The sequence below is a fragment of the Dermochelys coriacea genome, chromosome 12 (genome assembly GCF_009764565.3).
Source record: "Dermochelys coriacea isolate rDerCor1 chromosome 12, rDerCor1.pri.v4, whole genome shotgun sequence".
Lineage (NCBI taxonomy): Eukaryota > Metazoa > Chordata > Testudines > Dermochelyidae > Dermochelys > Dermochelys coriacea.
In genome coordinates, this window is record NC_050079.1 from 20061588 (window position 1) to 20205766 (window position 144179).

At 40.2% G+C, this 144179-nt stretch overlaps 1 long non-coding RNA gene across 2 annotated transcripts; it reads left to right on the forward strand.

Moving 5' to 3' along the window:
- Nucleotides 1-4961: 4961 nt before the first annotated feature.
- LOC119841259 lies at nucleotides 4962-119334 on the forward strand. 2 transcript variants are annotated; one of them, XR_006275130.1, is made up of 4 exons: nucleotides 4962-5177; nucleotides 75495-75566; nucleotides 105406-105503; nucleotides 118325-119334. It is a non-coding gene; the product is annotated as an uncharacterized LOC119841259 (long non-coding RNA). The 2 variants fall into 2 exon arrangements; XR_006275131.1 differs by lacking the exons at nucleotides 75495-75566; nucleotides 105406-105503; nucleotides 118325-119334 and adding an exon at nucleotides 6624-6706.
- Nucleotides 119335-144179: the final 24845 nt, after the last annotated feature.

Sequence of the window (144179 nt, forward strand, 5' to 3'; positions counted from 1 at the left end):
TTAAATGACATGGAGAAGGGCCAAGGGGCCAAATCCGGAGAGGCGCAGTATGTACCCTGTTACACCCCCCTCCATTTATTAAACTTCTGAATACCTTATTTTAATTTTAAGGCTAACTGAAATATACTAACATCAAGAAATTGAACTGTGCACCACCCTTGGGCAGACCAGTATTAAACAGTGTTATAGTAGATGACAGCCTTAGAATGTTAACCCTAGTCATTTCATTTAAAAGCTTGCTTTTTTCACCTTTGCCTTTGCAAACTGAAGCACAGCATCAGAGAGATCCAAAGACTGGCCAATGCCATTTTTAAGTGATAAAATAGCAAGCGATGTCAGTCTCTCATTGGCAATCAAGTCTTAATACACAAGAGCACTTCCACAAGGTTCTAGGAGGTTCAAGGAAAATGTTGTTCTCAGGAAGTCTGGAAGGTTCCACAAAATTCTGCAAAGGTCCAGAACATTCTAGGAGGTTAGTGAAAAATGAATCCACATACGGAATACTTGAGACATTTTACTTTAATCATACAGCCTTTCACTTCTAGGTTGCAGATTCAAATCTATTCCATATGGGCAGTGACTGAAATAAATATGGAGGCCACACAATCTAGTTTCTAATGTCTACCTAGCACAGTGGAACCATCACGTCTGGCATCCCTTTTGACACCCCTATCAAAAGGAGAAGGGCAAATTGTTGAATGAACCTCGTAATTGAACCTCACAAAAATCTTTCTTCTAATTCAGAGTTGAGGAACATGGGTGGGATTTTTCTAGGGAAGCAGGTGTTACCACTGCTAGTGCTGCTTCTCTTGCATGAATAAACAAAACTGCATTCCCACTCAGCTCCTCTGGCCAATCTCTCCTCTGACTGGCAATGCAATGATGAGCCCCGCAAGCCCAAGTCAACTGGCACGGGCCAGCCATGGGTATCTTTGTGTAGACATACCCTTAGTCTGCCTCCAGTTTACCCTGTTCTCCTTGTCCTGTGGGCTGGAACCCTAACACTTACACTTGTTCAGATCTTTATACCAGCCCTGGGTTTATGGATAATAGTTTTTTGCCCTTGCCTATGTGTCTGGATGCTGTTCTGTGGCATCCTTCTAATTTAAACAGGATTAAACAGGCATCTGAGGCATGGAATACTATTGCTTTAGGAAAAAAATGTGAATTTGGGCTTAGCAGTCACTATTTGTGGTCATCCCACCCTTGTGGTGAAGCTCTGTGCATGTTTTTCCTGTTTTGGACTGTGGGAGAGGGATGATACCCGGCATGCAACTCTACTCACAGACATGTAAGATTACAAATGACGCTATGTAGCCAAAATTTTAGCAAAAGCTATTGACAATGTAAATGAAACACAAGAGTCTTTCAAAGATGAATGGAATGGTTGTTCAAAAAAACCCCAAAAAACAAAAAACCAACCACCTAGGGTACAACTGAGAAGATGTGGAATACCAAGCATATAAAATATGTTGTTTTAGCTGTGTTGGTCCCAGGATATTAGAGAGACAAGATGGGTGAGGTAATATCTTTTATTGGACCAACTTCTGTTTGTGAGCGACAAGCTTTCGAGCTACACCAGAGCTCTTCTTCAGGTCTGGGAAAGGTACTCAGTGTCACAGCTACGTACAGTTTAGCATAAGTAGCTAACACATATACTAAGGGACGACTCAAGGTGACCATTCACAGGGCTGTCCCTAGCTATTCCGGGGCCCTATGCAGCCTCCCCCCCCCCCGCAGGGGGAGTGGAGGGGAGCCCAAGCCTCCATGGGTGGGGCTGGCTTGGGGGGCAAAGGGGAACTGTCCCCCAGCACTCACCGGCAGCGTGGCTGGGGCTGGGTCACTGCACTTCCTGCTGCCGGTGAGTGCAGACCTTGCTGCAGTCCTCAGAGGAGTGGGGGTGAGGCAGAGCAGGGGCAGGAAGGGGTGGGGCTGGGGAGGAGCAGGGTGGGGGCTCTGGGGAAGGGGTGGAGTGGGGCGGGGCTAGGGTGAAGCAGGGGCAGGAAGAGGTGGGGCTGGGGCAGAGCAGGGTCGGGGGCCCGGGGAAGAGCCAGGGCAGGGTCTGGAGCAGCACATAGCTGCACAGGGTACCAGGAAATGTAGTGCCCCAAATTTTCTGGTGCTCTATGCAGCTGCATACTTTGCGTATGGATAGGGATGGCCCTGACCATTCAGGTCACCTATGCAACACTTCCAAAAGATGAGACTGGGAGCTTAAATTAGTAACTGCTAGACACTAAAATCATGGTCTTAATAAAGACATTGAATTTATGGCTTATTACAACTATCTGTAACCCACTAACCCCCTTTTTGTCCTATGACTAAAGGGGTGTAATGGGCCACTTCACCTTGAATTGGCCCTTAGAATATGTGCTAACTACTTATGATAAACTATCTGTCTGATCTCGTATGTATCTGTGACAGTGAGTACCTTTCCCAGACCTGAGGAAGTGCTCTGTGTATAGTAGATCCTCGCTATAAAGCCCTTTGCAATAGCGAACATTGGGCTATAGTGAACGTGGTCCGTAGGTTCCACCACAAGTCCTGCCCACCCTGGTGCGGGTCTGAGAGCTCCTCCAGCCCTGGGGCTGTGGCAGGGGGCTGACAGATTTTCTGACCCTGGGGCCGTGGCTAGGACAAAGTGCTCCTTCAGCCCCGGGGGGGGGGGGGGGTCAGAGAGCTTCTCCGGTCCTGGGGCAGAGTGTTCCTGGGGCCTTGGCTGGAGCCAGAGGAGCACTCTGCCTCCTACCCCCACCAAGGCCCCAGGGCTATCTCTTACTATAATGGACCCCTGGCTATAGCAAACAAATGGCTTGGATCCCAAGGATTTCATTATTGCAAGGGTGTACTGTATTTTCTTTCAATTCAGCCATTTGTTAAAGTTTTCAATATTTTTATTTGATCTTGTGCTGAAATTTTTTTTTTCTTATTTACACACACAGTTTGAAAATGATTTTGAGTTGTCCTGCTACTAGACTCACAATTGGGGTGGGTGGTTTTGGTATTCGCTGTGAGAAGCAACTGTTTTGAAATAGAGGCACTGTCATTTGAAAGAAAATGAGCCACATAATGTTTTCTGGCACTCACTGATTGAGGACTTTTTTCTTAAACACCATGCTAACTGCAGCAGGAGCCATGCATTCAGTAAATTTGTTGGCAGACAAGTCCGTCATGGAAAAGGAAATTCTGAAGCATGCTTTATGAGTAAGCAAATGAGATATTGAAAGTAATAGATTCTCTTTATAAGTTACCTCTGAGGCCTGCAAATACATACTCAGAGTCCTGTGTTGATTTCATGCGCACTGTCATTTGGACTATCCATCAGTTTCAGAGTTGTAAAATTATTTCCACCTACAGTACTTTAAATTCCAATAGTATTTTTGGGGCCACATGACAGGGCTTGGGAACAAACAGAAACCTTATTAAAAAGCTGTCTGTGACCAGGTGCCTGAATCAGTCTTCTGTAGTCTGTGCATTACAATATGGAGTCAAAAACTCACCTCCTTCCTGTAGTTTTCTTTTTTTAAATGGAACTGGTTGAAAATTTTAAATTAATTAAATTATTTTTCAGGAGCAGTGAACCGTGGCCACTGGGAGCCGCGATCGGCCGAACCTGCGGACGAGGCAGGTAAACAAACTGGCCCAGCCCGGCCCACCAGGCGCAAGCAGCTGAACAAGTTTGCTCTACAGACTTGGAAAGCATGCAAACCAAAACCAAAACCAATCTCTCTCTCTTGAATAAAGAAGAGATTTATACAGTTTCCAGAAAGGTTGAAATGGAATATATTATGGACTTTCATAAAGGACTCTACATAACACTAATGTTTATTAAAGTTTATGAAGGCTTTAGGAGGCAAATTACTACTATACTTATTTGATCAATGCAGTTATACCTGCTGACATGGGGGCTTTTTTTATTGCACATTTTTATTGCTTTTGATAGAAACAAAAGTTCTAATTACTGTCATAGCTTTCGGTTGGCACTTTTCAGTGTTGAGTGGAAATTTTCAAAAAAACTTCATATATTTTTGATTTTGTTGGAGAAAAACCCCACTTTCAGTCCCACTTTTATTCCACCCTCCCCGTATTTTTTGTATTTAAAAGATGAGTTTTTCTCCATCAAAAGAAAACATTTTTTAAATTAAAAAAGGTTCACTTCAACTTTTTTTTTGCAAAAAAACTAAAACAGAGAAAACAAACCAAATAAACAAAAAGAAATATAGTTATATATCTGATCAGCTCTATTAATCATATTTAGAAATCTTTGTACTTTTCAGGAGGATGGAGCTATTGCCTTCTTGAAAAGCAGTAAAAGCTAGATGCTAAACCCCAAACAGACACTTAATTTTGAGGGCAGCAGAGAAAATCACCACAGCAGAACATAAACATACTGCTTTTTCCTTTCAATAGGAGCCCGCAGTACTGCCCTTCTGCCACCATGAGTGCTGTGTAACATACAAGGAGTATTCTCAGGCCTACTCACATTCCAAAATAGCCTTTCCTAGTACAAAAGCAGGCATTTCTGGCTTCAGTTTCCAGACAAATAAATCATCCCTATTTCTAAGGGAATTAAGTAAAAGCGATAGTGTGGCAAGCAGGAAGCTAAAGTTGCAGTAGCCACACTGATGTATCTCTCATGAATCAACTAACTAGATTTTTGGGAAGGTCAGATTTCTGGGTTAATAGCCTCAGAATGTAATACAAATAGGATGTGAAAGGGGAGGTATCCGTTCTTCTTAAATTGCTGCAGCATGGCTTTCCGGAAAATTCCCCTTGCACAGGGGTAACTGCATATTTAATTGAATGATAGAATGTGGCTGCAGCCCATGTAAAAGGTTGATGTCACTTGTTGAAAAAGAAGCCTTTGAACATTTGTTTCCTTTTGTTCGCTCTACTCTTATCCAAAGTGGTGATTGTATAAATTGCCACTTATTTCCTGGCTACTAGTAGCCATTAAAACCTGGCTTGCCTAACTGAAACTCACAGGTGCAGCATTTAGCATTTCCAATTAGTGGAAATCTGAAGCAGCAGGTGCCTTCTGAGATATTAAAAACCCTTGCAGTAGCAACCTACTAGGGGAAAGTCAATGTAGGTAACTGCTTTACAGAGGGAGGATGCAGAACTTCAGAAAGGAAATCTCAACTGGTAACTTGCAATAAGCCTTGTACTACTCTTAGGTAATGGAAACTATGTTTCTCTGGTTTGGATTATGTCTGTGTTGCTGTTATTAAACCCAATATTAGTTAAATAATTGATTTCAGCTTTCTCTAAAGTACTTTTTCTTCTGGTTTTAACAAGCCAATCCATCTGCTTGGGCTCTCTGTGTCTGCCCATGTTAACTATAGAGCAAACACTATCCCATTCCGCCCTTTCCTGCTTTATAGCTTTCTACTGTTGATCATCTATGCTTGTTCCTCTGTCTCTATGCGTTTGAATTATTGTTGCATATCTTGTACTAAGCTATCTGTATTAAGCTCTGATTCTGCAAATTGCTTTGTACGGTGTGACCCCTGCACAGCTTTGTTAGCTTGAGTGTGATTCTGCATGCTCTCAGTGGTGTGACCACATATAGCTCTGTGGCCTTATTTTGTAAGTGCTTTCAGACAATGGCTATGTTATGTTTGTAAAGCACTATGTATGTGTTCAATGTACCATAGATAAATATTGCTCCTTTGCTGTGTGGTAGCAGATTTTCAGGACCTTGCAGATCAGTTCCTGTTTGGAACAGAAATCAGTGATGCAGAGTCAGGTATTTCTTTAGTGTAATTTGTTTATTTACCAAATGTGTACAACTCCTGTGTCCTTGACCAGAGATAGTAATAGACTGTACTCCAGCTATTCCCTACCCTAGAGATTTTGGTCCAGACATTTCTGCCCCACAGCTTTATTGTTTCTCTCTCTACAGATTATCTGACTTCACTGCTGATTAACACACAACAGCACTTGTTCAACCCCTGAATTGTTTACATAGGAACCCCCATTGTCCAGAACTTCTCATCTGGGGCCAAATGTAGCCCCTTTAACAGAATAGAGCTTTATATTTAAGTGCATGAGAGAGATGTGAAACCACTGAATCTACTTGCCAAGACTCTAGATGCAGTTACTGAATAGCATCTTAACTCTTTTTAAGGGGATTTCCACCCTAGGTGATTACATCAGTGACCCCTAATTGCAATCCATTCTAATATTAACAGTAGTAATGACTTTATCCCATTAGCAGTGATCATAGTGCAAAGATCTGTGTGGTCACTACTACTACAGTTTTTAGAAGATAATACCTCCACCCAAAAAAAAAAATGAAACTAGACAGAAATCAGTATAGTCCAAATACATTTAAAAAAACATTGAAAGTGCTGGTATATCTGGAAATCCCAGAGATTGGCAGAATTCTTGTATTATGTGATATCTGAGGGTGGAATGGTAAAACGGGAACAGTCAATTGACTGTAGGGTTCCCAAAGTGCTTCTGCAGGAGTGACAGTAACTATATGCTCTCTGTTATAGAGGCAACAGTGAAAATGCATTTATGACTTAAGCAGGCTATCTCTCGTTTTTCCCCTTCCCCCCCTTTCTCTGTTCCCTCTCGCCACCATGGATGTTAGCCTGGCTGTTTTTGATTTACAGGTCAAGCATTTACAGTACACGTAAGGCTTAGGCTCTGGAAGCTTATGTGAGCAAACCAAGTAACTCGTAAACCAACAAAATCTGAGTATTTAGAATACCTTTCTTTTGATCATATCTGCTTTAGGGCAGAATCTACAAACATCATCGATGTACTACACATAGAGAGGGCTTTTTAAAATAAGATACAAGTTATCTCTTAGTGGCCACCTCAGCAATTATATGTATCCATTGTCTCCACAATTGTCTGAGAACAATAAAATGGGAGCATAATTAGATGCTTTGTTTGAAAATACAGTCCAACTCTTGGTGCAGGGCCATGTTGCTTGTGGTTGTGAGGAATCTCCTTTTTAATGAGAAGAAATGCTAGAGAGCCAACTCAAGCTGTGTATGCTTCTGGGTCAGTACTGGCTCTGCTGCCATTTCTTTTTAGAGACACCTTTGGGATATTTCTTCCTCACCCCGAGATCAAGTTTGCCACTTTCTTGATGAGACATCAAAATTACGTGGCCTGAGGAGTGGGAAGACCTGCATAGCGCCATCCTCTGTGGCAGTATATTGTGCAGATAAGGTGCTACCAGCTTTCTTTTAACCCCCTGCAGTATTGCTCAGTGTCTCTACCAGGTGCTGGAACAATTTTTATAGTGGAGGTGCTGAGAGCCATTGAACCAAACTGTAAACCCTGTATATAATAGAAATCACTTCAAACCAGGGGGTGCGGTAGCACCCCTAGTCAGAGCTGTCCCTTGGGTAGGGTGAATCAGGGCAACCAACCTGGGCTTCATGCTTTGGGGGGCCCCGCACTTAGATAAAATTGGGACTGTCCTAATATTTAGACCTTTTGTCTAGCATCCTGACCAATGTACAATTGGGACGCCATTTGTCCCAATATTCAGGTGGGGAGGCGGGTGGGTGAGCGGGATGAGGAGGCGAGTGGCAGGCTGGAGGAAGGTGAGGAGGCGGGCAGACGGCAAGGAGGAGAGCAGCGGCCGGGGGGCATGCTGGATGGACAGCAAGGAGACTAACAGGGAGGCGAGCAGTGGGCAGGTGAGTGTTAGGCAGGAGGAGGTGAGGGGCAGAAGGATGGAGAGGAGGAGAGCAGAGGGCAGTGAAGTGTGAGGAAGTGAGTGGTGGGCAGGTACGCCAGGTGGATGGTGAGGAGACTAGGGGGGAGGTTGATTTTTTCCTGGGCCCTGCCCCCCTCTCCCCCCAGGGACAGCCCTGTCTCTAGTTCCAGCACCTATGGTATCTACTTCTTTGATCTCTTCAACATGCTACCTCTCCTCTGTCTGGAATCAGATGTGGTGGGTGGCAGAACTGCTCAGGAGTCAGTGGAGTGGCCGAGAGGAACAGCTCTTAAAACTGAAGCATGAAAATTGTATATCCCGCGGTGAATCTACGATACAGGTGAAGTTGTGTGTACAGAACAGGGCCTTGCAATACAATATTACATAGTGGGAATAACAATTTTTTTCTTTAACTGTCTACTAGGGTCTCATTTCTAGGGTCTTATCTTCTCTGCTTAAAATGGTGTGATTTTTTTTACCTACGGGTACCTAATGTGCATAAATGTGCATGAGTTATCCTGGGGTAAAAACACAGGGCACTTTAGATTTACCATGAGGTAAACAGCTCTATGCCCCCTCCAGGGATTGACCTCGGTCAATTTATCTCTTCATAAAACTGAAGTGTCTTGTCTTTGTCACAGTGAAGTGGGTAAGGTAATATCTTTTATTGGACCAGCTTCTGTTGGTGTGAAAGACAAGTGTGGGAGCTGCCACTGAGCTCTGTGTAAGCGGTAAACCTTGTGTCTCTCACCTGATTTGTTGATCCAGTCCTCAGAAGATGGTCCAATAAAACATATTCATTCACCATCCTCTCTCTAATATCCTGGGACCAACATAGTTACAACACCATTTGTTTTTATTGTGGTTTTTTTACCTCAGGATAGCTCATGAGCATTTATGCGCATTAGTTACCAAAGGGGAAAATATAACTTTTTAGCAGTGGAGACAAAGCCTGAGTAAAACTCTGAGGAGTTGGACATTATTGCTTCTTTCTGCCTCTGAGGTGGCTGCACTTCAGTAGTACCTGAAGGATTTCTTTCTGTACAAACACATGCTCTGATACAGCAGCTGTCTTTGTACAGGCTAACCCCTACACCTACACACAGCTCCAGAAAAATGCCTTCAGAGACTAGACTGACAGTTGCATAAATGAATGAAGTTTGTATTATGCATTTTTTTAATGCTAAAAACTATTCATCGTATGTTAAATGTCAAAAGAGGCAAAATCAGGGAATTTGTGGCTATTACTTTGACTCGTGGACAGATCCTTGTGTTTTGATTGAGTTCTAGACAAATGTAGGTGTCTGGAGTTAGTTGCAGGATTGGATTTGTGAAGTGTTTGAGATCCTTTAGGAAAAAAATTGTCTTTTATGTTTCCTTTCATTCTGGGGACTCCCAAAAAGCTTCCATGATCTCCATACAGAATTAAAATGCAATCACCTGCAGTATTGTCAACTCTTGTGATTTTTATCGTGTCTTGCAGAAGGTGTTTTTTCTTAGAGTGTCAGCTCCTTGAATCATGTGAATGTGAAAAATCTCAACTTTTTTTTTTTAAGTTTCTAGCCCTCATGGCTGTGGAGAAAAGCATAATTGTGAAGGTTCAAAACCGACAAAGTGAATAAAAAGAACCTGTGTGTGTGTGTGTGGTGTCTAAAAAAACCAAACAAAAAAAACCCCACACACTTTTCTTTAAGGCAGTGGTTCTCAACTCTGGCCCACCGCTTGCTCAGGGAAAGCCCCTGGTGCGCCTGGCTGGTTTGTTTACCTGCCGTGTCCGCAGGTTTGGCTGATCGTGGCTACCACTGGCTGCAGTTCACCACGCCAAGCCAATGGGGGCTGTGGGAAGGGTGGCCAGCACGTTCCTCGGCCCATGCCGCTTTCTGCACCCCCCCCCTTGGCGTGGAGCAGTGAACCGTGGCCAGTGGGAGCCGCGACCGGCCGAACCTGCGGATGTGGCAGGTAAACCAACTGACCTGGCGCGCCGGGGGCTTTCCCTGAACAAGCAGTGGACCAGAGTTGAGAACCATTGCTTTAAGGCAACCTCAGTATATTTTGGGGACTGGGCTCCTCATTTTGAAGGTTTAGGTTTGATGATGCAGCCTCTGATGGTAGAGGGTGGTACCCAAGTGGTGAATTGCAAAGCAAAACAGTGAGGTGCAGGAGTATTTTGGTCCAGGACAACAGTGTAAACCCTTCCTCCCCCCCCCCCGTTAAAGCAGGATGGAATCTTGAACAGACAGACCTAGCTTTTGAAGACCTCACTTGAAAGTTGCACATGTACAAAATGGGAAATGACTGCCTAGGAAGGAGTATGGTGGAAAGGGATCTGGGGGTTATAGTGGATCACAAACTAAATATGAGTCAACAGTGTAATGCTGGTGCAAACACCTGTCGGGGTGATCTACATAATACTTAGTCTTGCCTTGAGTGCAGGGGACTGGACTAGATGACCTCTTGAGGTCCCTTCCAGTTCTATGATTCTATGCACATATAATAAACTGTATGGTACTCATTTTAATTTCTCCTCAGAGAAATGCTGGGCTGGACTGAGCCTGCTGGGATTTGGTTATGTAAATTCCAGGAAGTCAGTGTATTGGCTATGGGCATGTCTACAGCAGCACTTACTGAGCAGTGGGCTGGGGTGTCAACCTATAGTGCTGCAGCATACGTGCACCAACTATCTGTGTGCACCCTGCTGATGCACACTGAAAGTTCTCTAGTGTGCATTGAGCAACTGCTGTTTCAAACCACAGTATGTCAGAATCCACAAGGAAATTTTTAATAAGCATCAGTAGGGTCCACACATGGACAGTTAGTGCAAGGTGCACTGGAACACTATAGATTGACACCCCAGCTTGCTGCACAGTAAATGCTTGTGTAGAAATGTCCTTAGATCATTAGAACTACTGCCTCTGGGTGAAAAAATCACTCTATTTTATTTTTAATCTAGGGGAAAGGTGACTATGAATGCTCTGACACAGCCCCTTAACCAAGGACCTGACCAGCTGCTGAGAAGCTAATCCTGGGAGGCTTTTCCAATGTGTCAGTCTGAAACCAGCCAGGGCATGCTCCTCATGTACTTGCTTGCATGGTGTTTTAAACTGAGTTATTTCTAGAACTTGATAATAAATGCACTTAAGAAAAGAGACAAGAAAACAAAGGAAGTTGAAAAGTAGCAATCTGTTCCCCATGCCAATGGGGGCAAGTGATGTGCTCCTTTGAAACCATAAGGAGATATTAATAAGCTGCTGAAAAATTCAGAATATGAATGCCACATGTCTAGCAGGGATGAGTTTCAGCAGCTTTAGATTCTTATGGCATACCGTGGCTTACTGGTTTCTCTCTAATGATAAAGCATGGCAACGCTGCACATCCCCTCTTGGACACACTAGCATTGGGTATACAGTTGTAGTTAAACAGTTTAATAATGAATGTATTCTATAATTTGGGATTACATTCACAGGGAAATATTGATGGCTTTTGCTGCAATCCTTGCTGGGCAAATTATGATTTCCATGAAGGGATCAAGGGGTGTAGCTTAGGAGGAACATATTATCTTCCACAGTCCGATGCCTTTATCTGAGCCAGCAGTTCGTGATGCAGTGAACTGCAGGATTCAAGTGACCTTTCTCAGTGCTATTCACAGCAAGTAGTACTAATAACAAGTGTGCCAATTCCAAAAACAACCAAACCCCAAAACAAAAACCTACAACTGAACACTTCCCTAAAACTTTTCCTGTTTATCTTATTACTTCATTATATTTAAAGACTTTTTGCAACAGTGGGTGCCGCCAATATTCATGCAGCAACCATCTGAGGTCTGGTGACTCACCAGTGGCTGTGATTTCATTGGGCTTAGAAACACAGAAAAATGGCTCTGTCTGCCCTATTATGGGGCGATGCAGTTTTTTATATTCCCTCGAGTTAAATTCTTTTCTGTACAGCCACAGTGGACCCACTTCATTTAATACTTTATAAAGTCATTCTCTGGGAGGCTGCTGTGTCAGTCACATTCTGTAGCTGCTGCTTCTACATCACGCTTGGCCTAATTCATTTAACTGAATTCTGATCCACATGGTTCTTGCTGGAACTGTAATAGCCAGAGATAATTCTGGAGACAATTGTCATTGAATCAGGTGGCTTAGTATTGCCCTGAATTAGCAAAAATGCGTTCTCAAACACCGATTTGGCCAAAATTGATTGGTATAAATTTACAGTATCTCTTGTGTACTACTAAGTTTTGTTTATATAATACTTCTGCTTATTTGGATATAGGGGCATACTTATCAGTGTGGTTTGTTTGTTTTTCAGGGGTTAGTAATGCCACTCCACTGAATGCTGATGTGTATACTTTGCACCTATGCTCTATGAAGAAAGAGGCAACTTAGAAATTTTCTCAGTGTATGAAGCTGTCTCTTTACTATTCCTGTATTTCTTCAGCGTCATTAATGGTTGCTAAGGCTGTGTGTTTGCATTTTGTGGGAACTCAAGTCAAGCCTAAGTTAAGACAAATAGCTTGGTGTTTGTAATCTTGGTTTTTTTCATAGGCTTTTTGAGGCCAAAATTCTGAGACCTGGTAGACTTCAGACTGGAGATATCTGGTGCAAATTATGGTTCCTTTAGAGTTCTGCAGAGTTCATAATGTTCTCCTTTGGAAGAGTAGAGATGTAAATGTAGTCCAGACAAATGGAACAAAATTAGCAAGGTCTCTAAGAGTTAGTCCTGTTACACACAATGCAGTAGCAGAAGAGTTTTTTTTTTTTGTTTTTGTTCTTTTTTTTTTAAATAAAAAAAACTCTAACACAATTTCTGGCAGGTTTAAAACATTATTGCTGAAAACTTGAAACAATTCAAGTTTCAATTCAAATTGCTGAAAACAATTCTTAAAATATAAGCTTATGAATAATGTTCTTCCTTCATAAACTGCTACTGCAAATACATCTACCATGGTGATGTGCAGCAACTTCTTAGCCTGTACAATTTAGCCCACTCTGTAGTTCATGCTCTTGATTACTGTATGTCCCTGTTTCCATAAGAAATAATGGTAATTGGAAATGGCAACACAGTTTATCTGTGGGGTCCTGGTGTGTGTGTTGTTTTCTGGTAATACAGCAAATGTGCAAAATTAAATTCTAATGGTTACATTTTCCTCCCTGCTGCCTCCCTTCCCCCCCTCCCAATCTGGTATGGCTCATGAAAGTAAAGGCAGGGTTTTGTTTAAAAAAGCAATGTCTGGCCTTGGTAAATGGCTCATTTTTAGCACATAATCTGAAATTATAGGGCTAAATCCTTCCCACTGGCATACAGACTGAGTAAAGGTGCTCACCAAGTAGATCCATTCAATAGCCACTTTGCATGAAGGAACTACTGTAACATTTTTCCTTAACATGGATCTAAGTAAATCGAAGTTGTCTTGTTCACATTCATTATAATTGAAGGGGGGGGCAGCACACCACCATGTTAACAAGTGGTGGGGATGGGCTCTCCACAGCTATAGTGTGGTAACACTGTGATCAGCACAACGTATAAACTACAGTGCAGAAATAGTCTCTATCCCTGTTGACTTTTTCAATGATTTCTTCAGGCAGCAGCCTTCCACAGCAAATCCTAGGTAACACACAAGTTGTTGCAGGATCTGGTCAACCGCTTGACAAACTGATACGCTTATCTATTTAATATTCTTTTAAAAGAAGCCCTCTGAGATCCTTTCAGGATTGAGTTTCCTGGCCCTCTGTGTTTGTACCTATAATCTGTAGCCTGGCTTTCCTTTATAATACATTTTGGCAAATTGAGACATAAAATGGTCAAGATCATTTTAAAGTATTTTTGATCATTTTATAGACTGATACTAAATCAATTTTGAAAGCTAAATATAAAATAAGTTTCAAATGTAGGGCTTGTTAATGGTGGTTGAGTGTGCTTTGCACCTCCAAAGGACTTCAAGAGGGAGTTCACAGGATCCAGACAAAGGACAAAGTGTGGAACATGCTTCCGTTATGCATCAGTACAGCAGGATGTGGTAAAAACAACCAATGGAAGTTGAAGCACAACTAAAAGGTGGGATTTGCTTCAGATCCACAACAATGAACACAGAATATTTGTATGAGAACCAAAAGAGGGAAAGAAATCCTGGATCTATGTGTATGGTTATCAAGAACTGTTTAAAATTGACTCCTCCTTAAGCGAATATTTCTCTTCAAATAATAAACATTAGTCACTTTGCTGACTAGGGATTAGGCCCAGATTAGGGCTGGGTGACCTGTTTCTGATTCTGAATTATCTTTCATTATATGGTAAAGACCGATCCCCTTTGTTCTAATTGCTTATGCCTGAAAAGACTTGGCCAGGCATCCAGCATGAAATAGAATCCTTTATGCTGATTTTGTGTAATTAATTCACAAGACATGTGGATAGTGTTTCACAGGGTTGGAGGAAAGTAAATCCTAAATTTCACCTAGCACCAACTGGAAAAAAATCAAATCAAATCTGGCATTTCTGTAATAAACTGTCCATTCACAGTGAATGGAACAGGACCTCTCCAGACACAAAATGTAACACCAAGCTAAATTTGAATCATTGCTCATCTTGCAGATTTTTAACAATAGTAAAATACCTAGGCAATGTAAGTAAACTGTAGTTCTGAAGACTCCTAAAACTATTTTGACTTCTCTCCTCGTATTAAAAATTTGGAAGATTTATACACCACATAAGTTGAATCTAGATTCATTAAATGGGTCATGAGATACTGCTAATATTGTTGCTGTAATACTCCATATTATGTAATAGTCCATATAAATAAAAAGTGCTGACAATAGATTGCATGTCAAGAAAGAGCAGTTTTAAAAGATGGAGTTGTTTTATTGTTCAGAGATAATCAGGGCTATTGATAGATGAGTATTTATCAAAGAAGGCTAGTCCAAAGCCCACTGAAGTCAATGGAAAGACTCCTGCTGGCTTCACTGTACTTTTGTTCATGTCCTGGAATGATAGATAAGCATTGATTTGTTGGAGTGGGTTCCCAGGAATCGTGCAATCTCTGTTAAAGTGCTAGAGGAAAAACTTGCAGTTAAATGACAGGGAAAAGTTTAACTTAGACAGCTTTAGAAACTTTATGAACCCCAGAAAGAATTACAAGACTTACAAAATATGATTCCCAGCAGTTTGTCCATACTAAGTAGCAATGTTTGCTTATCATTTTGAATCTGGTTATAAAGTGTTGCATGTTCTTTGTAAATAACTTGACCTTTTGATTTAAGAACGACTTCTGCCTTTTCTTGATCATATACTTCACAGGACAATCATTCAAGCATTGTCAATTAAAACCAAAAACATTCTAGAAAATTGCCCACCATCCATAGTATTGATGTCCACATGTTAAATAGCACTATGACATTAACAAACAATAATATAAATGATTTTTCCATTCTTTGCTGTTCATATTAAACATGATAGAGTGGGTAATTAACATGAGTGAAGAAGAGCTCTGTGAAGCTCGAAAACTTCTCTTCCACCAATAAAGGTGGTCCAATAAAAGATATTCCCTATCCCACCTTGTTTCTTTCTTATTCTGGGACCAACATAGCTACACCAACACTGCAAACTTCTGTTTGTTTAAATTTGTCCTAAAAGATTGTTCTGGGAATACTGTAGTCCATTTCTTTTATGGGGAAGAAGAAAGTAATTTAAAAAAAAAACCCTTAATGATGTTCTAATATGTTCCAAAATTTAAATGTAGCCAAGCAGATAATTTTTTTGTATCTCTGAAGACAGAACTTTTCTGTGTGGCTTAAATAGCATTTTGCCTCTTGCAAAGATCCCTGATCATATTGAATTCTGACCCTCTTTTGTTTCGCTTTTTTCCTGTGGGCTGTTAAATGGTGGTTTAGATTCAAAGTGAACTGAATTTAAACCCTATAAAAATTAGACTGAAATACCTTAATGTGAAGTGTAGTGTACTTCACAGGAATTTGTATAAACTATTGAGATTGTCTGAATTTTGAAATCTCATTTTAGCCAAAAGATTCAAAATAATGTATTTCAAATGAGAGGGTTTCTGTGCTTGAAACAAACAGGTGATCTCTAATTATTAAGAGAACTTGGTTGCTGAAGACTGCAATTTGGTGCCTGACAAAGGTGCTCTTGTGAAAATCCACAATGAATCATTAGTGCCTCTAATTGTCTTAACTGAGACCAAAATGACTTGGGCCCCAATTCAGGAAAGCATGTGATTAATTAATTTTTAAGTAATGCGGGTTAAGAATGTGCTTCAAATTGAAGCATGTGCCTCTCTTTCTGAATTGGGGCTTTAGTTTTTTGAGGTATGACTGTATTTGCTGGGGGGGTTTTATGAGGCTTCTGATCAACTTTGGATTACAGACCAATATTTCTTACTATATGATACTGGTTATTTGTACCACATAACAGCTGGAGGGATTGATAGGTTTTCATTTAAGCAGCTTTGGTGTTTAAGACTTTCTGTGCTTTATCAGCGTGTTCTTCTGTGCATCAGTAGCCATAAATATTGTCTTTTTATTGTACGTTATTCTAACTTCCTGTAAATTGCAGTACATAACTCTGATGGAGACTCACCTTGCCTGCCTGGGGTTAGGGTTTATTAACTGTGATCTGGCTAATGGATACATAAATATGTCTTGAACTTTATGCAGGCTATTGCTGCCTGTTGTGCTTAAATTCAGAGTTTGCTAATATTGAAACCAAAACAAGCCCAACATGTTTGCTTTTACTCCCATTCACTACATCGCTCTGAGTCTCATGTAGAATGTCAAATGCTTTAGTGGGATCATACTTGCAACCTATAAAGAGATTTTGCTGCAAATTGCTGTTGCACCAGCTGTTTTTGGTCTTTTTTTATATTTATATATAAATACAATATGCTGTGATTACTGTTGAGATACCTTCGTATAGTCTCGTACAATATGCCTGCCTGGATGTCTCCTCTATTCTCTCTGTGGAATACATGAGAATCTCTAATGCAGACAGATATATTCCTAATATTCTTCACGCTTCATTTGAATTTGTTCAGATATGTATAGGGGTGTGTGTGTATCCATCATCTGTGTATATATAAATAAAATCTGTCTTTTTCTTCCCCCCGCCCCAGTGGAATGTGCATCAGCATGTGTGATCATGTTGCCTTATTTCTTTTGTGGGCTTTCCAAAAGAAGACCTAATACTACTACAGAAAACAGATGATGCTTTAGCTCTAAGGGCCTATGTTTTGGGAGTCTGAGCTTCACGATTGGCCAAATTCATATAACTAATTCATGATGATGGGGTACATGCTGCTAATGAAACTGTTAGCATCTGAATATGCTGAATTATAGTAACTTCATTGTGATCTCTAGACTAATGCATTCAATCCACACACAGGAGTTTTAATATGAGAAAACTCATTGAAATTTTCTGGAACAGGAAATTAGACAATTTACAATATTACCTATCATGAACTACAAAATATTGCTGAAAGTCTATAACTGACCTTTATAGAAACTTTACTTGTGATCAGACAATTAGCTAAATGGTGGCTGGAACTGAAAGAGCAATTGACATACAGTAATATGATATGTAATTTATAATTCTGAGGCACATGCCATTTTAGAAACTGTATTAAATTTTAATGGTCTCAATTTTCTTTCCTACAACCTACAGTAAGTTCTTCAGTGATGGGAAAGATATGTTCTGCTGTAGTATCTCGAAGGCAGCAAGTATTCTCCAGGGTGTGGTTAATTTAGAGGAACTTTTCCCTGCTATATGTTGACAGGCATTTCAGTTACCAACACTATCTGTCAGGGTTGACTGTAAATACAGAAGCTTGGTGTTTCCCTACAGATGACATTTCAGTTAGGCTGGGTCAAATCCCTTAAGAAATCAGATGTCTATCTTGAATGTCTGAATGAAAATGTATTTTTTTTTCTCTATTGATAGATTCTAACTTTTCTTTTAGGGTCGCTCCTAAAGCAAGTGCAGTGTTAATATTGCATGCTCCGATGTGGTGGTAATCTTGGAAGTCCAAGATCTCCAGTAGACCTGCCTACTGAAGGCAACTGTTATGGTGGTGATTGGAGGCTGCTTTGAGGTCAATAAAGCCAATGTCTCAGCTCATTTTTAAAAAAAAAAAAAAAAGCTGTAAACATGCTATTTCAGAATTAAGTGTGGTGATGGGAGGAGAGAGCAGAGGAAAAATGTGATCTGAAGGAATACATTTTGCTACATGTTTTGAACCCAAAATATTGGCAGTCCAATGATCATGTCTACAATTTTCCTTCCTCTCTTCTCCCCCCCCCACTTTTTAAGTTTCTTTCCTACATGACTATATTAGATCTTTCTATCTTCTCCCCCCCAATACATTACTACGATTTTAAAAATGAAGCTTATCCAACTTACTAAGGGTTACTGAAAGGCAAAGAGCCTGAAAAGTTTTTTTTCTAAAAACAATGCTTCTGCTTTATTACTTCCTACCATTAATCTAGTAGGATGCCTATGAGGTTTCAAATATTCCTAATTTATGTCTCGTATATTAGAAATAAAAGCATTGTTGGCAAAGCCCTGTGAGACTCTATGTTGCTACTTATAAATTGGCTGACCTAAATTTGCGCCATATTTAAGGTAAAAGAGGAAATGAACCAGAGTGGGCCATATGAATTCATGGAAGTGCAATGTGCTACTGTCTGAGTGACTTTCCTCTGGAAGCATACTAAGGACGCTGGATGATCTTTTCAGCTGGTGTAAATCGGCAGAGCTCTATTAATTTTGGTGGAGTTCTGTTAAGTCATTCCAGCTGAAGATCTGGCAGTCTGTTTTCTGGCAAGGCCTTTTGGATCTAGAGCTGAGGGTGCATGCCTTAATCCAGGATTTCCATTGTCTCTCATTTTAGCTTTTGACCTCAGATGAAAATGCCATCTGGAGAATGTAAGTAGAGAATTAGATGATCACTTGAAAAATGAGCTAAGGTGTCTAAAAGGACGAAATTATGATCCAAGGAGGAAGGATAGAACAGCAGGGTGGAATCCAGGCCCCAGTAAAATCAGTGATTGTTTTACTATTGACTTCAGCAAGACCCTGACTTCATTCCAGGTCTCCTTGCTTGGGCTGTGGGAATTTAGCCAGATGTGTCAGGGAAAATGCCACTTGGATACCCAAGGTTGGCAGTGCATGTTCCTGGAGGTAAATAGAAATGGAAATAAAAAGCTGGGCATGTTCTCTTCATGGTGATCACAAGCTTTCTCCCATAAGTATATTTCTGAATTGAGAGAGTGCATAGTTTGCTGATTCACCTAAATAAATATTACTGCTATTTTGTATCCTGGTGGGGTGAATTAATTATCCATTTCTTATAATCTCTGCTGTATCATTCCTTAGGTCAAATGAAAGACTATAGATAAAGTAAAGCATACCCACCTGAAGTTACAATCTTTTAATAATGAGATCTTAAACTGCCCTCAGCAGCAGAAATGACGCTACTAAATTCCAGTGTTTTTTTTCTTTGACCCAGCAAGATGAACTTACTATTCCTCAATTGCTTATACGTTATTGACACTAGTGTGGCAACTGATAATAGGGAATAAACATACTTAGAATTACATGAACCATAGAAGTGATGCAGCTATTTCTGAATATTTGGATCATATTTAAAATTCTAGAACATAATTCCATATGGTAAATGCAACAGTTCCATCAAAACTATAATAAAGTAGCTTTATGCCTGAATTCAGCTGTCTCTCTAAAACACTGAGGTATATCAATATTTGATGATGGTGGTCATAGTAGATTTTACTAAACATATATCAATGCACAGGTTCCTGCATTATTTTAATTTGGGTTTTGATAAATTATGTAGCACATACTTAACTTTTGTTACTATCACACTGTACATCAGGGTTAGACAAAGTTGTTTTCTGTTGGGAAATGTTCCAGTTTCTAAGGCTAATAATACAATTCTAATATGTAGTTGTAAACAATTTGCATTCTACCAAAGAGAATATTGTTAAAAAGTAACATTTTACTGGGATACAAACTTCCTGATTATCAATATTTAAAACTGGTGGAGAGGACCCCTCCATCTAGAACAATTGTGAAGACAAATGGGTAGAGCATGACCACTATTGGAGAAACCATGCAGAAAGAGATGCTGTTACACCACCTGTCTGGTACTAGAGCTAGAGTTGTACAAAATGTAACAGTTTCCCTTTCTGAATTTTGGAGCACCAGCTATGAATTTCAAGAATCCAAAATATCTCAGGAAAAATTCATTGAAACTGTTTTCATGTTGAATTAATATGAAACTTCAAATTTTGCATGATTTTAGCATCAAGCCCTCAATCAGCCTAGATTCACTCCAATGGTTTGCAAACCTGGCGTGAGTTTCAAGTTAGTAACAAGTCTGTCCTCTTTACTAATAACTGAGGAATCAGGCTGATTAAAGGGAAGATGTAGTGCTTTTTATTAACTATATGAACACTAAGTACACTGCTTCCAGAAGTCTGAGCTTTGCACGGCATATTTAGAAGCTTAATGCAATTGTTAGCATAGCTATTCCCTTACTAGAAATATATTTTGGGGGCTGGGGGGGGAGCATTTGTTTATGTACCCAATGATAAGAACAGCCATACAGGGTCAGACCAAAGGTCAATTTATCCCAGTATCCTGTCTTCTGACAGTTGTCCATGCCAGGGACTTCAGAGGGAATGAACAGAACAGGTAATCAAGTGATCCATCACTTAGTTTCCTCCCCCACCCAGATACCTAAAGATACTTTTATTTATAAACTGCTTAAGTGTCGGTATTTACTAGCTGTCAGATTTTTGTAGATAATATGGAGTTATATCTGGTAAATTATGTTGGCACAGTTAGGTAGGTACTTCATTATTCCATAACTTCATTTCTTCCATGCCAAGTGTATATGTGTAAACACAAAATAAATACAAGTTCTAGACACAAGTCTGAGATGATGCAAAATTACTCAAGATAGTTAAATCCAAAGCTGACTACGAAGAGATCTCACTAAAGTGGGTGACAAAATGGCAGATTACATTTAATGTTGCTAAATGTGCATGTTGGAAAACATAACCCCAACTATGCATACAAAGGGAAGGGTTCTGTATTAGCTGTTACCACTCAAGAAAGAAATCTTGGGGTCTTAATGACTAGTTCTCTCCAAACATCTGCTCAATGTCCAGTAGCAGTCCCTTCACCTCCACCCCCCCCCACACCGAAAAAAGAAAACCTAATAGAATGTTATGAACCATTAGGAAAGGAATAGATAATAAAACAGAAAATATCCTAATGCTGCTATATAATTGCCTCATCTCAAAAAAAATTTTTTAGAATTGAAAAAGGTTCAGAGAAGGGCAACAAAAATTATTAGGGGTCTGCAACAGCTTCTAATGAGGAGAAATTAAAAAGACAGGACAAGTTGAATTTAGAAAAGAGATTACTAAGGGGGGATATGATGGAGGTCTATAAAATTATGAATGGTGTAGAGAAGGTGAATAGGGAAGTGTCACTTACCCCTTGAAATAAGAATTTGGGGGACACCTGATGGAAATTAATAGGCAGCAGGTTATAATTGGAGTCCAAAAAGAATTGTAAAAGTTCATGGAGGATAGTTCTTCTATGGTTTATTAACCAGGAGGGTCAGGGATGCATGCTCTGGGTATCCCTAAACTTCCAGCGGCCAGAAGCTGGGACTGGATGACAGGATGGATCACTTGAAATTGCCCTGGTCTGTTCATTGCTTCTGAAGCATCTGGCACTGGCCACTATTAGACAAGATAATGTGCTAGATGGGCCAACGGCCTGGCCTAGAATAGCCTTTCTTATGCTCTTAGTCTGTCATCATCAAATTGTCATGACAAGTGGTTAATTGCATGCCATTTCCCATTGCGTACCCTGGAGATTGATTAATTTTGTACCATTTTCTGTGCTTGCGACTATCTCTCTGCCACAGAATGAAGTATCAGAATGTTAATGATTTGTAATATTCAGTGGATTATGGAAGAATAGTTCCCAGCATATGGAACCATTTAAACATTATTTGATTGGTTATTTCCACCTATTCCACCCTTCATCTATAGGGGAATTATAACCTACTAACAAAGTACTGGATGGTGTGTTGCAAAGGCACACCATCCTATTTTACAGAATATATTTCATATTAAAATTCTAATAACTCATTACCTTGACAAACTGTAATGAGAACAGAATATGGCACAATGTATCCATTCATATCATAAATTATATTGAAAATGGGATATGATACATTAATAGTCTTTAATAGTTTCACAATTAAAATCTGTCTTCAATCAGTGATTTTTTTCCCCCTCCTTAGTTGTATCTAGCATCTCCTCCCTCTCACTCTAATTATTAGAATTAGGCAGGTGAAATAATGCATATGCCTGCACACTACTACAATTGTACTTAATACTGCAGTAACTACATGCACAAATATATAGACATGATTAGAGTAAACACAATGTGCATGCACTTCTTCCCCTTTGCCCCAGTTCTAAATCTGGGCCTCTGATTCTTCTGGTGAGTCTTAGGGCTTGTCTACATGAACAGTTTGCAAGAAGCTGCAATGTGAATCTATCCTGCACTAGCCTGCCACACATTAACTGTCTGTGTGAACCCTGCTGATATGCACTAACATTCCTTAGTGTGCTTTGGTCCAGTTCCATTTCAAAGCAGGCTAAACTAATGCACATTAGGGAAGTGTTCGTGCATGTCAGCATGATCCACATGGACAGTGGTGTGCAGCAAACAAGTACAGGGTAGACTTACACCCCAGCTTGCCATGAACTAAATGGTCATGTAGACACACCCTTAGAAACACTAGCTCTTTAATATGGTCAGTGTTAAGATTTGTCATCCTTCCTTGTCCATTAGGAGGCCCCATGATAGCACTTTAAATAATAAAGGAGGAAGACTAGGTCTTAGTTGAGCATATGATAAAGGCATTGTTTCTTGTTTATACTAGACCTTTTAAAAATATGTTTAGCATGTATTGCTAATACCACACCCTTAAATCCTAGCCTAGACAAGGCCTTAAACCAATCATGCTATAAAACTGGTGCAGTTGCAATGAGGGGACTGTACAGCAGGACAATCAGTGCTGTAACTAATCCATGCTCCCCAGTATACAGGGATTGTGGGGGAATGACACAGTGGTACAAATAAACATCTCTTATGAACAGTGCATGGTAGCCATGGTGAGTCTTCAATAATTACTCTTAGAATCACTTAATATATAGCCAAACAATAACTCTGCCTCAGATATTTCTCAATACCTCATGGGAAATGCCTGCTTTTTTGTGTAACAGCCAAATAACACTATAACATACTAATCTGCAATAAGATTGTGTGCTTTGTTTATGTGCAGTTAGCTTCATTTGTGGGGGTGGGAAAATGGACTAACTTTTGAGTAACTTTGCTTGTGCAAACAGGTAGGGGTTTTTGCTGAATGTGCTCTTGTGAATGGACCTCAATTTGAAGCATTACATGACGAAAGAATATTTTTTGTGATCTTTTTACGAAATAATATATACTTGCACAGGAACTTCTGATGCGGTAGATGGAAACTAGGGTCTAGACCAAAATACAGAACTTCATAAAACCAAACTTTACCTTTTTAGCTTCACCAAATGCAGCTATATTTTTTTTGTGCTATGAAAATTACTAAAAGGTTAATTGTGCAGAGTTTACTGTCTAGACTGACAAACAATAGAGTCTTGGGGGGATTCATATCACCAAGGAACTGAATGGCTTATCTCACTAAAAAGGTCTTCATTTGTAAAGGTCATATGGCAGTAGTGCTAACAATGAGGGTAGTCATGGTCTGAAGATCTTTCTTTGCTTTTTATTACTGAACAGGGGAATTGGATTGCTCCAGAAAAAGTAGAGGAAAAATGAGGTCAGAATATACTTTAAGCGTATCCTCTAATTTCTAATTAATTTCTTTAGTGTAAAGGGTCTTCTATAACTAAAGCTGAAATACAATAGCGCAACAGCGAACCCAATTTGTCCATTAATCTTAAAATCATTATTTCCAACATAAAAGCAGAAAGTGTGGGAATAAAGTAAGAAATAATGTGAAATCAGACTTTATGTTCAGACTTGTTGCTCAGCAAATGGTCTAATACATAATAATGGTCATTTCTGACATCATAGTTTAGAGAATAGTCTCTGTGGATTAAATGCTGTTTTCTAACCAGATATTAGGAACAACAAAAATGAAAAGGCCCTATGTATCTTGTATCGATTTTTTTTTTTAAATGCTGAGATTAGAGTTGGGCAAAACTTTCACAACAACCCAAACAAAGTGAAATGAGCTTGGCTTAGATTTTTTTTTTTTTTTAAACAATTAAAAACCCCAGACTTGGTCCAGATTTTAAAACCTTTATTTATTTTAGGTATTAAAATAAATAGGGGAAAAAGAATATCTGTGGTTACAGTAGCTGGGATAACTTTTCATGGCTACTACTCCTGGATCTTTAGGGTATTACCAATCACTAGCTGGGCTCAGGAAGCTATTGCCACCTATTCGCACAACTGAGTGAATTATAGGAATTTTTTTTATATTCCTCTGACACTGGCCACGGTCAGAGATGAGACATTGGATTAGACAAATAATCAGCCTGTTCCAATATGGCTCTTATGTGTTTCTTTAATACTTTGAACAAGCAACTGAGTCGCGTTGAGCTAGCACCAGAAAAAAATACATGCGTATTGTAGGCCTTTCTAGAGCCCCAGGCATGGCTAATACTATGAACCTGAGTAGGCCTTGGCAGAATAGTAACACGCTAGACGTAGCTAACCAAGTAAGCACATTCCTGACTGGAGAGGATGGTCCAAGAACACATCGACTCAGACTCTAGTAGCTATGTCAACAAATTCCTGTGAGATGGTAGACATACAGACCTCTTGTAAGATAAGGAAGGAATGGCAGGATAATGGATGAGGATGTTTTGTTTGAACTAGCAGGTCCAAGACGCAGGATAATAACGAAAAGCATACGAAATGTAATACATAACTTGTTTGCATTGATGTATAGAAGACGAATGGAAGAGGGGCAACTTTATACTGGTGTAGGGGACAGCATCATATTCTGTTGATTGTACCTTGTTGTGGGTACCTGTTAGTGTACCTGTAGCTCCTATGAAGCACTAGTACCATACTTTGTCAATAACAAAACTGGCCAGACGCCTTTGCCACAAAACCAAGCCTCTGGTCTTGCTTTATGAGTAACATCAAGGTCTGTTGAACATGCTGTAATCTCTGCTTGTGCAGCCAACGCTGGAACTTCATGCGGTTAGAGCTGCTGTCCTTGAACAACACTGCAGCAGCACGTTGGTCTCTAAGGTACCACAAGTAGTCCTTTTCTTTAAACTAACATGGCTGCTACTCTGAAACATGTAGTTTTGTGGTGTTATGTGGCCATCCTTATTTTTATAAAAGCTTTTATTTATTCTCAGTCCAGCCAAGAGTCTTTAGATATTTGTAATGATGATTGCTCTCCATATGGTTCGTTCTTCTATTAAGAGTGATAACAAGGTTATTTCTCTTCGTATCCAGTGTTTGTTTGTGCAAAGTGATGTAATTAGTGCTAAATTGCTAGGAGGCAGACTCAACTCTCGGGTAGAATAGTATCTTACTCCATGAACAGTCCCATTGACTTTAATGGATTTTATGCAGAGTAAGGCATTATTCAGTGTGGATCAGGGTATCGGAATGTGGACCTAAGGGAGGGAGAGAGCTGGTACTTGACGCTTGTATATCATGTAGATAAAATTCCTGCAAGCGCTGTCTGCAAAAGGGAGTTTTCCTGGGGTGAAAAGATCATAGCTCTTACCAGGTCAGTGTGGTTAATTTGCAAAGCGGGAATCGGGATGCTCAGCTGGATCAGTTGTGTGTCAGTCACCCATCTCTGCTTGTATTTGGGCTTGTGCATCTCTTTTTTGTTTGGTGAAAATACAGATTTGTGTCCATATTTTTCTGAATAGTGACATCTTCAATAAACACAACTGCTTTACTACCCTGGTTTCTCCAAAGTTCTCGGAGTGTGAGAGGAGGATTCCCCTTTACCTGGTGAGGCATTTAAATTTGTGGTGAGTGAGTGCGAAGTGGGTATCAAATACTATCAAAGATCCCAAAGCAGTTTTTATAAAGTTTGGTTCTGATCCTGTAGACACCATGGAGTATGAAATTTGCTGTCATCAATAGTCTGTTAATGTCAGTGGGATTTCTTGCTTACTCCTCAGCATGGTTCTTACCAGTGCATTTGCAGGATTTAAGCCCAAAGGCTAGGATGCACAAACGGAGAGTTAGAACACTCATCTGAGAGGTGGCAGATCCCTGTTCAAATCCCTACTTGCCCTCAGGTGGAGAGGGGATTTGTAGCAGGGATCTTCCACATCCCAGGTGAATACCCAAACCACGGGATAGAAGTTATGAGGGAAGTCATGGTCGTTGTCGTCGTCGTCCTCCTCTTCCCCCTCGCCCCCCACCTTGCAAAAACAACATAGGCACCTTACTCCAAAGCTGTGATTCACAAGCAGAGAGGCACCTTCCTCCTGCCTGGATTTAAGTATCTATCTTGGTGAGAGGGGTGGGGCTTAGCGCACACTCCTCTTGTCAGCGTCTCCCATTGGTTACTTAGGTGGCTCCCTACCCAATTTTCTGTTTTTGGTGAGTGCCATTCAGAGGCATGGTCTCTCCATTCATTATATAGGCACTTAGGTACCTAACTCAGACTTTGTGAATTGCACTGATTTTTTTTCTAGGTGCCTAAAAGTTAGGTGCTGTGATGTACCCAGAAGAAGAGTTCAGTTTGTGCTGATCGCTATAAATAGCTGGAAAAAGGCCTTACAAAACACAATAGCTATACCAAAATTAATGAATACAAACATTTTTAATGATACCCTTATGACAGAGTATCCCTGGGTCATTCTAATCAGAAATGTGTTAATTAATTCAGTCTTCGTATAGGCTTCCCGTAACCTTATGGTTTGGGAATATCCGACACTTATGATTCGGAGTTCATTACTGAGGGAGAGTTACTATGATACTTTAGATATACAGAATATTGGTCTGTTAAATGATTCGTGTTTATTTTTGTTCCGATATATGTATATAGCTACTTGAAATACTTTGGTTGTAACTCAAACATTTGGTATAGTGATAAGAAATATGAATACATGTACACTTTATGGAACATCTTGGACACTAACATAAGTATTGGTGAGCAGGTTTCTTCCCCCATCTCCCCCAGTGTCTGGGCGGGGCAGGGGGAATCGATGAGAAAACGCAGGTTGCTTTTTTTTTTAAAGAAAATTCTTTAAAAGTGGTTGTCCTCCTCAAGGTATTAATGTCTGTGTATTGAAGCAAGGATGAAGCCTTTTCCATATTAAATTCAATGAAAACACACTCATGGGTTTCTATAGGGCCAGGATTTCACCTTGAGAAATTATGTTGTGGTTTACCTATTAGGCTTTAAGTATTTTGGAGGCACCTGCAGATACTGTAGCAACTTGTTACAGGCATGTAAGCTTATGATGATGTATGCAAAAACTGAACCATTGTCAAATTCTCCAACATGTCTGTATTAAATAGCTTCCCAATAAGCTATTCAGAAGTATAGGTTTAAATTAACTGCTTCTTACATGGGCACCAAATCTGATGATCAACAGCAGAAATGCTAGCCATATACTGTATCTTATTTTAATTGGACAAGTCCTGGTCCGAAAGAGTGATTATTGCTAACACTTTAATTTGTATGTTCTGAGATATTGTATCAAAACATGTCATAGGGACTTAAAGTAGTATGAAATGCCTGGTGTATTTCCATCTAGTATGATGCATGAGAAAAAGACCTTGGATTAGAAAGCTGACTGGAGATTAATTTTTTTCATTGATTTTAATTATAATCTGTGCTTTGAGTTCTGTACCTTGTACCTAATCAATGTATTTTAATATTCAGAACAGTGAACTGGTGGTAACTTCTGGGAGGGAAGAGTAGGTCAGCTAGAAATTGGATCAACTCCGAATTATTAATACCCGGCAAAGGCTTCATTGTTAACTCCCTTGTTGTGGTTGGATAGGTTTGAACCTATCATCATTGGAGCGATTGCATTTTGTAAAGCAGTATTGTGAAGAATGTTTGACCTCTGGCATCCAAGTGCTGATAGGAATGCTGTATGTCTTTGATACTTTGCAGTGCATGAAGCACATGTAATGCACATTAATAAAGCAAGAACAAATTGATTTATGAACCTTTGTTTTCTGGAATTCCTTGTTACAAAGCTTATGTATATCTGTTGCCTTTTTTTTCAGAATAGGAAGCTTCAAATGACACTTTAAGCTAATATTCCATCTACCTGCTCCCAGAAGGAAGAAGATTGTCTTACACTTTGGCTGCTCAGGATAGTCAACATCCCATGAAACAAATGCCAGGGTGCGGATAATATGAAGCAAATAATCCTTTTTTGTTGTTGGCAGAACTGGACTTTTAATTCTTATGTACACCACCAGCAGCATTTTATAAATGCATAAGAACAAGTATCCTTCTGTGAGGGACATATAATCTATCATTCAGACATGAACAATACACCAAACAGTGCAGCCACAAGAACTGCAATTATGACTGATGAAGATTTCACTAATTGATGACCCAGTGAAATAAGTGTGTTAGGGAGTATTCGAAGGTGAAAAGACCATTTGAGGCACAAGATGTGAACAGTCTCTCCAGCCACAGGGGTGACATGAAAAAAGGCACAAAACTGAATGTTGTAGAAGTAGGCAGAGGGAGCTCTTAGGAAAGGGTTTGTCACTGCCTCCATAACACTTTGTAAAACAGAGCATTTTGTGTACGCTGTAATAATCCTATGTATTGTGTACATCTGACTTGGGACTCTATAGGTGGCATTGTGGAATTCCATGGTTATCTTACAATATTTTTCCTATCAAACTTTCTCCGTTTACTGGAGAATTAGTTTTTCTAAAATGATCCCTGCAAACTTGATTTGAGATCTGAAAGTCAAGCAGGTAAGATTCTGCCCTCAGTTATGCTAGTGCATCTCTGTTATCCAAGGGTGCTGGAACAATTTGTATAGTGGGGGTGCTGAGAGCCATTGAACTAAATTGTAAACCCTGTATATCTGGTAGTGAATAGGTGGACCACAGGCCAAATCTGGACTGTCAGACACTTTTTTGAATGGACGCCAAAATCTTTTTTTTTAAATTATTTTCTCTGGAGTTTGGACCTTGACTATACTTTGACCAAGAAATTTGGACCTTGACAAAAAAAATACACTATCCCTGCTGTAGATGATTGAAACCACTTCAAGTCAGGGTGTGTGACAACACCCCTAGTTTCAGCACCTATGCCATTATCTTCAAACTCTGCATGTGGTAGCATCTGTGGATGGATTTGTGCAGGTGTAACTGATTTGGCCTTTGTCATGTTATTTACTTGAACTGGGACCATATAGAACATAGTTGCAACCAAGGTCCTGTAATGGCACCAAATCTTGTGTAAAGGGCGTCAAATAAGGTATACAAGACAAGGTTATGGTTTGCTGGTTATGATTATGCTGTCTAGATGTGTATCATTTTTTGTAGTTATTAATGTTGGCTCTATACTGTCTGAATTTCAAACTTATGCTATGCTTCTGGATGACATCCCAGACAAGTTGGTGTCAGCTCCGCCTAGCCTGCTTGATGGCCCATTAAGAACCATCAGATATACAATTGACCCACTGAGAGAAGGCAGACGCACTTTGTGACTCTGCAAGGTATGCAGGGATATACCTATGGACAGAACTCTGAGGTTTTTCCTGCCATGTGATGGACAGTTTGTCTTTGGAATAAAGAAAGAAAGATCACATGCAAGAGAATATTAAAGAGCTGCTGCAGCTCTTCCATCTTGTCTTCAATCCTGCTTCATACCTCTGGCGTAACTTTGCTATGCTGAAGCTTTGAACCAAGGACTGAAGGACCCATCCCAGCTGTGGATGTACTCCAGAGACTTGATTTGAACCTGCAGTCTATTCCATCACTGCTACAAGCCTGAACCAAGAACTTTGCCACTACTGTATGTAATTGATTCCATTTACCAATTCTAGCTCTCATCTATATCTTTTTCCTTTTATGAATAAACCTTTAGATTCTAAAGGATTGGCAACAGCATGATTTGTGGGTAAGATCTGATTTGTATATTGACCTGGGTCTGGGGCTTGGCCCTTTGGGATCGAGAGAACCTTTTTTCTTTTACTGGGGTATTGATTTTCATACTCATTTGTCCCCATAATGAGTGGCACTGGTGGTGATACTGGGAAACTGGAGTCTCTAAGGGAATTGTGTGACTTACGGTTAGCCAGTGGGGCAAAACCAAAGTCTTCTCTGTTTGGCTGGTTTGGTTTGCCTTGGTGTGCATAGAAACCCCAGCCTTGGGCTTAACTGCTCTGCTTCAAGCAATTTGTCCTGAATCGTCACTCTGTTGGGTCCCACCAGAACCAGCATCATTACAGCCTTGTAATTAGAGGTTAGTAAACAAGTAGTAGTTAAGTGACCTGGATTCATTACTATGTTGGCTTTGGGAACAGGAAGACTTAATTTCTATTCTCTGCTTTGCCACAGACCTACTATGTCACCTTCGGTAAGTCACTTCACCTCTCGTTTCCTTCCATTTTTTGTGCCTGTCTTCTCTGTTTAGATTGTTGGCTCTTCTGGGTAGGGTCAGTCTCTTGCTATCTGTTTGTTCAGTGCCAGTGTCGCTCCAATCTCAGTTAGGGTCTCTAGACACTTCTATAATGCACACAATGAAAACTGAGTTAACCTAAAAAGTAAAACTAAATACTTTGCCTTTGGTGGCAAAGCCAGAAAGCTTCTTCTTTCAACCTTTTGTAATCATTGCAGTTGGAAGCTGAGATGTACAATAGCCTTACTCATTGCAGAGAATAGTCCAGGCTTGCTTTTCAAAAGAGCTCTTCATAAACTGATTAGCTCTATCAACCTTCCCTACTCCACCAATGATGGGCATCTGAACCCATGGGAAAAAGAGGAGGAAACATTATTTTCCTCACTCTAAACCTGGCTGATCCACTTGAAAGTTGTCAGCTCAGCTAATAAAGCAGTCAGAGTAGAAGTTATTCATCCTTCGGGGATGAAAGAATGGCCAAAATGAAACACAGTGAATTGCATTGTATCAGTGAGGCTAAAAACCAAAAGGAAGGGAGAGCAGAACAGACATTCCTCCTAATATTCAATAGAAAATATTGATCTGTTGGATACGAAGCTACCAATATGCTCTCTTCTTTACAGGGGAATCCTTTAAGTGAAGTCAAATAGCCTACAGCAAATGCCTCTGTAAGAACATAACAGCTGCCGTAGACCATGGTCTGTCTTCCAGTGGCCTGTATGAGAGTGCTGGGGCAGCATACAGAACAGCGCAATTATGGAGTTGTCCACCCTATCTTCCACTACTGGTTTCCAGTGGTCTGAGGTCAACCCAAGCATGGGGTTTCACTCCTGACCATCATTACTATAGCCATTGATGGATCTACGCTCCATGAACTTACCTAGTTCCTTTTTTGAAACCACATATACATTTGGCCATTACAGTATCCCATGGCAATCAGTTCCACAGGCTAGTTGTGCAGTGTGTGAAAATACAAAGAGAAGAGTACTTTAACCAGCTGCCCATTAATTTCATTAGGTGACCCATGGTTGGTTGTTTTTTTGAGTGGAAGGCTAAATAACATTTCTCTATTCACACTTTCCAACCATACTTGATTGTATAGACTTCTATCATATTCCCTCATAGTTGTCCCTCTTTTCTAAGATGAAAATCTTCATACTGAAGCTGTGCTATACCCTTGATCATCTTTGTCCTTCTCTAAACCTCTTCCAGTTCCATTATCTCCTTTTTTTTGAGATGGTGACCAGAACTGGACATCTTATTCAAGGTGTGTGTGCACCAGGGATTTATATAGTGGCATAGTGATATTTTTGTCGCCCCCCCTAACCCCCACCTTTCCAAATAATTCCTAACATTGTGAGACTTTTGACTGCTGCTGTGCATTGGGCCGGGGTTTTCAGAAAACTATCCATGGTAACTCAAAGATCTTTCATGGTGGTAACTAATTTTAGAGCCTATCATTGTATATTTATAATTGGGATTATTTTTTCCACTGCATCTGTTGATGTTGAATTTCATCTGACATTTTGTTGCCCAGTCACCCAGTTTTGTGAGATCCTAACCCTAAGCTCAGTCTGTTTGAATATTACTATCTTGATTCATTTTGTGTTGTCTGCAAACTTTGCCACTCGACTGATCAATCTCTTTTCAAGATTAATGAATATGTTGAATAGCTTAAATTCCAATATGATCCTTGGGTGACTCCATCATTTACCTCGCTCCATTGTGAAAACTGACCATTTAATCCTACACTTGGTTTCCTATCTTCAACCAGCTGCCGATCTGTGAGATGACCTACCCTCTGATCCTATGGCTACTTAGTTTCTTAAGAGCCTTTGGTGAGGGACCTTGGCAAAGGCTTTCTGAAAGTCTATATTGACTGGATCACCCTTATCCATATGTTTGACTCCCTCAAACATTCTTTAAAGATTAGTGCAGAAGGACTTCCATTTTCAAAAGTTGTGTTGCTATTCCCCAGCAAATAGCCATCTATGTGTCTGATTATTCTGTTCATTACTATAGTTTCTACCAGTTTGCCTTGTCTTGAAGTTAGGCTTCTCATCCTGTAACTACTAGCATAGTCTCTGGAGTCCTTTTTAAAAATTGCTGTTAAACTAGCTAACTTCCAGTCATCTACTGGTGAGTGAGTGTTACAAGTCCACCTTTGTACCTTCTCCACATATTAGTCTGTTGCAGCCCCAGCTGAGAAACTGGCTCTTTAGCTCAAGCTTATGCCTTTAGCTCTGGAGGGCCCTGGTTCAGGATGTAGTATTTTGGCCAGGATGACCACTATCAGATCTTAATTGTGTCCTAATTTGATCAATTAGGCCTGATCTTCCAAGCTGCTCCATTCAAGTGGACTCCTGCACCTGTGCAGTCATGTTGCAGACAAGGGGTAAAAGAGTCCACTTGCATGCAGATCCTTAAGGAATCTGGGGCCTTAAATATTTAGCCTTTTTCTACCCTTGTTAATCATTCTGCTATGGCACTGGTTTTTTACAAGAGCAAAATTGATCATTTTACGTCCTCTGTGCATAGATATGTAAAAACAGAAACAAAGGATTCTCAACTTGCTTGGGTTTCAGAGTAGCAGCCGTATTAGTCTGTATCTGCAAAAAGAAAAGGGGGACTTGTGGCACCTTAGAGACTAACAAATTTATTTGAGCAGAAGCTTTTGTGAGCTACAGCTCGCTTCATCGGATGCATTCAGTGGAAAATTCAGTGGGGAGATTTATATACACAGAGAACATGAAACAATGGGTGTTACCATACACACTGTAAAGAGAGTGATCACTTAAGGTGACTATTACCAGCAGGAGAGTGGCGGGGTGGGGGGGAGGGCAGAACCTAAATTAATTGTATCCAGTTGGCAAATTAATTCCAATTCAGCAGTCTCTCGTTGGAGTCTGTTTTTGAAGGGTTTTTTTGTTAAATTGCCACTTTTAGATCTGTAATCGAGTGACCAAAGAGACTGAAGTGTTCTCTGACTGGCTTTTGAATGTTACAGTTCTTGACGTCTGATTTGTGTCCATTTATTCTGGACATAGAGACTGTCCAGTTTGGCCAATGTACATGGCAGAGGGGCATTCCTTGTGGCTGGACTTTACAAAAACTAGACAAACCATTTACAACACACACTTTGCTTCTCTACAAAAGAAAAAGGACACTAAACTGTCTAAACTACTACATGCCACAAGGGGCCACAACAGTGGTTCCCTTAACCCACCCAGCAATATTGTTAATCTCTTCTGCTGGGCTAAGAGTATAGTTGGATAATCTGTCCTATCTCAGGGCCTCTCCTCCTGCCCCTCCACCCCCACAAACATGATACAGTTCTGTGGTGACCTAGAATCCTATTTTCAATGTCTCTGACTCAAGGACTATTTCCAACACACCTCTGAACAACATACTAACCCACAGAGACCTTCCTACCAAGACTACAAAAAGGATTCTGGGTGGACTCCTCCTGAAGGTTGAAACAACAGACAACTTCTACATAGAGTGCTTCCGCCAACGTGCACGGGCTGAAATTGTGGAAAAGCGGCATAACTTGCCCCATAACCTCAGTTGTGCAGAACACAATGCCATCCACAGTCTCTGATGACATAATCAAAAAGGCTGACAAAGGAGGTGCTGTCGTTGTCATGAATAGGTCAGAATATGAACAAGAGGCTGCTAGGCAACTCTCCAACACCACTTTCTACAAGCCATTTCTCTCTGATCCCACTGAGGGTTACCAAAAGAAACTACAGCATTTGCTCAAGAAACTCCCTGAAAAAGCACAAGAACAAATCCACACACACACACACACACACACACACACACACACACACACACACACCTGGAACCCCGACCAGGGGTATTCTATCTGCTACCCAAGATCCATGAACCTGGAAATCCTGGATGCCCCATCATCTCAGGCATTGGCACCCTGTCAGCAGGATTGTCTGGCTATGTAGATTCCCTCCTCAGGCCCTACGCTACCAGCACTCCTAGCTATCTTCAGACACACCACTGACTTCCTGAGGAAACTACAATCCATCAGTGATCTTCCTGAAAACACTATCCTGGCCACTATGGATGTAGAAGCCCTCTACACCAACATTCCACACAAAGATGGATTACAAGCTGTCGGGAACAGTATCCCCAGTAATGTCACAGCAAACCTGGTGGCTGAACTTTGACTTTGTCCTCACCCATAACTATTTGACATTTGGGGACAATGTATACCTTCAAATCAGTGGCACTGCCATGGGTACCCGCATGGACCCACAGTATGCCAACATTTTTATGGCTGACTTGATTTTTAAGGCTTCCTCAGCTCTCGTCCCCTAATGCCCTTGCTCTACTTGCACTACATTGATATCTTCATCATCTGGATCCATGGAAAACAAGCCCTTGAGGAATTCCACCATGATTTCAACAATTTCCATCCCACCATCAACCTCAGCCTGGACCAGTCCACACAAGAGATCCACTTCCTGGACACAACAGTGTTAATAAGCGATGGTCACATAAACACCACCCTATACCAGAAACCTACTGACCGCTATGCCTACCTACATGCCTCCAGCTTTTATCCAGACCATGCCATACGCTCCATTGTCTACAGCCAAGCTCTACGATACAACTGCATTTGCTCTAACCCCTCAGACAGAGACAAACACCTACACGATCTCTATCATGCATTCCTACAACTACAATACCCAACTGCTGAAGTGAAGAAACAGATTGACAGAGCCAGAAGAGTACCCAGAAGTCACCTACTACAGGACAGGCCCAACAAAGAAAATAACAGAATGCCACTAGCAGTCACCTTCAACCCCCAACTAAAACCTCTCCAACGCATCATTGAGGATCTACAACCTATTCTGAAGAATGACCCATCGCTCTCACAGATCTTGGGAGACAGGCCAGTCTTTGCTTACAGACAGCCCCCTAACCTGAAGAAAATACTCACCAGCAACCACATGCCACACAACAAAAACACTAACCCAGGAACCTATCCTTGCAACAAAGCCCCTTGCCAACTCTGTCCACATATCTATTCAGGGGACACCATCATAGGGCCTAATCACATCAGCCACACTAATCAGAGGCTCGTTCACCTGCACATCTACCAATGTGATATATGCCATCATGTGCCAGTAATGCCTCCCTGCCATGTTCATTGGCTAAACTGAACAGTCTCTACATAAAAGAATAAATGGACACATCGGACGTCAAGAATTATAACATTTCAATCTCTTTGGTCACTCGATTACAGATCTAAAAGTGGCAATTCTTCAACAAAAAAACTTCAAAAACAGACTCCAATGAGGGACTGCTGAATTGGAATTAATTTGCCAACTGGATACAATTAACTTAGGCTTGAATAAAGACTGGGAGTGGATGGGTCATTACACAAAGTAAAACTATTTCCCCATGTTTGTTCTCCTCCCTCCCCCGCCCCCCAGTTGTTCCTCACATGTTCTTGTCAACTGCTGGAAATGGCCCACCTTGATTGTCATTTACAAATGGTTCACTCCCCCCCCACACACACTCTCCTGCTGGTAATAGCTCACCTTACCTGATCACTCTTGTCACAGTGCGTATGGTAACACCCATTTTTTTTCATGTTCTCTATGTATATAAATCTTCCCATTGTGTTCTCCACTGAATGCATCCGATGAAGTGAGCTGTTGCTCACAAAAGCTTATGCTCAAATAAATGTTAGTCTCTAAGGTGCCGCAAGTCCTCCTTTTCTTTCAACTTTCTTAGGTGTGTTAAGTGTCCCAGATTTTCTTAGAAGCATGCGTGTATTTTTGTTTCCAAGCACACATTGCTTCCAAACACTTTCTGTTGATTACTTGATGCACTAGGTTTGATTTTTTGGGTGATCTTCTAGTATTTGATGTGAAAGTTTTAAAGCTGTGTCATAAACTAAGTGCCTGATTTTAACACGCATGTTGGGGGTGGGGGCTGGGGGGAGGGCAGAAACTAAAAGTCCAGTTTCAGAAGACCTGATGTAGCACAGGGCTCCAGAGAAAATACGAGCCTTGGATTGCTTTATTAATCTATTGTAACCTTAGTAATACATTGAATTTGCTTTGTGTAACTGCATTATGGGTGGCAAAAATATTTCATAAACTGGAGCCAATGTACAGACCCCTCCCCTACATCCATACCACAGAAATTCATAAATACAGCATTATAGTAATGGAAAATAGCTTTACTAAAACACTGAATTTGTTTTGCTAATGTCATCACAAACTAACTACATGATAAAAGGAAGTACAATATATGCACACACCTGAAATGATGCTCCAATGACAGAACAGAGTTGAACACAGACAAAAGGAAAAAATCACATAAAGATGAACATTTAATAGACACTCAGAAAATGGTAATAAGAATTCATCTTTGATCATATGGAGCTTTGAAACACAATCATACCAACCATGAATGACCTTCATTAAGGCTGAATGACAACACTACAAAATCATCATCAGGAAAAGAACAGACATGAAAATTGTAACTGATGCAACCAAATGTGACGCAGCGAAATTGGAAATGAAAATTACCTCTGGAAGAAAGGTTTTGTTGTTGTGGAGGGGGGAGCTAAAATACTGGAGGAGAGAGGCAATAATAGTTTTCAGCCTTGGCACATTACAAGAAGCAAGAAAATCAAAATAAGTTTTTATATCAGAAATGTAAACTGACTTTCAAACTGTTTCCACTACCAATTTAAATACTTAGAAAAAGAAATGAATCCTATTGAAATGGATACAGCCAGTCAATGTCTCCAATAGCAAAGAACAGTCCGTCCATAACAGAAAATAAATGACAAGATCCACATATCTTAGTACATTCAAATCCATAACTCAGAAAATGAACGGCCTTACGTTTTGACACTGGTTTAAAAGCATGGAAAAAGTCTAGGAAAGTCTTTCAACTTTAGGGGAAATGTTCTATTAAAATCCCAAGCAGATCTAGTACTGTAACAGAATGTAGGAATTTTATGTTGTCATAGCTAGCATCAGATTCTGGTTAATTAGGGAGACTGGCCAGGGATATATAAGCACCACAAGAGCAGCATTAATATGTACCCATATTCTGGTTCTGAGCAGTCTTACAAAAGTTCCTAATGCTTGTGCACTCTATCCTTTCTTGAAATAGGAGTCAATTGTAAAGGTGGCTGATTAGGCTTAAAGGCCATTACTACACTGAGTTATCTACTTGCATAAATATTGACCATGCTACATTTCCCTCCCATGACTTCTACTGGTCTCTTTATTTAAAAAAAAAAAGTGCTCTGGTATTTCAGGATCTAGGGATGGGCTGAATATCTTCTGTTGTGCACTGTAGCACATAGCAGGGTTTTTCTAGCACTTAGTCACTATGTGTAAAAGAATTTAAAGCCTAGAAATTAGGGGAGGTGGAACTCTTTGAAAATCTAGTCTATCCCCCTGACAATGAACAGATGTTCCCTATGTTCTCAAGTACCACAGTTTAAACAGGTTTTAAATAACTCAAATCATGGGGAAGTTGCTATGTTCCATGTGAGATCAAAGGAAAATCAAGAGCTCAGTTTGGTACATTTTCTGTGTGATGATTTCAATGGGAGTGCAATGCACAACATTTAAATTGGGTCCAGTACCCAGAGTGCTGATTGCGGTAACTTTCTTGTCTAAGCACACACAACAAAATGTTGTTGTTCCTGCATTCAAAAAAGACATTTATCTCTAAATGATGCTTTTATGACCCCCCCCACCACCAAAATATTCAGCTTCTTACTTGTGAAAATAAGATCAGTAAGAGTGTTTTTCATTTTAGCATAGAAATAGTGAAGCAATGAAATACAAATTTAGTTTATACAAGATCACTTTGCTATTTAAATGGGAGTTCTTGATGTCAAAGCATCTTCTGGCCTGGACTGTGCTTTTGAAACACATTTTAGCATCATTCATTTATTTTAAATTTAGGGTTGCCAGGTGTCCGGTTTTTGACCAGAATGCCTTTGTCGAAAAGGGACCCTGGAGGCTCCAGTCAGCCTCATTGACCGGGCCGTTAAACATCTGGCTGGCAGCGCAGCAGGGGCCTGGGGCTAAGGCAGGCTCCCTATCTGCCCTAGCTCTATGTAGCTCCCAGAAGTGGCTGCCAGATTCTTGTGCCCCCTAGGCGCATTGGCTGCCAGGGGGGCTCTGTGCGCTGCCCTTGCCCCTTCTGCTGGCTCTGCGCCTCCCATTGGCCAGGAACTGCAACAAAGGGAACTGGTGGGGGTGGTGCCTGCATGCACAAGGACAGTGCGCAGAGCCTCCCTGGCCACCCATGTGCCTAGAGGCTTCACTGCAGGGACCTGGTGGCTGCTTCCTGGGAGTAGAGGTAAATGCCGCTGGGACCCCATACCCTAAATCTCTTCCTGGTCCCCAACCCCTGCCCCAGCCTGGACCTCCCTCATGCACCCCAAACCTCTCATCCCCTGCCACACCCCAGAGCTCGCATCCCTAGCCAGAGCCTGCACCCCCTCTTGCACCCTGAACCCCTCTGTACCCAAACCCCTCATCCTTAGCCCCAGCACAGAACCTGCACCCCCAGCTGGAGCCCACACCCCCCTACCAATGCCTGCCCCAGCCCAGTGAAAGAGAGGGAGTGAGGGGGTGGAGCCTCGGGTGGGTGCAGAGTGTTCGGTTTTGTACAAGTGGAAAGTTGGCAACCCAATCTATTTGGAATCCCAAAGCATATTAAGCTCTTTACATATTTATTGCTAGACCTGGGAACTAATATTTTTTGATGAGAGAACCATTCATATTTGAAAACAATAGGACTGGGGACAAGGAACCATCTATGAATATACTTATAAAAATAGCTGTTGCAAACTCTCTCCATTTTGTTTGACCTTTTTTCGTGTTCTCCATCTTTGAGTAAGAGTGGGAGGGAAGCAGAGAGGTCAATACTGAGTGCTTTTTCAAAATCACACTCTGCATAGGTGTGTTAGCTGTGGGGAAGGAAGGGAAGTTCTTTTGTGAAATGCTAGTTTCCTGACTCTCTCTAAAGTATCTAGAGTCTCAAGATTTTACTGTGGCTGGTGGAGATGCAGATTATAGTAGATGGTTATTTTCTCCAGTGCTACAACCACACACTTGCCTAATTTCTAATTAATTTCCTGCTTCTATTTATAGCAGATCAGTTTTTCTTTAACCTTTTTCTGGGAGGAAGTTCAAAGTTGTTTGCAGTAGAGGCAGAGGTCATTCTGAGAGAGTATTTTTCACTTTGAAACAATAAGATGTCCCTTTGAGTTTCCTCATATTCTGTTCTTCTCCTCACTACCACTTCTTTAACCTTGAGTCCCCCTGGGTATCATCTCTGCTGAAGTCAGTGTTTGCAGAAAAGCAATGTATGACACATTTAAAAGTCAGAATGTAGAGACAAAAGGCACTCCATATCCTGACTCTCACAAGACAACAGCACACTACGTTAAGTGGAATGTTCCATAAGGCTAAATGATGATCTGTGTTCTGTTTCATACAGCGTATATCTTTAATATTAACAAAGCCCAGTATACAACTTTCATGCCACTTTTGAATTTCTATAGATGAGTATCCTAGATTTCAGCACAACAGAATCAGAGAACAAAGCTGATGTTAATAGCGAAGAAGAAATAGAATAACCAAAGACAATACTGTTTCTGACTTTTGTCATGTATGTTTTCAGTCTGCTGTGTGATGCTATAATTAAACGTGAAATGGCAATTGTTTATTTAGGAAGGGTTGGGATGAGAAATCCTTTAGGTGAAACATGCACAGCAAAAACTTTTTGCTTAACTATGCATTTTTCCCTCTGAACTCGTGCTTTTTTCCCCCCCGCTTCTTGCTCTAGCAGCTATACTGAGAAATTGGTTTTAAAATCATAAGTTTAAAAAAATTGGGAGGGGAAGAGGGTTTATTTGCCTTGTGATTTTTTCAAACCTTTTCGGGTTCTTGTTTTCAAGCTTCTTTTCTCCACCATCAGGGATAGAAAGCTGAGATTCTCGGGTAATGATCTGACTGCTGGAGGTTGTAAGAAAAATGACACATTTTGAAACTCCTGATAAAATCATGAGTCAGTGTGAGGACTTTGGAATAGGCAGTTTTTAGAAATAGGTTGGTATAATTTATATTTAGTAACTTAGAATGTTTGAATATTTATTGTGTTTATATTAATTTTAATATTTATTTGTTATGTAATGAGAGAATTTGGACATGCCACTTTAAGAACAGAGTAGGGACACTTGAAGGTAGACCACTTGTCTGGTTTTAAACTGAACAGCAGTGGTTTTAGCCATTGTCCCCTGTCCCGTACAGAGACAAAACCGGATGTGAATATTTTCTGGTATCAAACACGAAGGAAGCCATTTTGAAGAGTACGGGGCATGCAAGGTCACGCTGACAGGTGGGTGGTGCACTTGTCAATATGATCTCTTCCTTGCAGTATGACTTTGCATGCATTGGGTGTCTGAGGTGACAGGCTCACACTGTTTCCAGAAGTAGTGGAATGCAGGTATTGTGGGGATGTCAGTGGTAACCATAGGCACTTGGAGAGAGCTCCTGCATGGGCCTCTAAACTGTGCATATGTGTTGTCAGCAGGTAGCTGGGCACTGGGGAGGACTTGGCCTGAAAAATGCTGCCAAGGTTAGAATTCCAAGAATAAGTAAAGTTCTCCTTCATAAACTTGCGCCTTGCTGTTGAAGGTGCAACACTGGCAACATTGCAGGCACCAGCTGCCCCAGAAAAGGAAATGTAACATTTGTCCTGATACCCTGTGGATTTATTGACTTTGACTTTTTCACAGGTTTCAGAGTAGCAGCCATATTAGCCTGTATCTGCAAAAAGAAAAGGAGTACTTGTGGCACCTTAAAGACTAACAAATTTATTTGAGCATAAGCTTTTGTGAGCCTATGATGGTGTCCCCTGAATAGGTATGTGGACACAGTTGGCAACGGGCTTCATTGCAAGGATAACCTGGTGGCTGAACTCTGACTTTGTCCTCACCCATAACTATTTCACTTTTGAGGACAATGTATACCTTCAAATCAGCGGCACTGCTATGGGTATCTGCATGGCCTCATGGTATTCAGGGGACACCATCATAGGGCCTAATCACATCAGCCACACTATCGGAGGCTCGTTCACCCGCATATCTACCAATGTGATATATGCCAGCTTTGCCTTCTGCCATGTACATTGGCCAAACTGGACAGTCTCTACATAAAAGAATAAATGGACATAAATCGGATGTCAAGAATTATAACATTCAAAAACCAGTCGGAGAACACTTCAATCTCTTTGGTCACTCGATTACAGACCTGAGAGTGGCTATCCTTGAACAAAAAAAACTTCAAAAACAGACTCCAATGAGAGATTGCTGAATTGGAATGAATTTGCCAACTGGATACAATTAATTTTAGGCTTGAATAAAGACTGGGAGTGGATGTGTCATTACACAAAGTAAAACTATTTCCCTTTGTTTATTTCCCCCCCGCCCCCACTGTTCCTTACACGTTCTTGTCAACTGCTGGAAATGGACCACCTTGATTATCACTACAAAAGGGTTTCCTCCTCTTCCCCCCCGCCCCAGCCCTGCTCTTCTGCTGGTAATAGCTCACCTTAAGTGATCACTCTTGTTAGTGTGTAAGGTAACGCCCATTGTTTCATTTTCTCTGTGTATATAAAATCTCCACACTGTATTTTCCACTGCATGCATCTGATGAAGTGAGCTGTAGCTCACGAAAGCTTATGCTCATATAAATTTGTTTGTCTCTAAGGTGCCACAAGTACTCCTTTTCTTTCTTTCACCTAACACGAGCTCAGAAGGCTCATGGGGTGGAGGGAGAGGAGGGGAAGAACCAAACAAACCAGCCCACTTTTTTTTTTTGTATGAAATTTTACCTCTGTGTAGAAGGCCAAGATAAGGCCTATGTATTGCACTTAAATCCCACTTAAACCCTCAGAAATCACTTGGGACTTGAGTGGAGCAAGAGTCTGTAATGGTTAATTTAATCTACAGTGAATAAACTATAGATTAAGCCTCCTCTGTATCTTATTTTTTCTGACTGTGTCCTCCTGACCCTTTTTAAATTTGTTCTAACAAAATCAGTCATTTTGGGCCCAATTCTCCTGTTCATTACTATGCAAAGTTGATGGGTTAGTACCAGTGTAATGTGGGGCAGGATTTGACCTATTTGTTATAAAATACTCAAACATACTTTTGGGTATGTTTGGTAGCTGACTAGGGCTTTTTGTTAGTTTTTTAGGTACTTTCAGGATGTTTTCATTGTTCATCACCATTGCAAACCATGTCCCAATAGCAGTTTAAAAAGAAGAGTTAAAAATTATCCACAAGATCGTCACAAAAGTGGCTTTTCTTCCACATCTTATTTCATTTCTTCCTTGCAGATTAATATTTCTTGCTTTGGGGGATCATGTGGTATAGAGAATCATTCCAATTTATAATGGATCTTAATGTTTTCTTTTGTAAACAACGTTTTGCTTCATTGATTTGTGTTAATAAGAGTAAACCTATTTGTTTGATGATCTCATTTGAAAAAAATCAGGCTCTTGCTAATATAACCCGTACTTCTGTTGCTATTCCTTTTAAACAGTAGTAGTCTATTTTTAAAAAATGTTTTACTGCCAGAAGCGTGAAGCACCTACCCACTGACTCCAACTAGCATGAGGCTAGCAGGTGAGGAAAGGAAAAAGTTCATGAGCCTTTGGAGCATGCTCAATAGGGCATCTGAGGGTGGGGCCAATTCTACTCCCAAATATAAATTAAAAAGGCACCAAACTCCTCAGTTATTTCAGCCAGACCCAGCAGGAGGCAGCCGTACCAATGGGGAGGTAAAGAGCTCTGCCCGAACTCCATCCTTACAGATTTTTAAGACCTGGCTTGACAAAGTCTTGGCTGAGATGATTTAGTTCGTCTTGGCCCTGCTTTGAGCAGGGGATTGGACTAGATGACCTCCTGAGGTCTCTTCCAACCCTAATATTCTATGATTCTATGATGCAGATAGGCCTGCGTTTACTAATTGCAGCAAGATAGCCTTGTAACTGTCTCCTTGTGGTTATTTGAAGAACTGATGCTTACTGCTTGTTTAGGTCAGGGCAGCGTGGGAATATTAATGCCACAAATCCTGTGCATTTAAAACATACACTACTCATTTTGGCATGTGTACCATTTGGTACTGAAGAAATCAGTTTGGTTTTTTGGAATCATTATTGCTGTAATATGATAGTGTTTTAGATTTATGAGGAGTCTGCTGTTAGCCCTCAAATTGTCCTCTTAAAAACCTAAAGATGCTTTTCGTTAGTTTGAGCAACTTTACTACGTTGTGGAGACTTTCTTCCAAACTGGAACAACTCAGGGTATGGGCATCCAAGATTGTGTGCAAATTTGCATATTTATCTGTTATCCACAGGTGGGAGTTCCATTGTCAAAACAGACTGAACCCACTCGTTATTCCTGCAGTAAAATGGAATTGTAGTGGGTACTTGTGTAATCCAAGTTTAGTGGGTTATGCTAATATTTTCAGCAGGCTTGATTTCCACTATAATAGAGTTCCCTCTGTCTTCACAGAAATCTGTTAACTCTCTTCTTCAGAGTTGTGTTCATTTCCATGGTAGGGCAACTTGGTTGTGCTGATAGAGACCTCTGGGCAGGAGTTAAGATTCCTGTGTCTTGTTCAAAGGTCAGCTATGGACTCATTGGGTCACTAATGGACAAGTGCTACAGATCTTTTATTTCTCAGTGAAGTATCTAAGAAGGCAATCTGCATGTGTCTGACTCATAATTCGTTCCAGAACTAATATATTTTAATACCAATTCCCCAAACCGAATATTAGGATTCTCTGCATGGAATACAGCCAATGAAGATTTTTTTCAATAGCTTTCAGTATGCAACTCCTATCAAAATTCCAGTTTTCTCCAACTCATGGATGAAGCAGCCCTTTTTATTAAATAGTCATTATGAAAAACCTCTGTCAGTGACTAAAGATTTGGATGAGAGCAATTCAGCCAACATGGCAAATTCAAAGGAGACAACAAATTCTACTCATTTACTGGTGTTGAGAGACAGGGAGGAAATGAATCCAATTTACAGCTACTATGCCACCCAACAAGAATTTTCTATGGGAAAGGTGAGTCACAGAGCAGAAAGTAAATTATTTGTTCTTTGGCAAGAATAAATGAAAACTAACTAGAAAACTGCAAATACTAAAGCATTTGAAAGAGCTACTGCATATTTAAAACATGTTTCTTTCCTATATATTTTTCTGCATTCAACTGCCTGCAATGCAGTATTTTTTATTAAAGTGTAAGCACAAATTGTTGGAGGGATTATATCGTAATGATTCTGTAGCTTTTCAGGAGGTAGTATGTTCATTTGAGATAATAGTGGTCACATCTGACCATAGGTATCTATCGCCTCACCTTTTCATTTTTATTTTTATTTTATTTTTTTTTAAATGCTGCATTGATAGAGGAGCCTATATAAAAAGACATACAATCTACACCAATGGAGAGCAGTGATTTACAAGGTACATCAGCTATCAGTTGGTAATTTCAGTAATGTCAGTCAAAAGAAACTAGAAAGTTGGTGCACATATTTAAACATTAGCCTTATTGGTTCCCCTCCCTCCCCCCTCAGAATGACCCATCTTGTGTTTTGATTGCCAGTACAGAAAGGTATGACAGTAATACTGTTAATGTTCTGCTCATTTTAAAGTAATGTTTCCATAAGTATATATAATTCTGTAGATAAGAATACAGGAATATTAAAATTAACTGGATTCTAAAACAGAATGACATGGTAAATCATCATATTCCATGAGTACAGTACTTATAACACATGTTTTCTTCAATCAACTGGCTGGCAATACCTGGCAAAAAGCTCAGTCCTTATGAGTATTTATCTACTCCCATATGGATGGAATAGTAACCTGTTAAATGCAGATTAGATCAGTTGTATACATTTCATTTTGCTAAGGTGACTGGAAAGGGAAGCTGCTTCCATCTAAGGGTTTTTACTTTATGTGGTTTTAGACAGGTGTTATAGACACTGTTCCGCACACGCACAATATCAAAAACGCACTTACCTTTAAAACCAACCGCCCAGGAAGAGGGGTAACTTAAATAACAGAACATAAACATAAGGCCAAGCTTGCTATCTATTTTGGCTGTCCTAAAGTTTTCCCAGCAGTGATGCCTCCAGTTCGCTCGGCCTCTGAGAGTCACCCCTCATTCACTTAGATTGGAGTGAGCTAATTGGGCACACATGAATCCACTTCAGGAACTCGGGATTATAACACCTGAGTTTTAAGATGACTCAGTGGAGGAACTCTGCAGCCCTATGCAGGGTCCTGGAACCTGCCACCCTGATACCTTAGTGTATCCTGTACTGCTGACACATTAAGGAGTCTAGTTTCTCCACTGATTATGTTCAATCACTAGTTTAGTACTTCCCAGGTGATGCCAGTGCATTAATATCCTCTGTCACTCTCTTCTGCCCATTTTTGGCCTTTCTTGCTTTCTAAAGTACCCAATTCAATGTTTACTTAGCATGTGTCCCATCTGCCATATCCCAACCCAACTCAGCCTTCTTTCTTTGATATTTTATTACATGTCCTGGTCTGTCAGCTCCTTTACTCTTGAATTTGTTTTCGTTTTTCCATGAACAGTGTAATGTCTTCCTCCAGACATTTGTCATGGGCAGCCACCAAACTTTTGGTTAGCCACTGTCATTGCTCAAGTCTCTGCTCGATACAGTAGTGTGCTCAGTACAATTCCATGGTTTGTGAGTGTGGTATGGCGACCTCTGGTTGACAGGATGTTCATCCTACCACAAGTTGTATTTGATTTTCCTAATCTCATATGAATACCTTGATGGCAGCCACCTGCAAGGGTGATCACTACCCCAAAATAGCAGATCTCTTTGATCTGTTTGATATTTTTTTCCATCCAGGTAGTCCAGTTTCCTACCTTCATAATCTGGGTTTTCTCTGAGTTGACTTTCAATACAATTCTTGCTGTTTCTGTTTCTACCTTGTAAGGGCAATCATAAGAACATAACACAATCATTCTGTTTCACATCCTGCTTAGTAAAGCCAAGTCAAAGATCATGTCACTCATCTCCACTAATCCATTTTACCCATCCATGATATCTTTTTTGTTGTCTACTTCATCACCCAGTGTATATTGTTAATGCAAAGAGATTGGTGTTAAAAAAAAAAACAACCAAAACCAAAAAAACCCCCACTCTTGTCTAACTCCAGTCACGATATTGAACCATTCACACAGGCCTGTATCTGTTCTTGCTGTGCATCATATAACTCCTTATTATGATGCTTAGTTTGTTTAGTATCCCATCGCTTCTAGCAATATTACACAGGATGTCTTTGTGGTCATTACTGTCTACCCTGATACAGTTAAGATGGTTTAGCACTTAAATAGTCTTCATTTATTAACTCATTTAGTTTTTGTATTTTTAAGGCTTAGAGTGTGCGAGTGAACATGTATGTAAGTCAGGAGAGCTTTCTGAATGGTCGCATTTTATTAAGCAGCCAGAATATAGAGTTCCAATGGTCACTGCTAATAAATCTCAGGGTGTGGGGTTTTTTTAGTGCATTTGCTTTTTCCTGTGACCTCTCTCTCACAAGTTTCCTCATATAGGAAACTAGTGTCAGTGTAAACTTTGTTTACTACATTTGGGGCTAGACTTTCAAAGAGCTTTCAATCCAATCTCCACTTGCCATGTGCAGGCACCTTTTGCATGTAGAATTTTTACACATTATTTGTGGATATGAAAGATACTTGCATGTGTAAAATCCATTTGCAATCAGTTCATACTTGGAAATTGGGGAGAGGGAGGGTGTGAATTCTGACACTTGTGTATGTATGATAGTGTACAACAAGATTTTTGTGTGCCTCACTGGTACTTAAGTGCAATTTATTATTCATGCATAAATGAGGGGTGGGTTTCTTTAGATCTTTTCTGCGCCCCATTCCTCTGGTCTCAGGATATGTAGACGCTATGCAACATTTCATTTCTTACTGATGCAAATTCTTATTACTAGACTATTTTGCTTCTCTTCCTGTATCCTCAAAGTGTGCTGAAAATTGTCCCTGCCATCCTCATGTTCTCAAGTGTCCTGCCTAACAGTCTTCTGATTACAAACATGTTTTGCTGTGGAAGAATTAAAAATGAAATTTGAGCCATGTTGTTGTAACGGACTTGTCTAACAGGGTTTTCTAATATAACAGACAAGCTGCAAATATTGCTTTGCTGTCCTTTGTAAAGCTCGTATTCTAGTACTGACTTCTTGAATCTTGTGGGCTTTCCATCGTATTAGAGCCTTTGTCCTATCCCCTGTAAAATAAAGAAATGCAATTGTTTTCTTAACTTTAAAACAAAATTGCAGCAGTTCATTTTTTTTTTTTTAAAGTCACATGTTACAAAAGATTGACTACTTTTCTCTAACCAGAACTGTAGAGCTGGCCAGAATATACTAATTTTCATGATTTTTTTTTTGTTTGAAAATTAGGAGTTAAAAATAAACATGTTGGTTTTTCATTAAACTTTTATTGAAAATGTCTGGCTTTTTAAAATTTTAAATTCCTTCCCCATCTCCAAGTTTTCTTCTTTTGCCACCCCCTTTTTTCTCAACTATCCCCTAAAAAGGGGGGTTAAATGAAAGAAATGAAGGTTAGGAACACAGGAACTCTGAAACTGTCGGGTAGGGAGGATATTTAATTGAAAAACTGGAAAATTTTTGGAAATTCCAAAACACTTTTCACTTTTGAAACAAGCCATTTGTTGGGGGGGGACCAAACATTTTTACCAGTTCTATGTACCAGACAGAGTTCTGATGGAAATATGCCTGGCTTCCTGCCAGCTTGCCTGCTCAGATGTCATCAGCCTAGGTTTCCAGGTTTGCAGCTACTTGGCAGCCTGGGATCCCACCTCTGCAGCAGTCTGCCTGGCTTCTTCTCAGGCCTGGCCTACACTCGAGGGGGGAATTGATCTAAGTTACGCAACTTCAGCTACATTATTCATGTCGCTAAAGTGGACATACTTAGATCTATTTACAGTGGTGTCTTCACTGCAGTAAGTTGACAGCTGACGCTCTCCCGTCAACTCCGCCTGCATCTCTTGCCCTGGTGGAGTACCGGAGTCAATGGGAGAGTGCACGGCGGTCGATTTATCACCTATAGACTAGCCACAATAAATCGACCCCCACTGGATCAATCGCTGACCGTCAATCCAGTGGGTAATGTAGACAAGCCCTCAGGCTGCTGCGGCTCTGGGTAGTTTGAGAAGACTCTGTAACATTTCAGAAAGGTTAAAATGAATGACTGTTCCTCATTCTGACAGAAACTTTGAAATTTCATCTTCATCTATTGTTTAACTTTCTGTGGAATAGGAATTTCAGTTGCCGACCAGCTCTATTGTCAATAGAAAGTTTGCCCATGACTGGCACGCAAAAAGGTATGTGTTTTTGTTTGTTTTTTTGTTATATATAAGACTTCGTTTTAATAAAGTTTGTTTTTTAAAGTGCTGATGGTTGCCTGAGTCCAGCTCTTCACAGGGGAAATGTGGGTGCCCACCAGCCAGGTAACTTCAGTGCTTGTTTTTTAAATGTTTGGGAAACTGAAGGGAGTTTTCAGTACTACAGTTATGAAAATTGCATCCTTTCTCTAGGTCTGTAAACTGCTTGAGTTGAGTGCTCTGTCTAAAAAAGCTGCATGTTCAGCCACTATGGTTGGTTTTAACTTCCTGCAGTTTAAGGTTCTCTAGAGTGACAGGTGTCCGGATAAGGTAGAATTGCTATGCAGTTGGAGTGGTAACAAAATTGTAACTCTTTGCAATAAAGTAAAAATGTAAACACAAGCTCATCAGCCAATAATTGTTTTATTTCTACTACATAATGAGAGAGAGTGGTTGGAAATTAGAGATTGCACCACAGACATATTAGTGTAGAAAATCACAGATACAATTTGACTCCTTCTGCAGTGTGCTTCAGACTTGTCAAATTCCAACAGAAATCTTCTTCCTAAAGTCTTTCTATTAAACAGCTGAACCCAAGGAGTCTCTCTCAAGAATACTAAATGGAGTAAAGTTCCAATGTCTTATTTAATATGAAGTTTTATTTGATAAAGGAGACGTATACTTGAGAAGTAAGTGAATTATGCTTTTGCCTCAGCAAATATGGTCCCCTCAGGCTATGATGGTAAAGCAGCCTCCAAGTGCTTAGGAAGGCTTACTATAAGAATGCATTTTGAATATTCATGGTAAAAGGGAACAGTGCAAGCTGTACAGTCTGGCTTCAATATAGGGATTTTTGTGTGGTTATGCATATTTTAAATATTTATTATGCTTAGTCTGAAACTTAAGCCATCATACTATATTAGGTTATCTTAATCTTGTTCTTGCAATATATATTATATATCTGGTTTCAGAGTAGCAGCCATGTTAGTCTGTATTCGCAAAAAGAAAAGGAATACTTGTGGCACCTTAGAGACTAACAAATCTATTTGAGCATAAGCTTCTGTGAGCTACAGCTCACTTCATCGGATGCATTCCTATGCATTATATATCTATTTATCTTAGTGTTTTGTACTACCACTCCTCACCATAGTATCTGCCCACTTTCCATGTGAAATCAATCGTAATAGCCAAGTTGCTAGTGGAATTAATGGCTTCTCTGGCCCATCTCCCTTTTGGGGTAAAATTCTTGTTTGTGGTAGGCCATGGATTTTGTTTAATTTTCTTCCAAGAGATTGGGGGTGTCAGTATTGTACACGTCATGCTTTAACAGTGGAAAAACTGTCTAAGAGGGAGGCTTTGCAGTGTTTCTTAAATGTGGTCAAAGAATAAATAAAACGGAGTGACTGAAGTTGTTGCTTGATTATTTTGCTATTCACTCAGTCAGTCGCTCCTGATTGTCTGATGGTTCCACAATAGAAATAATTTTCTTAAAATATTAAGTGGCTCTCCTCCCTCCACCCCAGAAGAAAACTTTCTGTAGCAAATTATCTTCCAGAGCATGGGAAGAACTGTAGAAATAATGGAGAGTATTCCATTTCCAAATCATGGAGCAGGTCCTCAAAGAATCAATCCTGAAGCACTTAGAGGAGAGGAAAGTGATCAGGAACAGTCAGCATGGATTCACCAAGGGAAGGTCATGCCTGACTAATCTAATCGCCTTTTATGATGAGATTACTGGTTCTGTGGATGAAGGGAAAGCAGTGGATGTATTGTTTCTTGACTTTAGCAAAGCTTTTGACACGGTCTCCCACAGCATTCTTGTCAGCAAGTTAAGGAAGTATGGGCTGGATGAATGCACTATAAGGTGGGTAGAAAGCTGGCTAGATTGTCGGGCTCAACGGGTAGTGATCAATGGCTCCATGTCTAGTTGGCAGCCGGTGTCAAGTGGAGTGCCCCAGGGGTCGGTCCTGGGGCCCGTTTTGTTCAATATCTTCATAAATGATCTGGAGGATGGTGTGGATTGCACTCTCAGCAAATTTGCGGATGATACTAAACTGGGAGGAGTGGTAGATACGCTGGAGGGGAGGGATAGGATACAGAAGGACCTAGACAAATTGGAGGATTGGGCCAAAAGAAATCTAATGAGGTTCAATAAGGATAAGTGCAGGGTCCTGCACTTAGGATGGAAGAATCCAATGCACCGCTACAGACTAGGGACCGAATGGCTCGGCAGCAGTTCTGCGGAAAAGGACCTAGGGGTGACAGTGGACGAGAAGCTGGATATGAGTCAGCAGTGTGCCCTTGTTGCCAAGAAGGCCAATGGCATTTTGGGATGTATAAGTAGGGGCATAGCGAGCAGATCGAGGGACGTGATCGTTCCCCTCTATTCGACACTGGTGAGGCCTCATCTGGAGTACTGTGTCCAGTTTTGGGCCCCACACTACAAGAAGGATGTGGATAAATTGGAAAGGGCGAAGGGCAACAAAAATGATTAGGGGTCTAGAGCACACGACTTATGAGGAGAGGCTGAGGGAGCTGGGATTGTTTAGTCTGCAGAAGAGAAGAATGAGGGGGGATTTGATAGCTGCTTTCAACTACCTGAAAGGGGGTTTCAAAGAGGATGGCTCTAGACTGTTCTCAATGGTAGCAGATGACAGAACGAGGAGTAATGGTCTCAAGTTGCAATGGGGGAGGTTTAGATTGGATATTAGGAAAAACTTTTTCACTAAGAGGGTGGTGAAACACTGGAATGCATTACCTAGGGAGGTGGTAGAATCTCCTTCCTTAGAGGTTTTTAAGGTCAGGCTTGACAAAGCCCTGGCTAGGATGATTTAACTGGAACTTGGTCCTGCTTTGAGCAGGGGGTTTGGACTAGATGACCTTCTGGGGTCCCTTCCAACCCTGATATTCTATGATTCTATGATTCTATGATTTCTGAAATTAATAATTCTTTGTTGCTTATGATTAATGATAAAGAAAATGTGGTTTTTACCTTAGAATTAGTGATAGGAATAAATTTTCCATTCTTTAAAAGTTTGAATTAAAACCAGGGTTTCAGGAGTGGAAGCAGAAGAGCTAAACTTCGTTATGGAAGTGTTTTTGATCTCAAGGTCCTTCTCTGAAACTTGAGAGATCTGGTATAAATTATTGCTTTTCCCCACAAGCTTCCCATGTGACCTTGGGTAAGTCACTTAAGGAAGGAATTTTCAAAGATATTTATGTACCTAGAAGGATTTTTCAAAAGCTGCTATGCACCTAATTCACATTGAAACCAGTGTAGAGTTTGTTGAACTTGCAATTCCTATTCTCTGGGAAACAAAAATTTTAAAGTTCCAATTTAGAATGAAAAATCAGAAATTTTAACACATCCTGTGGAATGGGAATTCTGAAAGAAATCATTCTGAAAAACTGAAATATTTCATTTTGAAAATCTCAAAACTAAACATTTTCAGTTTTTTAAAATAAACTCAAAATAGTTCAACATTTCTAGTTTAAAGTATTTTTCTTTAAAATTTACTTTATAAAATAAAGTGTAAATTTTTTAATTTAAATTTCACTTTTAAAAAAAATTATGTAAAATGGCTGCTACTCTAATAAATGCTGAGTAAACCATCTTATTTCATTTTGTGCAAAGATTTTCCTGTTATGAAACTGACATTTTGAACAAAAAAAAGCACTATACTAATTAGAAGAGATGCTATTTTTAATAACCTGGAATAATTTATTTAGAAGAACACAAGGTTATTAAAAAAGCTACTATTCTAATTAGTACAGAGTAAAATGTGCTTGGGGTTTGACAGAATTTGGATAGAATTTCCCATGGACCATTTCAACTTTGAATCAGCATTTTCCAATGGAAAACTGTTTTTTGGAGAATGTCAAATTAGTTCTAACGTTACTAGAAAACCCCACTGGGTGCTTATCGGCATCTATAGGCTCCTAAATACATTTGAAAATCTGACCCTTAATTTCTGTGTCCCTCGCTATCCGTTAACCATCGTTCAAATGGGAATGACACTTCCTTTCTCCTACCATTGTCTGTTTGTCTTTTCTATTGAAGTTGTGTATAAGGCAGGAATGATTTCTGAGTGTGTATTTGTAAAAGTACAAGCAATATGCCCTGTGTTCTGCTGGTCATATGACATGAGCAATGCTTCAGAAATTTTCAACTTGTATAGATCCAACAATTTTGTGATAAAATTTTGATTTTAATACAACAATACCGAGATTTAAGATTTGTATATGAACAAAGGGCACTTTCAGTGTAAAAAGTATATCTTACACTGATTTTATTATCTGTTGCTTGATAATGGTAATACTGTGTCTCGAAATGCTAGGGTGTAGAGTAAAGTCTGCAGAATATTAACTGGATGATTTTTATCGTGGTCCATAACCTCTTCCTTATGCTTTCTTAGAGTGAATTAAATGAATTTAAACCTTAATGGATTTGGGATTAGTACAGTATGCCTTTTGGTGATACATTTGATCTTGGCACATTTAATTAACATTTCTATGGCAACCAATTAATATTTAGCATTGTATTGTTTACATTATAAAATGTACCTTGAAACTATTTAGCTTTCATAGATAAATTTTATAATATGGTTGGTGGGAGTGAGGATAATTTTACAATTTTTTTCTTTACAAGAATTAAGGCTGCTTTTAAGATAAATACTCCATAATGTAAGTAAAATAGCTTTGAAAAACAGCAAGCTGTTGAGCACATTCATAGAAATAGGCAGGTCTCATGGATTGACATCATTCTAGTTCAATGCATGCAAGAAAGGTTAGAAAAGTTTGATTTTTCTGCCAAGCTCTTTACCAATGACTACTATATTTCAGCTGCTTTCCAAACTTGATATTCACAAAAATACCATTTGAAATGAAGACCAGTAATAAATTATTTGATTTACAAAAGTAAAGCTCTTGGAAGTCAACTTATTGGGCAACTAGCTAATTTTTTAAAGGCCCAATGTAGTGTTTATAGCTCTTTCATATGCAGTCTTCATTACAATTACGAAGCCAACTACTTGCTAACTTTTTGCTTTTCCTGATCCAAGTGTATTTTAACACTAGAAACTCTCAATTTCTTAAAATACTTGTAAAATATACATGTATAGTATGTATATAGTACACACACGCGAGCGTGTATAATCTCACAAAACTAAGTTAAAAGGCCATTAAGCAAACTCAAGAACCCCAAAATTACAAAATGATAGAATTATGGTTGCCTATGCGAGTCTTTTATAGCACATCTTCATGTATCTATACAAAGTTTGGCTTCAAAAACAAATCCTAGGTCAGCCAAAGCTATGTTGCCAAATGTTTCATAATTGTGATACAGCTGGCAACTAATTGTTGGTTTGGCCTTCAAACTCTCGTTTCTTCCAGCCACTTTTGTAGGCTTGTTGTATGTATTCTATGCTATATTAAAATATGTAGCAGCAGAAGAGCTGCTAATAGTTTTATTTTCATAGTATGTGTTTCTATTAACCTTGTTGTTTTTATGCAATTATTTTTAGCACACAAGAATTACTGGTATGCTTTTAGCATGTAATGTATATAAACAATAGTTTACTAACGGGAATTTTGAAAGGGCTTATCTATTAAAGTCCATAAAATATCTTCCTGCTAAGGTGCATGCAGCTGTCTGTTATGTAGGAACTGTGTTATAAATTTAGGGGGTTAGATTGTGAATTCTTGGGGAAGGGACTGTAGTTTTTGGCTGGAGGGATGGGGGAGTACCTAATGCAATTGGTCTCCAATTCCCAATAATAATAATACAAATAGTGGACCACAATCTGATCTCAGTAAATGTAGAGTAACTCCAACAGAATAAAATTAACAAGGATACATACCAGTATTCAGCAGTCAGAATCAGTCCCAGGGCTTGCACAATAATATGAAGGTGTAGAAGGATTTTATTATAATAGATGTAAGTTTCTCTTTGGAGACCATGAAAAGCTAAACACTGAATTAGTCTAAGCTGTTGTCTTGATTTGGTGGTGGCTCAGTGAACCTGAGATGTTACAAGCATGTAGCTCTTTGCTGTCAATGGGAGAGAAATCCATGCACACAGCACTCACCTAAATATTTAGGCCATTTCTGTTAAAGCTGAGTGTGTGTATATATAATATGTGATTGAACTGACTGAACAAGATTTTGACGGAAGACTTTTAACTGGATGCAGTAGTAGTTTGAAATGGCAACCCACACTTTTAATACCAGCAAGGTTGACTTCATTATGCAGGCTTCAATTCGTTTTCTTATTATTACAATTGACTAGTCTCTTTTTTTCATTTGTTTGCCAGATGTCTCTCCCTTTTGTGTCTCCTTCTCCCATTCTATTTTTTCCTGTGAGATTAAAATTTCAAGAGAGATACAGATTACAAGTGTTTTCATTGCAAGAATCTTATTGTAGAATTAAGCAACTTTATCTAGGATGGTGGTGGTAGCTTCACACAGAAAATTCCATTAGTAGTGTATAAATATCAAATGATGATCAGGTACAAACTGTCAGGACTGTGGCTGTAATAAATGAAGAAGATCAGAAAATTACTTCATAAAATATATGGCCTTGTTCCAAAACCAAATGTGCACTACAGAAACATATTAGAAGTGGGAATTTCAAGAACACTTGAAATAGGTCAGTCATAGAACATAGTGACACATCTGAAATTTATCACATTAGCTGATTTCCTAGCAGTTTTTAATTTTAAAACTCTTCTCTTGTCAACAAAGCAACTGTAATATTTTTAGTTTTTTCTAACTTTAATATATTTTCTTAAATGTACACATTAGGGTTTGAATATTTCTCCCTGTTTGGGGCTCAATTTTTGATCCCAGCACATATCTTTGATGTCTATGTCTAACAGATGGGTAACTGCAATAGTAAAAGGCTATGCCACAGAATTCAGTAAAGCCGCTTGCAGTATTTTTTTTTTTTTTTTCCCTTCTCCATTCCTCAGTCCAACCTAACCCTCAGATGGTGGTAGCAACTTAACATCTTTTAACTACTGGAGGAATAGAATCATTCCTGAAGCAGGATTGAGGTCTGGAAACCTATTCAGTCATATTACTTCCCTTGAGATCTGTTTTGAATCTTGGATGACTTAGACTTAAAGTCAAAATTCAACATGGAAACCATGAAATCCATTCGTTGTGCTCTCACAAAGATACTTCCTGACTCTGCTCAACCTGAGTGGAAGGTCTTATACATCCTAATCCATCATGGATGCCTGGAATTTTCAGAAAATTCAAATCTGGCCCCTCATTCTGTTCAAGATCTGGCAGACTTTACGTGCATGTATTTCCCCTGAAGTCAATGAGAGATTTGGTTGCACAATTATGGGACTGGATCTTTAAATACAGTGTGTGAGAGAACATAATGAAAATGCGTTCATTAAACTTTATTCACTTAGTGGGGCTGTTCGTCTGCTTGAAGTTGGGCATGTACTCAAGTGCCTTTCTGATCAAGGCCCTAAAGCTGAAGATCTGCAGCAAAGGAGATGTGGGGAGGAATAAAGTATATTGTTCTCGTGTTGATTTGGGTATTCTTACAACACATATAAGACTAAGGGTTTGGGTTTTTTTTGTTTTTGTTTTTTTTCCCCATAATGTGTCCTGTAGACAGGAAGATTAAACATAATGAAATACCATGCAGTTAAAAACCTTTGCCACATTAAACCTTTTGTTTATGCCAAGTGAAATGACAATTATTACACTATGAATCAATTATCTTTTTGAGCCTCTGCTTAGACAATTGCAGACCATTTCTCGCTCTATTTTTTAGTATCTGTTAGTGGACTAGGTGTGTTAATTTGCATGTGTATGATGAGTGCAGTATCTATATTGTGCATATGCAGAATATAAGGAGAACACAGAAAAAAGGTAACATCTGTGAGCCAAAAACGTTGCTAAACAAAAATGCTTTTATCGTCCACCTAGGTTTAATTTATTACAGAACCCAAGTGATTGTAAATTTACCCAACTGACATTGCTGTATAAACTAAGTCTTTTGTCTGAGGAATCTTGAGCCAGCATTCAAGTCATGCCCAAGGTCAATTCATTTACATTCAGTAATTAAAAAAGGCATATTGAAATGCAGTGAATCCTGAGTAGTATGCATGAAAGCTCATTTATCAGCCTATTATGACAAACATTTTATGCTATTAATGACTTTCCTTCAGACATGCTTATGCATTTCAGATTGTAAAGTGACAGCTTTGTTGGCTTCTTGAAGAGCTTTATTGAACTGAATGAGCTAGTTGGAAATCTTCTACGTTTCCCAGTGAACTACAAGATTTGACATGAAGAGATTCTGTGACGTATGCCTGTAAGCTGGACATGCAAAAGAATTTTCATCTTTGTTCTGAATGTGCTGTGATGACATTCAGCTACGTACAAGTGGAGGATTTTTTTTTTTGGTCTGTAACAATGGCAGGGCTGGGAAGTGTTCTTTACATAATAGCTCTCTATTATGCTAACTTTCAGACTGTTTCTCTTCTTGCATAAAAACTGTATGTCACCCAAGTTTTTACAATGACTGTTTTGCACTTTCCTCTATCCTGAGATCTTGGTTTACATATTGAAAACCTGCTTTGTAACATACTGTACAGTCAAGACTCCATTGACAACCCAGCACGGGTTTTTCAAATACTCTGCCCATTCCCATAAAATCCCTATAGTTTTTTTTAAGAAATTGTAATAAGTCATTTAATCTCCTGCTCAAGCCTATAACAATCATTCCCATGCTGTTTGCCAGTATTTTTACAATCAAATTCATGATGTGCTTTCTGAAATTTTCTTGCAATAGTGAACTTAATTCCATAGAATGAGCTTTGTGCTGCTGGTGTATGTCTGTCTGGTTTAAGCCAGGAAATTTGACTTTGCACAAAATTCCTTTTTCTAAATAAATAAAAAGGACAAGGATTTCCATGGACCCAGTGCATAAAATGATTTTATTGTACCTGTAAGAACCAGAAATATAGTAGTCTCTGAAAAACAAATTTTGCATTCAATAGCACCTATTCTAGGATGCAAGATAGCCAGAAATTTTGAATTCGGGTTTTGGAGGGGATGGTATGAAGAGGCTGCCTACAATGCCATATGGTACATCCATGTCTACTATTAGCAAATATTTCCAACTGCTGGGAAAGGGGCATTAAATAGAGAGGGCTCTGAGTTACTACAGGGAATTGTCTGGCTACTGGATTCTGTTGACGTGCTTAGGTCTAACTAATTGTCATATTTGGGGCTGGGAAAGAATTTTCCCCCATGTTAGACTGGCAGAGACCCTGGAGATTTTTCACCTTCATCTGCAGTGGTACATCAGTCACTTGATGTTTTGAACTAGAATAAATATGTGGTGGATTCTCTGTAACTCAAAATCTTATAATTAAGATTTGAGGGCATCAGTAACTCAACCAGAGGTTTTGGGGCTATTCCAGGAGTGGGTGGGTGAGATTCTGTGGCCTGGAATATGCAGTTGGTCAGACTAGATGATCATGATAGTCCCTTCTGGCCTTAAATTCTGAGTCTATGTATTATGCAAATACACAATTTAAATTAACACTGTCTGCATCCAAGAGAATAATAAAAATGAAAAGCCCATTTCTGAAATATAATTCCTATTTACTGTAGTAGCAATGAACCATTTGACCTTCCATCTAGCACTTAGGATGGCAATGGGAGCTGGCTTGCCTTGAAAAGACAGAAGTGAAGTCTAATAGAACTGAGGCAGATTGGTACAAGGCCAATATAATGCTAATACACTTTCTACAGAAATGGCCTATCAATGTCTTAATAGCAGTAGTGGTGTGCTAGTGGCTTTTTAAATAAGTGATGTATCGGGGTTTATCTATATTACTGATCTGAAAATGGCCTGCCCTCAATGATTATGGCCAAGGCCCCTGGAATTCTGCTGCACTCAAGTGCCCATTTCTGCTGCAAGAACGAGGGTTTAACAAAGATTTTTATAGATTCTGTGCCATTGCTGCACAATAATATGCCTGAGTCTCTTATTAGCAGCATCATTCCAGAGAACCTACAGGAATGTTCTCCCCTAGACAAATACAAACAAATATAAAAAGCCAGAGTTTCTGAAGATTGCCATGTGAAAATGCCTACTTACGTTTACTTATGTTTTTTATGTATGCAAATATACAATGTGTTTACCCAATGCCACATCAGGAATTTGTGCATACATATTTGGTCAGTAAACCACTTCACTGTGCACATCCACTTTTTGTACATAAACTGTCAAATGGAAGTATGTAGCTGGAAATCCTATAGAGAGGCTTAGGTATTTTAAAAATAAACCTCAGAAGTACTTGGTTTTTATTTCAAGGGACATTTTTGCTTATTAAAAAATTCCTTCTTTACCCCATCTCTCATTGCTTTTCTTCTTTTTGTTCCCACTTTCTCCCACTCATGTTGCCCCTGCCAGTGTCTTCTCTTCACTTTCCTGCTCCCTCTGCTCTTCTTTATGTGCTTCTCCCTCTCCAGCTTATTTGACCCTTTGTGTTTTTTCAGAAATGCTCTGAGTTAAATGAGTGGAAAAGAGGAGAGTGAAAACGCATGAAGATTCCTGGGCAGCTTAAATTTCTTCAGTGGTTTGTCCTGAGCAATGCGCCATTTACCACAAGCATAAAATCACAGTAAACCAAAGTGAGCCAGACTAGCAATTTTCACCCCTCCTATATTTTTTTAGGATTTGATTATGGCCATAACTAATTTCCTATTCATGCTGCAGAATAGACCTGGACTAACCCCCTGGAAAGAAGATAATATTCAGTCATTGATGACAATGGTTTAATTATGCCTGATCACTGTTAGTGTCTAAAACATAGTGAGTGTAGCTGAGGCATTCTTGGAATAGTACACTCTCTCAGGACTTGCTGTAAATCTTTGGCAAGAGCTGAACTATACAAGAAATGTGTGCACAATATTGCATCTGCTATAAGCAAATAGTGAAATAAAGTATTTTAATTAACATGAATCCAACCTGTATGTTGAAGTGTGGATTAATAGCTCTGTGACTAGAGACTTGGATTTATATTTTTAAGACTTAATTGAAATACTGAGGATTGAAGAAGGAAGAGCAGCTGAGCTTGAAATAGTACCAATTTGAATCAGTTTGTGTTTTCTTGCAACATTACTGCTCTCTTATGGGGTTGGCTTCTGGTGGTCTGTTAACTGATATTCAAAGGCTTTTAGTAAATTTTTATTTATTGATGTAAGGAATGAAAATCTCCCTTCCTCCACCAACCATCTCAGTGTATGTTACTAATGCATTTTCAATATAGTTATACCCAATGGCTCAAATAAGTCACTTAATGGCCAGCATATTGGCATCTCTATTTACCTGTTTAGTGCTTAGATACTTTATAGTGCCTTTCACTGTAGTAAGACAGAAAAGCAACCTCTTATTGAAGGTTTGTTTATTTTGAGAGAAGACAATACTGGAATCACTTATCTGAACCCCTGAGCCTGGACCTGAACCACTCCTGGTTTTACCCCAAACCCACTCCTGATTTTGCTTACCTCTGTAGGTGAATTCACCATACAAATGCAGAGTATCCTATCAAGATGTGTTCTGAGAGAGAATGGTTTATCATCTTAGAGAGCAAATATATGAATTTCTAGATTCATTTCAATTTTAAAAAAAAAATTGAGGGCTCAAAGAATGGCAGAACCTCACTTCTTCCATTCCCCTCCTTCCTTCTCCTTGTATGTCTTCTCCTATCTTATTGTTACTCCCCCCCACCTCAAACATGTTATCTTTATATAGTGTTGTCTGGTTTTTATGGTTTGGTCTTGCAGCTTTGACTAGCTGTAAAATTGTACAACAGGATAATTCTATTTCTGATCCTGTGAGGCATGTGGAATTTGGAAAGAAATAAAAGCTGTAAGTAGTTTACATTTTTGTACTTTTCAATGCCTGTTTCTTTATGAAATCAATAAAAATAAATTAGTCATAAGTGTTCCAGCTGGTTATATATGTTGCTTCATGATGCTATTTGTTTTAATCTGGTCCCTGGGGTTTTTACTGAAGATGACAATGCACTTTGAACTTTTTATCCTGTGGAGTAGGATTGATGTCGTGTACTAGGCAAAGAGATGTATTAATGTTTTGCAAATAGTGACTGTAGACTGCATTTGGTTCATAGTTAAGTCATTGTCAAGTTCTGTCGTCTTTTAGCTATGGCAAGCATAATTCTTGTAATAAGGTAATCTATATTTGCTTTTTCCACCGCCCAATGTGCACAATCTCTAATCTTATACAATCAATGCATAGAAGTGAGAGATACCAGGTATCTCTGCTGTAACATTAACCATAGTGGAGCTACTCAATGAAAATACAATGCCTCACTTCTTCAGTTTTTTGGAAATTGGATATCTCTTGATCTTCCCAGAGGTACTTCAAGAAGATTGTACTTGTACAACTGTACAAACACTAGAATATCCAGTATGGTGTCTGGATATTGTTTGTTTTTAAGATATTACCTCTGAGAAATGAACTTCAAAGGAGGTTGAAAAAATAGTTTTGAGGGCTTCAGATCCCCAGTAACTCACAATTTTCAGAAGCATTATACAGTAGTTAGTCACTGGTGGCTGTAGGCCTGAACTACCTATGTGCCTAGAGCCTTCTATGCTGTCCCACATTGCATACACATGATCAGCCCACCAAACAGAAAACAAACCCTGATTCCCTGTCCACAGTCCTGTTTGGCTGGCACCAGTGGAGTGTAGCAGAAATTGAATTCCTTAACTACCTTGATCTACTTCTCGCCTAGAAAAATATCCTTTTGGTTGACACCTTGCTTCCTAGACTATGCTAATGGGTTGTCAGGCCTCACAAACAAGTGTGCACGGGGAAGGGTAATTCTAATCTCCGAGACATTTTGTAAGTAGGCATGGGGTGTTCAGTGGAGTGTCAAAGCATGGGCATATGGAGCTGGAGTCAGGCGTGAACGGAGCTACTTACTCTGCATAAGGCCACACAAATCCAAGGGCTGGCTGTTTACTCTGAATGGAGGCAATCCTGTCCAGTTCATCTGTAGTTACTGAATCTGCTTGTGGTACAGAATGACTTTGAATGACAGTCCAAAAGATATAACTATAAAATCAAGGAGAGTCCATTGTTCTACAGAGTTACTTCTACAAAGTTAATATATCCCTGAACTTTTGACTGCCATCATAATCTCCATTTGTCAGTTGTCACATTTCTTATCCTTTTTAGCAGAAGAATGAATTTCTGCAGTAGGTTCATTCAGGATCAATGGACTAATCACTAGCTGGTTCACCATTCACAGCCTCAAACATATAGGAAATCTTCAGACCTATTATTTCACTGGCTATATTTTGCTTCTACCTAAGAGCTTAGGTTTAATGTTTTACTAAGGGGAAATGAAAAATATAAAAATGCATCTTCTTTGAATGCTATTTGTGAGAACCATAGTTAAGCTAAGAGAGGGGGGGTTGGTATGGCAGCGTTTATGGGAGAGAACAAATATGACTCAATTGCAGTGATTACAAATGGGGATAGTTCATTTAAGTTGCTGGACACACGTACTGTGTAACTGTTCCAAGACCCCTAGCTTCCAGACTACCCAATCTGTGCTGCCTACTGTCATTACTGGGAGCTCCCTGAGTTCTAGCTTTGAGTAAGCAATCACTGAATGTTACACTAGGCAACTGACTCACTTAGAACTTTAGCTGAGTGAAATTCTACCCATTCTTCTTTGTATAGAGAAGAATAATTTTAAAGGGTCAGAAAACCGTAATTTGAAAATTATGCACAAATGATTTCCAAAGTAATCTGTAGGAAGCAAATTGCACACTGTAATGTCTTCAGCAATTTTGCTGTGCAAGATACAGTACATATTGATTTTTCATTTTACAGATTTGATAAGGCTTGTGAAATGTTTTAGTTCTTAATCCAGAATATTTATTCAAAAAGGTTGCAAGGTGCCACGTTTGAAGATAGATATCTCAGCATTTTTTTTTTCCTGAAGGGAGTTTTTTATTTTTCACACACTATACCATGGCCACTCATACCGGGCTACTTAACCCTTATAAAACTGGCAAAGCTTATCTGCTGCTTCAGGGCTAGATTTCTTTTTTTCTTTTTTTTTTTCCCCGAAAGTCAAGCATGATGGGTTGGCACCCAACTCACCTCACTGTCGGTGGGAATTGGGCACCTGTTTTTGCAAACCTCCCCCTTATTCTCACATTTATCTCCATATCACACAAACCTGATATCGAATTTGTAGTATTATAGATTATTGGGAGCTTTAAAATACTGCTGATACATGATGTTGCGAGTAGGGGAAGTATTATTTCTGACATTTAAAATGTGCAAGAAGTGCGTGGATAGTATGGTTTTTTGGTTTTTGTCATAGTGGCACTAATGAAAGACTAGATACTTTTTACACAGACTTATTTCAGTCTTTCAGCTGTTGCTAAACTATTGACTTTGCTATTCACTATTCATTATTTTATGATGTGTGATCATTCACCTGAGTCATATGACTCACATTTGTGCTCTTAGAATTTGCTACTGTAGCTTTTATAAATGAGGGAAATTAGAGATTTCCAGATGGCATGTGCACAAACACAATATGAGCCATATTTACCTGAGCATTCATGAGATTATTACTGTCATGAACATCCTCTCAAACAAATAAACAAAAATCACTCATGCAGATACTCACTGAAATCAAAAAGGGTCACAAATAACACAGCAGTGAATCTGAGATTTTTATTTGAATGTACACACTTTTTTGGCATATTTACTCAGCACTACATATTCCTCACAAAGCATAGTTACATGTTCATAACTTGTGACAGAATCTATCCTGGGGACCAGATTTACAAAGGTGTTTAGACTCCTAAAGGTGCAGATAGGTGCCAAGAAGGTTTTCAAAAGCACCTAAACTTCAGTGGGAATTAGTGCTATTTTCAAGAGCATCTAGGTGCTCATTTGTATCTTCAGGCATCTAAATAGTTTTGCAAATCTGACCCCAGATTTTTTTTTTCATGGAAGTAAAAATATAAAGAATATCACCAATATACCGTGTTTCAGGTACAGGTAAACTGGCATGATCACTTAAAATGCATGTCCTGTTCATTATGGAAAAATATGAAAAAAAATATGAAAAAAAAACCACATAGGATTCTTTGTTTGTTTCAACTACCTGTACCTGGACATAGGTTGCTGCAGTGAGGATACTGTAAAGCAGTTAAAAGAGGAAGCTTAAAAAGCAAGGAGTAAAATGTAGATGAATGTATTTGAAACTGGAATATTAACTGTTTTTTTGGGGGGGGTGGGAAAGACCACACGAATGATACAGTAAACAGAAAACATGAAATCTGATTGGTATCTTGGCTTGTTTTCAGTACACCAAACTTGGAGAGGTAAACTTGTCATGTCATTGCATTGTCAGACCACTGATTGTTCTTATACAAAGTTAGGAAAATGGATAATAAACGGCGGAAGGGAAAAAATGCTTGTAAGCTTGGCATTTAATTATAAACGCAACCCTATTACAAGGTTCTTGGTGTCTTGCCATGCATCCTTTACAATCTATTTCCCATGAACAATTAAGATTTGGACACAGTAGGAATAGTTTGTTGTTGTTACAGTATATAATGCAGTGTTAATGGGAACATTTTGTAAATCTTCACTTCTCAATAAACATATTGGTAATATATTCCCATTGTCTGTAGCCTTGAGGGGCTTTATCCCTCTCCTCTCCCCAATATACTATAGTTTTAGCCTTAAATAGAATGGAGCTTTTCCTTTATAATCTTTTTGACCAGCTTTGTTCCTTGACAGCTTTGATGAAGCTACTAACTAGTTTTGTGTTTCATCTGTGTTTAGGAAAGATTTATTATGATAGCACCCACTTGTGCCGCTGCTAATTATTCGGCCAGCATTTTTCATTAAACTTCTAGTTTTTCATGGGAGTAGAGTGCTCTCCACTTGACTCTTGAGAATGTTTGAGTGTGATTAGGGCACTCTGAGGGACTTGCAAGCCACCCACTAAAAATCTAAGGGAAACGGAGTTCCACAAACTACCTCATGAGCCTCCCTTATATCTGGGAGGAAAGCATGGTCCATCCTTTCTTTCTGTTAAGAAGGAATGCGGGGGGGGGGGGGAGGGTGGGACAAAGATGGGAGGTGTGAAAATGGGTTTTGTTAGCAGGCAAGCTACAGTGCAAATAAAACATTCTAACAAACTAGAATATAGAGTTGCTATTTTCAGATGTGTGCACAAATATCTACTTAATATCACTGCAATAGCTATATAATCTGGTATTGGTGATGCTTTTTCCTAGCTGGAAAACAGTTTTTATTCCTGGACAGTCTGTTTTATGGGTAGATCTTTACCTTGAAATGCCTAATATTTGTTAGTGTATGTGGCATATTATCTTTTAATGGGTAACAGGTCTGTTTTTTCAAGAACATGAGTTCACTAATATGTGCATGCACTTGCACATTCTAAAAAGTACAGTTGTGTGCTCAACTTGGGTATGTGGCTGGTTATTTGCATATGCATAATACTTGAATCATCACCACTGTGTAAATTTACACACACATCAGATCCCATATATCTGATATTGCAGTCTCAATCAAATTATTTGGATTCTGACCAAAACCTGCTTGCTGTCCTGATTTTGGAAGAATATATTGCTGCCTCGTATCAACTATGTTGAATGGTTTGTGGTGTACCAGAACTATCCCTGCAGCTTGAATTAGGCCCAATGGGATTTTTTATGTTAGGGTACAAAGAATACTAGGAGTGCTACTGTGCACTGTTAAACTACTGCCGTGATCCACCCCAGAGATGGTTGCTTACCATGACAGGTGAGGTGGTTATTATGTGTACAATTTAACATTTATAAAGTGCTTTGTGAAAGGGAATATAGCTTTCTGAATAGACGGTAGGTTTCTTGATTGTTGCATAGTAATAATTCAGACACTTTGAGAACCTTTCAAGTAAAAGTCTAGGTGAATATTTTTTGGTTGTTGGCATCTTTAACATTTTGTAAAAGAGAGAGGGTGGAGAAAGGTACAATATAGTTCCATTTCTTTCTTTGCATTGTATGCATGGAAAAACCCCATATACAGGGTGTATTAAAATCTGTTAAATCAAGTTTTTAGCTATTCTCACAACATACATTTAATTATTCCCCTTTCCTATCTAGTCTTTGACTTATTTCTTCTTCTTAATTTAATCATTCTATGTTGATAAAGCTGCTGTCAGAAATAGTAGCTCCTCAACTTCTTCCAGCCTGTACAGCTTTACACATAGCTTGTAACTGGTGTCTTTAAGGAAAACTAACTAGAAATGTATAGTAATTGGAGAGGGAAATGAAGCACTTTGTGTTCTGACATATTGCTACAGTTCCGTAGCTTTTGTCCTTTGGAGGGCAAAGACAGAGCTAATTGTCTGAGTTCCAGCAAAATCAAGCATAAAACACTTTCATGTCAGTGATGATCAAAAGGAGGAGAGGAGAGGTTCATGTCTTCTGCCAGGTAAACTGAAGTTGTGAATTCAAAAATTCGGTTACAGAATCTTCCACAGCCATCTCTGTCCTATCAGGAAGCTCAGTTACATTTTTCTGTTTTACCAACAATCTAAATTTGTTAAACTTTGGACTCCTAGCACAAGATGGAACCCTTCCCTTTAAAAGCCCCCCAGAATGTATGGGCTAATAATGGCGCTTTCAAACAAATCAAAGAATGAAATTATTAGTGTACTGAAAACTAGGAAATCAATCAGAATTCAGAAGTGCTTTTCCTAGTTTGTAAGATGATGTGCTAACAAAAATCAATTGGTGGTTTCATTAAAAAGATGTATGCACATCCAGAGATGAGCAGCACAGCCTCAGAAAAGGGAATACGCAAGTACCATAAACTCCAATCCTGATGATCAATGTATTCCTTACAATGCCACAATTAAATCTAGAAGACAGGGGAGCACACGTATGCACAAATTAGTTGAGATAAGTAATACATTACAGACTCTCTGAGAAGTTTAATTATCTTGTCAAAATCCCACATTACCAGTTGGTTTGGGCTTAATGACTGGGTTTGAATTTCACTGAACTTCAAAGACTGGGAGATGTTTTCAAATCTGATGGGTAAAAATGAGAAATGATGTTAGAAGTTATTCTCAGCGAGATAGAACACGGAGTTACTGTCTTATTATTGCAGTGTAATATATCACAGAGAGCAGATAAACAAACCTGCTTCTGATTAGTTTCCACCTCATTTATCTACTTTGCACAAATTAACTATTGTCCTTGACATCTAGAGGTGAAACACTCAAAATTCTCAGCACTTGCAGACTAGTAATATTTCCATGTGTATAGAGCCTTTCAGCATGCTGCACTCTACAGACTGCTGGCGCTAATCTTGGACTGTGTGTGTGCATGTACACACAGCCTGTTCTCTTCCCCCACAGAAACATTTCAATTGGACGGGAAATACACATTTGTGTCTAGGAGATAATCTTTTATACAGCAATCTATTTCCCACCATCTCTGTCCAGAATAAAGCAACGTTACACATTAGTTTAGGATGGAGTGAAGAGAATATCCTATCCAATTTAAACTGTAGTGGAAATTTTCAGTGGAAAGGATATAATTACCCAAATTGGTTCTGTATTTTGCTAAATACATATGGCTGATGACCAGATTTTAATAAAAGGTACAAAAGAATAGTATGCCAGCCATCAGAACCTGAAGTTTACATCTCCTCCCCCTGAAAAATCCTACTGGCACCATGTCAGAATCAATATTGACTCAAAGGATAGACTGCCAACAGTTTAATGCATTATATTGTTTGCCTCTCACCCAAAACCCCTCCTTTCTTGCTGGCCTTTCATACATGTCCTAATCTACTCCAGTCCTTGGTTGTGATAGCTTAGTGACATGGCATTAGAATAAATAATTTAGAAATCATGAAATAATATGGGCCAGGTATTTTGTCACTGGTATTCAGTACCAGCATCAAAAGACGGATAGGAAGAAAAGCATGAGGAGGAGCAAGAAGATCTCGCTTATGGAGACGAAAGGCATAGACTGTGGCCTACTATCTCACATGCGGAGGGAAGCATGTTGGTATGCCAATATGGGAGAAGCTTGCCCTACAGTTGCTATATTCCCAGGATTTGTACTTACTAAATAGAGGGTAAAGTTCTTTATCTAGCGCATTTTTAAGAGCACTAAAATTAACTGCAATTTATGGTGATACTTCTTTGATACTTATTTTGAGGTCACTGAAAGGTGAATTTTCAGCAGACCTCTAAAAATGTGATTGCATGCATTTGCATGTTTATGTGAAAATTAGGTACTATCATTAGCGCTCTGCCTAAAGAATTTGAATGCACATTTGCCTGTACTCATTTGCATGCTAAAACAGTTTTGCATGCACATATTTAGTCAAATTTTGGAAGTACATTGAGAATTTGGACCCAGATTTAAGTATAAAGAAAAGATTGTAAACAGAATAGTGTGATCACCACAAAGTGTAGATTACTTTGTATTGTATAGCGTTTCTAAGCAAAAATGCATGCCTGAGAATGCATCTGAATTCCATGTGAAAACCCGGTACAGAAGAATAGAGCTGTCACTTTTGCCCTAGAGGGTAAATGGCAAGTATGGTTTTCAATTAAATATTGCCAGCACTGATCCAAACAGTCAAAACTGATCCTTACAATGAGGTGGCCTGTAGTGTTTGTGCTACGTTTGGGAGAGTGGAGTTCAGTGTGATCAGATACCATACCTAGTACATGTCTAACAAAGACGGTCACTTTAACCAATATGTGAATCAGCAGACTTGGAAAACTTCTATTATCTATCCATTCTGTTAAAATGTCAAGGCTATTCATTAAGTTATATTACCTACATAATTATTTGAACAGCTTAATATAAAATGCATATTATGCATCTCCTGTGAAACTTTAGAAAGACTGGTTTAAGATTTTCATTTTAAACATGTCTACATGTTAGCATGTCTATGAATAGAAGTAATTGTACTAAAATTGTTTTAGCAGTATAGAATGAATAGATCTCTAAAATATAATCCTTTCCCCATACTGCTTTAAGCCTCATTGAAACAAATACTGGAAGATGGAAGAGATTATTTTATCATAACTGCATTGGCTGCACTTTGTAAAATAACATAAAAGGATGATTCATATCCCTTGTTATACAACTCCTATAAGATTTTTTTGAGGAGGAACACTCGAGATGCGAAGTGACAACATAGCTGTCTGTGCAAGAATACGTTCATATTGTCCTGAACATAACATACTCTCTGTACCCCCAAGGGTAGGAATAAGCAGATATTCACTTCTTTGGAGGTGAATATCCTCACATATTGACTGTGGTGAATCCAAGGTTAGCATTTTCCTCAAGTGACAACAAATTTTGATGTTCAATGAAATAGGAGCAATGGGTTTTGGTTTCTGTGACTCTGGTCCAATGTGACAATCACTTTCTCAGGAAAGTTCCAGGAATGGAAGGATGTTTTAGCAGTCAAGTTTACATTGCTCTCTTTCCAGCTCAAAGAAATTAATCATGCTTTCTATTTTCCTGTGTGCTGAGATTCCCCTCAGAGATGTAGGGTAGAAATTTTACTACACAAAACAAAAGTGGTGTCACAAGCTTCTCTTTCCCTTTGTGTGACTGGTGGATATGGGGAGAGACTTGGGGGAATGCAAATTGAAACAGTGTTCTTTCAGGGGATAGAGCCATGTGTCACCCATTTGAGGGAGGGCACGTGTTGCTGTATGTTGGCTCTGGCTGCATTAAATTTCTTAGAAAATCTGATTAAACCTTTATTCTTTTGGATACCCTTTTTGCCACAATACTGTAACAGAATAACACAGGATCCATCCATAGAACTATTTGAGAAGTGTATAGCTACTTTGCATTTATTTAAAAATGTGCTGTAGTTGGAGGATTTCTAACTTTTCTCAGTTTAAAAATCTCTTCCTCCTTTTGCTCTTGTTCTGCTAAAAGGTTCTCTTTATCCTCTTATCTTTTCAAAGTGTACAATGTTGCTAGGCCAACACTTAAACTAAATGCATCTACATAAGCAGCCTGATTTTTTTTTTTTTTTTTTTTTTTGGTGAGCTAGTGAGCACCTGTACCCCCTGCCAAAAAGTCACATTTGCATTTAGAGATGGGATTTTACAGGTGAAGAGTAGGTAATGTAGTTAGCTTTGAGTAAGAAATTATTTTATATGCGGTTTGTGGAAGGCACATCACTGATGCTGTTAACTGGTTTATTTTGTACTTGTCGGACACCAAGTGTTTCTACCACTCTCAACCTCCCCTTCCGCTATCCCATTTCCTCAACAACATGTTAAAACCTCTTGTTATGCACGGTCTTATAAGCTCTCAGTGGTAGGAGCTCTCTTCTAATGCAATGGGATCTTTGCTGGGATTTAAATGACTGTTAGGCATGCAACATTGAAAACTTGGGCCAGAGTGTTTTTTTGTTGAATTAAACTGTGCTGTGAAAGACCTTAAAATAAAAGTGTGTGTGTGTGCACGCACATGCGCATGTACATGAGAGAGAAGTAAGACTAAAGTCAGATCCTGACACATTTTGTACCTGGCTTATGTTTTATCTGAACCCCAAAGCTCCAGAGATTTGAATAAATGGCTCTCATTTGTGTCTGTATTTAATTTCTGGTACCACAGCCAGATTACAATTTTTTCTCTAATAAATCCATTAATGTAAATTGTTTGTGAAATTTTTAACGCTGTGAATGATCATAAACCGCTCTCTGTAAATGTTCAATATTTGATATTGAATCTACATTATGCCATGTGCTTTTTTGTCCAATGACAACTAGTTTGTTACAGTAGATGCACTAAAACTTTGTACAGCTTCATTTCACTGTTCAAGTATGTGTGTGAAAACTGATAATTCTGCACATGCACACTAACTTAATCTCTAGCCCAATTTTGCTATAACTTCCAGAAACAGAGCTATTTTAATAGTGAATATTTTTAACTTTCTCCTCGGAATAAAATCATGAATTTCCCTCCCAGATAGAAATTTACTATTTCTACAGAGAAAACAAATTTTTGTAATGAGAATTGCCACAAAATGATTTTATTTTCTGTAAACCTGATTTGGTATTGGAAAATTATCAGAATTGTTCATACTGCTCTAGCGTGATTAGAGAACCTAGGATCACACTACATCTAGGCTTAAGTAGCTTAAGTCTTGATCTAGCAATGAGTTGTATGTTGGCAGAGACCCAATAACTGTGGTCAGGCCCTGCATGGGTCTGCCTAGTCATTGTTCGTTGTGAGATCAGTACTATAGTGTGTAAGAAGTCAATTCAATGAGGTTTATGAGTGATAAAAATGCTTTTGTTCCTATTCCAAAGATAAAATTAATATTCTATAGCTGAAATTGAGGATATACAGTACATAATAAAATTCAAGAGGCTTTTGGTAATGATAAATTACTGAAAACGCATTCAAAGATACTTACTGAACTATTAAAATAGAAATAAATTGGATATCCAGTTATGAAAATCTTATCTGTTTCTTGGCTATACCAGGTTCCATGCTCTGACCTATCCAATTACTCTGTCTTTCTTTTTCTTGGCAATGAGATTAATCATAAATGCAGGCATGAATTTTTGTACACTCTTCTCATTTCAACTGTACAAGTGGCAGAGGAAAACAATGAGGCAGAATTTAAACCAGAGATTAACTCTTATCCAGAATAAATCTGCATTTTGGTTGTAATTCAAGAGGTGCATGGAAAAACTAATGGTCACTATAATGGAAGCTGAGCACAATTCCTGGGCGCTTTTTTTCTGATTCATTGCCACATGTGAAGTGAGTGGTAATTTTGCCATTACTTCAACAGAAGGATTGTGCCTTTGATGCAAAGAGGTGTGTGTGTGTGTGTGTGTGTGTATTGCACGTGATGCACCTGGATTTCCTTAAATTCCTAAGAAGTGGCAGTTAGCTAGTCCAGAAATTTTCTGATGAAAGAGAGTTTCCAATGGAATCTTGCCTGGCAAGCTGCTGTGGAAATTTCAGAAAGCCTGAGTTTTGGGCATGTCTTTCTGAGCCCCCTTCCCCCCATGCCATAAAATCTCCATGGCCCAGCTACCTGTGCTGCCACAACTTGTTCTGCATATCCAGTAGATTAAAAGCCAGGGCCTGCATTCCATACCACAGGGGGCCCTAGGAAGCTAAATTGCTCAGGTTTCGGCTTCAGCCCAGGACCCCAGTGAGTCTAATGCTGGCCCTGCTTTCTGGTTTATTTTGGTGGACCCCTGGAAACCACTGGTTTAGTACATTTAGTGGGATATCTATGTGGAAGCCAAATCAGCTTTTAAAGCCAGGCTCTTTTCCAGGCTTTCAGATAGCAGACCTTGTTCTAGTACTTATGGATCCAAAATGAAGAAGAGCCATTGCTTTCTTTAAAGATCCTGCACTTCTGCACTGCAGTTTCCCCCAACCCGTGGGAATACAAATATTCCTCACTGAATTCTCAAACAAAAATGAAATGTCTGTGAATGTTCTTCACATCCAAGTTTACGGGGCACCATGCTTGCCATAGTCAAAGCTGCAGTATTTAAAAAGAAGCTCAAAATGCAGATAGGTTTTTATCTTAAAAGATAGCCTTTAAGAGGGGTCTCAGCTTTCTTAATCTAAGTCTTGCTCTCAGAAAAACAAAGACAACCTTCAGGGCTCTGTTTCTGAAGACTTAAGACTTCTCTGGATAAATAAAATAACTTTGTCCTAAATTGACTTGTCTACTAGGAAAACTGCAGGTCTCAAAAATTGATGAAGGCACCAGAAACGCCTGCAAGTGACCTGTTAATTTCTTCATATTGTACAGTGATTGAAAGCATGTAACAGTTCATACTCTAAGAGAAGAAACGAAAAGCTCTAGAGCTGAAGATAGACCTGATTTCCCTCTGCATATAGACATTTCTGACAAACCCATACACTCTCTTGCAATAGTCATAAAAAAAATCAGATTTTCAGAAAAGCAGCATGTGCAAGGAAAACCATCATGATGGTGGGGTTGTTTTTGTTTTTTTCCAGATGAAGGTAATTAATGCTCTGTTTTGCAAAAAGAAAACAACCTGTCCATTTGAGAGAGGATTTCTTTCTTTTCTTTAATCCTTGAAAGTCAGAATCTCTGAAAGAAATTCTTAACATTCACGTGCGTGATGTGTATTAGAAATGAGGGTTTTTTAAATAGCAGGAATTTTATTGCATTTTAGTTACTACACTTTGTGTAAATCGATACAAGATTCAAAACAATATAGGAGTGAGAAGAGTCAGGTCTTTTAAGTACTTCAGTATGCTCACTTCTGTCTTCCCCCCCCCCCCATAACACGCCAACTCTTTTTCCAGTATAACTTCCTCAGAGAACACTGACTTGCAGCATTAATGCTGGTCTTCTAGTTAGGGCTAGCATTTTCATAGGAACTGTTCTCTTTAGTAGCTTCAAACAGTGGCTAAAGAGTGACTCCTCTCAGTGCACAGGCCAAAGAAAAAGGGGAATTGTAGATGAGTACCTAGGAGAGGAAGGGGAGCTCCCCTTCTGCTTTAAACAGAGGAGGGAGAGTTATGATATCTCCAGGATCTACTTTACTTGAACCCATGGATCCAAGAAGTGTCTTGAGAGGTGATGTATTCGTTTCTGCTCCACCATAAACTTGCTGTATGTCCTTTGCCAAGTTACTTAGTTTCTCTGTACAGATGAGGAACTGAGGCACCTCTCTATCATGTAAGGGTGTTGAGGATAAATACATTAAAGATGGCACTCAGTAGTTGGGGGACCATATAAATACCTGAGAGCGTTTGTCTTCTCCATCTTATCATTGTCATGGCTGTACCCTGTGTATGAAGGATGTCATATAAACTTACTTTGGCCCTCAAAGCTGTCCCTCATAGTGTATATAGCATAAGCTGATAGCATGGTAGATGATGGAACACATAAGAATGGCCATACTGGGTCAGACCAAAGGACCATCTAGCCCAGTATCCTGTCTTCAGACAGTGGCCAATGCCAGGTGCCCCAGAGGGAATGAACAAAACAGGTAATCAAGTGATCCATTCCCTGTCGCCCATTCACAGCTTCTGGCAAACTGAGGCTAGAAACACCACCTCTGCCCATCTTGGCTAATAGCCATTGATGGACCTGTCCTTCATGAATTTATCTAGTTCTTTTTTGAATCCTGTTAGCCTGGGCCTTCACAACGTCCTTTGGCAAAGAGTTCCACAGGTTGACTGTGCATTGTGTGAAGAAATACTTTTGTTTGTTTTTAAACCTGCTGCCAAGTCATTTAATTTGGTGACCTCTTGTTCTTGTGTTTATGAGAAGGAGTAAATGACACTTTCTCCACCCCAGTCATGATTTTATAGACCTCTATCATATTCCCCGTTAGTTGTCTCCTTTCCAAGCTGAAAAGTCCCCGTCTTATTAATCTCTCTTCATATGGAAGGCATTCCATACCCCTATATTTGTGTTGTCCTTTTCTGAACTTTTTCCAATTCCAATGTATCTCTTTTCAGATGTGGTGACCAAATCTGCATGCAGTATTCAAGATGTGGGAGTATCATGGATTTATATATAGGAAATATATTTTGTCTTCTTATCTACCCCTTTCTTAATGAGTCTCAACATTCTGTTCACTTTTTTTTTGACTGCTGCTGCACACTGAGTGGAAGTTTTCAGAGAACTAGCCACAATGAATCCAAGATCTCTCGAGTGGTAATAGCTAATTTAGACGCCATCATTTTATTTTTGACGTAAACAAGTAATTGATATTAAGTATAAATTGCTTTGTGGCTTGTTTACCCTTGCAGATTTCCTTCAGTAATTGAGAGCCCAGTTTTGCCTCACTCTCTTGTGTGAGGAGAATTACTTGCATGAGTAGTCCCACTGCAGTCAGACTATTCATGTACATACACACTATTTATGTGGCTGAGGCTTCCAAGAGTGGTCTTTAGTGGCCAATGGCTGTGTTTGGAGATGTTCAGCTGGGATGGAAAAGTGAGTCTTACAGTGAGCTCTTCCAATTTCATGACTGCCATTTTCTCAGTCTCAGAATTCTCTTCTTTGCTGTCACGTGGAAACCTTCCTCATTTGAGGCAAACTTTAGTGCTGACACACTAGCAGAACTCCAATACACTAAAAGACTGAAAAATCCTTTTCAAAGCACCAGGGCCACACAAGAAGGAAGTGCTACTGACCTTTCCCCTGACCATTCTCCTGTAGCTGAAATTAGGCTTCATTTTTCTTGATGTGAGGGAAAGTAACAATGTCCCTTCAACTGTCAGCTTGCTCTCAGACACAAAGAAAGGAACAGGGAAAGACTAGGTATTAGTTATTGTTAGAGAGCATCAGAAAGAACAGTAAATAAACGCAGAGCTGAAGATTACAGCAAGCTCTCTCTCAGCATCTCTTCCTAGGGTCCATTTGGGTTTGATCAATAGGAGATTCCTCAGAAATAAAAGCAATTGGTATGTTAATAAACATGTTTTGTTATAAGAGTGTTCTCAGGAAACTTAATTTCTACAGGAGCTGAAGGCACCCAGGAAAACTTCTAGAATTATGGGAATCACAGGAGAGACTTTCCATAAAGGAATTCCGGTGAGTAAAGTAAAACAGGTGCTGAGCTACCTGAGGCCACAGGCTGGCAAGTATCCCCTATGTATTCATTGTTAGATAAGTGAATGAGATTATTTGAATCCAGAACATTTACTACCTACGTATAGGGCAAACAAAAACCTGTCGGGCAGTCTCCTTTTACATCCAAACACTAAACATGACCTGTGGGACATTTGTACCTTACTGGTATCCCTATGAATGGCCAATTTGATTTCTAAGATCGGTGTCTGACTCCCAGTTGTGGTGAGAAATTTCCCTTAAGAGTTCCGCTCCCCAGCCCATCGTGGAGTACTAGAAGATAACATGATCTTCATTATCAACAATTCCATGATGGCAGGGGCATATGCAGATATGTGATGAATGCAGTTCTAATTCTGCACTTACAGTGTACCTAGAGTGGGGAGAGAGAGCGGGGGAAGGAAACTGAGAGGATTTAACTCCATCTGGAATCTGGTACAGAAAGCAGTGTGCCACTTACTAGGTGTTTCTGAGAACTTGCCATGCATGCCCAGGGCCTGCTGATTTCCAGGTTGAATTTAAAGTCTTGGTTGTGGTTTAAAGTCAAGGTCTTGGGCCCTATCTGAAAGACCATCTCCTCTCTCCCTGTTCCCTACTGCTGCAGCTGTGGTATGTAAATGGGCTTGAATTGGAACCTTCTCAAGAAAGTGGCAGTTGCCATTCGGATGTTCCTCCATGATAGACCTTTAGTCTGGAACTTGCTCCTGGATCTGTTGACATTTATAGCTAGGCCTAGGGAGAGGGCTGAAGCTATGGTATTGTGGGTGGGATGAGGGAGGTATTTTGCTGCATTACACTACCGGCTGGCTACATTAATTTGAAGGTCTGAATGCTATATGTGTTGGGATTCTAATTTATCGGGGCATGTGGAGTAGAATGGGCTGGCATCTAAACAAACTATATTAAAATAATACATGTGCACACGCACGACAGTGATTAAAACACAACCACTCTCTTCTCTATTGGGAGTTGGATGTGTGCTGGCATAATTGGGAACAGAATGGCACCACCTGCTGTATATGTATTAGTTCTTGTTAGCGTGAAACAGCTCATGCTTTGTTTTCTGATCCCTTTAGAAGAAATGGAGAAGTGCACAGATGAGCAAGTAGAGAATGGAAAAAAAGAGGTCTTTGATGCTCACTGTGACAGTTTCCCCTCAGAAAACCAGTAAAATAAATTGAGTCACAGATGGCAATGGCTCGGCTGTTGATGGCACTTGAGCAATAGGTGTAGCATCTAAAAACTGAACTAAATGTTCTAATTATAAGCCAATATACCTGAGCTGAAGTTGCATCGCGTGCGCGGTCTGCTCTCGCGCGTGCTCTCTCTCTCTCTCTCTCTCTCTCTGAATCTCCTTCCTTCCATTTGCTTGTATCCCAACTTCAACTTTTTGAATGTAGTTTGTGTTTAATATTTAATAATATGCAATGTTTGTAGCCTGACAAGTGCTTGAGCGTTGCATGTATTTATAGATAGTGAGCTGGGTCCCGTGGTGCAGTCGAACTCCACTCTGTACAGCATCAGAAGATGTTGTGCTCACGTGACTCTATTCCACCAATGTAGCTCTTTGAATCTGAGGCTGAATGGAGGCCATTTGGGAGATTTGGGGCACTCTGACTTCATCCTTCTTCCCCAGCAGCAACCAATGTCTGCCCTGGGATATATAAAGTGTCAGCCCTAGGACGCGTAGGGCTATATCTACATTGCACACTAAGCCCAGGCTCTGACTCAGGTTTGAGCCCAAGGCCCCCTTCCATCCACACATACATCAGCCTGACTTATGTCAGCAAGCACACAGGACCTAGGACCCTGCTGGAGGAGTGCATCAGAGTCCAGATCCTGCTACGACTCAGGTCCAAGTCTTATCATGTTGCAGTGTGGATGCAGGTCAAACAGCAGGCCTGAGTCAGAAGGTTTCTGTAGTGCAGTATGGACACTTTAGCATGGCTGTGAAACCAGGGTCTAGTAATAGTTACAATGTAGTGTGGATGCTCAAGCATGAACTTGGAAACTAAGCCCACAAGCATGGGACCCAGGTTTATAATGCAGTATAGACATACCCCATAGGATTTCCTCTAAACAGACTAAATCCTCAGGAAGCTGGTTAAGTTACCCTTTGCTCTGGTATTCTGGCTAAGTGGGCTATGTAAGAGTGAAGGATCTGGCCCAAAAAACTGTTTTATCTCTGTCTAGTCTATCTCCATTTAGTCTATTGCTATACATACTAATGCTGTATTTCTTGGTGCCTCGTGAAGAAGAGCTTTTGATGCTTATTATGCACACACATTTGAAATTGTGTAGATAAATAATGTACAGCTTCCACATACAAAGTACAAAATGTTGGTTTGGATAAGCATACAGAAGTTCAGAGGCATATTTGAATTTCTCTGATTATCTTTGGTCTGGAAGTTTAGCAAAATATTGTGTAAGAATAAACACTCTATTGTGATTTCTGGTACTTCAGGGTTCTACCCAGATGGGAAATGCCACAAGAACAGTTGAGTTCATGTTCTATCAGTACAGTTGTTCCACTTTCCAAAACCAGGAAATGTCTAGATACCTGAATATGTAAAATTAACAAAGTGCACATTTTCCAGCCTCACAAAAGGATTGATTTAGGAGCAGTCGTATCTTTTTAGGGGGAGATTGTTTTTAATTCAAATTGAGGGTTTGTTCTATTTTGTACCCCCCCTCCCAAAAAGTGGATGGGAGTTGTGGGAAAGAAGGCCGGGGAGGGAGAGGGGAAATCACTTCAAGAATGTTACCTGTAGACCTGTTGTTTTCTCTTGGTCTCTTTGGGGTAAAAAAAAGCAATTCCCTTTTAGAGTAATTCTGTATAATGCTGTTTAAAGGCTCTTGTCCAGCAAAACTCTTACGAATGTGTATAACTTTAAGCTTCCAAGTAGTCCCATTGACTTCAATGTAACTGGTCACATACTTTAAAGTGACACATTCACTTAAGTGCTTTGCTGGATTGGGGCCAAAGTGGGAAACTTTCTTTCCCTGACTTCACTAGCAGAAGTAGTGAACCCTGTAGAAAGATTTGAAACTCTCTTTGGAATTATCACAAAAATACTTAAGTAAACCTCTTCATATTTCTGATATAAAGGTCCCTTTTGTAGTTCAGGGGAATCGAACAAACTTTGAATTCAGTTAATGGGAGTGCTTGTGGCCAGAGTTATAAACTGCCCGCTGTAATCCAAAGTGAAGAGCCAGTAATATGGCATTAGACTAATTACTCATGACTGCAAAATAAAACTGACATGAACCGCCTGATGTGAAAGATAATGAGGAAGAGGGGGAACTCTGCTTCCCAGGAGCAATAGCCAGGGGATAAACAGCCTCTTCTCCTACACTAAACTTCTGGCATGCCTTCCAGGGTGCACGCGCGCGCGCGCTCTCTCTGAACCCCATTCAGGTGTCAGTCTTTTCTCAACCTCCAGTTAATAGGTGTCTGATAAATTTGAAGCCACTCCAGAAAAATCTGCTCTGGCTGCTAAGATGGCTATGTATGTGTACGGTCTCTGCTACTCTACCCTCTTGTCCCCTTTTAGGGGAAGGGGTGTCCTTCCCAGTAAATAGGTGCAGTCCTTTGCTCTGGTGTATTAAAGAACTTTCCTGAACAACAGTGGAGTAAAATTGACCCGCTAAAACTTGTCAGCTTCACAATTCCTTGTTTGGGTTCTCAGCAGCAGCATTAAAAACTATCAGGACTTGAAAGAGTTTTCAACTTGGCAAAGCTATGAGCAGCAGCAGAGGCACTGGTGTTGTCTAGCAAACTTAATAATTAAGCACAGTATTGATTGAGACTTGGTTCACATTTAGGCTGTCTTCATAACCAAAAGAGCTAGAAACCTTGTTAAATTTCAGATTCTGCAGAGATCGATGCCTCTCACTTGAGAGAGCTTCTAATTAGCCATGGGAAAGTGGATTATCAAGCCGCCTTGTACAGTTTTAGCTGCCATAAAAAATTAAATGGAAGCAATTAAGTTTTGTATTTTCCCCCACTTTTGTTGTTCGCAAGTGATCCCTGCTGATTTCTCTGTGTATTTGTATGGATGTGTTCTTACACACCCTGTAATGCTGGCAGGCTAGGTGCCAGTTCCTGCCAAGGTCCCTATGTGTTAACTGGCAACACTAACAGATACATAGCTGGTGTCTGTCTGGCTCACTTGTGGGTTAATATTGATGAAATAGGTATTAGAATTATAAGCCAGGGTTTAGATTCTATGGAATGCTTGACAGTTGCTACATGCATTAATCTTTCTTGTAATCTCTATTTTCCATATTGTAATGTTGTATTTGAAAGGTTCTGTTGTTAGCCTCTGTGACTGTAGGAATCGCCATACAGTAGAGGGACATTAATTAGTGTGAAGAACTGCTTTTCCACAAATTGTTACACCGCACCCAAAAGAGAAGACCCATTGATACCTGGTGGATTATGGTTGGATCTTACAACTGGAAACTCCCTACATCTGGATTGAGAAGCCATCAATTGAAGGACTAAAGACTCATTATTAAGGCCGTGAATCATTCACGGAGGTCACAGCAGTCATGGCTTCCGTGACTTTCCATGACCTCCACGAATGGTGCAGCTGACCCCAGGACCCCCCAGCAGCTGGGGAAGCCCTGGGACGAGCCGCACTGGTCACTGCTCTGGCAGCCGCAGGCAGCTGGTCCCCAGCACTGCCCTGGAGCAGCGGTTCGGGACCAGCGGCGGGATGGCCCCGGGCTGCCCCTTCCCTGGCGGCAGTCTTCATAAGCGCCCCCTCTCCCAGCAGGTGAGCTTTAGTCACAGGTATTTTTAGTAAAAGTCATGGGGAGGTCACAGGGCCGTGACTTTTTGTTTATTGCCCGTGACTTGTCCATGACTTCTACTAAAAATACCAGTGACTAAAATTGTCACTCATTATTTCACTTTCTTCCCTGTGAAGATGGGAGGAGTCCACTTGCATGACTCATCAGCTGAATTTGTAGCTCAGAGCATATGGTAAGACTGAAGAGAGAGTGGGGGAAACAAAATAACTGAGGATCTCTATGCTGCTTGGACTCTGGTTGGGTAAAGGCGTTTCTAAGCCAAAGCCACACATCTCCAGGTGCTTGCTTAGCCTAGGTTAGGGCTAAAGGACAAAGAGAGTTTGCAGATTATAGTTTGAAACTGAAGACTTGAACTCATTTGTGTCTCTACTTGCTTTAGCTTTGTAAATTATCTCTAATATCCTTTTCCTATGTATTAAATCTTCATATCATTTATTATAGAATTGGCTACAAGCATTGTCTTTGGTGTGAGACCTAAAGCACAGTTGACTTGGAGTAAGTGATTTGTCCTTTGGGATCAGGAGTAATTTGACTGTTGCTGTAATCCGTGGTGTAAGGGGCCATCTATCACATCTATGCTCATCTGTGTGGCAAGAACTCACAACCAATATCGGGTTTGTGCCCTGGTTTTTAACAGTCTGTCCTGAGGTTGGTATTCATGCTATTACATCACTGTTGGGAGCTTCACAACCCCATCCTAGAAATCTCCATTTCTAACAGAAATAGAATATCAATGCAGCATAAATTATAGCAAATAGACAGTTTTAACAACATAATTGCTGATTTATCTATTTTCAGACATTTCTGGCTTAGTACTTTATGAACACAAAGTGGCTTTTGTGTTTGAATATTATTTTTCTCTTTCTAAAACCGGTTCTTAATTCCATCAACAGAATTCTTTTGTTGTAGCCCTTTTTATTAGCATAAATTATGTGTAGGAGGGTCAAAACACATGCCTTTGTTTTTGTGGCAATGTTAAGAACAGCTACAAATGCCGTGAGGCAGACAGTTTTGAGTCTGTCCAATTGTTAAGTGGTTTCTCTCTGAAAAATTACTACTTGTTCTTTGGATCACAGAGATTGTATAATTACAATTTTAATCAATCCAACACAAAATTCATTGGGCCTTGCTGAGCAGAGCACATAGTCGCAGTCCAATAATTCTGTTTCTCATGTGCAGATCAAGACTATGGGAGCCTCTACGGTCTAGAGATTATAGACAAATGATAGCCATATCTGCATTGTCTGTATATTTGCATGGAATCAGACATAGAGTAGAGTGTTGATATTGTTCAGACTTCTAATGCAGCATTTTATAGCTTGCACTTGAACTAAAAGGAATAATGTACAGCTTAATATGATAGATGATTCCTAATCTTTTTTTCCCCTCAAACTAAACAAAGAAAAACTAAGCCTTATTTCTTTTATTGAAAAGTGTTAACAAGTCACTTGGTAACATGTGCCTTAAGCATTGATGCTAGAGAGATCTCAGTATAAGCTTGAAAGCTTCTCTCACCAATAGAAGTTGGCCCAATGCAAGGTGGGTGAGGCCGTATCTTTTATCTCTAATATCCTGGGACCGCCATGCATACAACACTGCATTCAGCAATGGAAGATATTGAATTTCATAGATAACTTGACAGTTGGGGCTGGCTGTAAACCAACAATTCCAGTTATGCATAACACTGAGGTTTCAGTTTGTTTTCATTCCAGTACAGGAAGAAAACAAGACTATACAGAAGTTTGTGTGAAATGGGGTGAGAAGGCAGGGTGAAGCAGGGAAGGGCAGGGCAGAGAGAGAGAGAGACTGGGACTATATAGTCTGATGGTTAAGGCACTGCTCTGACCTAGGTTCAAGTCCCTTTTCTAAATCCCCATGTCTTTCCTTACAATACGCTATGTAGCTGCTATGATTTTCATTTTATTTTTTCCCATTAGCACTTCACAGTTGATTAAAAGTAGCGTCTAACCTTTTTTAAACAAAACCTCACCCCTCTCTGGCTATTGGTGCTCCATGGACTTGACCTGTTTAATTTAAACAACCAACCGTTACAGGAGAGAGACGGGGATGGAAGTTTCTTCCATCAGTGTTTTTAATAGAGTGCCCATCACCATGGCATCCAGACTCCTAAAAGGAAGGGAAGCTCTGCAGGATACAGCATCTAGCAGAGGATAACTTTTGAGCCACTGACCCCTGTTCAGAGGCCTGACATGCTGTCACTCTGCAACTTCCCTGCCAGCAGCCCCTTGAGTGATGGTGTCCCTTTTCCTCCTGTTCAGGTACCCAATGATCACTGCTGTGTTGGTGGTTTTCACAATGAAATCCAAGACTAGAGACTCCCAGGTTTTCTGGGTGTGTGTGGTACATCAATTTAAGCTTTTTTTTCATACATTTAGCTTGTTATGATAAAATTTTCTTAATTTTGGACTGTTTTGTTAATGTCTGTCCTGATTTCAGTGGGTTTGTTTTTGCAAAGCCTTGTATGTCCATGGCATTCACAATATAAATAGATTTCCCTGCTTTCAAGAGTCTAAGGACTGATGATGCAATTAAATCCAGGTGGGTTAGATCCCTATGGCTGTATGGAGTCCCAAGTCAATAGGACACTATCTAGGTTTTAAGATTGTCTGATCAGATCCTTTGCAGGATCAGAATTAAGACAACAAGAAAACAGGCCCAGCTTCCTCTACTAAGGCAGGACCAAGTAAACCTAGACCATCCCTGACAGGTGTTTGTTCAACCTGTTCTTAACCCTCCAATAATGGGAATTCCACAACCTCCCTTGGAAGCCTATTCCAGAGCTTAACTTCCCTTACAGTGAGATGGTCTTTCCTAAAAGCTAACCTAAATGTCCCTGGCTGCAGATTAAACCCATTGCTACTTGTCCTACTTTCAGTGGACTTGGAGAACAATAGATCAAACTCCTCAAGATACCAGCCTTGCCATATTTAAAGGCTGTTATCAGGTCCCCCCTCAGTCGTCTTTTTTAACACTAAGCATGACCAATTTTTTAACCTTTCGTCAGGCAGGTTTTCTAAACTTTTTGTCATTTTTGTTCTTCTGTGAATGCTCTTCAGTTTGTTCACATCTTTCCTAAAGCGTGGTGCCCAGCATTGGACACAATACTCCAGCTTCAACTGAGGCCTCATCAATGTCAAGGAGAGTGGGACAACTACCTTCCATGTCTTAATACAATACTCCTGTTAATATACCTAGGAATGTTTAGTCTTTTTTTGCAATTGCATCACATTTTTGACACGCATTCAATTGGTGATCCATATCCAGTTATTACCCATATTGTAGTTTTGTTTGATTTTTCCTTCCTAATTGAAATATTTTGCACTTGTCTTCGTGAATTTCATCTTGTTGACTTCAGACCAATTCATCAAGGTTGTTTTGAATTCCAATCCTGTCCTCCAAAGTGCTGGCAACTCCTCCCAGCTTGGTGTCATCTGCACATTTTATAAGCATACGCTCTACTCTATTATCCAAGTCATTAATGAAAATATTGACTAATATTGAACCCAGGACTGATCCTTGCTGGACCCCACTAGATATGTCCTCACAGTTTGACAGAGAACCATTGATAACTACTGTTTGCATATGATCTTTCAGCCAGTTTTGAAGCTACCTTATAGTAATTACATTTAGGTCACAATTCCCTAGTTTTCTTATGAGAATGTAATGTGGGACTGTGTCAAAAGGTTACCAAAATCAAGATGCATCACATCTGCTGCTTACCCCTCCCTGCTAGGCCAGTAGCCCTGTCAAAGAAGGAAATTAGGTAGGTTTAGCATGACTTGTTTGTTGACAAATCCATGCTGGCTATTTCTTATTACCCTATAATCCTGTAGGTGCTTATAATTCCCCACTTTTTCACACCACTAACCTGTGGAACTCATTGCCATGGGATGTTGTGATGATCAAAAGTATAAGTGGGTTTACAATAAACTAGATAAGTTAATGGAGGATAGGTCCATCAATGGCTATTAGCCCATGTAGTCCAGGATGTAATCCCATGCTCAGAATGACCCTATATCTCTGACTGCCAGGAACTGGAAGGGGAAGATGGAGAGCTATCCCAAGTTCTTTTGTTCAGTTGCTCTGAATCTCTGGTAATGACCACTGTTGGAAGCAGGTTACTGAGTAGATGAACCATTGGTCCGCCCCGGTATGGCAGTTTCTGTGTTATAAGATGTGAAATTTTCTTTAGGTGGACCTGTTGGCCCTTTCTGACTTAAATAAGTTGAGTTCCATGACTCTGGCTATGGTGTTTCTGGCTTTGAGACCTCCTTTGAGACATTTTAAAGATCATACAGATATTTCTGTAAGAAAAGGGTGCTATTCTGATGTCTTGTCTTCAGATTCTACCACTGTTTGTTTTTGTACACAAACAGGCTGCTGTCCTCCATTTTAGGAGTGACTGCATCTTGCCGGTGCTGCACTGTAAGTATAGAGTTTATGAAGCATTTGGATCCTTCAGGATCTTAGGTGCTATGAATGTAACATTATTTTTACAACCCTGCAATGTCTTCATAGCAATGTCATGCTCAAAATGCAGCTATGCTACTGTGAATGCGTTTCCTTGGCACATGGAGGTAACAATAGATAATGAATGCTTAAAACAATTATGTTGGCATTATCATTAGACTGTAAAGGAATAGACCCAGTGTTCATATCCAGTAACATTCCTCATTGCAATTTGCAATTCCCTGTTCACTGATATTGCTGTACTCTACTCATATACAACCTGCTGACTTATGTCTCTAGAAATGGCCTAAGGAAACAAGGCTTTCAATGGAGAAAGCAAAATCAAAACATGAGTGGTGTTGTTTGGGGGGAAATTTCAGCCACTCAAAAGGATTTTTTAAGGTATTATTAGACCCGTGGATTAGATGTTAAAGATCTGCAGACATAACTAATATTCTGCTCCATACACGCTTCTGTCTCCCTTTTTTTCTAATTTATTTTTTTTCCCCCTTAAAGATAGGATAACTCATCTATTCTCAGTGGCACAGGGTAAAATATTCAGAAATGTTTAAGTCCCCTCAGTCAAACAGTCAAAAACAGACATGAGAGAATCATGGTCTAGAATGTGAACAAAGTACTGATAGCCAGTGATTTCACAGTTCTAATTGACTGACACTGACCTCCTTTGTGGCTAGGCAAGTCACTTAACTTCTGATTCGTTGAAAAATGGAGATACCATATACTTTTCTCACTGCACTGCTGTGAGGATTAGTTACTGTTCATAAACTGGTTTCAGAGTAGCAGCCGTGTTAGTCTGTATTCGCAAAAAGAAAAGGAGTACTTGTGGCACCTTAGAGACTAACAAATTTATTAGAGCATAAGCTTTCGTGAGCTACAGCATCCGATGCATGCATCCGATGAAGTGAGCTGTAGCTCACGAAAGCTTATGCTCTAATAAATTTGTTAGTCTCTAAGGTGCCACAAGTACTCCTTTTCTTTTTGTTCATAAACTGTATTGAAGCCTAAAAGTGAGGTAGAAGTATTAGTGTCTGAGAAGTCAAACTGTAGGTTTGACAATAAGTACAGAGGCCCTAGTTCAGGCAAGCCACAGGCTAAGTCCATCCCTGTTCAGGAGAGTCTCCAATGAGACTTAAATATACGCTTGAGTGCTATCCAAATTTTAGCCCAATAAATATTGATTTTTCTTCCCAGGCAAATGTTATAATTAATGGACTCTGTTTTCCTCTTAGACTCTTTTAAGCATGAATAGCTTTTCCAAGCCTGTCACGTAATTTATTTTATATAAGAATGCAAAATGGCATGGGAGACATCCAATGTTTAACAAATTATTAAACCTGGGGTTAATATATATGCCTGGGATCACCGAATTCAAGGTTTGGTGAATTTTAGTGGAAGGGATGGCTGACTGAACACCTATTGAGGTGCTGTATTTTTGGTATTTTCCTGTTTTCATATGTTGTATCATAGAATCATAGAATATCAGGGTTGGAGGGGACCTCAGGGGGTCATCTAGTCCAACCCCCTGCTGAAAGCAGGACCAATCTCCAACTAAATCATCCTAGCCAGGGCTTTGTCAAGCCTGACCTTAAAAACTTCAAAGGAAGGAGATTCCACCACTTCCCTAGGTAACGAATTCCAGTGCTTCACTACCCTCCTAGTGAAAGTTTTTTCTAATATCCAACCTAAACCAACTCCACTGCACCTTGAGACCATTACTCCTCGTTCTATCATCTGCTACCACTGAGAACAGACTAGATCCATCCTCTTTGGAACCCCCTTTCAGGTAGTTGAAAGCAGCTATCAACTCCCCCCTCATTCTTCTCTTTCGCAGACTAAACAATCCCAGTTCCCTCAGCCTCTCCTCATAAGTCATGTGTTCGAGTCCCCTAATCATTTTTGTTGCCCTCCGCTGGGCATTTTCAATATTTTTCACATCCTTCTTGTAGTGTGGGGCCCAAAACTGGACACAGTACTCCAGATGAGGCTTCACCAATGTCAAATAGAGGGGAACGATCATGTCCCTCGATCTGCTGGCAATGCCCCTACTTATACAGCCCAAAATGCCATTGGCCTTCTTGGTAACAAGGGAACACTGTTGACTCATATCCAGCTTCTCGTCCACTGTAACCCCTAGGTCATTGCTGCAGAACTGCTGCCTAGCCATTTGGTCCCTAGTCTGTAGCATGGGATTCTGCCCTCCTAAATGCAGAACTCTGCACTTTTCTTTGTTCAACCTCATCAGATTTCTTTTGGCACAATCCTCTAATTTGTCTAGGGCCCTCTGTATCCTATTCCTACGCTCCAGCATATCTACCACTCCTCACAGTTTACTGTCGTCTGAAAACTTGCTGATGGTGCAGTCCACGCCTTCTCCAGATCATTAATGAAGATATTGAACAAAATCAATAGGACTGACCCTTGGGGCACTCCGCTTGATACCAACTGCCAACTAGACCTGGAGCCATTGATCACTACCTGTTGAGCCCGATGATCTAGCCAGCTTTCTATCCACCTTATAGTACATTCAGCCTGCCCATACTCCTTTAACTTGCTGGCAAGAATACTGTGGGAGACTGTCAAAAGCTTTGCTAAAATCAAGGAATAACAAGGAAAAACACTGCTTTCCCCTCATCCAAAGAGCCAGTTATCTTGTTGTTCTGGGCCATGGTGCTCGAAGCACCACAGGTCCGGCAGGAGTACTTTGAGAAAAACGCAGCTGTGAGTTATTGGCTTTATTGAAGGTTAGTGACCCACCCGCAACGGGGACTCCAAGCGTTGCAGTCATGGAGGCGGGGAACCCAGCACACCAGAGCTTTGCCTGGGACGGAGTCTGACGGAGGGGCAGAGAGTTAGCATTAATAAGCATTACACAAAAACAGCTCATGAATATAAAGTTAGGTGCTTCTTGAAGAGGGGGCTTTTTACTGTTTGGCGAAGGGCCATGCAAAGCAGCTATCCTTCAAGAACTATTTTTATTTCACAATAACAAAGCAGCTATCTATGTTCCACAGGAACCTTTCAGCTCGAGAAAGCGGAAGTTCCCTGGCTAGGCCGTAAGTCTTCCGCAGTCCCTTACACGCCTTCCCTTGCTCTCTCGAGCGATGCTAAGGACCATGAGGATGCAGTGTGGAGGAAAAACTGCACACAGCACTGGGAGACTAGGCCACGACCGCAAAGGCAGCAAAAATATAAGCCAATAAGGCCAATAAGTAGGCCTTGAACAAGATGGGCAGCCCAACCCCGTAACGTGAAGAGCCAGGACCAAAGCCAGGTGTTCCCTTGCTGTTGGCGGATTCCCACCGCCAACTGACGGAGTCGTTGTAAATTGGCCTTAATGGAGGGCCCGGCGTTCATTACATTAAAGCAGCACATACCAGCAAACTTTTGGCACAGATGGCAGTGTTGGAGTAACAAATAATCAATAGTTAGCCTATTTTGCAGCATTCCCTGGCATACCTTGCCTAACTCGTGTGAAAGGAGTGCGAGGACTGTAGAGGTTAGGTTGATAGTTTTTGCGATAGCACACGCAAGGTGTTTCACCGCATGATAATTATGCACCACCAACCCAGGAATGCCAATTAACGACAAAGCAAGGGCCGCAGCTTCGGCCTTGGAAAATGTCACGTTGCTTTACAGGTGGAGTCAAGAGGGATGGTGTCTCTCTGGTGGCGGGCAGAGACTTGTGAAGGATGAGGAAAAATGAGGGGGGCCACACGGCCAAGGGCACAGGGGTCCCCTGAACTATTGGCTGGAATGAAAGAATAAGCGGTCCTGCCACATAAGAGAAACCATCCTGTGGGCAATTTTATATGCCATATGCAAACTAAACCTTAGTGCTTTCATTACAGGTTAACCCCACATTGGTGTGGTTTTGCCCCAACATGCCTGGCATTTACAAAGAACATACAAAAGAAGGCAACAGTTACGTTGGCCAGACGAAATGAATACATAGATGCATCTAGATTATATTGGGCGGGACCCAAAGCATACAAATTCATATATGTAACAATTTTATTAATTGTTTTTAGTAAGAAATAGTGCTGAACAAGGGTCAGGTCAGTGCAGACACCGATGAAACAGGTTTTCATCACGGCACCTACAGCATATGTACGCGGTAAGCAAAATGATGTTGCATTAACAGCGCTTTGGGCTAACACCAACCAGGCATTCACGGAGGAGGTGGCAGCTTCTTTAGCGGTGAGGCTTATAAGGAACGCCGCGACAAGCAGGAGAATGAAACCATGCAAGGATAGTCTTCCCCCTCCAGGAGTATGTATGCCCATCCTTCCCCGGTGGGAAGGACTACGGCAGCTTGCGATTCCCGCTGCGGTACCGTCCACCACACGTTAGCCAATACGTGCCACTCAGGCACTGTTTTCTAGGCCTGCGGGAGGTAAAGGAAACAGGTTACACAGGGCCTTCTCTTGCTTCTGTTGCAGTGGCTTTGTTGCAGCGCTGGTGCATGAGAGGGCGCCCAACGAGCGGTCCGAACTTAACCAATACGGGGGATAAAATTGTAAGCCTGAAATCAATGGTATGATGAAAAATAAGCATGGTGCCTTACATTGGAGCTGCGACTGGGTGGACCAGGGGTTCATCTCCTGTCCAGGCTGCAGGGCATAAGGGTGTGGTGTGTAAAAGGTAATTCGACCTTGCGTGGGGTCGATCACACCCAGCGCCTGTATGAGACTCACCCGTAGGTGGGCATGTATGGCAGGGAGAAAGACCAGATGCTGGAAGGGCGTCTGGCCACCCAATGAACGATTGTTGAGTAGCCAGACAGCCTGCTTCAGCACCCCAGACCACTTGTGGAGCGTATGGGTGGGGGTGAGGTGACGGATCTGATCCTTCAAGAGCCCGTTTAGGTGCTAAATAAGGCCGCTTGCTGTAGGCATATACGGAAGATGGTAGTGCCAGTTCACCTGCCACATTTGCAGCCCAGGTCTGTACAGCCTGGGCTGTAAAGTGGGTTCCCTGGTTGCTCTGTAGAGTGCGTGGAGTTCCATAGCGGGAGCACAGCTGCTGTAGCACAGCCAACGTAGTAGCTGCGGCCGCGGTGGCACTGGGATATACAAACTGCAGGCCAGTATATGTATTCACAGCCATAAAGGCATACTGCTAGTGCTGCTCTTGAGGCAAGGGGCCAATATAGTCCACTTGCCAATCCTGACAGGGACCTGCAGCCCGAGCAATTTTGCCCATTGGTCCCGGGAGGGCAATGGGCACCAAGCGAGAGCAAACCAGACAACTGCATTCCAGGCCGCCGCATTCCAGTGGGCCTCGGAGGTTTTAGCTTTTGTGGGGCGTCTACCTGTCTACAGAGAGCTGCTCCCCACAGGGGTTGGCCTGCAAGTTTCCAACCCTTCACCTCCCACGCAGTTATTGAGGTCCGGAGGCCCTTGTATAATACCCAGCTGTCCGTATAAAGGTAAACCCGTGGTGGGGTGCCCTCAAATGCTAGGGTGGCGGCCCCCAATTCAGCCCACTGACTGGAGCTGGCCGTCCCCCAAGCCATTGCCACAACATTTGCATAGGGGGCATAGGCTATGGCCTGCCATTGCCTGGCTCCCTGTGCTGTATAGGAGGCTGACCCATTTGTGAACCATGCATGTTCTTGCTCCTCGTTGGACAGCTGGTCCACCGATGGGGCCGCCTCTATTGAAGAGGCAGGCACGGGGTTTTCCACTGGGGGCAGCTCCTCTGTGAGGGAGGGCACATGCTCGAACGTGATGGCCCCCAGTAACAGGGCACGTGGGGTAGAAAGGGAGGACCGGCCCAGCAGCATGCACTGTTGCAGCACTGGTGCATGAGGGCACCCAATGAGCGGTCTGAACTTAACTTCACTTAAAGTGGGTTGCGCTCTGTGCAACCCCTGTCTACATTTGGGCCAATTCTGCCCATACCCAGTGCCCCAGGGGAATGGGCGTGCACATGATGACCGGGGTGGGGCCCGTTATGTGCTCAGTATCCTGCAACGCCCAGACCACTGCCAGGATCTGCTTTTTCAGGGGGGTGTATCCGGGTTCAGCCCCCTTCAACATATGAGACCAGAACCCGATCTGTTCCTTTTGCTGGGCCCCTACCTGCTGCCATAGCCCCCAAGAGGCCACGTTTGCTACCGTGGTAACCTCGAGCTCGAAGGGGACCCAGGCTGTGGAGTGTGGAGCCGAGCATGAGTGAGCAGGGCCTCTTTACACAGGTCAAAGGCAGTTTGATGGCTCCGCTGCCATTGCCAGGGTGCTGCCTTTCGTACTAAGGCCACATAAGGAAGGCTAGATGAGGAATGAAGGCAAGCCAGAACCCAAGTAGACCAAGGAAAGCATGCAACTTTTTCTTTGTTTGGGGTGGGGGATAACCCTGCACCGTTTGTTGTACCTTTTGAGGAATTTGCCGATCTGGTTCCACCCACATAATACCTAGATAGACTACCGTCTGAGCGGGGCCCTGTATTTTCTGTGGGTTCAGAGTTTATCCACGCGCCTCCAAGCCAGTAACGACTGCGTGTAACGCATTTGCCACCAGTTCACGGGAGGGGCCGGATACCATCACGTCATCAATGTAATGATAACAACGGGCCATGTTCGGCAGCCATATTTGGGCAAAGTCAGCACTCACCAACTGGTGGCAAATAGTTGGGGAGTGCTTCCAGCCCTGTGACAAAACACAAAGTATGTTGGCGGGCCTGCCACGAAAAGGCAAACCGCTCCTGACTCTCGGGGGCGATGGCAATAGAAAAGAAGGCATTTGCAAGGTAAATTATGGCGTGTCAGGGCAAGGCAGCTGCCGTGATGTGCTCGATCAGGATCATCATATCTGGCACGACCGCCGTCAGCGGAGTTGTGACCCTGTTCAATTCGCGGTACGACTACTGTCGTACGCCAAATCCCATTTGGTTTCTGCACTGTCCAAAGGGGGCTATTGTACAGGCTTAAGGTAGGCCGAATAATCTTGGCCTTTAACAGCGCACTGATTGTCTGGGTGATTTCCTCCTCCCCTCCAGGGAGGTGATACTGTTGTTTAGATACTACAGCAGTTGGGAGAGGCAACACCATGGGCTCCCAATGAAGGGAGCCTCGTAGGATTGTCAATACCCGTACCTCCCGTACCTGAGGCGCACTTGCATACCGGGTAGGTCCGAATGTGAAGAGGCCATACTGGGTATCCACAGAGCGACCCCACAGGACGTCGATGCCCAGTATGTATTCTCCAATAGCAGCCACCAAAACAGTGGCCCAGAACGGGGGCGCCTTCCCCAGGGTTAGAGTGACAGTAACCTTATACGCCGGGGTTTTCGCTACTCCGAGGCCTTCAACGACAGTGGCTCGGCCCAGGGTCTGCGCAGAGTGCAAGATGGTGACCTCAGCGCCTGTATTTATCAACGCCAGCACGTATTGGACTCCTCCCCTCAGCCAGCGAATTGCTAGGGGTACATAGGGGCGTCGGTCCCCCACCTCCCTCCCATGTGTGGCCGCCGTGACACATGGAACGGAGGACCTGCCACCCCCTCAATATGGGCGTGGCAGTTTCCACTCAGCTGGCGGAGCAGAGGGCTCTGCGGGCTTGGTTTGCTTCACACTTTTCTTCCCTTTTTCTCCAGCACTACATTTGGTAGAGGGCAGCTGCATTCACTGCTTGTATAAGTCTGCCGTCGGCTTTCCATTGATTTTCCTTGCGAGGGACACCAGCCTGTAAGAGATTTAGCCACAAGGTCTTCCGGGGCACCCGCAACTCCCCTTTTTCCTGTCCCCCACCTTGCTGTCCCTTTGCAGCCTGTATGGCTCTTGGCCTAGCATTCGCCAAGGCGGCTTTCAGTTGCATAAGGGTGGCTGCCAAGTCTCCCATGCGTCCATTTTTTGCCATGACGACGGCGAGGAGGGAAGGTTTTAACTCATCAGGGGCCAGGCATAACACTGTGGCTTTAATCGATTTTGTTACCAGTACATTGTCTGGCCCCATCTCCCCACCCATGGAGGCAGCCCAGGCCATTCCCAATTGACGGAGGGTTTGCACCCCTTCTGGAATGGTCTTCCAGGGGTGCGCCTGTGCCTCCAACTTCCCCACCGAGGGGTAGGCCACCTCCACTGCAACTGCCAGCCAGCGGTACAATGAGGGGCTTTTGATGTCTTGCCCCCTGGCCTGCAGCCACGGCGGGTTTGCCAATTGTGCATGTATCTGAGAGTATTGTGATAGGACCCCCAACTGTTGAAATTTATAAGCAAACAACAAAACCGTGTTACCTGCATTGTCCCAGACCCTCACGAGCCACTGCAGGACACTCTCCCCAGGCTCCTGTCGGAACGTTGTCACAATTTTCTGCAACTCGCTCGTTTTAAACGTGTGGACAACTTCTGGTTGTAGGGCGCCTTCTTGCACCCGCAACTCCCAGACCGGGCGCTCCAGAGCCACAGCAGGGGACTCCTTCCCCCCCCCCCCATCGTCCAATGATGAGGAGTCCCAAATGTTCCCATCCCAAGTTTCGGAGTTCCAGGAGGGGGCAGCGGTCACCGTGTGCACCTGGGCGGTGGTGATCGGCTGCCGCCCGTGCCTGAGGTGCCTTTTATTTGCTACCTGGGCAACCAACACTTCGCAGCGTTGTCAGCTCCTGGGCGCGCTCCGCCTGGCAGGTGACAATGTCTTGAGCCACGGGCTGGGCCTCTGCCTGCACCATGCATTCCTGAGTCTTCCCTTCCAGTGCCCGCTGTAAGCAGAGCACCTCCTCGTCCTGGGCCCAGGCGGCAGTCAGCAGGAGCCACACTCGCTCCCCCATCGCCCGCCGCTCCATCCTAGAGCGCAGGTTTGCTCACAACCAGTGTAATCCCTCAACCAGCTGCACGGGCGTGACCCCCGCAGCCTGTTGGAACTCCGGCCAGTCTGCTGGGGCAGCCCACCCGGCCATAACCCACGCTACCGGCCCCCAGCGCTCTGAGGGCCATCCTGGTATGCGCTGTAGGGAGTGGGCTTCCCCACTTCCCCTACCTTCGGCCAAAGCGGCATTGATTCTCAGAGTATCCTGCTCGCGGTGCCAAATGTTCTGGGCCACGGTGCTCGAAGCACCACAGGCCTGGCAGGAGTACTCCTGAGAAAAACGAGGCTTACACACAGCTGTGAGTTATTGGCTTTATTGAAGGTTAGTGACCCACCCGCAACGCGGACTCCAAGTGTTGCAGTCACGGAGGCGGGGAACCCAGCACACCGGAGCTTTGCCTGGGACGGAGTCCGACGGAGGGGCAGACAGTCAGCATTAATAAGCATTACACAAAAAAGGTCATGAATATAAAGTTATGTGCTTCTTGAAGGGGGGGGGCTTTCTACTATGTGGCAAAGGGCCATGCAAAGCAGCTGTGTCCTTCAAAAACTATCTCTATCCCACAATAACGAAGCAGCTATGTGTGTTCCACAGTAACCTCTCAGCTCGAGAAAGCGGAAGTTCCCTGGCTAGGCCGTAACAGTCTTCTGCAGTCCCTTACACTCGTCATAGAAGGCAATTAGATTAGTCAGGCATGACTTGCCCTTGATGAATCCATGCTGACTGTTCCTGATCACTTTCCTCTCCTCTAAGTGCTTCAGAATTGATTCCTTGAGGACCTGCGCCATGATTTTTTCCAGGGACTTAGGTTAGGCTGACTGGCATGTAGTTCCCCTGATCCTCCTCCTTCCCTTTTTCGAAGATGGGCACTACATTAGCCTTTTTCCAGTCAGCCGGGACCTCCCCCGATCGCCATGGGTTTTCAAAGACAATGGCCAATGGCTCTGCAATCACATCCGCCAATTCCTTTAGCACCCTCAGATGGAGCGCATCCGGTCTAATGGACTTGTGCTCTTCCAGCTTTTCTAAATAGTCCCGAATCACTTCTTTCTCCACAGAGGGCTGGTCACCTCCTCCCCATGCTGTGCTGTCCAGTGCAGTAGTCTGGGAGCTGATCTTGTTCGTGAAGACAGAGGCAAAAAAACCATTGAGTAAATTAGCTTTTTCCACATCCTCTGTCACTAGGTTGTCTCCCTCATTCAGTAAGGAGCCCACGCTTTCCTTGACTTTCCTTGTGATTCAATCTGTATTTTGCTTCATAACAGACAGTTGCAATTCCTTGGGGTTATGTTAGTTTAGAATTTCAGGACATTCATGTAGGTTATGAAGCCACATGTAAATATGTTCAAGTATATTTAGCCTTATTCTATTGTTCATGGTATCGCAAGTATAGCCCCTTAAATTTAGGATACCAATTTCCCCTTGTAAACCTCTCAGCATTACAAAGTGAGGTAGGCTAACCTGCTCTGATAGAGTTGAATGCACAATCTTCATTCAAGGGAATTCTTGGGACGGGAGATTTTTTTGCACTCCTTTGGAAATACCTGTCCCAAGGGCAGAACCCTTGCAAAAAGGCCCTTGTGAATGTGGGATGGAAAAGGGGTCTGCCTTGTTCCAACTGTGTCTTAGCTAGCATTAAAAAGCCACACTTTGTCAGTTGACGCTCCTTTAATTTGATTGCTTATTAGTGCTGTCAGCAGCTCTTGCTACTTATTTGTCTCCTCACTCTAAGATGCCACTAATCTCCTGAATAAGGGGAAATCCTAGTGGGAGAGCATGAGTGCTATGATCCAAACATCAGAATGAGATCAAGGCCCTGGAGCTTCTTGCTTCCTTGTAAGAATGCAAGAGCATAACTTTAGCAGATGTTCTACGGTGGGGCATAATGAATAAAATACTGCCTCATTACTTAGTTGAAATTCAGTGTTAACAGCAAAGTGATTCTTCAATATCTTGATGACCGCTTTACAGTTGGAGGCGAGGAAATTACCTAAGACCCTCAAATGTTACTCTTCCTCTTGTATCACATAAAATATACAGTTAGTGGTGTTTTAGTTTGTGAATTATATTTATTGAAGAAACTTAATGGAAAGTGTGGCTACGTCAGCGCCTGTATTCTTTGTGTTTTTCATTTTGTGGGCTTCCTTACTAACTCACCAGTTTTTCCTCTCTGCTTAGCTTGCCAAGGCCCTGATTCAAAACCCGTTGAAATCAACATGAGAATGGCCATATTGGGTCAGACCAAGTATTCTGTCTTCCGACAGTGGCTAAGGCCTGGTGCTCCAGAGGGAATGAACAGAACAGGTAATCATCAAGTGATCTATTCCCTGTTGCCCACTCACCGCTTCTGGCAAACACCATCCCTGCCCATGGTGGCTAATAGTCATTGATGGACCTGTTCTCCATAAATTTATCTAGTTCTTTTTAGAACCCTGTTATAGTCTTAGCCTTCATGACATCTTCTAGCAAAGAATTCCACAGGTTGACTGTGCATTGTATGACTAAAATTTGCTTTTGTTTGTTTTTAAACCTGTTGCCTATTAATTTCATTTGGTGACACCTAGTTCTTGTGTTAGGAGTAAATTAACACTTCCTTATTTATTTTTCTCCACATCCATCATGATTTTATAGATCGCTCTCATATACCCCATTGGTTGTCGTTTTTGCAAGCTGAAACGTCCCAGTCTTTTTAATCGCTCCTCATACGGCAGCTACTCCATACCCCTCATCATTTTTGTTGCCCCTTCTCTGAACCTTTTCCAATTCCAGTATGTCTTTTTTGAGGTGTGGTGACCATATGTGCACACAATATTCAAGATGTGGGTGTACCATGGATTTATATAGAGGAAATATATTTTCAGTCTTGGTATCTATTCCTTTCTTAATGATTCCCAACATTGTTTGCTTTTTTGACTGCTGTTGCACATTGAGTGGATGCTTTCAGAGAACTATCCACAAAGACTCGAAGATCTTTTTCTTGCGTGGTAACAGCTACTTTAGACCCCATCATTTTATATGTACAGTTGGGATTGTTTTTACAATGTGCATTAGTTTGCATTTATCAACATAAACTGAAGTCTTTGGCAGGTATTTACTACTGTGTATATTATGGCGGCAACATAATATACACAGTAGTAAATACCTGCCAAAGACTTCTGTTTATGTTGAAATAGTGGCAGATTTCTGTCCAAAAAGAATATAGCAAAGATATTTTGAAAGTAGAATGTATATTTGAGATGTAACATTGTCACATGATATGGTGCTCTGTCCTCTTAAACCTTTGCCATTCTTAAGTCTTCTGGAAACTGTCATGGAACTTCTGTGGCAAAGAACAGTCCATTTTCCCTATTCCTTTCTTGCTATGTTTTAGAGAGAGCTTCAAGAAGGGATCTACCTTCTTTCTCTGACCAGATCCCTGACCCCCAAGACCCTGCACTGAAGTTTCCATTTAGTTGTATAATCTCTGCCCTGAATGTGTGATGTGAATGGAATGACTGTTACATAACTACCTATTTCATTTCTCCCCCTCTTTTCTTCTAAATTATGGTAGAGGTCTTTTTTCTAGCTCTTTCCTGGAGAGGTGAGGATACCATGCTCTTTTCTTCCCTTATTTTTGTATTTCAAACACTTGGTAATAATCTGAATGGTGCAGTGCGCTAGGTGAAGGAGCCTAGAAAGTCATAGTGAAAGGAAACTGCCTTAATTTAAATTGATTTTCACACTATTTTCAGCTAGATGCTACCTGAGAAAATAAGGGGCTCCCTCTTCCAACCTTCATCCTACAACAATCGGCCATTCCTCATAACTGGTCCATTGGTCACCAGCTAATCCAGTTTTCTCTTGTTTATGGATTTACAATTCAATAGTGTGCAGCTGAAACTGAAGCAGTGTGGGTGAGTCTACTATATGAAACACCTAAAGCAGTCACCTGATATTGGTTCAGCTATCTACAAACCCTCTAGAGAGGCAGGCTAGCTTGAAACATAGTTTCTGGGGCTGGAGTCATAGGTTTTCTGGTCATGCCAATATTTTTGGGCAAGATGTAGTCATGTTCATTTTTATTTTCAATTACTTAAAGCTTGCTTTTTTTTAATTTACCTACCCATCACTTTGTTCTGAGCCATCTCTTAAGTGTTCCCCAGCTGTTCAGCTGGTGAATGCTACCTTATTTGCTTCTATTTATTGAGTTTGAAAATACTGCATACAAAACATGACAGTACATGTTTTTGACCTTGCAATGCTGACTTTATAACTATAACGAATATATTTCATTATATCTTCTGCTGAAGAAGATAAGGTTGACTAAACTAGATCTGTTTCGAGCCATTGGGCATTCATCCACAATGCTAAAACCAATTTCAATGAGGTCACTTTTCACACAGTGAATCTATAATAGCTTTTGTCTCCTGCTGTCTGATTTATAATGTGGCTTCCCTGAAACTGAAAAGAGGGGTGGTTTTTTTTTTTTTTACAGGAAATGGTTATTTTTTTTACTTTTAAGAACATATTTTATAACTAGCACTACCATGCAATAATCACATTATTTAGCAATTTTCTTTTAATCTTCCGATTATTGTAGTCTACTGCATTATTTATGTTGTGAACCGCCATTATGTTACTACACATAGTAGGCAAAATATTTAAATACTTCCTTGTTTTATGGAGATAATTATAAGCTCTATTTCCTGAACAATGAAAGCAAGACCAGTGCTCAAATAGTCAGATATCACTCATCTAATGAAGCAGATGTAAAATAAGTTCCAAGGGATTAAACACCTTGAATGCACTTTGGATTGTCTTATTAAATATGTTCCTGAGAGTACTGTAATTACCCCTATCTTTTTTGGTAGTTCCTCATTAATTACACTGCTACTTATGCTGAGCATTTTTTCATTTTCCTATTGTGCTTTAAACAAACTAGAAAGTGGAGAATGTATGTCCTAGTGAGATCAATATGGATGCATAGTGAATATAACAGATCCAGTCCTTGGGTCTGAATGGGCTGCACTGTAGACTATGCCAGTAACAGTACTGGATTCCATTCCAGTTCTGCATAGAATAGCTGGGGTGAGTGTGGGGAAGGGATGGACTGGAGAAGGATCGGAAGTGACCAGTGGATTTGCAATTTAAAGTCAGGTTTTGGGTGTGGAGAGGCTCTGGTCCATGTGGATGCTATTTTGTTCCCACATTTTTGCAGTTCTGGTAATTGTGTGCACCCTGATTGAGATTTAGACAGCTACACGATAACTTATGGTAACTGCTGGCACAAATGCAGATGCATGTGTAAGCAGTTATGCACCCATTTTTTGCTTGTAGACAAGGGTTTCTACCTACTGAAAATTAGACTCTTAAAAGGAGTATTCTTGATTTTGTGAGCTCCTGGTCAGAAATAATGAAGTTTGCTAACACCATTTCTTCATCAAACCATGTTAAGTCACTCACTCTGCTGGGTTATTAGCATCTACTTTACAGAAGTCCAAAATGTTAAAATATACAACAAAAATTAGTAAAATACATGAGGTTAAACAATCCTATTTGCAGATCTGGATCTATCTTAGGTTTACAATCTAAAACAAAACTGAAGTTTCAGAGAAGCAAGATTAAGGAAGTCTTACCAAATCAGAGATCAGTTAGCTCATTTATTCTGGCATCTTTTCATGATGCTGATCACTTGTTAGTCCAGTGAGACACCCTTCTTTTGACAGTAAACTTAACCTTTTCTGCAGTCAGACTCCTGACTTTCTGAATGCAGCATAGAGATGGTTACGTATAGTAGTTGATCAAATCTTTTTTCACTGAAACAGCACACTTCTCCAGTTTCCTTTTCCAGTAAGAAAATAGACCTTGTATTTTTGGTTGTTCAGTAATGTTCCTTTGGAGAAATTAGTAATACAAATTCAAGAGTGGTTCTAAACTATTAATTTAATGGAACAACTTTAGAGGTTGACAAATCCTTAAATGTAATACCATAAAGTTAGTGAATTGTTTGATAGCACTGGGTCTTGAAAAACACTATTTGTACAATTGATACATATGTTAGGATGATATTAGTAGATTTGGATATATTTAAACAGGTGAACCTGTAGGGTACCCCGACAATGCCAGTAAGAACAAAAACAAAAAAAGGAGCGAGAATAGTGACAGGGTAAGCAATTTGAACTGTACTCCTCCACATGAGAAAAAACCGTGAGAATTGTAAACACCTATAAATGGATGGAGACAGTTTTTAAAATCTCTTGTGTTCAGATCTCCATGTAAAGAAACTACTCTATTATTCTAAATAGTAGTTCTGGGATTCTTACATTTGGAAATTAGGCGGAGCAAGCCAATAGCGATACGTATATGGAGGCCTCCAAGTAATATCCAGGTCCAGCCAGAGTTTGCCAACCTGACTCATTTTTGATCATGTGCTTATTCTTGCCATACAATTGTACTGAAGAATCTGAGAATAATTATATCTTCAGGGCTATGTTGAATCAGCGTATACATGAGATTTTCATAAATTTCATCCCTGAGATTTTTATATCCCACATGCAACATAGATTCACTTTATTTTCTATTTTGACTCTGTTAAGAGAGTGTCTACTACAAAACACCTATTGTAATCTCTTGAATTCTGTAAAACCAGTGATGTTAGATAAAGGAAAGCAGCATGATGTGATGAGGTAAAATGATGACGTTCTAGCTCACAGTCAAACCTTCCTGCAGATAGTATCTCAATTTTGGAAAGGAATGATGCCATTAATTCTGATACAAGATAGCTTCCACTGCTGATTTACAGTGTAAATCATCATGACCTGACAGTTTATCGCTGCTGGATGTCGGCCTCCTACTTCTCGTAGACTAGCCTCAAATGTAAGGAGTAGGAGGTTAGCTTTTCGTAAATCTCCCTCAAAATGAATACTTAGTTGCTCCAAATAAGCAATGGCACATTTTATTAAACTGCCTTAAAGTCATCATGGCAGAATAAAGTGTTGCCTGTGGTGAGCTGAAAATGCTTCTGTTGTTCAGGCAGAGGGTGAAACAGTCGTCTTAGCATTAATATTGATAGTTGTAATAGTTATGGCTAAATTACACAGATCTGGATTCACTTTAATAGCTTTAGATACAAGGTTTTTCCAAGGGAGGAAATCCCAATAATCAAAATATTGTATTTTTGCTGTCAAGGCCAGATTTCCACCATTACAATGTTAATATATGGTGCCATAATAGACTCTGCCATTAGAATGTAAAGGTAGAAGAATAATGCCACAGGTCTATGGTAGAAATGTTCTTGTGCTACAAAAGTGAATTTCAGCCTTTCACCATTGTGTTGTAATGCTAGAAACACTGCCCTAGAGAAAGTTACCAGTTTAGACTATAGTTTTTTCTTAAATGAGAATCCCTCTCCAGAGGTATATCTTACCAAGAACAATGCTATGCCTCTAGGGGGAGAATTCCTACACTTAAATCATTATTCCCCCCCCCCCCAAATACAATCTACTTTCTGGATCAATATGTCTGACAGCACACTTTTATAGCAACACTTTCCCCAAAAAAATCCCCAGCACTATCTTTAGAGGCATATCTATATCAAAACACCTGCACAGCCATAATGACCAGCAGCAGTATACAACAAATGTGTATAAATATAATTCATCTGTCTAGTTCCCCCTCTGTTTCTCCCTCTTCTCCTTCCTTCATGGAAGCCACATTGCTATATATCCTAATTTCTTTAATTACTTTGACACGTGGTGTTTCCTTGCTCGAAAAGAGTGCAAATAAATAGGCAGAAGGTCAATATATTAAATAAACCAAACAAATGGCAAACATCTGTGCAGTCATAGCTGGTAGCCTTATTTAATGCTTGGGGCTCTCACTTCCTGTCCATTTTTTTCATGTAGTGCTGGTATTCCAGTACTTTGACAGGCCTGAATTATGTGACGATGAGGCAGGATTCATGAAAGAGATAAGAAGTTACAGTACATCAGTACAATGATAAGACATTCATACCTGTAATGCATGAAATTCTGCCTTGGATTGTGACTGGTCTCATGATTCTAGGAACACTTACCCTAAAGGCAGACGCTAGTATGAGACAAGCACTAATATTTAATGGTGGAAATCTGGCCTTGGCAGTGAGGGCAAATTGGATTTCTTGTTTTGTTTATCGGATTTGGGTTTTTTATTGTAATGAACAAATATAATTTCTGTTCAATATGAATCTACTTCTGCATTTTAGCAAAGTAGTTCAGGGTCTGGATTGCAGCACTGCACCCAAGGGTGGGCAGGGAGTGTATTTCTCAGCCTACTGGCACTTCAGCCATGTAGAGCCAGAATAGCTGAGTTTTATCTGGATGAAATGAATTTTACCCTCTGCGCTCTCCCCCCCTCCCTTTGGACAGTATTGTCAATCTCAAGCATTCAAAAATCAGGAGTCAGGTCTCCAAAATCATGAGACTGACTTACAAATCTTGAGGTTTGTTTTAAAAAAAAGTAAATCTGAATTCTATTTCTGGGGCCTTTAGGGTGCACCCAGGTTGCGTTTTCAAGTTTTTCATTGCAACCATGAATGCTTTTTTTTCCAACGTAATATAAAAATTAAAAAACCTGAAAGCTGAGATTCCCATCTAATTGCAGGACTCCAGAAACTGGAGCTTTAAGGAAATACTATATGACTTGCAGGGGCAGGGAGAAATGTGTGCTTTGCAATACTGAGCAAGCACTTTCCTCTGAGTTGATATGGGGAACCAGGGATTCTACAAGCTAGCATAGACACCACACTACTTTAATTTTAAATTGTGTGGCCATTTTTCTGAAATTCCATCAAAGATATGACTTCTGTCACTCTCTACTGGAAAAAGCTACTTTTTCATTTACTGGCAGTAATTGCCTCTGATCACTGAAGAAAATAAATTAACTGAAGAGAGCAAGTTGCTTTAAAAAAAATCTAACACCATAACCACAACCCAACAAACCAAATTCATAACTTCTCAAATGAAGAAGACTTTAAAAATACCTAAAATTTTGTTAGATAATGAGGAAAATTACTTAACTGCATTATTCTCCTGGTGACTTCTTTGGAGCATTTCCAATTACTGTACCACACAGAAATCTTTAACCTATGTATTGGGAGTTATCGGTTTGCTCTGTATGGGGTGGGGAGAAGCTTGCAGAAATGCATTGCAGCTTCCTCTACTGGTCTCACCTTCTTCTGTCATGCTCCCATGCAGAGGATATATGCAGTGTGCAGGTGTTGCATTGGTCTTAAGAATGGGATTGGGTTAGGCCAGAGAAAGGGAGACAGATCCCAGCCATTTAAAAAAAAAATAACCAAAAATCCTTTCTTGCAGCTCTTCCATGCCACTGCTTATCATTGGTGAGGGGGCAGTGTGTAATATTTGGGAGAGGCTGTGTCACAGTTACAGAGCCAGCTGCACTTTAGACCCCTTTCAGTCCCTCAAATGCACCCCTCAGGTGCCAGGTTTGGCTGCCGTCACCTCTATCAAAGGTGGAACCAATAGTCCTATCACTCTTAAACTGGATCTCTGGGTCTCTTAAACTGCAGCCCCCTATTTAACCTGACAGGCCTAACTGTGTTTGGAACCCATAAGACCTTTACCTCTGGGAGCCTATGACCAAAGAGCTGAACAGTGACTCAAACAGTTTCTTCAAGACAAAGCATTATTATTATTTCACCAAAGGGCACAAATCATACAGAGCTAAGGTATAAGGCAAGAAAAGGCCTATACACGCATCTCCCTTTATTTACAAAAGTTGCCATGAAAAGATTAAAGTGTAAGTTCTCCTCAGTTCAGTTACTGCCATCTCTGGCAGGAAGAGACACTGCCTTCTGCAGCATGCTCTCTGACCATGTCCCAGTGTGAGTGTCTGTCAGAGTGCTGACAACCCACTCACCCCTCTCCTCCTTCCTGCCTAGGCTAGCATTGTGAAGGTTTTAATATACCCTTTGACACTACGTTCAGCTGGGGAGTAAATTTTGACAAACTAATGCCAGGCCAGGGTATTTCCTGCTTAGTAACTTCCCCATTGTTTCCCCAAAGATCCTTTATATTCCTTATGATAGCACCTTATCGTTGCCATTCTTTCATTTCCTCTTGGTTTTCCACTTTCCTGACTTCTTTGCTCAAACTTTATGCAGTCAGGCAGGATAATATCACACAGGTAAAGTATTATTTTTTAAAAAGTACACAACTCCCTTATCCTCCACCCTTGCCTGTGTCACTAAAGATTCTGTGGTTACATGTAGGCATGGGAAAAGAAGCATGCCGTGGCCATCTCCCTGGAATGGTTGGCAATTCTGCCTTCTCCTTTCCATGAAAATGAGGCTCATTCCAACCGAGACTCCGTTTGAAATTTGAATTTTCATGCTATTGATTGCAAAATTGGTGGGGGGAATAAAATTTGCAGGGTGTGGAATAGCTTGAAATGAAATTTCCACCATCTTGTGGAAAAAACTGTCCCCAGTCTCATACTGCTGTAATAAGAATCAAATGGGGTGGTATAATGTCTCTGGGCATTCCAAGCACATTTACATTAATAATTTAAGTAATTTAATTGAAGAAACTGGTGACAAATGCCAGACTATCTGGATTATGAGGTATTTGGAATATGCTACAGTGTACACAATAGATTCTGAACAGTCATTAAAGCCGTAATTCCAAAATGCTACAGAACAGATCATTGTAATTATAAACAGCCATATACAAATTAAGCCAGAATAAAATATTGGATCTTTTAAATTTGGCAATTTAATGTAAAAAGCACCCTTTTCAGAATCTCCCATATTCCTGTCTCTCCATCTCAGTCCCATTAGGGTTATCAGATGCCCTGGTTTTATAAAGACTGAGCTGAATTGAAAGATGTCTTTTAGTTGCCAAACTACTCCTTTCTTTGTTTGACTGACAGTTGATGGACTCCGCTGTGGCGAAAGAAGGGAGGTTTTCAACTTCAGTAGATGTCATTCATGCAGGCCAAGAGAACAGCTTGACACACCAATCTAGTAACAAACCGTTCCCTGAGTTCTCCTTATTTTCTAGCCTTTTGAGGATGAAACTGTTACCACCACAAATTCATTAACCCTGCATCTTCCCTTGTTATGTGTGATATGGGGGCAATGGGGAAGCAGCCTTTTCCATTGGAAAAGAGAAGAATATATTTAATTTTATCAGAATAATGCTGCCAGTAGTGTCAGTGATTGAAAAGACTGGAATTGGTTATCTTAGAAAGGAGTGTTTGAAGTGGATATGATAAAAGTATGTAAAATAACTAGGCTTTGTAAAATCTGATTTTCGGTTTCATAATCTTGATGAATAATCAGTGTTTGTTTTAAATTCTTTTTACTTGATTTAAATTTTTCAGGTGAGCATAATTATGGGCTTTAAGCATTTTTTCCAAATTAAATTTTCATAATTGCAAGAAATTATTGGCAGGGAGAGGGTCAAAGTAAACATTCAGATTCAAACAATGTTTTAATAACAATTAACACAAATTGTCAACATCTCATGTCAAAATAAATATCCTTATATTGAACTCTTAAGTTTTCAATCAGCACTTTTTTCTTTCTTTGCTTATCTGTAAATTTCAATTAATATCAATGGAAATATTTTTAATCCTTTTTTTTGTGTCTATGGTGACATTTAAGTTTACTGACACTTACTGATTAAAAAAAATCTAATCCTTTTCAAGTTTAAAAATAACAGATGGTATAAAGAAGGTTAACAGGGAGAACAGATGCTCCTGATCTCATAACTCATGAAGAAGGGGACATTCAATGAAATTAAAAGGTGAGAAATTCAACACCAATCAATGGAAATACTTTCTCACACTTGTGATTATACTGTAGAACTGATGGCAAGAATTTAAGATACATTTATGACTACTGTAGGTGCTCTTTATATCCATATCAATGGATAACCTCTTTTTGTAACAAATTTTGAAAGGGATGTTAAACCTTGTATTTCAGGGCTCAATATCTGATTATTGGAGACCAGGGTGAAACCTATTGTGGGGGGCAGATAACCCTACATCATCTTACTGCCAGGTTCTCACATCTTTCTGTGGAGCATCTGGTTCTAACCGCTGTCCGAGAGACAGGATGCTGGACTAAATGGACTTCAAGTCTGATCCCATAGGGCAATTCTTATGCTCCTGTGTCAAGAGCTATAGAATGAGTATACCTTCCTCCTTCATATGAGGATGCAAACTGGAAAGGAAATTAGCGGAGAAGAATACAGTGAGAGTTTTTAAGGTGAGTTAGATTGGAGACTTAAAGAATACAGTCTAGTGATATACTGGCACAATGGAAAAGTGCCATGTAGATCCTAAAGCTGATACAACTGTTAGTTTAGTAGCTTCTGTTAGACATAGGTGTCTAATGTTCTGTTTGAATGAATAACAGAGAAGGGCCATTTGCAGTGACAACAAAAATATAAGCAGAAGTTTCATTAACAGCAAAACAGACATTGTCTTGGTGGTGGAAAGAGACCAATAGTGCCAGAACAATCAAAAGTGGTCCTTAGAGAAAGACGTATTACTGAGAGATTCAGTTTTTCCATTGCATAATAAACAGAAACTGACAAAATCAAAACCAGTTTCAAACAAAAAATAAGTTCTTAAAGAATTATGATATATGGTCAATAGTGGTCATTGGAATAAGCACTCTGTAGTGCGGTGGATAAGGCAATAAAAGTTGTGCAGGCAGTGACAGCAGCAAAGGGCAATTTGCAAATAAAGAAATGATACTAAAAGCTTGTTTCAGATTAAAAACGAGGGACAGAAATCCATCTGAAGCAGGTGCTTCAGGAGAAATGTACCTCAAAGGAAGAGGAAGGGGGATCCAGACAAAAGCATTTCAAAGCCACAAATATCAATATAGCAAAGAAGAGTGTGTAAATGGAAACCTGATAAGAAAAGAAGTCACAAAACACAAGTACTCTGGTTAGCAGAAGAGTTAAAACCATCATTAGCTGATGTGCAGGCTGACTGTCTGAAGAAGGAAAACCTACGTCTCAACAACAGGTTATATCATATCCCTTTGCTCAGGGCTTGTTTTATTTTCAAAAACAAAAACTTGATGCCAGAATAAATCAACTCAAACTACTTTCCAGCTCCAGCCATCTGGGAGGGGAGAGGGGACACTCTTCCCTTATGGTAACTTCCTTAGTACCAGCTTCCTCTAACAACCCAGATCACCCATGTCATAGACTGGAACCCAATAATGCCTTATATGCTGCATTTACATCTTGTCATAAGATTACATAAAAGTAAGAAGTTATGAGTGAATTGAATGATGCAGCAAAACAGGCTGAGAGGGTAGCTAAAAAAAGAGGGGATGAATGCAGAAGGAAGGTTTTTAAGTAGTGAGGAATTCTAAATCAAATTCTGTCCCTAGTCCATTGGTGTAATAACTTTAATTAGGTGAAATCTGTATAGCTCTCAGTGGCAGCTCAGGATATATTACATATATCATGGTCCAGGATTATCAGGTAGAATCAGCAACATGGGGAGACTATTTCTTCATTACAAAATGAAGAATCCCTTACAAAATCGCTCTACGAGGGAAATGGGAATAAGATAATTCCCATTATTTGGCCATCACTGAACCGTTCAAATCTTTGAACAAGATTGAGAGACACCATAGAAGTTTATAAAAGGAGGATAACTTTATATCACCAACCATTTTCATTTTAAAATAAATAGCAAGAAAGCTAAACTTTTGTCACCCACTCTCTTTGGGTTATAAAGTACTTACTGTTGTCAAATCCTTTTAGATGTAAACTATAACCAGGACCACATGCTATTCCTAAATCATTTTTCCATATCCCTTCTTTTCACTTTGTCTAATCTTTGCTCATTGTTTCATCAATAAAAAATCCATTGTTTGTTTTAAGTTGTATCTATACTAAAATGTTATTGTTTCTACATATTGCTTTATTGAAGATGGGATTTTCCTCTACAATACTGTTCATGTAATACCTGGATTTTCTCTTATAGAGCAAATACAGCCTCCATACGCACACGCTGAAATGGCAAAGGACTATTAGCTAGAATTGTTGATGTTTTTGATTTGGTCCAAGCTAAGGATTGTATTTATAAGTAACTGATGTATGTAATTACTTGAAAACATTTAGTTCAGTCTTGGGACTTGAGCCCATGAGACACCATGAAAACTGATGAACAACCATAAACCCCAATAAAATCACAAGTCTTGATGCTGAGCTAAGAACACTCAAGTTCAGAAGAGGCATAGAATCCAGCCCACTAGGAGTCAAGTGTGCTCTGCTCTGCTCAGAAGAAACCTGGTACCTCACTAAGACAATATTAAAGAAATTAATAAGGAACTTTCTCCTTCGGTTTCAATTAGGTGAAAAGTGAAAAGCAAACTTGTATCCTGATCCTTTGACTTGGAATGTGAGGCTTACAGGCTGAAAGGAAGGAGATGCATGGGAAAATTTGAAAAACCTCCAAAAACACAGAATTTTACTTATAAACCTTTGAAGTAAAAATCCAAAGGATTGGCCAGCATATTACTCTTTCTTTGTTATGCAATTTTTCCTAGCTTATCTGCTTTTACAGCTTTTATCTAAGCCTGTTGTGAACTAGCTGTTCACAAAATATTCTTTTTTTCAATTCTCAACTTAGACTAGTTGGGTTAAATTATCAGCCTTGTTTACAGAAAATTTTGTAAACTTCAGTTTTAAAAATGAGAACAGCATGCTTACCTTGCAGTAAACATTTACAGCAGCTATCTGTGGTGAAGGAATTCAGTGATTAAAACTGAGTATCTAAAATTGTAGGTCCTAGCAGATGTAACATAGAGGAGGAAGTGAGAATCGGACAAATTTTTCCAGGAGATTCTGAGGTTAGTATTTATACCACACATCTCACAGAATTCACACCATGGGTGAGAGAACTTTCACATAGTATCTTCAATGTTTTTGCTCCAGCTTTATACTGGTGAACTAGGGGTGCTGGGGGTGTTGTCATACCCCTTGGGTTGAACTGTAAACAGGGTTTACAGTTTGGTTCAATGGCTCTCAGCACCCTCTCTCTAAAAATTGTTCCAGGCAGCACCCCTGCAGTGTACAACTGGTCAGAAAAGTTTCCTTCAGAACTTTTTGAGAGTGGAAAAATCCCTTTTTTGAAATTTCTAGTGAAAACACTAGAAAATGTAGAAACTAAAGCTTTTCTGTTTAGTTTTGACTTTAAAATGTTTAATTTTGGTCTCATTTAAAATTTTAAATTTTGAATAGCATTTTCCAGCCAGAAAATAGTCGAGTTTAATTGACATCAACATCATCCTGTGGTAAAACCTCCCCCCCTTTTTTGGGGGGGGGCACAAACCCATATTCTTCTGATGGGGAAATTTTTCACTGCACACCAGTGTGATAGAGAACAGAATTTTTCCCATGCTTTCTTCTGGATTAATAGCTACAGATCATTACCGAGAAGATGCCTTCATAGTTGAAGGTGTATTTTATTTCATTTACCTTTACTAAATGATTTCCTGAGAAACCATCTGTACTATAGGAACACTTTGTCGCTTGGGAGGAAGGGAGGGTTGTGTGTGTTTTTTGTAACCTGTTATTGGCACCGTAATAGAGTCCTTGGAAGGCTCCTTGGCTTAATGCATAGCACACCTAGTGTCACCTCCCAGCCGGATGGTCTTCTCCGAAGAGAAGGGAAGTGGAAATGAGGCTTGTGCCCATCCTGCAGCCTGGACAGTTGGTAGGGAAGCTTGGGCCTTTCCACTCCACCCAGGTCTGACCGTGGGCCCTAAGAGTGTCAACACTGTCTCGTACTCTGGAGTGCCCTCTGAGATACCCTCCCTGAATCACTTCCTACCATTTGCTTCTCTTCCCCAGCTCCAAGTTCAATGTAAGGAAAAAAGAAAAGGTAACTAAACCTTCAGTTCCAACTAGACTTGGCATAGTCTTATTGTCTCTGTGAGGCTTTTCTGGTGCTTTTGTCCAAAGTAGGTCTGTCTTCCTTCTCCCTTCTGAGCTGAATTGCTCACCCACACTGAGAATTCAGGGAGTGTAAAGAGCCCTTTTACTCTCACATGTGGCCTGCCTATCTTACAAAAGCCTGTGTGGAGGAGAGGGAATAATAGTGGTTCAGCTGTCACTTCCCACTGGACCAAGCAGAATGGATGGGCCAGGTTGTGGTTCTAAGATCCCAGTATTATTCCTTTCCTGCTCTAGGGTGACCAGACAACAAATGTGAAAAATCAGGATGGGGTGGGGGGTAATAGGAGCCTGTATAAGAAAAAGACCCAAAAATTGGGACTGTCCCTATAAAATCAGGGTGTCTGGTCACCCTATCCTGCTCTGGGAGCAATGCACCTATGCATTGCCCCTTTTGCAAGCTGGACTGTAAGGTTACAATCCAGTCCCACATCAGCACACTCATAGTTTGTATTAAATATGCCAGGGATTTAATTTAAAAATCTTTTTTGATAAGGACACTTGATTTCATCTGATGAATTTTAATTATTTCACAACAGAGTAGAGCATTAATTGGAAATGTAAATCACCTGGATTCTAAAAATCTCCATGCTCAATAAAATCTGAACCTTTTAAAATTGAGTAATCCCATGCATGTTGTATCTAAGTTCAAGTAGCTAGACATATGCTCATTAAATTGGCTATATAAAAAATGCCCATGAAAATGTGACTGGAATGCATGAGCTTTACAGGAATGTAGTGATTTGGGGTTAAATAAAATACAGATGATATCTGAATTCACCTTCCGATTCTTGTTTATTTTTGGTCTTCTCTTATGGATCATTAGTTGCTGGAAACTCAAGTATTTTTCTATTTCCTCTATACTTCATCAATTTCCCCTCAATTTCTTGTCTAATTATCAACTGGATTATACTAGGCAGACTGATCCAGGGCTGTAAGTGTCTTTTGGTTTCTGTGGCCTAGCACCTACTGCTGATCATTGGCTAGAGGATAGTTCGTACCTTTTGTCAGTGCAAGACTAATAGGTTAAATAGAAATCTCCGAGACCCTTCACCACCACCCTTTTTATCAGATCAAATGCTTGCCTGCAGCAGCAATTCGATAATGGTCTTCATGCAGCTACTACAGAACTCATTACTCTGGGCAAATTGCTTTATATACTATAATGTGCTATGTTGGAGTCTAGAGGGACATGGAACCCAAACAGTGCTTAATACAGACTATAAAATATTTTTAGAGCTCGAGCCATTAGTTTTAAAATGCTTAGGAATGTAAAACTTTATCCAAGAAGAGAGAGAGGGAGAAAAAAAAATCATTCTGCTCCCATTAAGTCAGTGATTTAATAGAGTTTTCAGTACAGCGTACTTACTCTGTGATAATCAATTACCTCCAGCAAATTAAAATATAAATTAGGTTGTCTAGGAAAAAAGGAAGCACTAAATCAATTGGTTCTAGATGCACATAAATACAAATTTTACAGTTGTGGTTTCCTAATGTCAAAACTAACACTTCATGGCAGAACTTAAATAGTATTAGCTTCTGTGTTCCTTAACCTATCAGCTGTGTAAATTTAATTTTTTTCCACTTCAGCAGAACAAATGTAACCTTTCTTTAAAACTTCTTTGACTCTGCATTACATATGGAGATATGCACTGAACAGATCATGAATTGTTTGAGCAGCAAGACTTATTCTTGACGAGCAAAGCAGTTTCAAAAGTTCATGGATTCCTCTGTTCTCCCTTTTCCAGTTGGCAAACATGCAGTGAATTGGAAAGTTCATTTCTGGTCAAAAATACAAATTATTATTTCCAAAAAGACATCATGACTCATAAATGGGCCAATAATATTTCAGGATGTCCTCCTAACCAATGTGGCGTCATGTTCTAGGATATCAAAATACCAGAGGAAAGAGTAATTCTAAAAGCTGTAGTGGAAAGGCAATATACACTCAAGCTGTCCATTGTCCTTGATGGAGAAAGTACAGGAAGAATACAGTTCACTTCATAACAGAAAAACAGATAGAAATTGAAATCTGAATAATTTCTAAGTTGTGTAATACGTCACTCTGGGTGGTTCTTAGATTGCTTAGGTGCAATGAAATGAAAAAAAGATTTACAAGTATTTGTAGTGTAGTAAAGATGCAAGAAATGTAATTAGCAATATCTACCCTCATAGCAGATTTTGAAGATGTGTGAAACCTTGTGACCAAATTCTGGACCAGTACATAAATGCTTCCCATAACAGGCATATAATAGGATGTGGTCCTACAAATCTGCACTCAGGTGAATAGTGCTATTGATTTCAATGGAGGGAGGAGGAGTCTGACTGGAAATGCTCCGAAGAAGCATTATTTTGTGCCTATATTCTAGGTGCCAGCACTCCTGCTCCCTCCCATCCTCTTATTCAGAGGAGGAAGTAGTAGGAATAATCAATATTGATGGATATGAATTGCATTTCATTGTGCCCCATAGGCCTGTCCTGTAATGCTTCTCAGGTGCTCCTCTTCGAGGGTTTGTAGAGATGCCCTTCTATGGGTTTAGAAGGAGCTAGAATTCGCATGGAAAAATTCCACTGTGCCCTGCCTGTGCTGAGCCTGGGTTTCTTGGTGGATGACTATGCAAACAGTTTGGCCCTACATCTGCATAAAAATGTCACTTATGAATTTTGTAACCTTACAGCTTTGCCAATCATTCTCCTCTCATCATACACTGGCTGCAGTAAAGTGTTTTGCAGCACATGCCCTTTTGATGTGTATTACCCTCTTTTACATTGTACATGGTTGTGTTTCTGAAGATAGATAAGCTCCGGCTATAAATGCAACAGAAGAATTTGGAGTAACGCTGTTAAGGTCAGTCATTGCATTCCAAGAGTGATTGATTATTTAAATCTGAGGGAGACATTCCAGATGTTGTTAAACTGCTATGCTACTTTAATCCTCCTCACTTGTAATGATCATGAGTGTTTCTTCGCAGCACAGTGGCAGAGAGTAAGTATGGATCGTCAGCTTCCCAGCAGTCAGATTTGTTTCAGTACTTCTGACCAAGTTGATTTTTAGACATATAGTACATCAAAGCTGAATGACTCCTAGAGAGAAATTTAGTCATAAAAATCCACCGTGAAACAGGGCTGCTTGAATTGTAGCTCTGAGATTTTCTGCTGCATCTTGGTGTCGTAGCACCAAGCACAAGTGATTCTATATCAATTTAGTTCAATTAAAAGTATGAGCCTAATTCTAATCTCACACTGATTTTACATAGGTGTAGTTCCTTTGACTTCATTAGATTTACTGTGGTATAAATGAGCCTTTTGTTCTATTCTGTACTGTATACCGCTGTTTGAGCCAGAATGGGGCTTACCTGCTCACATTTTCTCATTCTTTCCAACTTTCAGATGCAATTCTCAGCTTTAAGTGGTAGACTTCAGAAATACTGCATCATGACCATATTGTTAACATAGCAACAATTTACACTTGACACTACTCTGGGCACTTGAAAATCAGGGGAATATTTATTTAGGGTGTGCAAAAGGTGCAACAGTCCTCCATAGGCCCTCCCACAAAATGGAAGAAAATTCTACTGTCAGTGGAAAATGTTTAAAAAAAAAAAAAAAAATTCCTAGTGAGCTGTAAGGGTCAGAAAGTCTTAGGACATGTGCTTAAAAGAAACTTGGCTACATTTTTGATGTTCATGGAGAATTCCTGACAGATTTTAATGGGGAGCTCCATTAGACATGAGTAATAGAATTAATTACTTAAACTCTTTCCCTGCTTGCTCACATGCTTAAAATTAGGCATATGCATAAATGTTTGCAGGATTAGAACCTGAAGAAAGGACAGAAGAATGAGAGGACTAAGAAGAAATACATTTCCTTACTGCAAGGTGGCATTAGTGATTTGATCTTATTGGGTAAGAGCAAGAGGTCATCTAAATATTTAAGTAAATAAAATATTTTTCCACACTTAAACCAGAGTGATAGCTAAGAAAGTTGTAAAGGTACAATTAACTTTTTCATTATTAAACTCTAGCACAAATATATCGGGTCCAGGAGGAGGCAGAATTTAAGGGTTCTGGGGCAGTTGCCCCACACCATTGTTTGATTTTGGATGGGAGGAGAAAGGAGCAGGTCAATAAAAGCCACCTAGATTAATTGGAACAATTGTGGCAGTTTCTGGAGGCCATACCCAAAAGCCAGTACATCTCTATGTGGAGTTGTACTCGGGCTTTAAATTGCTTGTAAATGTAATTTGTGCCCACTTTCAAGCCCATTTATGCTGCCAGAGCAGTATAAAGTGCCCTGAGTGTGAATGAAAATCAGGCCCATACAGCTCTTGGTCCTCTGGTTCCCAGCAAGGACAAAGTTGTGTTGTGGGGGGAACTTTAATAAAGGGAGGAATTGCACATTGGAGGCCATTTTTCTAGCTCTTTGTCCAAACACATGGTATCTTTGTCTTCACACATAAAGCTCCCACTCCTCATCTGCTTTTGTTTGTAGGGTTGCTGTTATGCAGTATACTAGCCCCTGGAAAACCCCTCATGGGCCAGAAACATCCACCTTCGTTTAATACCCACATTCCCAAACCGAGGGGGAAGGAAGGCAGGAACTGCACAGCTGCTTCCTTCCCTCTGCTCTGATTCTGAGAGCAGGAAGCAGTTGTTTTTTGCTCACTCAGGGAGCAGCTGGATCTAATTTCTCTGATAAGCAAGCCTCTTCAAAAGAAGGTGGATTGGGAGAAGAGCAACAAACAAAATGGTTACTTGACTGGGGGACTCCATACAATGGGGTAAATATTCTGTTTTGTATGTTTGTTCTGGATTATTTTTTATTGAGGTAAAATGAGGCTGGTATCCCGAAAGGCTCCCACAGCTTTTTGGTTTGTTAGTTGAGCCGACGTTCCTATAACTCTCATAAATCAAAATTCAGTCCTCAGTCAGGTGTGAGTATTTGTGATATGTGGTGGATTTTTGTTTTTTGCTTTTAAGACTTGGTGGCTCTGTTTCATCTCCTGTATCTGCCTGTCCTCTTCTACCCCTTCCTGTCATGAGGTAGGTGGAACTGTCTGGGATGTTCTTACTGTCTTCTAGCCAGCTACAGTCCCTGAATCCTCACTACGATCAATGTTAACAAGGTCAAAAAACCATCTTTCCCTCCTTTGTAGTGTATCAAATGGGAAACCCCACTGGAGACAGAGGATGACAATAAGGCAGTAACCCAGATATGAACTCCACACAGACAAAAATAACTGATGTGAAACATATTTTTGTAACTTGTGTGCCAGTGAACAATGTCACAAGCTATGGCCTTGAAAAATGGCAATGCAAGCACAGCCCAATAAAGCAAAGCCTCAAACATTCGTGCATTCAGTATTGTAAGGTGAAAAGGATAACTTCCTTCACTATACAGAAAGAACAGTATCTTTTGTGTCACATTACGGACTTTAAAACAAAACCCTGGTGGACTAGTCATTTGCAGCAAAGAAGTTGTGCTGTGCGATCTGTTAATCAGTGCCCAGTGCTGAGACTTAATCTATCCCTCCCTCCCTCAGCTAAACTGAGCACCAGGGGTCGGTGAGGTGAGCAAAATGATATAGCTGTATTTGGTGTAAAACAACTTTGTAGATTTGGTAATCTAGATATCAAGGTTGTAGTTAATCAAGGCATAGAGTTTTGTGATAGATGTACTGTATGTAACTGTGGAAGATTGACATATAATGCTAAATTGGGCTACAGTATTTTCAAAAATATGTGCTCTTTTGATCACTAATCAATTTAATAGTATTTATGTAGAATTGGGTTGAAGGGAGTGGATACTAGATATTACTGTTAATCCTTGCTATTGGGCTTCTATTTTTAATGAATCTGTAAATTCAGGGGTGGTACCCTCTGACTGGGTAACTGCTAATACAGTACCTATTTTTAAGCAAGGACAAAAAATGATCTGGGAAACTACAGGCCCATTAGTTTGACCTCAGTTGTATGCAAAGTCTTGGAATAAATTTTGAAAGAGAAAGTAGTTCAGGGCATAGAGGTAAATGGTAATTGGGATAAAATACAACATAGTTTTACAAAAGGTAGATTGTGCCAGACCAACCTGATCTATTTCTTTGAAAAGATAACTGATTTTTTTTTTTTTTTTTAGACTAAGGAAATGCAGTAGATCTCTTCTACCTGGATTTCACTAAGGCATTTGATACAATTACACATTGGAAATTATTAGTTAATTTGGAGACGACGGGGATTAATATGAGAATTGGAAAGTGGTAAGAAACTGGTTAAAGGGGAGACTACAAAGGGTCATACTGAAAGGTGAACTGTCAGGCTGGAGGGAGGTTACTAGTGGAGTTCCTCAGGGACTGATCTTGGGACCTATCTTATTTAACATTTTCAGTAATGACCTTGGCACAAAAAGTGGGAGTGCACTAAAAATTTATAGATGACAAAAAGTTGTGAAGTATTGCCAATATGGAGGAGGACTGGAATATCATACAAGAACATCTGGATGATCTTGTGAACTGGAGTAATAGAAATAGAATTAAAGTTAATAGTGCAAAGTGCAATGTCATGCACTTACGGACTAGCAACAAGAATTTTTGCAATAAGCTGGGGACGTATCAGTTGGAAGTGAAGAGAAAGATCTGGGTGTATTGGCAGATCACAGGATGACTGTAAGCCACATTATAATGTGGCTGTGAAAAAGACTAATAGTCCTAGAATTTATCAGGCAAGGTATTTCCAGTAGAGAAAGGGAAGTGTTAATACCATTATACAAGGCACTGGTGAGACGTCATCTGGAATACTGTGTGCAATTCTTATCTCCCATATTTAAGAAAGACAAATTCAAACTGGAACATGTGCAGAGAAAGGCTACTAGGATGATCAGAGGAATGGAAAACCTGCCTTATGAGAGGAGACTCTCAGAGTTTGGCTTGTTTAGCCTAACCAAAAGAAAGCTAAGGGGAAATATGATTGGGCTGTATAAATACATCAGAGGGATAAATACCAAGGAGGGGAAGGAGTTATTTAAGTTACGTGCCAATGTTGAAGTAAGACCTAATAGATATGAAGTGGCCGTAAACAAGTTTTAGGTTTGAAAGTAGACAAAGGTTTCTAAATATCAGAGGAGTGAAGTTCTGGAACAGCCTTCCAATGATGGTAGTGGGGGCAAAAACCTAATTGGCTTCAAAACTGAGCTTGATAAGTTTATGCAGGAGATGGTATGATGAGATTGCCTACATTGATGTGTAGCCAGTCTGCGACTGCTAGTAGCAATATCTCCAGTGGCCGGTGATGGGATGCTAAATGGGGAGGGCTCCAAGTTACGACAGAGAATTCTTTCCTAAGTGTCTGGCTGGTGGGTCTTGCCCGCATGCTCCGGGTCTAACTGATCACCATATTTGAGGTTGGGAAGAATTTTCCCCCAGATCAGATTGATAGGGACCTTGGGGTTTTTTCACCTTCCTCGGCAGCATGGGGCCTGGGTCACTTGCAGGTTTAAACTAGTCTTAATGGTGGATACTCTGTAACTTGAAGTCCTTTAAACTATTATTTCAGGACTTCAGTAACTCAGCTAAAGGTTAGGGTCTATTACAGGAGTAGATGGGCAAGGTTCTGTGGCCTGCAGTGTGCAGGAGGTCAGACTAGAGGATCATGATGGTCCCTTCTGGCCTTGAAGTCCGAGTTCATATGCTTAAATCCTTTTTGTTACTCTTCATTTAATCTTTATACCCACTTTACTGATTAGTCTCAGTAGTCAATATTTCTGTTATGTGCAGCCTTTCTGTTTATAGAACGTACTACCATAGATCCTCCGAGTTGTGAACAGTTCGGGAATGGTGGTTGTTTGCAACTCTGTAAAGTTTTATTTCTGAACAAAACAGTATGTTTGTTCTTTCAAAAGTTAACAACTGAACATTGACTGACTTAATACAGCTTTGAATGTTTATTAAGCAGAAGAAAAATGCTGCTTTTAGCTGTCTGAGTTTAAATGAAACAAGCACAGAAACAGTTTCCTGATCTTGTCAAATCTTTTTAAAATTTTCCCTTTTTTGATTAGTTGACATTTAACACAGTACTATACAATATTTCCTTTTTTTGGTCTCTGCCTGCCTGATTGCATATTTGTGGTTCTAGATAAGGTGTGTGGTTTACAAGTCAGTTTGTAATTCTGGTGTTCATAATTCTGAAGTTCTGCTTCATCTGGATTTGAGATTCTAAACTGAAAATCCAATACAACATATTTTAGTTGGGTGGTAATGTTAGTGGTATTTTGTGCATTGTCCCTGTTTACAAATAAAAGCACTGGATTGAACACAAGCATGGCTGAAGCAGAGTATTAGTGGCTTGCTAGCTTTGACTGACATGATTGGTGAATGGCAGACCCATTTCTCCTCCTCTATCATCATTTTGAGTATCTCCTTCTTCCCTTCCTTTCCAGAGAGCCTAAAAATTAAGAACTAACTTCTGTTGGTGCTTCTGAGAACATTGGATAGGCTTGGCTCATGGAGGATCCTGAAGAAAAGGCTTGTGACTTCAATCTTCTGAATTTTTTCCTGATGTGAAGTTTTCATAAGAAGGTTTTACAGAATCTGCAAACCTGAAAATAGATTAGAATGTATTTTATTGTTTTTTTGTGTGTGTTTGCAGCTGTAGCTGCTGCTGTTTCTCCATGGGCATATGCTTTTGTAAAGAGGGAATAGTGTTGCAGTCATTGGTCTTGATTCGTCCCCAGGGCTACAAGATGGTGTAAAATGAATCCCCCAGATACCCAAAGACACAGCTGCACTAGCGAAAAGCATTCACCCACAGGAGAGGGTAAATGGTAAATTTGCTGCAGCTGCCCTCTCCCAGGGGTTTTGCCTGGGGAGACCAACTTCAAATTCTGGTTGGAGGTTGATGGAGGCTTTTCTGGAGATGTGCTAATGACTAAAGGCTTGTCTTCACTGCAGAGTTAACTCAAGTTGTAACTAAAGTATTGCCCCTAATTCAGACACACAAATCCCTAAATCCAGTGTTGTGGTGTTTTTAATTCAAGTTGGCTGGCCTGCTAATGGGTATAGACTAAAGCTTGAGTTAATAAAACTCCTCAGGTGCTAACACAACTCTATGCAGCTTCAGTGTTGCTTTGCGGTGTGGCTGCTCTTGTTCAAGCTAGGCTAATTCAAAAGGTATTAACCTGAATGTAGATAAACCAAATTAACTCTGCAGTGAAGACATGCTGTAAATTACTAGATCCCAGATTTTTAAATGTGTGTATGCCTTTGGTTGACACTGAGTCGCATGGGCAAAACACCTGATGCACATGTGCAAGTCAAAGATTTGTGTACTTGCATATTTCTGTATATGCACAGCCCAACTGAAATATGCTTATTGGGGATTTTATACACTCATAACTTTAAAATATGCATACATTCCTGTTTAAAAAAAAAGTCTAAACCTCTGTTTTTCTCCATATTTAAAACGAAAGAATACCTACCTAATGCTAACATTTATTAATGACTGTAAAGCATGCAGAGATCCTTTGATGGAAAATGCTATAGAATCACAATATATAATTAATATGAAGAATTAAACTTGTTGAGATTTGTCCATCAGTGATGTACCATCTTTTCTGCTGTGGTTTTCTTCAGTCCCTAGAATAAATCTTAGTTATGGAAGCTGTCCTATGTAAACCCTTATTTGAATGTAAGGATTTGCAGAACTGGCCTCTTAGCTAGAAGAGGAAACTGAGTCATACCATTGAGATAATACAACTGGATCTTGTTTGTCGGGGGGGGGAGAACCTCTCCTTTTAATCCAGTCATTTAGCATCTGTGTCTAATCTATATCCCTTTTTGACAGGCAGAATTGTGGCAGGGTCACTTTTTTAAAATGATGCACTATGGTAGAATTCTTTTAAAACTTCTATAATAATGCACCATTGTACGTGTGGGTAAATTTAGATACATTTATTAGTGCATTGCTATCTATCTTACAGTTTTGTACTGCTGCCTATCATTGTAGTATCTGAGTGCCTTCCACAATAGGTTGGCAATAGGGAAATCCCAAGTGAATTTCTTGATGTTCCTAGCTCTTCTCCTCTTCAGATTACAGAAAATTCTTCTGGGGGAGGTTTTTTTTGCGGGAATAGTTTTAAGAAGGGGCAGGAGCAATAGGGAGCTGATTGGTGCTATGAACATTGTCCTGGTTATAATGGAGAAACTTTATCATATCAGGTTTTGCATATTTCTTAAAGGAGGTCAGGCTCTTGATTAATCTAATCTTCTCAGGAGGCTTGTTCAATAGCTAGAGCCCCTCAGATGAGAATGCTTTGACAGGTCTTGCATGCTTTGTTCTAGACTTTGTGATCTACGTTCTGGTGGAAAAATCAACCACGTGTTGTGTTTGGATCGGAACCAAGCCTGAGGCTCCTTTATTGATTACAAGCGGAGGGGAGTAACAGCTCTAAGTAGCTGTCCCGGCGTATACAGAAAATACAGGAGCTTATATTGATGAAAACCACAATTTGTTAAACCCACTTCCTTTAACAGCATATTCCTTATTTGGCATATAGTGCAAGTTTCAACAATAGCTTTGTCTTACTTGGAGATTAGCAAAAACAAGCTTTTCCTATTGACAGGTGTTTTCTTTGCGGCTAATTTTTTTTAACTTCTAGCAGTTATGGTTACATTTCTTAAACTGTGCTGTTTGCAATTGCCTCTTAATGGAATTTTCCACACTCTTTCTTGTGCTTCATATACACAGTTAGCTTGACCAAAGTTTTAGGCCTACTTGAGAAGTTTAGGCCTACTTGGTCTGAATTTTTCCTCCACAACGTGGTCCTGGGAATCTGGCAGTTTATAGCAGAGAAAACAAGTAGCTTATTCTCCGTTGCCCTGCACCTTGAGGTCTTTGAATCCATGTAATATAAGCATAAAACACTACCCTATTGATTTAGTAGCATTTCCCCCATCTTGGCACTCACTTTGCACTGGGATGAATGGCTAAATATGCAGGGTACTGGAGATTGAGTTGGCAATCTGTAATTTATTAACACAATTTCACTGAAGCAGGGATTGAGCAGTTGGATTGGCTTTTAAAAACGTGTGCTCCAGACCAGTCAGGGCTCTGTTAAATTCCCCAACTATGGGGATAGGAACCAAACCAACAATATCTATCACCATACAAATTCCGTAGCCCAGCGTTTCCCAAACTTTGGACGCCGCTTGTTCAGGGAAAGCCCCTGGCGAGCCGGGCTGGTTTGTTTACCTGCTGTGTCCACAGGTTCGGCTGATCGCAGCTCCCACTGGCCGCGGTTCACCGCTCCAGGCCAATGGGGGCTGCGGGAAGGGGCAGTCAGTTCGTCCCTTGGCCCGTGCCTCTTCCTGCAGCTCCCATTGGCCTGGAGCTGCGAACCGCAACCAGTGGGAGCCGCGATTGGCCGAACCTGCGAATGCGGCAGATAAACAAACCGGCTCGGCCTGGCAGGGGGTTTCCCTGCACAAGCGGCGTCCCAAGTTTGGGAAACACTGCCTTAGCCCAAAATGTCATGAGGCTTACAAGCCAGTTCTAGCTCTAAATTGCCTTTCCAGCTTCCCTACCCTGTTGGACCACTATAAAGTTCCTGGCTTCCTTTGCCTTGAATCATTACCCACTGGCGGCACCTTTGTCTTCAGCAGTGCTTGGGTAATGCAGCTCTTGTAAAGATGCAGAACAGCCGTGTCACATTCAGACATGTCAGCATTTCAACATCATTAGTTTTCAGATATGTTCATTACAACTAATTGTATTTAACAGGTGTTGCTTTTTCTATCTGCCTTCAGTTTGCACCATTTCATTTTTGCTTAAAGTACAAAGTATCCATATTCCTCAAAGAAAGCTATGTAACTCTTAATAAAAGATATTAGTGAATGTTTAGCCATGTATCTCATGCCACATTTTCCTCCCACATAAACAGCCATAAAAAGTAAACAGCAAAATAAATTGCCCATATGCTGCAATAAATCAAAAATATAATCTTAGCATACTGTAACACAAGGCAAATACAATAATGGCAAAATCTATAGCTGTAGAGATGATAAAGTATCAAGTGTTCCTGGCCTCTAATCTGAGGCCTGAGTATATAATCTATTATTTAAATGTACAGTAAGCAGTGAAAGTGATCAATACTTCACAATTCTCGACTTTTAATAGTGCTGGTATGATCTTAACCCTGAAAGATTAATGGAGGTCAATAATGACCATGTAAGATATGCACCATGGGTCTGATTCTCTATCACTTTATTTTTTGCATGGGTATTTACACCTCTGGAAAGTGGCGTTACTTGCTATTAAAACCACTTTGAATAGGTGTAGATGACTGCACAAAATGCAAGGAAGTGAAGAGTCAGGCCTTATCGTAAGAGAACATATAAAACATTACTAGGGAACACCAAATTACACTTAACAGTGATAGTGTTCTCTAACTCCAGTGCTTTCAGGTACAACCCCACCAAAATAAGCCATGTTTTTGTTGTACACATGCCACCACTTATCAGAATAAAGGTTAGTGCTGTACAGTATTATTCAGCTCCTTTATTAAAACTGTGGATGATCTGATAAATGTATGGGATAAAACCTCAGCCTTTCCCTTATGGGCCATCAGGATCAGTGAAGCCTGACAAGCAGAGTTAAGATGTCTTCATTGTCTTCTCAAGATGGTAACCCATTTTGTATGATTTTTTAAAAAAAAAAATCATACAAAAAGACCTTTCCTCCTGTGCAGTGCAATGGATAACTTCAGAACAGAAGAGACAAAGAGCTGGTATAAGTTGGTGTACTTACATCAAAGGTAATGGAGTCATGCTGATTCACACTAGCTGAGGATTTGGTCAAGGAACCAAGTCTAGTCAGCTGTGCGGGGAGGAGGGAAGTCCTGTATATCTAAAGCAATGCCTTAGCTAAGCTTGACTTATGATTTAGCTGGCGGTAGAATCTACCACGGTGTTAATGAGTCAGACTGAAATGAAATCTCAAAACTTACAAATCTTCAGTTAACAGGTGTTGTATACTCCAGTCATTTCCTTTTAATCTCCCACAAAACCATTCAAATGAAAAGTTTTCTTTAGTTTTAAAAAAGAAAATCTCCTGCAGGAACTTTCAGACATTCTAAATGAATAATTTTGTTTCAGATTAACAAATTTAAATGAAAGAAAAAAATGCTGTCTCATTTCAACAGCCATTTTAAAAAATTCAAAAATTGTGTTGACATTTTTCCCTGGAAAAATCAACTTTTTTCCATCAGAATTGACATTTCCATATAGGAAAAACTTCTTCTGTTTCCATTAAAATGGCATTTTGTTGTGTGAAAAATTTCAGACAGGTTTATTCTGCCCGCTGGGCACCCTCTCCATGCAGATTTCGCTTAGCCCATGTGGTACAGCTTCCCAATTCCTCGGGACAAATATCGCAACTTGGTGTTCACCAATTAGAGGGGAAGACAGGGAGGCTGTGCATTCTGGTGAACTCAAACTTTAACAAATCAATGGTCATGACCTCTGTCAGGTAGGTAGATATTGTGCCCCTTTTACAGATGGGGAAATTTTGAAGCTGAGGTCAGCCAACTTTACTAAGGCCACAGAGCGTTGGTCAGAATGAGCAATATAGCAGTCTTTAGCTCTCAGAGCCTGGCTTCGTTTCCTTCTGGCTAGAGGCTACATTGGCTAGTGCCTTCAGCAGTTGCCAAGGCAATACCACTACCTAATTGGACAGAGCTCCCTTAAAAAACAAAAAACCAAAAAACAAAACAAAAAAACCACCCCAAAAACTGGTATTTGTGACTGTAGGTTTCATGACTCCGTAAAGCTGCAAGTAGCATTTGTGGAAGGACCTCTACCCCAGCTGCATGCTGAGCAGCAGGGCTGAACCTCATTTAGACCTCAGCAAATGTTTATAGTTACTTGTGGGGCAAGCTGTTGAGATAACAACCATGCTGTTGTTTGAAGAAAACTGAATGGGGTCAGATGGAAATGTACATGAAAGTGGATGAGCTGTGAGGGGCTGATTAAAATGGGGGAGGAAAGGGCACTTTTTTTTGTTCTTGTGTTGATTTAATCTAAACTGGAAAACAAAGATGTGATTTTTTTCTCACATTGAAATTACAACATGTGAAGGCAGCAAAAGGAAGGCTTTAAATGTGATCTAGTCATTATCAGGAGCATAATTTTAAGAAAACGCTTCAAGGAAGTACAAACAAAAGCAGCAGGATCAGATACCCTTCAGTTTCACAGTTTACATACCCCCAAACCAAACTGATGTGTGCTGTGGGAAGAAAAAAGAATGCAGCCAGCATGGCAAAGAGCTCTTATGCAAAAGCCAAGATATTTTAGATGGGACAGAATTGAGACCATAAGGCACAATTCTTGTCCCCTAACTTGTGTAGAGTAATGTACTACTCAGTATTAGGAAGGTCACTGCAACTGGATCTATGTGGATTGGTCCTGAACATATGTGGCGTCCTGCTGACTTCACGGAGGCACCTCACAGGTTAGAGGGCAGATCTGCATGGATCTAGTTGCAGGACTAGGGTGCTTTTTGTGCAAATCTGCCTCAAGGAGATTTCTTATCTGGTGAAGTGAGGACAAATAGTAGTTTTTCTGACGTGTTCATGGAACTTTTGTGCTGTAATTTCATTTTACAGGAATCTGGGAAATAATGCATTTTAAAATTGTTTTAATGAGTCTTTGATGCAATTTTTTGAGTTTTGGGGGTCATGATGGGAGGAAAATAAATATTTGTCATTTTAAAATGAGACTTTGCTCATATGAACAATTTAAACTTCTTAAATCACTCTGTTCCTCCTTTTATAATACAGCACTCCAATGTGACAGTGATTGTTGCTCTGTCCTATGAAGTGCAGCCTGGAATGATTTAAAATTGTGGGAAAGCTTTATATTTTTCAGGAGCACTTAAACTTTTCAAAGCTGACTTCCAATTTTGAAGATGGCAGGTCTTTTAAACTTGTTGTCGCTTCATAATGTTAATCATGCTACATATTTGTAGACTGAAAACTTGTATTGTTTTCTACCACAAGTATTTATAAAAATAAACTTCTTCAATAATTTTTATTTCAGGGAAGGCTTGCAAAAGGGAGGGTATATATAAAGTCTGCCAAAAAATAGCCCAATTGGCCTTGGACACTTGCATGAATTTTCCTGAATTGGTGCAAAGGGTAATGTGTATATTAAGGATTTGCATCTTTTCTGGTTTTGCACAGCAGTATTACAGAATCTTGCAATATTTTGTATTTTTTGATCGTCTAGTCTGACCTCCTGCACAACGCAGGCCACAGAATCTCACCCTCCTGTTCCTGTAACAAACCTCTAACCTATGTCTGAGCTACTGAAGTCCTCAAATCATGGTTTAAAGCCTTTGAGCTGCAGAGAGTCCTCCAGCAAGTGACCAGTGCCCCATGCTGCAGAGGAAGGTGAAAAAATCCCAGGGCCTCTTCCAATCTGCCCTGGAGGAAAATTCCTTCCTGACCTCAAATATGGCGATCAGCTAAACCCTGAGCATGTGGGCAAGACTCACCAGCAAGACACCCAGGAAAGAATTCTCTGTTGTAACTCAGATCCCACCCTGTCTAACATCCCATCACAGGCCATTGGGCATATCTACCACTAATAGTTGAAGATCAATTAATTGCCAGAATTAGGCTATCCCATCATATCATTCCTTCCACAAATTTATCAAGCTTAGTCCTGAAGCCAGATATGTCTTTTGCCCCCACTGCTTCCCTTGGAAGGCTGTTCCAGAACTTCACTCCTCTGATGGTTAGAAATCTTCATCTAATTTCAAGTCTAAACTTCCTGATGGTCAGCTTATATCCATTTGTTCTTGTGTCCACATTGGTACTAAGCTTAAATAATTCTTCTCCCTCCATGGTATTTATCTCTGATATATTTAGAGAGCAAGCATATCTTCCCTCAGTCTTCTTTTGGTTAGGCTAAACAAGCCAAGCTCTTACTGAAATTGAGGTAAATTAGATCCACTGCGTTTCCTTTGTCTAAAAAATTTGTTACCTTCTCAAACAAGTTTCAGAGTAGCAGCTGTATTAGTCTGTATCTGCAAAAAGAAAAGGAGTACTTGGGGCACGTTAGAGACTAACACATTTATTTGAGCATAAGCTTCCGTGAGCTACAGCATCCGATGAAGTGAGCTGTAGCTCACGAAAGCTTATGCTCAAATAAATTTGTTAGTCTCTAAGGTGCCTCAAGTACTCCTTCTCAAACAAGGAGATCAGGTTGATTTGACACGATCTACCTTTTGTAAAACCATGTTGTATTTTGTCCCAATTAACATTGACCTCAGTATACTTAACTACTTTCTCCTTCAAATTTATTTCCAAGACCTTGCATATTACAGATGTCAAACTAACCGGCCTGTAGTTACCCGGATCACTTTTTTTTCCCCCTTTCTTAAAAATAGGAACGCTGTTAGCAATTCTCCAGTTATACGGTACAACCCCTGAGTTTACAGATTCATTAAAAATTTTTGCTAATGGGCTTGCAATTTCATGTGCCAGTTCCTTTTAATATTCTTGGATGAAGATTATCTGGGCCCCCTGATTTAGTCCCATTAAGCTATTCGAGTTTGGCTTCTACCTCAGATGTGGTAATGTTACCTCCATATCCTCCTTCCCCATTTGTCATCCTACCATTATCCCCAAGCCCCTCATTAGCCTCATTAAAGACTGAGGCAAAGTATTTGTTTAGATATTGGGCCATGCCTAGATTATCCTTAACCTTTACTCCATCCTCAGTGTTTAGCGGTCCCACTTCTTCTTTCTTGTTTTCTTCTTATTTATATGGCTATAGAACCTTTTACTATTGGTTTTAATTCCCTTTTCAAGGTCCAACTCTACATGGGTTTTGGCCTTTCTCACTTTATCCCTGCATGTTCTCACCTCAATAAATTAGCTTTCCTTGCTAATCCCTCCCATCTTCCATTCTCTGTAGGCTTTCTGCTTTTTCTTAATCACCTCTCTGAGGTGCTTGCTCATCCATCTTGGTCTGCAACTCCTGCCTGTGAATTTTTCCCCTTTCTTGGGATGCAGGCTTCTGATAGTTTCTGCAACTTTGACTTGAAGTAATTCCAGGCTGCTTCCTGCCTTTAGATCCACAAGTTCTTCCATCCAATCCACTTCCCAAACTAATTTCCTTAATTTATTAAAGTTAGCTCTTTTGAAATCAGACCCTAGTCACAGATCTATTTTTGTTTATTCTTCCATTTAGTTTGAACTGAATTAGCTCATGATTACTCAAACCAAGGTTGTGCCCTATAACTGTTTCTTCTATGAGGTCCTCACCACTCACCAAAAGCGAATCTAAAATTTCATCCCCTCTTGTTGGTTCAGCAACTACTTGGTGAAGGAATCCATCCGCTATCGCATCCAGGAAAATTTGAGCGCTATTATTATTACTAGCACTTGTCCTCCAGTCAATATCTGGGAAGTTAGTCTCCCATGATCACACAATTCCCATTAGTATTTACTTCATTAAAAAACATTAAGGAGGTCTCTATGTCCAAATCTGATCCTGGTGGTCTCTAGCACACCCCAAGCACTATCCCAGGGGAGGCTCTAGTAGCTTTCTTTCCCAATGTGATTTTTTGCCCAGACAGACTGTCTTATCCATTCCATCACTTATTTCTTTACAGGCTACCTCATCATTGATGTACAATGCTACTCCACCACCTTTGCCTTTATTTGTCTTTCCTGAACAGCACACACCCTTCAATACCTGTAGTCCAGTCATGAATACTATTCCACCATGTTTCTGTTATCCCTATAATATCTGGTTTCACTTCCTGCACCAGTAGCTCTAGTTCCTCCATTTTGTTACCTAGGCTTCTCGCATTAATGTACAAACATCTTAATTTTTGCCATTTTTGCCTCACTCACATTCTCTACCCGATTAGGCACAGACATTCTACCGCCAGTATCACCTACCAGACTGGTATCTACACTATCCTTCCTCCTTATGTCCATTCTCCTACCCACAGTTGTATCCTTTCTTTCTTCCCTCTCGATGTTAAAATCCAGTGTGGAGATTACCTGGACATCTCCCCCAGATTGTTAGTTTAAAGCTCTCTTGATCAGTTGTACCATCCTCCATCCTAAAAGTCTATTTCCTTCCTTACTCAGGTGAAGTCCATCCTGAGAGAACAGTCCTCTGTCCATGAATGCTTCCCAGTGGCCATACATCCCAAAGCCCTCTTTATAGCACCAGTGCCTGAGCCATCTGTTGAGCATCACAATCTTGTCACACCTTTGTTGCTCTTCTCTAGGAACAGGCGGAATCCCACGGAAGATCACCTGAGCCTTGATTTCCTTAAGCGTCTTCCCCAGCCTGGCATAGTCTCCCTTCCATTCCAGCGAGAATCTAGCCGCATTATTTGTTCCCACATGAAGGACAATCAGTGGATTCTTTCCCGCTCCCATTATGATCCTCTTCAGCCTCAGGTCCACATCTTGTATCTTAGCACCTGGCAGACAGCACATCCTTCTGTTCTCTGGATCATCTCTTGTTACAGGCCTGTGTATCCTTCTCAGTAAGGAGTCCCCAATCACATAGACCTGCCTTTTCCTGGTGATGGTGCAATTCTCCAGTCTATCCCCTGTTCCCTCTGGCTGCAAGTTCTCTTGATGCCTATTGTCCCTTGCAATCCTCTGCAACCCATCCCGTGTCCTCCTGGAACACATATTTGTTATCTCCATTGACTCTTCCCATCTTCCTATAGGACTAGCTGTTCTTCTCTTCTTCCTTGCCCTCTCACTTTCAGTGACCACCTGCTGTGCCCCTTCTTCATTTTCCAATTCCGCAAACCTATTCCTGAGTTCTGTTTCTCCTTCACTAGCCTGTCTTTTCCTCTGCCTTGTTCTCTTAGTCACATGCTTCCACTGTCCATTTTCCTCACCCAGCAGTATCGCCTCAGAGTTCTTTGGTCCTGCTTCCATCTGTAAGTCTGAGCTTTTCTCTTCAGCCTCCTCATGTCTTTGCTCCATCATCCGCTCGAACCCCCTTCTAAACTTGACCAGAGTTTCCACCTGCATCTCCAATCCTCTTATCTTTTCTTCCATCAGCTCGATCAGACGGTACTTCATGCAGACAAAACTCTTTCAGGTACCCTCTCCAGGATCATGTACGTGCCACAGCTTCTACATCCAGTCATCTTCAAAAATCAGTAAAATAAAAAGAATCCCAGATTTGCTGTTAAAATATCATGACTTTAAGATGGTTGGGGTTGGCAGTTGTGCTTAATCTACAGTATTGTTTAATGTTTTATATTTGTTCAGGCAAACAAATATGGAAATATTATAGTGGGTACTCTTGGCTCATGCTCTGTGAAATGTAGCAAAGATGATACAACATAGGCTGTGATCATGAAGTTCTAATAATATTGGCCAAATTTTGAAGTCTTTGTTTAATATTTAACCCTTATTTAAGTATTAGGTTCTGATTCAACCAAGCACGTGCTTAAGTTCCATGGAAGTTGATGGAATTTAATCGTCATGCATAAGTCCCTTGCTGAAGCCTTAATGTGCACACCACAGGTTCTGGCGTGAACCGGTGCTGTCCACAGCAGGAAGAGGATGCGTGAATGGTGGCAGTGTTTGGAGCCACAGACAGGTTGAATGTAGGCCCTATTAATGTTGCTTTTACAACATTAATACACTCCTGTGAAAGCAGGAGTAGCACTTTATGCCTGATTTCATCTATATAAACCCTATAACTGAAATTTGCTATGAAGTCAGGAAATAAGTATAACTGATATTGTAGAAAGAAAAAGAGTACTTGTGGCACCTTAGAGACTAACAAATTTATTAGAGCATAAGCTTTCGTGAACTACAGCTCATGATGCATCCGATGAAGTGAGCTGTAGCTCACGAACGCTTATGCTCTAATAAATTTGTTAGTCTCTAAGGTGCCACAAGTACTCCTTTTCTTTTTACGAATACAGACTAACACGGCTGCTACTCTGAAACCTGATATTGTAGCGTTCATGTCTGTCTCATTGACTTCCTTAGCAATTTACAAACCAAAAGATAACTCTTCAGATGATCAGCCCTCCAAATATAACTTGTGGTCTGATAGTCAATCTGTTTTTTTTTTCTGGCTCTTACATCATTACCAGTAGCAATGCTTCTACCATCACAATTTACAGTAAGTAGCTGACAGTTCTGAGGATATATGAAGCAGAACGGAATTCCTCTTGCTATTCTATACTTGTTCTGGTTCTGCACACCTAGCAGAAATAAATGATTGTTTTTTGTCAGTAAAGTAACTAGATAACTTGATACACTGGGAGCAGAGATGATGAAGTTATTTTAACATTGTCACTCTTCTTATCATGGCTACGCTTCTAAAAACGTATGTTTGTTTTAAATGGTGGTACTCTATAGCTGTTACATTTTAAGATGGATGTAACGCTGAAAGCACAATGCAATTTTTTACAGTAGTGTTATTTTAACACTATTTTTGCTTCAGGACTTAGGACCTGCTCAAGAGTGAGGAGTGTGAATCTGGATATAATCATTAGGAAGAACAAGAAATTAAGGGAAGCTCAGGCTCTGCAGGGAGAATAAAAAGCCCATTCTCTATTTTGGGACTTAGGCAGTAAAGTTAAGCACAAGATCAGAAATTTCTATTCTTAGTTTCATTAAGGAATGTGTAGATCTCACAGATTCCAACTTATTCCCTTTATTTCTTAATATTTCTACTTTTTATTGCTCAATGTATGTTTTGTTTTTTAAAAAACCCTAAAACAAACAAACAAAAAGCCTTTCCTAAGAGTGGTAAAGTTGACCAAAGCATTCCTATGTTGGCTCAGACTCAGGAATCAGCAATCAGTAAAATTGCCTGCCAGACAATAAAACTATTAGATGGATTTCTCAAGCATATCTATAGAGAGAGCGCCATGTTCTGTTTGCACAGCAGGAAAGAAGGAGATTGCTAAGATTACAGTAGTGATATGTAACCTGCTATACAGAAGCAATCACTGAAAAGTGCAAAACAAGTTGAATTAGAGATGTTTGGTCTTGAGCACCTTCCGAGTCCAGTGGCTTTATTAAATCTTTCTATTTTTGTCACCAGCTTTGACTTTCACTAATTTACCTCTGAGCCTGACCCTGCCCTCAGTTCCAAGGCTCAGTGCTTTGTTGTGCTAGAGTTTTAGACAACACTCAAACTTTGGTTTATAATTTACTGGGGTAAATGATAAACACATACCAAACAATTTCTAGCTGGCTACTTGTATGCCTTGCTGTGATTCTTTGTAGAAAGTTTAACTTTTAACCATTACATTTTTAGCGTTTGTAATCTAGGTCAGCACGCTTTTGCAGATAATGGATCTCTTTGAATCCCTACTGACTTAAATATCTGTAGCATTGGTGCTTTCCATTTCCAGATGCCAGTGAACTGCTTCATATTATGTAATACTGAGAAAACTGAAGCTTTTCTATATATGGATATCCATTATTTTGTTTGGATAGCAATCAATTTTTTTTAGGAATTTTTAGTGCTGGGGGGGATTACATTAGGTGCTTTCTTACCATTAGAAACACTTTAATTCTGGTATTAGATATTTTTTCTGTCTATGTACATTGCTAGATTATGGCTTATCACAGGATGCAAGATACTTGCCTTACTGTTTTCATTAAGTGCCTTCTGTGTGGGCTTCCCATCTCTTTTTTTAAAACTAGTTTAGTGTCACCTAAGTGGCACATAAAACAACAAGAGAGGGAGGTGAAATGATATTTTTTTTTCACTTAGCCTGTTCCAGTGGTGGTTGGTAAATAATGTATTGATTTTTTTAAATTGCTGCCAGTACAAGGTCCTGATTGTTTCTAACACCATATCTTCACTCCATTCTAAAACTTATGCACGTGTATATTTGTATAGTAGAATCATCTAGACATATCATGGCAAATACAAAATATTAAACAGAAACATGTATTTATTGCTCAAATTAAAAAAACACACTTTAGAGAGTGTGTGGGGCAGGGAGAAAGTGAGACAATGCCAATTGTATACAGTGTACATCATGTATCAACACACAGTAGCTCCCAACAGTGCACACACATTCATAATGCCTATTGGAGCAGAACTGCTTTAACCAAGGCTGAAACATGTCATTCTCCACTGGTCAGAGCAGCTAGAAAATGTTGCTCTAATAGTCCCAGTAATGCAAGTAGTCTACCCAATACACTGTCAGTGTACTGGTTTAAATTGGTTGTCAGTATCTGTAGACTACTGGCCCAGAGTCGAGTTTTCTGGGAGTCCATTAGTAATATATGTTGTATTGAAAACCCTGGAGATTTCAGCTGTATGCTATTTCACCAACAGAGATTTCTCTGTCACTAGACACCTTCCAAAGAGAATCATAGAATATCAGGGTTGGAAGGGACCTCAGCGGGTCATCTAGTCCAACCCCCTGCTCAAAGCAGGACCAATCCCCAATTAAATCATCCCAGCCCAGGCCTTGTCAAGCCTGACCTTAAAAACTTCTAAGGAAGGATATTCTACCACCTCCCCAAGTAACCCATTCCAGTGCTTCACCACCCTCCTAGTGAAAGTTTTTCCTAATATCCAACCTAAACCTCCCCCACTGCAACTTGAGACCATTACTCCACGTTCTGTCATCTGCTACCACGGAAAACAGTCTAGATCCATCCTCTTTGGAACCTCTAGATTCATCCTTTTTCAGGTAGTTGAAAGCAGCTATCAACTCCCCCCTCATTCTTCTCTTTCGCAGACTAAACAATCCCAGTTCCCTCAGCCTCTCCTCATAAGTCATGTGTTCCAGTCCCCTAATCATTTTTGTTGCCCTCTGTTGGACTCTTTCCAATTTTTCTACATCCTTCTTGTAGTGAGGCCCAAAACTGGACACAGTACTCCAGGCCTCACCAATGTCGAATAGAGGGGAACTATCACATCCCTCGATCTGCTGGCAATGCCCCTACTTATACAGCCCATAATGCTGTTTGCCTTCTTGGCAACAAGGGCACACTGTTGACTCATATCTAGCTTCTTGTCCACTGTAACCCCTAGGTCCTTTTCTTCAGAACTGCTGCCTAGCCATTTGGTCCCCAGCCTGTAGCAGTGCATGGGATTCTTCCGTCCTAAGTGCAGGACTCTGCACTTATCCCTGTTGAAACTCATCAGATTTCTTTTGGCCCAATCCTCTAATTGGTCTAGGTCCCTCTATATCCTATCTGTATCCTTGTAAGTTGGGTTAAAAGTCTGTTGTCAGCTGGTCTGAGGTAGATCACAGAGAAGCTGATGAATGTCTGTGGCAACAAAGATCCTGCTGATGCTGACCTCTGTTTATAGGGACCACAAAATGTTTTGTGGAGCAGGGATTCACTCAGTCCAGCACTACTGAAGTAAAGCAAAGGGCTGAAAGGCCATTAAAATAAGGCCCTGGTTTGCAAGGAGGAAAACCTGACCATTCTACAAAGTTTATTGGGGGCTATGTGCATAAATGCAGTTTGAGATGCTATCAAAAAAAAAACAACAACCACCTCAAACTGCAATAGTGAGGGATCAGGAGGAGAACCAAAGCCAGGGATGAGAATGCCAGAGATTGCATTCTATTCCCAGAACCCTTCCAAGCTTCAGAGATAACAGTGGAGGTGATGGAGGAACAAGTTGGTAGGAGGATGAAATGGGAGTTGAGGCCATCTGTAATGGGCATATGGCTTTTTATTGTTTTTGCTGATCAAGGTGGTTTTGCAAGATCTATGGCAGGGGAACAGACCCTCTCCTCTTCTCTGTAAAGGCAGCCTGAGCCATCTCATGTGGTCTATCTAAAAATGGCAGAAGAGCAGGGGAAACGCTTAAGCAAACATCAAGTATACTATACATTAGGCATCATGGTCACAGCAAGTATCTCAGCTCCTACACAAAATCAGGACAGCTATCTGTTCTTAGCCACCTGCAATCCCACTCCAGGTTTGATTTGGGGGGGGGGGGCAGAGAACAGATGTATGGATACCATCTGTTGCTCCAGCACAGTTTGGAAAACCCAGTTGTTCACCTCACTTGATGTCCACAGGCCAGCTCACTCCACCCAATAAACTTCATTGAGACATAGCACATGGGGTCACTTATTCCAGGGGTGGAGATGGAGCTGTGAATCTTGCAGCATTAATTTCCTTACTTATAGCTCCTGGCTAGTCTTGTTCTCTGGCTGTCTGCGGGAACTGTACGCTAGGTACGAAGTGCAGTGCAACTGCAGGGGTGGGCTAGATTACATGGAGCAGTAGTGTGCCTGAAAGATGTCTTGCCTAACTTTACCATCCCACTCCCTCCGGTTTCAGTCGTCATAAGGGGATGACTCTTTAGGTAAATCAAACCAAGGTTCGTATACAAAGTTATTTGTTCATGTTGCTCTGTATTTTAACTGATCTGAAAATCATCAGTGAAATGTTAATTACATAACACTAAACAAAGTGGTCACAGCTGGTTCTGCAAATTCAGTTACTTTTAGTAATATGCACATAACATAATTCTATGCAAAAGGCCCTTGGCAACAAGAAGTGCCAACCTGTTGCTAGGACCATAGCTGCTGCTGCTCTAGTAAGTTTTCCCCCTTGTATAGATTTGTAACAATTTAAAGCGAAAGAGTTATTTTTGCTTATTTGACTTTTTGCTTTCAACACTCCTCTCCTTAGCAATAATGGGACAATTCCTCTTGACTTCAGTGAAAGGTTTTCCTTAGTAAGAAATTCAGGACTTGGACTAATTAAAGAAGACCCCACATGAAAAGTTTAGATCAAATCTTTCTGAAGTTTACATGTGTTCAGATATAGGGTTTTGCTAGCAGCAATAAAAAAAATAAAAATCTATCAAGTAGTTGCTTGTGTTGGGTAGTGAGGAAAATATACATCTAGCTAAATGCACTGAAACCCAACTGGAATTAGCTTTTTTTAATGTTTCACGGGCAAAAGCATTATGTCCCTTGTTTGTATGCATTTAACTCATGTATAGTAGTGGAGTGAGTGAAGTTTACTGAAAGCAGCGGTTGATATAGTTGCTCATAATTACCTTCAGGTGCAAGCAAATTCATAATATGCTCAATTTTATTTCAACAGTCTTGAAGTAAACAGAAATAATTTATTATTGAAAGACTTGTTGCACTGCTGGGTCACTGGGTGTATGTAAGACATTTAGGTTTAGTATGGTATATAATAAGCTGAAATGAGTGGTGATAATTCTGGAGCTCTTGGTATAAGCACCTTCACATATATGGTGGAATGCTTATAAATTGACCTGCGAGTTAACATGAAGGCATAAAAACAACAAATCTTAGAAATAGTTTATTTTGATATTTCATTTCTTTAAAAATAGCTTTAAAGATGTATTCATAAAAACAAAATGTGAAATTGAAATTTTTAAAATTTTTTTTGCCAGATGAACATTTGAAGTGTGTCTTTTGGCAAAAAAAAAAACCTGTTTGCAGCTTTCATGTAAAACACAAGTGGTACATATTGATTTGTATTTTTCAGTCATTCTGAATATTGATTGATACTTCTTGTTAAATCTGTTAAATACTATTATTTAGTGGTTGGAATAGATTGGCTTTTATTCCCAACCCCATCACTGAATTACTTGATGTCCTTAGGAAAACCAGTCTGTCAATTTACCATATATAAAATGGGTACTCTGAGGTGGGCACTTTGGATGATAGGCTTTCACAGCATTATATTCTTGAACTGAAAGAAGCAAATGTTAAGGTAAAAGATCCTGATTTGTCTTTGAAACCAACAGAATCTTTATCCTAAGTAAACTTAGCACATTATATAGTCTGTCCTGGTAAGTGTGTTTGTCCTTATTTTAATTTTAAAACATTTACCACAAGAAAATTGGGAACCAAAACTATTTATGCAAAGCAGTGGTCACTGCATTTAGTGTGGTTTAAAAAAAACAGTATATGGTTGCTAATGTAAAATGAATAAACTAGGCTCAGAAGTATAACAGTGCTGTGAGTCAGGTGAAGGACAGCTGTGGCTACAGGGAGTATGACTGGCAGCACGGGAATGGAGAGAAAAGGACAGGCAAGTGAGAATACAAGGTAAAGAAGTGAAACTACTCCTCTTCCTGTACCTGTCTGAATGCCACATCAGATGGGAGTGAAAGTTTAGGAGTTGACACATCATACTTTATTGAGCAGCAGGAAACAATTTTCCAGCCTGTGAAAATTTGAGATTTGCAAAAATTTTCCCATTCCACACTGGGATGAAACTGAGACTTTTGACATTTTTTGCAAAGAGAATCGCTAATAGCCCAGAGATTAGGGCTCTCACCTGGATATGAGAGACTGATGTCTAAGTCCCTGCTCTTCCTGTTCTTTGCTCTGGATCCCCCACAAACAAGAAGAGTGCTCTAACTGCTGTGCTATTCTGGTGTCTCTCTCTCTGGCTTTGACCAGAGATTCCATCCTGGACCTGAGAAACTGTTTCTTGACAAAGGTTCACCCCATAATAGTTTCTCTTTCACCCTTGTCTATATGACAGGTTTCAGAGTAGCAGCCGTATTACTCTGTATTTGCAAAAAAGGAAAGGAGTACTTGTAGCACCTTAGAGACTAACAAATTTATTTGAGCATAAGCTTTCGTGAGCTACAGCTCATTTCATCGGATGCATCCGATGAAGTGAGCTGTAGCTCACGAAAGCTTATGCCCAAAAAACTTTAGTCTCTAAGGTGCCACAAGTACTCCTTTTCTCCTTGTCTATATAGATTATGAACTTTCTCATCCAGGATCTGTATTTTACTGTATTTGTACAAGACCTAGAATAATGGTCTTGTACAAATCCCTGATCTCATTTGGGGCTTCTAAACGCTGTTGTACTATAGATTAATAATCATTGTAGGGATTGCTATTATGTGGATAACTGTCTACTAGTAACTCTATTGGGGACATCAATTGATGTTACTTAGGTCACCAAACATTTTTAATATGATAATCAGTTTTAATCCATATGGACATAGCAGCCTAGAGGCCAAAGTCTCTATTTCTGTAGCAAATCCCCTGAGCCATGAACAATTGAGGAATTTAAAAACAAAGAAAATCACTAGTTGGGATCAGCCAAAAATGCGAATACTGTAATCCTGTCAGAGCTACATATAGCTAGGGAACGGGGAGGGGGGAAATCAATATAAAAATTATACCAGCAAGGCTCTTTTTTTTTTGTACACTAAAATCTGTATTAAAACTGTTAGGAGTTACAGAGCAGTAATAATTTGTCACAAATTTCATAATAGCACAATCAAGAAAGGACATTTGATTTGCATATTTCTGAGATTTCACACATTTTCATCATCAGAAAAAATGCCCCACAGTAAACAGTCACAAGGGAGGCCTATCACCTTCAAATGCACAGAGAGGGTTTCAATCAAAATATTCAACAGTTGTTACATATCCTCAAGGAACTTTGAAATTCTGTAATTGCAGTGCCTTATATGACAATTAGAGCTGACCTGAAAGATTCAGTTCCAACCTCAATAAGTGAAATGAAGTAATTTTTAAGGAGATTGTACGAGTTCTTGTTCCAGACAATCAGAACACACAGAAGCACAATTTGTCTGGTTTGACCTCCAAACTGGATACTTAAAAGCTGAAAGACTTAAGGGAGCTACATGTTAAAAAGCTCATATTTTCCTTCCACCTGACTTCACGGGCTAACATTGTATTTAATTCAAGCTCAAGTACCTTTGAAAAAAATGCTGGCGAGGTTGCTGTGGGATATCCAGGGTAAAACAGGAAAATGTATTTGACAAAGCTGAAGATGCATGATTTTTAAAAGGTGTAATGTTTAAAACAGTCCAGTATTCTTAGTGTAACGACTGAGTCAAGTATAACTCAATATCAGTTTTAAAATATTCTTCATTTTGTTTAATTATTTCAGATGCCACCTGAGAGAAAACACAGCTTAATAGTAACTTCTTATGCGAACAGATTTCAGCATTTCCTGGCATGCCTTTCACTTCTGTGTCACACAAACTCCCTACCATGAAATGCTGCCACCTTTATCACTTTTTTTTTCTGGAGCATCTACTCTTGTTGGCACTAAAGATGATTTAGGAGAGGGTCCTGTAAGAGTCAAAGCAAAAACTGAACCAGTGTATGCTCATTTATGCTAAACTGAGATTTCACGCTTGCGTAGCGCGTTGGCTTTACCCTTCTGAAAGCCTCATTCAGCTGCCTGGGTGCAATGTGCCTTCTAATGAGCTGGATTCCAGGTAGCCCAACAGCAGTGGAGGCCCTTAGCAAAAAGAAATGAAAAGAATATAGAATCTAGTTTAAGCCTTGTGAAGGTAGAATCTTCTGGCCCTGAGTGTTGGGAGTGTTGAGTTTCCAGGCTAAGTATGGGAGAAGAACTTCAGGCTAGTCAGGGTAGAAGGGTTTGAGTGGGGATGTGGGACCTATCAGCCCCTTAATGTTTCAGGTCAAGCAATGACCAGCATTACATGGTATCTGCCTTATTTTGGATGCAACTGAACTGTACAACATGTTGCCCAGCTTGGAGTAATGTTTCAGGTTATCCACTTGGAAGCAGATATGTACACATAACTGTACTTCACATTAAACTCTCCCTGGCTGTGGTGGATGGACAAAAATAGATGCAAGGCAGATGAGACAACATTACCCGAGGGACACATTTAAAAGGGTAATCAAGGCATTTAGAATAACAAAAGAGGCAAAACTGTCTAGCAGGGGAGGCAATTGGAAGTCAGTCCAGACTGGAATTAAGTTCTGTTCTCAAGCTTGGCTCCATGCAATTTAGGTCACTATCATTCAACCTCTGTTTCTTCCAACTGTAAAATAGAGGGGATAGTATTTATGGAGCTTTCTTGTGTGTTTCAGTTCATGGGATGGAAGGTTCTATACCAGTGCAAAATACTGTTAATAATTTGGAATTATTACTGTAGATGGGAAATACTAAAGCTCTAACTTGAGAAAGTACTTTAGGATATGCTTAAATCTCACTGAAGTCAATGAGACTTGAGTGCTTTTCCTGAATCAGGCCCTTAGGGAGGAAGCTGTAGGAACAAAATTGGTGGGAAATTTTAACCATATTGGGCTTGAGGGTGGTCTGGGTCCCCTCTGGGTAAATGAAAATCAAGATCTAGCATGACTCCTGCTGCTCCTATCAAGTCAGGAGTTTTCACCTGTCTCCCACCCCTTACCAAAAAAAGCAGGATTGCTTTAAAATGCCCAAGAAAAAAAAATTCTTAGAAAATTGCTCCAATTTGGGTAAAAAAACAAAACAGCCCCTCACACACCTCAAAGTAGTAAAGTTTCATAGTCCTAACCATAATGCATTCCTGCAATACTGCAGAGCCATGAATAATTGCTATAAAGCCTTGATGTTTCCTGATATGCACTCCAAAATGTAGCAGATAAAACCTTCCAGTTTTTGACAGTGATAATATAGCCAGATCTTTTCTCACAAAATTTCAGAGTTCCTATTAGTATCATTAGCAATTACAAAGTAAACTGTAGTGATATTGACAGTGGGTCCTTAAAGTTCTTACTCGGGCAAAAAGGTTCATTTAATGTTTTATATAGTGCATTAGCCAAAGTGACACTATCATGATTCATCTCACTGACTTGATTTTAATAATCTTTGTCCTTAACAGAGTAGCAAGTGCTTTCTAATGCACTAGACTGTGACTTATCATGACACTTGTATTTATATAAATTAAATTTATTGGTAGCTTTAAAGCCAAAGTAACTGACTTAAAACAATAAAATATTCAGCCCACCCTTTTTAAGTTTAATATGGCTATCTCCCTATTAATTTCAACTGTAAATCTCTGAAGACAGGAAATTAATATAGCTAGCTGAGAGAAAAAGACAAAGGTGACATGCAGTTGGAAGGACAAAATGTTGGTAGAAAATATGGGCATGCCAAACAGAACACTACTGGTCAGATTCAGATCACCTCTTGGTTGTTCCTACAGTTGCTGGATCTAATTTTAGTTTAGCCACTAGAAAACATGATTACAATAATAAAAACCTAACTTTATTTTTCATCAGTAGATCTCAAAGCTCTTTACAGAAGGGATCCTTATAATTATCTTCGTTTTACAAATAAGGAAACTGATGCACAGGGAGGCGCTGTGACTTCCTAAGGTCACCCACCAGGTGAGGGGCAAAGCTGGGATTCGATAAGTTTCCTGAGTCTCAGTCCAGGGCTCTATCCACTAGACTACACTGCCCCCTGTAGCCTTTATATTATGGTCCACATATATGGGTATAATTATACATTAATTTGTACAATTTCAAGTTTGAAAGACATTTGCTTAAGTCCCAATCCTGCAGTGAGCAATTCCCAGTCGAACCCTTGAACTTGCAACATACCCATAGTGAAGACTGAAGCTCTGTTTTTTTGTTTTTGTTTTTTTTTGTTTTTAAATGTGAGTGGCAGATAAGGTTGCTAAATGCCTCTCTGAATTGGGTCCTATGTTATTACATCAGAATAAATTTCCACCTTGAGCTGTCCATCTGTTCAGTAAAAGAAAAATCTGTTGTGGCTGAATCCCAGGGTGTATTTGCATTACTCAGATACTGTGCCAAATTCTTAGAACATAAGAACGTCCACACTGGGTCAGACCAAAGGTCCACCTAGCCCAGTATCCTGTCTTCCAACAGTGGCCAATGCCAGGTGCCCCAGAGGGAATGAATAGAACAGATAATCATTAAATGCTCCATTCCCTGTCGCCCATCCCCAGCTTCTGGCAAACAGAGGCTAGGGACACCATCCCTGACCGTCCTGGCTAATAGCCATTGATGGACCTCGCCTCCATGAATTTATCTAGTTATTTTCTGTTATAGCCCTGGCCTTCACAACATTCTCTGTCAGAGTTCCACAGGTTGACTGTGCATTGTGTGAAGAAATACTTTGTTTGTTTTTAAACCTGCTGTCAAGTCATTTAATTTGGTGACCTCTTGTTCTTGTGTTTATGAGAAGGAGTAAATAACACTTCCTTACTTACTTTCTCCACTCCAGTCATGATTTTATAGACCTCTATCATAAACCCCCCACCCTCCTCTGTCATCTTTTCCAAGCTGAAAAGTCCTAGTCTTATTAATCGCTCCTCATATGGAAGCCGTTCCATACCCCTCATCATTTTTGTTGCCCTTTTCTGAACCTTTTCCAATTATACTTGTGTGTGTGTGTGTGTGTGTGTGTGTGTGTGTGTGTGTGTGTGTGTATGTATATTTTGAGATGGGGTGACCACATCTTCCCTGTTACACCTTGCAGTCCAATTGAGGTCTCTGGACAGGGGAGGTGGCTGGGTTGTATGGATGTAAATGACAGAAGAAGCAGATCTAGTGAGCATATTTTTTTAAGGTGTGCATCATTTAATCTTTTTTTTTAAATCCATAGAGGTATTAACCTAAAATCTGTCTGTCTTAAAGATGCACTCTCTCACCAGTGTATATGCACTCTCATGAGTTTGGTTTAGGGTTCCTTTTGAGTGCCCGGGTGCATTTTAAAGAGTCTTCTGTGACTGCGAGCGGGGCAGAGCAGATGTATGAGGGGATGCAAAGTGCTGTCACTAGTCCCTGTGCCAGTTTCCTGCAGTACAGGTTATGCAGGAGTAAAGCAGGCAGGCTCTTCAGAACTGCTACATCCTTCATCTTGCACAGAGAAACAGGAGGAGGTGAAACTAGTGGGGTGGGGAACTGGGCAGAGCTTTGGCTTCTCCACACACACCCCCTCCTGCCCCTATGCACTAGCCAGTTTAACTGTGCTAGGGAAACGGAGACTGTTCTGGGTATGTTCTGTCACTTTGTTTTAATTGCAAGTAAACTCCCACTACATACAATTTCACTGATATTAATTAAACAGCATTAAGCAGCATAGTTGGAGGGGAGGGAAAAAAAGTTGTACAAGTATGAATCCTTTTTGTGTGCATGTTGGAAAGTGTCTGTGGGGCAGCATTGTGTCCTTCACCCTCTCATTCCAAACAAAACATTATGAAAAGGATCATGAGGTTTTTAACTTGTCTTTTTCTACCTATGTTTTATGTTACCTGATTACCAAAATGCATTTTACAGTGATCTGTTCGTTCTTAGTTCGCTGCAAATTTTGCTACCTTACCTTCCATTTTCTTAATCTTTTCAGCTGCTCTTCTCACAAAGCCATAGCCTTAGATATAAGAGTTTTGCATTTTGCTTCATCTGTAACTGTTTTCCTCCCTAAATCTCACCCTGTGGTGGTAGTCTCTAATTTTCAGTGGCTGAGTTTAATAGGGCTGCTTACATAAGCTATTTATAAGCATAACCCTTTGCAAGACATGATCCCAACCATTGAAATGTGTACTCTAAATAGCTTTTTCCAAGTGACTAAATCACTTGTTTTGATTATTTATTACAAACAGAGTGAGTATTAAAGATTTATTCTTAGAGATTATAGGAAAATAATACTCCATGTTGCAGAACTACAGTATGTTTAAGAAATGTTAAGAGTCTTAGTGAAATACACTAAAGAAGGAAAGTTCAAGATAAAAGCTGAAACTTTTTTCTGTAGCTCCTCTCATCTAGACTGCAAGGTTGTTGTTTTTCATAGCATATGCTTCATACAGGATTGTGAATAAAGCCAGCATTCAAATTAATTGTTGGCTTTTTTGTTTCAAAATTTGGATTCATATAAAATATGGACTTGCTTTCAAACAAAATGTTAGCACATCTGTTCAAAATATGAAATAGCATGTAGTCAATAAGTCCAAAAATATATGTACACTAAAAATAATCAGTATATGATCACTCAGTGACGATGTAGATGGAACAACGTAAGTTTGAATTTCTTAGATAATGTGCAGATTTTCTATACAGCCAGTCCTGAAAGAAGAGTCCAAAAATTCTAAATAGAGATGTCCTACCTCCCTGGAACTTCACAATGAAATTCATCAATGTTTCTTAGATCTCTCGTATGTACAGCCTCATCCTGTAATGCGCAGAGCAACTTCTGTGATGTGCTGAGCTTCCTTAGCTCGAACTTGATCATGCAGTGGAAACTTGAATATCTCTAAATACCATTAAAACATACACTATTTCCAAATATCAACTGTTGGGGAGGTTCAAATGTGATATACTGCAGACAATGTGTTGTCTTGTGGTCTATTAGATTTGTACAGCAATAAAATGCCTCTATGCCTTTTTTTGGTTGACAGTGTATTTTTAGAGATGAAGCGCGCCATTTGGAACTGACCAAAGGGAGAAAACTGTTTCCTCTTCAGCTTTCCTTATGATTGGGAATATCCAAATTCCAAAGAAATCAGAAGCCACTGATCATTACAAGCCATTTTTAATAACATTTCTTGCTTTGGGTAGAACTTCATTCCTTAAGTACTCCCATGGAAATCAAAGTGAGTAAGCATAACAGAATCTGGCCCTATATAACTAAGGCCCTTATCATTAATAGGATCTGTACAGGTGGCTTTCTACCTTTATGGAGTCAAATTGGCTTACTTTGGGCCTAGCAGGGAATTTAACATGTCACCACTGTTATATTCAGTAAAAATCTAATGATGTTACAGTGGCTGCCAGTAATACTACTAAAGTTAATGGACCAAAAATTTTGTTATAAATCTATCATAGCTGGAGTTTATGGCCTATAATTTTAAAGAGGCCTTAACTAGTCCTCAAGTTTTGCATCAAGAAATAACTGTGGTGTAATTTTGAAGGCAGAAGAAATTGCTGGCACATTTTTACAGTGCTTAGAGATCTAAATACCTGTTTTGCAGATTCATTTGGGTATATATACATCTAACTACCATAGAATACACCCAGGGCTATTCAGTGTATATAATAGACCCATTGTTTGTATCTACAATTTTTACATGGTTAAAATTGGTGTCTACTTTACTTTTCCAAAGCAGGTCTTGGAACTCTGATATAAACACTCATTTTAGGCTGGAAGTTTGAAGACCAAACAAAACCAACACCCCAACTGGTATCTTTATTAGTAGACTAGGGAGATCTAGGGCATGAAGACTAAATTACCTTCTTACTATATAGCCCCTCCAGGTAATGGTTGTTGCTGTTCTGTATTTGTATTTTGTGTGACTTTGCATAAAATTAATATTCTATTTTAATATCCTGCCTTAAATATTATAGGATGGCAGGTAGCATCTTAGGTCTTAATGCAATGTGAGAGTGGCAAACCTGCAGTGGAGGTCTTGTTTTACATGTGAGATGATGCAAGTCCAAAATGTAACTATTATTAGTATTTATAAGCTTTCGTGAGCGACAGCTCACTTCATCCGATGAAGTGAGCTGTAGCTCACGAAAGCTTATGCTCTAATAAATGTGTTAGTCTCTAAGGTGCCACAAGTACTGCTTTTCTCTTTGCGAATACAGACTAACACGGCTGCTACTCTGAAACCTATTAGTATGGAGTGTCTGTATTTTATTTATAATATATATAATCACTGAAGTGTGTTTGGCTCTTGAGTTAACTTTTTACAAA